At 40.3% G+C, this 107,903-nt stretch overlaps 2 protein-coding genes across 2 annotated transcripts; one reads left to right on the forward strand and one right to left on the reverse strand.

Annotated features, from left to right (window-relative positions):
- Nucleotides 1-32,873: 32,873 nt before the first annotated feature.
- On the forward strand, nt 32,874-63,652 carry lancl2 (LanC lantibiotic synthetase component C-like 2 (bacterial)). The gene is made up of 9 exons (XM_061064895.1): nt 32,874-33,084; nt 39,286-39,403; nt 39,506-39,713; nt 40,933-41,080; nt 49,086-49,232; nt 54,754-54,936; nt 58,881-59,057; nt 59,775-59,847; nt 60,660-63,652. The coding sequence occupies exons 1-9, from the start codon at nt 32,917-32,919 to the stop codon at nt 60,734-60,736; spliced, it is 1,299 nt and encodes a 432-aa protein (XP_060920878.1). The 5' UTR covers nt 32,874-32,916; the 3' UTR covers nt 60,737-63,652.
- Nucleotides 63,653-71,935: 8,283 nt separating this feature from the next.
- On the reverse strand, nt 71,936-102,086 carry vopp1b (VOPP1 WW domain binding protein b). The gene is made up of 5 exons (XM_061064584.1): nt 101,791-102,086; nt 86,459-86,517; nt 77,754-77,831; nt 75,903-76,036; nt 71,936-73,078 (listed from the first exon to the last, which is right to left on the reverse strand). The coding sequence occupies exons 1-5, from the start codon at nt 101,839-101,841 to the stop codon at nt 72,873-72,875; spliced, it is 528 nt and encodes a 175-aa protein (XP_060920567.1). The 5' UTR covers nt 101,842-102,086; the 3' UTR covers nt 71,936-72,872.
- Nucleotides 102,087-107,903: the final 5,817 nt, after the last annotated feature.

The raw sequence follows: 107,903 nt of genomic DNA on the forward strand, positions 1-107,903 counted from the left end.
AAACAGCTGTGTAGGAGGCTTAAAACTGGGTGAGGAACAGCCGAACTCTGCTACCAAGGTGAGGTTGTGGAAGACAGTTTCCTGTCACAGGTCATACACTATGGCAAGACTGAGCACAGCAACAAGACACAAGGTAGTTATACTGCATCAGCAAGGTCTCTCCCAGACAAATATTTCAAAGCAGACTGGTGTTTCAAGATGTGCTGTTCAAGCTCTTCTGAAAAAGCACAAAGAAACGGGCAACGTTGAGGATCGTAGACGCAGTGGTCGGCCAAGGAAACTTAGTGCAGCAGATGGAAAACACATCAAGCTTATTTCCCTTCGAAATCGGAAGATGTCCAGCAGTGCCATCAGCTCTGAACTGGCAGAAACCAGTGGGACCCAGGTACACCCATCTACTGTCCGGAGAAGTCTGGCCAGAAGTGGTCTTCATGGAAGAGTTGCAGCCAAAAAGCCATACCTCCGACATGGAAACAAGGCCAAGCGACTCAACTATGCACGAAAACATAGGAACTGGGGTGCAGAAAAATGGCAGCAGGTGCTCTGGACTGATGAGTCAAAATGTGAAATATTTGGCTGTAGCAGAAGGCAGTTTGTTCGCCGACGGGCTGGAGAGCGGTACAACAATGAGTGTCTGCAGGCAACAGTGAAGCATGGTGGAGGTTCCTTGCAAGTTTGGGCCTGCATCTCTGCAAATGGAGCTGGAGATTTGGTCAGGATTAATGGTATCCTCAATGCTGAGAAACACAGGCAGATACTTATCCATCATGCAATACCATCAGGGAGGCGTATAATTGGCCCCAAATTTATTCTGCAGCAGGACAACGACCCCAATCATACAGCCAAGGTCATTTAAAAACTATCTTCAGCGTAAAGGAGAAGTCCTGGAAGTGATGGCGTGGCCCCCACAGAGCCCTGATCTCAACATCGAGTGTGTCTGGGATTACATGAAGAGACAGAAGGATTTGAGGAAGCCTACATCCACAGAAGATCTGTGGTTAGTCCTCCAAGATGTTTGGAACAACCTATACCAGCCGAGTTCCTTCAAAAACTGTGTGCAAGTGTACCTAGAAGAATTGATGCTGTCTTGAAGGCAAGGGGTGGTCACACCAAATGTTGATTTGATTTAGATTGCTCTTCTGTTCATTCACTGCATTTTGTCAATTGATGAAAATAAACTATTAACACTTCCATTTTTGAAAGCATTCTTAGTTTACAGCATTTTTTCATACCTGCCTAAAACGTTTGCACAGTACTGTATATATACTCTATTATCCCTGAGGGAAATTCTGGTTTTAAATTCTGTTATTGAGAGATTCTCACACACATGCACAAACAGGACCTGTGGACATGCATTAGTGGAGAGATGTCAGAGTGGGTATATGCAGGGAGCGCACCAGAGCTGTTGGGGGTTCGGTGCCTTGCTCAAGGGCACCCTGGCCGTACTCGGGAAGTGCCCTGGCACCTCTCCAGCTACCAGACCAACTTCCATATTATGGTCCACATTGGCACTTGAACCGGCGACCCTCCAGTTCCCAACCCAAGTCCCTACTGACTAAGGTACTGCCGCCCCCCAATCATATCTATGAGCCGATGTTTCAGGCTTGTGCACACAATTTTGTATCTCACCAACTGTTACCATGGGAATAAAATTAGATTTTAACATCAATTTGGAGCCAACAAGGCCAGCACATGGCTGAAGTTATCATACCTCTATGTCCGGGTAATGAGCGGAGCAGCAGCATTTGCTTCTACAAAATAGTCAAAAACACCACAGGGTCCTTTTTAACAAGCGAGGAAGGACATCAGCTTCACCGTTGAAAGTAAATCTATTAATTATCAAAAATGAAGACAGTGTTTTTTAATTTTATTTCACTAACCTTCCTGTGAGGCTGAATCCCACCGCCATACGAGGACGGCTATTTGGAGAACTAGAAAAGGGGTTTATTTCAGAGACACTTCTCTGTATTCTTGGGATTTATTGAGTCATTTTGCTGCTGTGTTTGTTGCTATACTTCCAGTAGAATAGCTGCCTTCACAGAAACAATGTCTGAAAAGTTTATGAAGGGGCAAAACAGTGATCCAGCAGGGACATTTTTATTAATAAGACAAAGCCTTTCCTTTACTATTTTTCTACAAAGGCAGTTCATCCTCAGCACCTTGACTGCTAAATGAAGCCATGACGCATCAGCACTGTCTTACAAATAAGGGCTAGAATAAATAAGTCGACTAGGTGTTTTGATTTTCACATTTCTAATACTCAGATGGATTCTATGTTATTAATGAGCTTAATTAACCTTCACTAAGATGGCAATACGTGAATTAATAAAAAAAATTGTTAACATTGAAAAAACATATTTTGCCCCCCATTTGATGACGAGTTTGACATCAAGTCGGGAAGTCGGGCACCTCATTCTTTTCCGAGTTTCCGACCTGAGCAGGTGTTTATGTGCATTTTACATCTCGGAAACTTGTTTTTCTGATGTGTCCGACACCACATGAATGCACCATACGTCCCAAAGGGTGGCCAGGGCTGGCCTCGGCCCACTTTGAAATCTGATTGGCCAGCCAATCCTAAAATATTATTAACTGCCTGGTCAGAAGTGGGACTTGTGATAAATCAACTATTAGGGCTCAGTTCAAACAGGCTGCAGGAAGCTGTATTTGCTCAGCACATTTTCTTTGATTAGAGCCTCTGTATACCTAAACAGATGATAGTGATTGAGAACATGATTAGACCTCTTCTCAGGAATATGTGGGCGTGGACAAGTTTGTTAAACAGACAGCCATGACAGCAAGGATGGCTTGTTGACCTGTTATCATACTTATTGGTGCTTTGAATTTATTACATCATAAATTCGCACCATAGTGCCGTCTGTTTACAACCTGTCCTGGTCTAATCAGCTGGAATCATTTGAAACACCTCTGTGGGTCTACAGAGGCTTTAAACTGTAAATAGTGGCTTTGAAACGTGCACATTTTTGAGTCCTTAAGAATGGTTCTTAGGGGGAGCGGGTGACAGAGTGGTTGGTTTGGGCGCCCCATGTGCAGAGGCTGTAGTCCTCGAAGCAGGCAGCCAGGGTTCGAATCCGACCTGGGGCTCCTTTCCCGCATGTCATTCTCCTTCTCCCTGATTTCCAAATCTATCCACTGTTCACTGTAAAAATAATTAATCTTAGATGTTTTAAATGTACATGGGTAGGGTTAGAGTTAGGAGTGCTATTTATTCATGTGTATGTGCATACTTAATGCCACCCATGCATATGTAAGCACCTAAGGGTTCCGTGTCCACCTTGGCGTTTTTTCCTGGTAGAAAAGCACTGGCTTTGTGATCGGGAGTGCGCTAAGAAGAAAAGCGCCGCACGTCCCTTCTGTCTCTACAATGACAGTCTGTTGCGAAAATCCGCTGTATGACCGACACTGCTCTGTTTCTTTTGACTATATGTTTTTGTATTTTAGATCATTTATTTTCCAGATCACACACAGAGCAAAGACGATAGACCATGTTCTACTTGAGCACTCAGAGCGGCCTCACAGAAAAGGCAGTGAGCTCCAGGCGCCTGCTTACTGCTGCCAACGCTCTCTACTCATTGAAAACAATTTTAAAAAAAGACTCTGGCGCATCAGACCTTGGGGGACAATGGCCTTATTTAGGCCCCCTCAATCCAAAAAGTCTGGACACACCCCTGATTATGACATGAGGACAACAATAGAAATGTGATCATTGCAGTGATAACCTCACGTGGGCTTATTGAGGATCGTTATGATTACACTTTGATTCAGAGAATTAACATACAAGTGAACATAATTAATTCCCGAAGACAGAATACACTGGGAGAGTTTCTCTTACTAAAAACATATGGCTTGCACTTGTCCATCTGCGTAGCTGAATCTGATGCATCATTTAATCTCACTCTCAAAGCCTTTTTTTTTTGCTTTACTGCTGCATTCTCAGTGGGCTACATAGAGTGTTGCGACGGTAGGGTATGTGATGGCATCAGGCTGTGCAAGTCGACCCTGACATCCCTCTCCACAGTTTTCCCTCCCAACAAGCTCCGGGTCTACTCAAGGGTCATTTCCCAGTTGGATGTGCCCTGTAAACGTCCAAAGGGAGGCTCCCAGGAGGCGTCCTTATCAGAACACCTCAACATGCTCCTTTCAGTGTGTCAGAGACGCGACTCTTCTCTTTGCTCCCTCTGATTGTCTGACATATCTCTAAGATAATATATTACCAAAAATCAGGATTGAAAATAAATTTGACTTTTTTTTTTGCTATTGTAGGGTTGCTTGATCCTAACACATTTTTTTTAGGACAAACAACATCATTTAAAAAGGTCATGTATTTCTCAACTTGCTGTATCACAGTGCTGCCGTCGCCCTCACTGTGTCCTCTTTCTGCGCTTCGACATTAACGGGTGTTACTTTTCCAATGTCCAAAGTCGAAAGCAGAACACAGAACAGTGAGTATGTTATTCTTCTTTTCTCTAGTCCTTTTCTCTAGCGTTATACACAAGGCCGTCCCGTCCATGTAAACATGATGTAAACACGGCTCTGACAATACAGCTGACGGGACTCGAGCTTCTCACTCATTGTAGACAGTCATGACTCAGAGAGACATTTACACAGGATAGACTTGATTCATGATAAATTTATGTGTAAATTGTTGCACATTCTTCCTTTAAGATGTAATTTAACTTTATAGTTTGACCCGTGTCCCATCTGTTAACATTAAGGGGGCGGGGTTAATGACCTATACTGCAGCCAGTCAGCAGGGCGAGCTCTAAATATTTTTGGTTCCACTCCCAACCAGCTGTTCCTCCATCTTCATATGCAGTCTACGCTTCAAACGAAATTTGACCAACTAAACATGATTGACATTGGAATTACATCAATACATTTATGTTTACTCTAGTTTAAAAAAAAAGAAGAAGACATAATTCTGCATTTTTCTTGATGCCACATGTCTCATACAAACAGTTAATACAGTTTGTCTATGTGCCCATGTTGTCTGCCTTGTCTCTCCTTGTAAAACATACTGAGCAGCAGGTGGGAGCACAGGGACTTATCAGTACAAACCCCCCCCCCCCTCATGGGGATTGTAACACAGCCTGCAGGTGCAAGAGAAATCCCCTCAGGCAGACAAACAGCAGCAGTGCAGTATCAACAGACGGCTTGAGCAGACTAACAGGTCTGTGCGGAACGAGTGAGACTCTTTGATATAGAGACTAAATATCACTCTGACAGCTGTCTGACGCAAAGATTTGTGTCACTCAGAGAAGTTGAATGCTAGAAGAACAGTTAACTGAGAACACTTGAAATGTTATTCATCTTGTTGGCCAATTTTCCTGTAATGATTCCAGAGCAGCAGGGGAAATGAGGACAGAGAGAAATCAATGCAAATCTACAAAAAAAATGCACCAACAATATAGAACAAAATGCTAATATGGCTGAATTTAACCTGCACACATTACTGAAGGAAACACATTGTTTTACTATACAAAGTATTTTAGCAATGCATGATATAGGACTGAGATTAAACCCTTTCATGCATGCACTGCATTCCTGAAAAAAAAAAAAAAATTGTGCAGGCATGTATGAGCACAGAAGGCCAAATCTGGGGGCGCCAGTAGCTGGTTAGTGCACGAGCCCCATGTACAGAGTATATAATCCTCGAAGTGGGCGGCCCAATTCCGACTTGTGGCTCGATCCTTTCCCGCATGTCGTTCCCCACTCTCTCTGTCCCAGATTTCTGACTCTATCCACAGGTCTATCTCTAAATAAAAAGCACGTCATTATATTGCGGTTGTCTTGTGGAAATGTCCTTTTAACAAGATTTAGTGATTTTACCAAAGAAACAGTCACCACTCCAAAAGACTCTTCCTCCTCTGTCAGCAGGCACTACACAGACGCTCCCCCTCACCTTAACCAAACGGAGTATTTTGAGTTGTGTGAGAGCTGCTGACATCAACAATCTACTGCTTTGAGGTGCCTTTGGAGAGGCAGTTTGGGAAAATATCAGGTCCTGAATGTCCTGTAAATATCTAGACTATGTCAGGAGTTTGTGTGAACAGAGCTGTCCAGTGGAAAGAAAAGCTTGATGTCAGGGAAGGCTACATAGAACATGATGTTGATTCATAACTGGGGACATGTTTAAAGGATACAGAACGTAAGACTTTGATCAGAAACTCCAGGGTTGTTGTGCTGTGTGCCACAAAAGTTTGGAGTAAGGGTCACATCAGGGTGCTTGTAATCCGCCTGCTGAAGTACGGTGACTCCTTCCTCTCTGGAGCTTCTAAGTACCCTCAGACTTTCTGTCATCACTACATTCATAGTGATGACAGGAAGTTCAATGACACAATAAACAGTATGTAGCTACCTTGTGTTGAATGTTGAGCAAGAAAAGGCAAAAGGCAACCTTGAAGAGAAAGTGAGTGCTTTTAGTCCTATTGAGAAAAGAAAAGGTAGAATGCAACTCAGTGAAATGAAGTGAAAATATGCAACATGTTTTTACAGGAAACGATACTGGCAAACTTTAGTCACCATTTTTTTTTATCACATCCTGTCTTAAAGGTCACATATTGTGCAAAATACACCACTAATATGTGTCCCTAGTCTGTCTAAAAACCCCACAATTATGAGAAAAGTCCGTCCTCTCCGTCGTTTTGCCTGCTCCGCTTTTCAGAAAATGTGTGCTCAAAAAGGCTGTTTGAAGATTTTCCCTTCGTGACATCACAAAGGTCAGTAAACCCTATCGCGGATGGGTGACACTCCCACAGCTAGGTGTTTGTTCTGCCCTCTGAGTCTGCCTTCTCACTGTCAACAATAGAGCATGGTGCGTATGGTGAGTATAGGGATGCAGGGGTCAGGATTTAGGACTCCCAAACAAAGGCACACTTGAGGGCATCAAATCATGGTGGAAAGTATGTATCTTGTATGTATTCATTCTGAACTAAACTAAAAGAAAAAGATTTATCCCACAAAAGTTATTTTTTTACTTGTTTCAGAGGTGTGGGAGAAAGAGAAATTGGAAAGTTTGTACTATTTTTAAACATATTATTAAGACAAATCCAAGGAGAGAAAATGATTTATATCAGACATAGAAAGTGGATGACCTTCATATTTCTCTCACTTGTCTCTCAGGGTTACCGTCTACCTGGCATAACCGATAGAGAGGACAACACCATCAGGCTCGAGTGGAGGTGGTTCAGAAAGGTCAGAGGGCACAACTTGCACCACAATGACTGGGACAGTGTGGGCAATAGACTGTAAATATATGAATGTAAATATAATAATGGATGGCGCCTGAGTGATTGTCATCCATCTGTTACTGTGGGGATCTTTGAAGTCCCATCAATGCTGGAAATGCTTTCTCAACCCAACTTTCAGTCAACCTAACGACAGGCTGAGAGCTGGAGCTGAGTTGGGTTTTAAGCCTCTTGATCAAGTGTTAAATCGCGCCCGCCTGTCAATCATGTCAGCTTTGTTCCTTATTGTGAATAACGCTTATCCTTCATTAAATCAACAGATAAGTTATCAAAAAAGTCACCCCTCCGTGCAGTGTGTGCTGATCGAGACTTGAGCTGCTCTTGAGTAGACAACAAATCCAACTGTGGTTGGACTCGGTAGCTTCGATTTGTCTCATTAGAGTTTCACTCAAGGTTTGAGTAACCGTCCTGATGTTTGTTTCCATACTGCAATAACAGCAGCAGCTGTGTGCAGGATACAGACTGCTCTGTCTTTACTCAACCACAGGTTCTTGTCTGATTAGGCCTGTATAATAGATAATGTGCATTTATTAGGAGACTGAGGCTTCAAAACTGACTTTTAATCCCAATATTGATTCCTTTGACACCGACTAATGAGAGGCCAGCCCCTCATTTGTGAGTGGAATAGGCTGCAGGTTGTTTTCATGTTGATCAGGCCTGTAGTGAAGCATGGAGGCTCATTTTCATCTATCAGCTCCACTGACTTCAGAGACAGAGCTGATTAAGAGCAGTCGGCTGAAAGCTCTGATTTACAGGCCATTCGAAACACACACATTCACACGAAGTCCTTCTCTTTTGCTGATGAGGAGGAAACTTAAACTGTTTCTGGTCACGTCTTATTTTGCTCTATTCCTACTCTATTTTTACCATTCTGATGCTATTTCTGAACATCCTGTGTTCTTTTTTTGGCTGTCCTGTAATTTCTTCCACCACCATCTCCACTTTGTGTGTTACTAAGAATAACCTCTTTGATTTGTTGCACATCTAACAAACCAAATGCACCTATTTTTGTCTTTTTAAGCACTTTCCTAAGTTGTTTCCATGAACACTGAACAGTGTCAATTTAATCATCTCTGGACAGGTTAAGATATTTCAAACTAACTTGTGATAAAAACCAGCCACATCAGAATGGAGGGAATATTGATATTCAAACAATCAGAGCATACTTTCTGTAGTGGCTCGATTTTTTTCTCAACCAGTCCATGTTCGAAAAGGGTGTAGGATGATGTGGAAAAAAACGTAGTGATTTGAATGGTTTTAAAGTCGAACAGGATGTTGAATTTCAGTGTTTTCAGTTTGATGAAGAGTGGGTTTGTTGGTTCTCTGTAGTTGGAGTTAGCTATAATTCTTGGTTCTGTGTTTGTTTTGTATGTGTTCCCCCACACTTCCACACAGTAACTAATATATGGGAGTATTAGGGAGTAGTACAAAGTGTAAAGTGACATCACTTTATATAAAATGCAATAGATTTAGATATTTTTGCCTATGTATTGTATGTGTGATTTCCAGGATAATTAATTGTCTATAATTACCCCAACACATTTTATTTCAGACACTCTTTCAATTTCTACATCATTTTTCATCAACTTTCTTGGTCAAGTTAGTTGATTGGTTCCCAAATATTACAAATTTGGTTTTACTTAAGTTCAGTGTTAGTTTATTTGGGTCAAACAAACTCTTCAGTTTCTCTAATTAATTTCCCACTGTATCCAAAAGTTTTTAGAGTACAGAAAACTTGTTGATGTACAGAATAAATAAAAATGGCCCCAACACTGAACCTTGGGGAACTCTGCACTTTAACTACATCTGTTCTATACATATTGATATCTATTTTCTAAGTAACTGATGAGCCAAGTGAGCGCTACTTCTCTTATTCCATATTTCGGTTTTGTTTTTAATAAGTTATGGTAAAATGTTTCAAATGTTTTTTGAAGATCCTGGAAAACTCCTACAGCTTATTCTTTTTCTTCGACAGCTGTTGTGATCTCTTCTACAAATTCTACACGTGCCAGAAAAAACAGTTTATTAGAACATAAATGAGGAAATGATATGTTTTTTTTTTTTTAAAAGAGAGACCCTGGCAGAGTTAAATGTTTTATGGGGGCTTTGCCTCAGTAGATGCACAAAAACACACTTATGTCTCGTGTTAAAACACAACCTCATAAATTAAAGGAGCAGTATGTAACTCTGACACCTAGTGTTTAAAATTGGTACTGCAGTCCAAATTTTAAACATTATAGAGAGCTGTCTCTCCCCGCCACCTCCTCTCTAGAGTCGATTTTCACGCAGGTTGCCATGCCGCGGACAGTAAAGCTTCAGTGTTTAGCCTTCTCTGCATCAGACTTCAAATATGTCTCCGTTCTAACCTCTCTTCATTTTTCAAAAGCATCTCCAATATTTGTCCTAGCTTCACCACATTTCTGCACGTGGAGCTTATTAGAAAAAGGCTGAGGCTTTTTTGGTCAGGTAGAATCCGTTATATCTGAACCAGTGCGCTTCTCCGCTTCCATCGCTGCAGCACCTGTTGGTTTAATGTTTGCCTTGCAAACCGAGTGGCCAGAGGCAAAACGGCCGTGTGTGCCTTAAAACCGCCTACATTCTCTGGTCAAAACAAAACCATCCAGGACCGGAATCGAGACTTAGAAGGACATACTGGCTGCTGCATTGTTGTCAGAGAAGCCAGCACTTCAACATAGCACGTTTCCTTAATGTCTGATGATATAGTAAAGTCATTTAATGATCTAATTCTGTAGATAATCTTACATATTGCTCCTTTAACCCACACCAGTTAAACAAAAAGTCTCTGAATGGACAGACACCACCAGAGGAGGGCTAATCTCTATTTCCCTTTTAATCAGTGCTAAATGATATGCTTCTCTGCAGGAGCCTGCTCTTTTATTTTCTAGCATTTATAATCCAAAAACTGTTTAAAAGTCTTCCCAACTGCCAGGAACTCTATAATGCCTGTGAAATTTAATTTACTACGTGCTTCTGTTGAATGATATGCTGTTTAAAGTAGTTCTGAAAAACACCAGGGACTGGCTGTTGATACTGTATGCTTTATTAAAGAGAGTACTGAGATGCAGACTTATTTCTTTCTCCAGAAATGTAATTAAGTTCAGAGAACAGATCATACTTTGTTGGTCCCGCAGCAGGTGAGTGGTTATTGTTACACTAGCAAAGGTCATAAATAGGAAAGAAGAACTCAACATTATAAATAAGTAAAGAAACTATAAGCGAGTGGACAGATTGTAAAAGAGGCACAGTGGCTGGATTCACATTAATGCACAAAGGACATGTTGATGTTACCCATGAGTGAACTGAAGTGTTGGTGTGTGCTCTTCTGCTACACATGACAGCAGCAGAAAAAAAAAAGGAGCTGTGGTATCTCTGCACAGATGAAGCAGACCTTGACTGAAGACGCTGCACAGTGGTGTCAGAGATTCTGAATGGGTTGGGACACAGGTCCAGCTGTGCTTATTTTTGCATCGTAGGTGACACCCCCCCCCCCCCCCCCCCCCCCCCCCCCCCCCCCAGAAGTGCTCTGTCATGCTCCCTCCAGGTGCTGCTCCAAGGCTTACTGCAAATCAAACACACCTGTGCCCAGTCTCCAATCAGAGGGGGAGGACAAAGAGCAGGAGGTGAGCTGGCAGCCAGTTGCCAGTGGGCTGTTGCACTGTGTCTGTTTTGCGTGGTAGATTTTCCAGTGTTTACTCCTTAGGAAGGACGGGTGCTTTGTCTTTAAGACCTTTGTGTTTCCTGCTGTTGCAGATTTGTGAAAAAAAAAAAAAAAGAAGGTTTGCAATTGCCAGAAAAATCAGCTTCTCTTTTGTTTGTGTTTTGTAAATAAAGCTGGTTTTGAGTTGTACATTCTAGTTTTGTTTCTTAATCATTTATTTTAAATTAGCTCATACTTTCTTCCTTTCCTTGAATTTTGATTGTTACTCCCCTCATCCCTTAGCCAATCTCTGGGAACGTAACAGTCACTTTGGAGAACAGTACATTATACCTCACAGTGTTGGGGAACTTAATCAAAAATGTAGTGCATTACACATACTAAGTTTTTTTAGAGTAATGCATTATTTTACTTACGGGGCTGCACGGTGGTACAGTGGTTAGCGCTGTTGCCTCACAGCGAGGCGTTTTCCTGGTTCAAATCCCTGACCGACAGCTCCTCTGTGTGGAGTTTACATGTTCTCTCTGTGCATGCGTTGGTTCTCTCCGGGTACTCTAGCTTCCTCCCACAGTTCAAAGACATGCTCGTTAGGTTAATTTGGTGACTCTAAATTGTCTGTAGGTGTGAATGTGAGTATTTCTATTGTCTGTCTCTTTATGTCAGCCCTGTGACTGACAAACAGTCCAGGGCGTAACCCGCCTCTCACCCTAAAGACAACTGGGTCGGCTTCAGCCCCTCCTGACACCAAACAGGAAAAGCAGTACAGATAGTGGATGGATGGATTACTTTACTTAATTGCTCACAGCTGAAAGTAATGAGTAACATTACTAGTCACATTACTTTGACATGCTCTGTAATGTCACCTTAGATACGCTGTCACTTCATCGCCCATTAAAATCATAAAGGTAAACCTTACAAATGCCCACATCAAAACATATCCTTATTCCGATGAAGAGGACATACACAAGATCTCTCTTGACAACAACAAGCCCATTTATCTCTGCTTTTATTGAGACCTGATGTTGTTGGAAAAACAAGCCTCGGGTGCTTGGTTGGTGTCGGCATCGTGCTATTTTCTCCAGCATCACTCGGGTGTTCAGTTTTGTGTTGCCTTCATGTTTACCTTTGCCTTTCGTGCTGGGAAAGAGGTGACGTCTCGTTCACAGCAGTGGAGAGTTTGTTTTTTTTTGGTTTTTTTTTCCGGCCCGGGCACAGTTTACACTTCACCTTCAAATTCTGGTCCTTTCCCAATCTCCCTGCAGCTGTCCTATCAAACTGAAGGTTGAAAAATAATGTGTGTATTTTGTTCTCAATTACATACTACCTCTGTCAGGGATAATAGTAGCCCTCTATATATCCTCCTTTACACCTCATTTACTGAGTCAAGGGAGCGCTCAAGAGAAAGATGACCTATCTAAACAAATCTGTTGAGTCTCTTGCTGACAGCTGTCGAGATGCAGCTGCCCTCGAAGACCACCGTTAAGAAGACGAAGACTTTACTATCTTGATGCCCTCTGACTACTGATTTAGGAGGAGAGTGCGTCCACATTACATTCTGCAATCCTAAATATAAAGCAACACTCAGAAGAACACAGTGTGGACTTTAAGTTCATACACAAACTATTTCATATACAATCAGACATGAGACCTGTAAAGGACAAAACCCTCAAGATGTTGGTGTGTACAAAAGCTAAACTCTCTTTAAAGACCGCTGTGGGCTCTTTTCATCGTCTTTATGCTCTCGGCCAGTACCTAAAACGTTTTATACTGTTTCTCCCCTTCCCTTCCCTCCTCTCCTCTCTGTGTATTTCTGTGCTATGTGTCACACTGGAGGCTCAGAGCAAGCAGTGGAAATGAAAGGTCAATAACAAAATGAGGAAATCGATGCAGTGAATCATTAAGCGAGCTGCTGCTGCTTCTGCTGCCTGCAACCACACACACACACACACTGCAGTGCTGGGGTGTGACACTCTGCTTAGGAACCTGCAGCAATTCTTCTTAAAAGTGCAAACTGCAGTATAGAGCCTTAGGGTTGGGACACCATATGCAGTCCTATATGCAATCTGTATAGGACGTGTGTTGTGTTGCAGGACAGATTTCCCAGGAGAGAGAGTGTAAAACTGTGCTGCAGCAGGTTTCCTCCTGAGCGTGGTGTGCATTATGATGGAAAATGCAGGAACACACTCCTTTGCCCTGCTGCGTGCATGTGTCTGCGTGTGTGTGTGTGTGTGTGTGTGTGTGTGACTTTGTGCATCATGTTGCATTCTCGTCCTCCATCATCCTCTTAATACTCACCATTTTCAGCCCTTCCTACCCATAAATCTTTCACAAATGGTCTGATTCCAGCTCTGACACGTTGAATCCCTGCCGCCTTTCCTCTGTGCTTTTGGTAATGATGATATTTCATCCGCATTACATTGCAACACTAAACACCCCTTTGGAGGAAGGGGACTTTGGCGATTTGCCGGTGAAGCAGGGGATGGTACAGTATTTTGCTCTTCTGTCTTTTTTTTTTTGTGCAGAGGCTAATAATAGCCTGACGGGCACAGATGGACAGTGATGTATGGATGTTTGCCGGATGCTGCTGATGATGCTGCTGCACACACACACACACACACACACACACAGAGTGCAGCATCTGGCAGCAGAAGGAGCTGAGGCCTGATGTCTTACTGCAACAGTTATGAAAAATACATAAGGTTTTTTTAAGTTGATGTTCGCGCAGCTTATGCATAAGTAATTATTTTAAACGGACAGATTATTCAATAGTGGAGCCCTGTGCTGTCAGAAACATGATTCAAGAAGGAAACAAATGAATTAGTGATTCTGCACCTTCTATGCTTTGCATTTTTTTTTTTTGCTGAGAATTCTATACTGTATAGTTCTTTTGAATTAATTGGATTCTTTTCCTATAGGTTGAGCCTGCTTCTTGTTGTAAATGATTTCCCCACAGAGTGAAAATCAATGAAAAATCTCTGGCGTGAGTTATATAATCCATCTCAGTGAATATTTTCTTTTTTAATGCCTTTAGTCATTGTCGCATGGGGACTCATGTTTAAGTGCAAACGCATTAAAAAGACTGTACTGCATTACCTCATGACAGTAATGTTACTTCAGAACAGTTCATGCAGACTCCCTGCTGAGTGTAATGAAACACACACCTGTAGGAAGTTTAGAGAGGTGCCGGTTAGTCTTCACATCCTTCTCTTTAACATGTAAAAGCACCTTTCAAATGTTTAATTATGATGTATTTAACCCAACTGTAGCTCACTTATGATGACATCATTTATGTGATTGTACCTTACTGCTGAATCCAACAACATTGTAGAGGTAGAAATGTTTTTTTAACTCTTTGTACACTTCTTGAGTTACTGAGGTGAAGTGTTAATGACTCAAAGACCAAATGTTAAAACAACTTGTATAACGCTTTAACGCCACAGGTCTCATTCAACCATTCACCACGTTCACACACTGATGGCAGAGACTGCTATGTAAAGTGTCTATCAGTATTAACATTGTTAAACATTCACACACCTCTGATGCAGCAAAAAGAACACCTTCGGGGTTCAGTATCTTGCACTAGTATACTTTGATGTGTGAGTGTAGGAGCTGGGGATTAAACAGTACGGGTGAGAGAAGACCGACCACTGATCCACAGCCGCCCCCATGTGATCTAATGGATTACATTTTTGTACGATGTGAAGTCTATCGAGCAGTGAGTTATTCTAGTCTATTTTCAATCAAAATGTCAAAATGTATTATGATAAATACTATTTACTGTATGTATTTATCTACAACTGTAAATTCTAAATAGTTGGGAAATTATATAAAATATGAATAATAACAGAATATGATGCTTTATAAAAACATTGAAGCCCCCATTGGAAAATAACACAAGAAAATAACACAAGAATTGAAATTGAGTTTTTGGAAAATGATATGTCCAATTTCTATTGGATGATGACAACATGTTTCAAAAAAGTTCAGGTTTCTTTTACTTGTACCTGTAGGTAAATGTGGTTGCAGGGACAGTCACATACGCAACACAACACAGATAATACAGAAATCATACGAAGTGCATATGCATGGTACATGGTAAAAAAAGTGTTGCCTCGTGTACAGAGGCTGAAGTCGTCACCGCAGCAGCCGTGAGTCGGAATGCAACCTCTGCCTTTGCTGCATGTCATCCCCCACTCTCTCCCTCAAATATTTACTGTCTCTCTTCACCTGTCCTCTTTAATCATTCAGGCAAAAATGGCACAAAATTCTCTTTTTCAAACATATTGGGGCAGCTGAGGAAACATTGGTCCTTTTCCGTGCTGCATACAGAAAGTGCGTTTTCTGGTTCTCATGTGTGTCCATACATCTTTGAGGTCTCCATTCATGCAGAATCTTTCTGTCTGTCCTTCAAACACACAGATCAGACTTGAAACTGAGTCAGACAATTTCAGAGAGAGAGAGAGAGAGAGAGAGAGAGAGAGAGAGAGAGAAGCAGAGAAGGAACTAAAGCATTGAGAGCCAGCGAGCATGAAAATGAATGTGTTTGTAATGATACACTAGAAGCTGTAATCCAGCTTTGTTTGATTTGTAAAGAGTGCTGATCTAAAATGTAGATTTGTTAATACACACTCAGGAGCAGTCTTAGAGAATGCCAAGAGGTGGGGATGAGGGTAATCGAGGACATAACACCAGAACTGCCTCAAAAGCTTGTTAAATCATAATTAGAATGTTTTTGTGCTAAGTCTTTTTTAATACGTTATTGTGTCAGTCAACATTGTCAACCAATCATTTCCTGTTGTCTGAACTTATCCTGACACTTTTTTTCTTTTGTTAACCCTCACCCAAACAAGATAAATGAATAAATGATGCACATAAACAAGATGGTAAATACCCACTTAGATATAACTGATTATATTACTTATTCATTTCTATTTACATGCACATATCTATCTAATATATATCTATACACTCGTGTTACATTTCAAAGAAAAAACAATTAAGAAATAAGAACAAAATAAATGACAGACAACTATAGAACAAAAGCATTGGTTTTGATATTTCATTTGTCAAGGTAGGCCTTTAGTTCAATCCCCCTTTACAGGTTTTTAAAATATATTTATTTTTGGGCTTTTAATGCCTTTATTCTAGAGACAGGACAGAGGATAGAGTCAGAAACTAGGAGAGAGAGAGAGAGAGAGTGGGGAACAACATGCGAGAAAGGAGCCACAGGTCAGGTTTGAACCCAGACCGCCAGCTCTCGAGGACTAAGCCTCTGTACATGGTGCGCACACACTCACCGCTAAATTTACCATTTTTCTGGACACAAAGTAAGTTAAAGAAAACATTGATAAATAAATAAATGATAAATCTTACCGTAGCCTGATTTGATCTTCTGGAATCTTTATCTCTCCAAAAAGTCAACAACTCAACAGATTTACCAAAAAGTGACTTGACCTGCTTCTCATTTGCTTTAAACTGTTGCAAATGATTTTTCCTATTGTGAAGGATTCATGCATCTGTAATATTTTGACTCTTCTCTTAATATCTAGTACATTAACTCAACAGTTTGAACATCTTAAGCCTTCATTATGTCTTAGTTCAGATTTTGTTTTGCTTTGATGTTTGAAAGGACGCTCTGCCTCGTTTTAACTTTTAAAATCCTCATTCTCTTTACATATCAGATTCTCTTGGTCAATGCTTGCTGCAGTTACAGACATTCACCACTGGGGGATGCTGCTGTCCTTCAGATAACACCTTCACATCAGTGTGTTGGACTGAGTTAGAAAATTCAGTTCTTGGCTCGGTTTAATCTTAATGCTACAAAATCAAGAGCACCTTGCATTTCTGCTGACCACATACTCGTCTTTAAAGTAATTTGAACAATGTCCTTCCTACCAGACATAACCCAAAGTCTCATGATCCAAATCTGACTTGAAGCTTATATAACTCCCATGTATCTGTAAGCGCGCCAGCCACACTGCTGTTGTGCGGCACAGCTGAGACTCACTGCTGTTGGACACGTTTTAGAGATTCAGGCTGAAAACCACAAGAAGCGCGCACAACGAGAGGCTTTATCATTTTCATCACACAGTACAAAAACTTCCTACAAATAATACTCATCCCAAACATCATAGTACAAAGGATGGTAAATAAATGAGAGTGCAAAGAGCTGTAAGGGGTTGAATTTACTTTTAAACACGACTTGACCTCCAGTGGAAGCTGAGTAAGGCTGGTGGGTATTATCACAGCAAGTCTAGTCATGAGCTCTGAAATGGATAAGCTGCACAGGGATAATCATCGCGTGGGATCAACATGGATAGAATACACGAGGCTCAGACCATCAGAACAGAGCCTCTTTTTAGATTGATCGTGAAGACTCAAAAATAAATCAATCTTTGGATACGTAAAAAAAAACCCTGTACAATCCCCCACTTGTGACTTTCAGTCGAAGTGCCCTCTTTGGTTTCCTCGTTCTTTCGCAAAAGTCGATGAAATGACTCAAAACCTCCACAAAGACGTTTAAGATGCAGCCACAGAAGAGACAAATCGTTGTCTTATGTTTAGCAGCTTTACCGAGGGCAGGAAGTCATGAAGTTATGTCTCAAGTTAGATACAAATCAATATAGAAATCCATCTTATGCCAAAAAGTAGTCTCCTCCCTTATTGATCTTTAAGTTAGCTTTCTAAGTTTGGAACCTTACAAACCTTTTCCAACTAGCATAATAAGTGGTCCTCTCTAATGTAGCCATTTAGCCACGGCCTATAGACATCATGGCAACAGCTGAACGCATACTTAACATACAAACAGTATGCACACAACAGGCTGAAGGCGCTAGACAAGCATTCACTGAACTCTGTAAATCTGCGTTTTCTTTTGATGCCCCAGATTCATGAAACACCCGTCAGCAAACTCTCAAGATTGGAGTTCTTCTGTGTCTTGCAAAGTTTAGGATTTGGATTTCTAGCCACTTTGTTTCCAATTGTAAGTGCTTAAATGAATCTCAGTTGTATTTGTAATTGATTATAATCGTTTGTTGGTGTTTGTTTTTAATTGTTGCTTTTTTTTAATATGTGTGTAATCTGGTCTGCATTGGAAATGAGGGAAACCTCAACGTCCTTACGAGAATAAATCCAGTAATTTTACTGAACCTTGTCAGTCGACATGGTTCTTTGACTTCTCAAAGATTTCTTGGCAAAGATTTTCCACTTATTACAAAACGTCTTTTTCTTGGTACAGACCTTTTCCACAGCAGACATTATTACTTATTTAACTAATGGCTCTGTTTATTTGGTGGTATCTAATTAAATGGTAGCAGGGAGGGGAGTCTTAATGCACCAAACCAAGACCCCGGAACTGACTGACCTGAATGTTTCTTTTCTGATCATTACATGAAAACCGTCCTGAAAACTGCACCTCAGCTCTAACCTCATCCATCCTCCACCCCTCTTTCCTCCTCCCAGCCTCCCGCCAACACTCCACCATTTCATTGGCTTGGTCAGGATCAGATTAAAATAGATTGTTTTCTATTGATCTCTGGGGAGGAAATTGAGTTACATTCTCCTCCCACTTTCTCTCCCGTCCTCCTCCTCCTCCCCTTTTTCTTAAAGACGGGTCACTTTGGATTTCCATGTGACTGATACATCACATTGTTTTCATTTCTTTTTCTTTTAGATGGTAAAGATGGAAAATCTATTGTACATCGTGCTGAAACAAAGAGGCAGACGTTTACAGACCAACGACTGTTCTGTGATGATCTGATGGACAGCAGAGTTTTAAAACCTTGCTGTGAGATAGGTTCTGTGAGGGACGGTTTAACCAGCTGTATTTGGTTCTATAAGTGTTTTTGATTTGTTTATTGATAAAATGAAGATTTTGATGATCAGTATATGTCCTCCAAGAAACAGTTGGGTGTTTGCTGCTGGAAATGAGTTTGGGATGAGACGCAGAAGAAGACAACAGTGCGGCCATACTGTGATTTTTTCTGATTATCAGGATCATTTGTTTTAAAGGCATGCAGGTATTATTAAATGCATGGTTTGAGGGGAAATTGCTCTTCAGGCGAGGGGGGGGGGGGGGGGGGGGGGGGGGGGGTGTATGGAACATGACGAGTCAGCACTGTCACAGTTCACTGTACTTCCATAATGCTCCATTACTCCCTGCTCTGATGAAATCTATAAATACACCCCAGACAAGCTCTGTATGAGGTGTGTTTGTTTTGTGTGTGTGCTCAGTGGAAGCAGCTCCTCTGATATGAATATGAAGCAGCAGCAGTGTTGTTCGTAATTAGAGATCAAGTGTTGTCTGAAGAAACCGTGAATTGTTAAGTCTCAGCGGACATGGTTTCCATAATTGGAAGTCTGTGTCTCTGCCTCTTTGTCCTCAGTGCTCCTTTCAACACAGATGATCGTGAGAAGCTTTTATTCGGCTCTTGTGATCGTAATCAGCGCAGGAACAGAACACAATGCCCTGCAAAGTCAACTCCAACACTTAATCTCAGCGTGGCTGCCTCGAGGATGAGTGGAGACCTGTTAGGAAATGGAAGAATGCAGCGGTGCATAAATATCTCTGTTGCAAAGATTGCTAAAAGGATAAATAAGAGTGTATGCAGAGAAGAGAAAATAGTGGAAATTATAGAAACCAAAAGGTGTAGCAGTGGTGTCAATACAAATCAAGTAATACAAATAACAACAAAAACTTTTGGTGTGAGTTATGTCATCCACCTGATATCACTTCCACCTGTGCCGCCAGCTGAGTTAGCCTGATGGGTGAGCAGCTGCAGTCAAACTATCAACCAATCAGAGGAGAGCGCCTGCAAAACCAACACCTTTAAGGAAACTTGGCCAGCCATGAGTCAGGGCGCAGCTTTGTTTATGATCCGCTTGCAAATGTGCATGCTCGTCGTTAGCGTCTGTGTTGTTGTCCTGTGTGTTGTGTGTGTGTGTGTGTGTTATGAGGAACTCGTTCTGGTCCCTGTTTCTATCTGGTTCTGTTACATGAGTTTTATCTGTATTTCCTAGTGGTCAGAGATTGAGATTGAGAAGCCTGCTATTCTTCTATCCGAGGACACGTCTGATTTAAAGATAACTTTACTGGTTGACAGGACAACACAAGAATATACTGTAGATAAGTGAAGAGGAAGAAGAGCAAAGGAAGAGAGAAGCTGAAAGGATGAGAGGAGAAAAGAGGACGGAAAAGGAGGAAAGTCGAGGAGAGAAGAGACATTGCTGGACATTTTTAGTAGAAAAATGCTGCTCTGTTCTTTTGATTGTGTCATTAAATTCTATTATGAAGGCAAACATATTGTGATATACCAGATGCTATTTCATTTTCAAGGGGTCACGATGTTTGTAACAATTTTGAAGTCCATTAAATTGGTAAATGGACTTTAGCTTGTATGGTCACACCCCTGCCCATTCACACCACGATCACACACTGATGGTAGTGGTTGCTATGTAAAGTGTCCATCAGTATTAACTAATCCCATTCACACACATTCACACACCGCTGACGCAGAAGAAATTTGTGGTTCGGTATCTTGCCCAAGGGCACAGCGGCATGTGGCTGCAGGAGCTGGGGATCACAGCCCCGGGTCTTCCAGTTAAGAGACTACTGACTCTACCAACTGAGCCACAGTGAAAACAGATTTGTATTCACCTCTGTAGAGTGAGCAAATCAAGCACTTCTTCCTCTGGGGGCGACTGAAGGATCCTAGCCGATAAAAGTAATTGCTCATTCAATCTGTATTCATTTATTGATGAGGATGCAGGAGCAGCCGTGATTAAAAGAGAGGATCTAGTATTTAATGGGAAGATAAAAAAAAAAACAACAGGAAATGGAGATGAGATTAAAGTTAAAATATCACAAAGTTGATCACAATAAATGCTACTTTGATGGGTTTTGACATAAATCTGAACACATTCTATGACAAGTAACGTTTTACATCTGATTCATAGACTATTCAAGTTATCTGTACAGTGGTCCATAGCTTAACAATCATTGCTTGCATCCATAATCCAAAGCTTAATAAGAACTGTATTCATTTAGCCTCCATTGTTGTCCAAAAACTACTGCAAACTGAGTCAATCACACACGGGGGCACTGTCCTGGTGCTAGAAAAACTAAATATGCACCAAATAAAATTCACATCGAAACAAAGCCCGCAAAAATGTGCTCCTGTTAGAGAAATCATATCTAATATGAATCTTCAGTTATACGATAAGATAAGATAAGATAGTTCTTTTATTGATCCCCATTCGGGAAATTCAAGTGTTGTTATGGATGTAAGGTTGAATGAAATAGCATATCACAACTCTTAACATAAATACATACATACATTGTTCTTTTAATTGGTAGATAACCATGATATAAGTCTTATTTGATGCTGAGGGTAGCTGACACCAAGAGATTTAGAAAAGCCAGTGACGCTGTTGAAGTGGAGCTGGACTCTCTGACGGTGGTGTCAGAGGATGCTGTCTGAAGTTACATGGCATCTTGGATAATCAAACACCCCCTCATTGACCTATACTGGCAATGCCCAGGAGCACTTTCAGTGTAGGACTGACTCCCCCACGATGCACCACAGAACGCCACTGGAGGTCATTCCTGCTTGTGGCCTTCAAACTCTTTAACTCCTCCCTCTGAGAGTCAGACACTCTCTCTGACATGTGGACGTTTTTCACGATTATATATTCCCCATTCATAATGTATTATTGAATTACAACTTCAAATGCACACATCTGTATATATTCATAGTTTGGATGCACATCTATAAATATTAATATTCTGTACATACTGCTATTTTTTGTAGTTGTACTAATTGCTATATTTATTACTCTATTCCTATTCATTCTAAATAGTGTCTTGTTTGTTTAATTGTACATATCATTCCATTTGCACATTCCCTTATGTTTATATCTTACATCTTTATGCTTACATTCTGTGAAGGAGCAGTTATAACACCCAAATTTCCCCCCCGGGAACAATCAAGTATTTCTGACTCAGTATTTTGCAAACACTAAATATAAAGTCTTTTTGAAGATTTGTGTCATCAGGCATCACTGAAGACATCAGTCTTCAGAGGAAAAGTGAAACATTTAGGGAATGTAAGCCAGGAAGAATTGAGAACATTTCTTTTGGTCTTTCTTGAGACTTGCGAAAAAGATGAAAACATTTTGAGCGTGTCCTTAAAAGAGTACTAGAGATGTGCCGAACGCACAATGACGCCTGTCGAAGGAAAGCATATTGCTGCTCTGTTAATACAAGTCCCACTGATCATCTCAATGACCACGGGGCAGAGGTCATTAACTTACTGCACAGCTTAGCAAGTGACCCACTTTTCTCTCTGATTAATTCCTCTGTGCATGTTGGTGCTGCGTGTGTGTGTGTGTGTGTATTTGTGCATGTGCATTTGCATGTGTGTGTGTGTGTGTGTGTGTGTGTGTGTCCAAAGAGTTCTATATGGTTGGTTATCTTGTCATACGGCTAAAAGGCTGCGGCACATTTTTGCAACAAAAAATAAATAAATAAAAAATCCTGTATCCTGTCATCTGAGCAGTTGCCACGGCGATAATCTCCCTCGTCTCGTCTACAAACGCTGTGGTCAGAGCATCACAGGGCTTGTAGATGAAGCACAGTTTGCTGGGATATTGGAGGAGTCGTGTAGTTTGAGCACATGTTTTGCAAAAATCTATGCATTTCAATCGATTTCAATGGGAATTAATTCTATATAAAAAGATGTAAATGCATTCATTTTTGAGGCACATTGTATATCACAGGCACGGTTTACTTCACTTTATAAATGATGGGTGAAATGAACCCTGCGACAACACTGAATGTGTTGGTTTCTTTTTTTTATGTTTCCTAGTTAAGTGTTTCTGGTTTTCTTAGGTCATTTCTTATCATTGTATTTCTCTTTGTCCTAGTGTGTATTTTCACTGTTACATTCCCAGTGCTTCAGTCCTCTTTTTAGTGTTTCCTGTTTTATTTTGTAGTTCTTGTCCCCAGTGTTTCTTGTCTAGTCTTACCTACTCCCTTTGTCTGGTTTCCCTCCCTTTTTAATTGCCCTGATTGTCTTCACCTGTGTAGTTAGTCTCACCTGTGTCTGATTACCGTTGTGTGTATTTAGTCTTGCTGTCAGTTCATTGTCAGATCTTCCCCGAAGTCCTGTGTAGTCCACTGGTCTCTTTGTGGCTCCCTGGGGTTTATTTTTCCCTGTTTGTGGGTTTTTGTTGCTCTTTAAAGAAGTTGCCTTGTTTATTAACTTCTGCCTTGTTGTTTTCTAGTTTCTGCACGTGGGTCCTCTTGTGTTTCTCTTATGAACGTGACAGAAGAGGCTTCAGCACCGGAAACCTCCTGCCTGTTCACCTTACAATTTTAATGAAGAACATGTTTTGAAAGTTAAGTTGATAATGTCTCATTATGAGATTTGGGGGATTCTGGAGCATCTGCTGTAGGAAGAAAGTGTTCCTCAATAAGAGTAAATATTTTCTATCGACCTGGCAGCAAAGGTAGAGGTCAGTGCACAGCAAAGCCGTGTGGTTGGAATGATATTTGTGTGACGCACTTCAAACAGCACAGGACTGAGCAGACAGCTAGCAGACTGAGTGGGTGTAGTTGATAAGAATTGCACAAATTGAATTCGACTGCGAACCCATATCCCGTCTTTAAAGAGAGAATGGCAGATATATTACCTTGAGCTGTGACAGAGTGTAATGAAAGTACATAAATAATGCTCTGCTGTCATTGTGGATCTTTACGTTCTTTACTGCAAAACCCAGCGAGGAGGGAAATGTCATGAAGGGTAAAATGCAGACCCTAAAAAGTTTCCTTCATGAGAACAGTTAATGTCAGTGTCCCCTATTTCACTGACGCTGGAGCTTTTGTAACCCTCATAACTCAACATTGCCAAAGGTCCTAAACATTAACTTAAGTATAAAGGCAGGGCTGGAAGTTCTCTCCTCAACGAAATAAACCCTGAGGAAACAAATAAGTTTTCTTTTTTCAAAAGAGAACTGCAGAGAAACATCCTCCTGATAACATGCAGGCTCTCTGAGCTCTGGCTGGAAGCTGGAATGACAGTCTGCTGGTAACTTTAGTAAGAGTTTATCAAGAGGAAAGCAGTGCCAAGGCTGGAACTCAGATAAATTCATATACCCTGGAAAAGGGTGATGGTGATACATCATGCCGGTGTCGGCCTTAAAAAAAGCTGCACAATTGGTGTGTGCATTTTCAGCAAGTGGAACCGAGGGCTAAACACTCAGATTTATGGGACTTCAATATCCAGAAATACAGTAAGGTGATGTAATCCTGTGTGGTGGGGTGAATGCATTGCAATATCAGTTCCATTGGTTAGTGTAACAGTGTTTTCTCTTCCCCCGTCGTGTTTCTTAGGTTGGTTTTCTGAACACTATAAATAACAAATGACCCCGTCTTCAGCAACGTAAGGCCTAGCTTCCAGCTGGTTTCTCAATAAAGGGGCTGTTCTGACCAGAATCTCATGTGGCCGACACACTAAGAACCTCATACAACTTTGCCTGTTGTTATGTCGATTGAAAGATAGGTTGAGACAGCAATTTCAATACTGCAACCGCCATCAAAGGGATTTAAGCACCCACCTTCAGTAACCCCTTGGTGATGTCACTGAGGCGTCCTCCATGTTTATCTACAGTCTATGACAAAAGCACGATTTGATTTAAATGTCACTGCTGCTCCTTATCTGCTGGATATCTAAAAGCAAAACATAAAAGTGCTTGTCCTTGCCCTTTATCCTTAGTCGGCTCGACTACTGCAATCTTCACACGTCCGTCTGAGGATTGGATCAGACAGCTGCAGCTTATTAGAGCGCTCCAGCAGCTTTCCTCCCAAAGAGCAAGAATAAGGAACTCATTATTCCAGCTCTCTGTTCTTACACGTGGATTTCTGTGTGTTAGGAAGTAGACGTAAGAATAGGAATACTATTGGCTTATAAGAGACCGAATGGAACTCTGAATGCATAACCTGCTATATTAGGAAGCGTCCAAAACCTCTCAGACTTTCTGGAAATGGCCCACTTAATGTCCCCTGAGTCAGAATTAAACATAGAAAAGGAGCATTCAATTTTTAAACCGCAGATATCTGGAACAAACTCCCCAGAAATCTGAAGGCCTGCTCCTACTCTGACTTTGAATTCCTATATGTCTTTCTTAAATATACGATATATTTTAATGTTATTACACTTATATCCGGTCTTCATACATTTCCATGTCACGTTACATAAAGCACTTTAAACTACCTTGTTGTTGAAAGGTGCTTTCACATAAGCTCTCCTGAATTAATATTCAAATGCTACCTTTAGAGAGTTTATTGTTGTCGAGCCTTCTTAACACATCCCTCTCTCTTACAATGTGCATGCACATGACTGCTTCATTGCGTTTGGAGGGGGAAGCGCTCTCACAGTCCTCAGAACGTCAGGAAATGAGATTTTCTCTCTCTTGTGAGGAGGTTAATCAAATGCTTTTGCTCATTTTTTAGGATCCATTCCAGCTTTAATCTTTTTTACACACACACGCGCATACACGTAAATGTTGGCTTGGTGTGTGTGTGTGTGTGTGTGTGTGTGTGTGTGTGTCATGCTTGGCAACACAGGCTGACAAATTAGCCCTCAATAAGGCGAGGTAATGAGCAATTGGAAGCTCTGCCACAATTTTGCATCAGCTTCAATTTTTCAAATTAGCAGCACATCTGTGTGATCTGCAATGCAATGTTCTGCTGGATCTGAAAAACAAAAAAAAAACAACAACAACAACAACAACAGCAAAATGAAGACTAGCACACTATTACTGCAGCAGTGGCTCACAGATATCATATCCAGCTGAGACGGAAGTTAAACCTTTTAAAAATGACCAAGGTAAGATATCACATCACTGCACACACTGCAAGGGAAATAGCCGAGTCTGCACTTCTGGATACTGCCCTGGAAGAGCTGCGTATTGTTATGGAAATGAGAAGCAAATTTGTGTCACTGGCAGAGGAGAACAGATGAGAATGGATCTCTTTTCCCTCTGGGGCAAGAGATGAAAAGACCAAATGATAGTGTAATAACTTATAATGTTGTCATTTGTCACAAAGTTCTATCTGAACGAGGCAAAAAGTATTTTAAAATCCTAATAACATTTCTCCACATCTAGTAAGAGGTCCGATATGTGTGTGACTCTCAGTTTTTTGTATCTTGCATATTTCACATGCTTGATTTTGTTAAATGATAGAATTGCACAAATTATGTTGTGAGTTTGATTGTGTTCAGACAATTGACTGTTTAATAAAAGTGGACAAAGCCAAGAAAAGAGAAGCCAATGTAGAAGTGCCTTGAGCCTGCATTGTTTCTAAAGGCCAACAGGGGGTGACTCCACTGACTGCGAAATAGACTCAATCTCAGAATCCATGGAGCATAGTCTAACAACAGCATGATCTCTAAGGAACAGTCTATTTATCTGGGACATTGGTCTCTCATGCCGTTTAAGCATATGCACTCTGGAAAATATCCGGAGAATTTCAGGAGGAATTGCAACCATACATCCTCCTGGTCCTTTCGATTGTCAGAGGGGAGGGGGAATCTCCTCAGGCAAAAAGTGATGTTAAAGGAAAGACGCAGAAGTGAGGAAACAACAGAGTCCACTATATGACGCTATATTTACAAAGTATGCCTTCATATGAATGCTATGTGAAGTTCAGTTTACAAATAATAACAACAATGAGTGCCCTTCATTATGCAGACCTGTCGCCTTCTCTCACGTGTGTTTTTTTTTGCTACCCAACTCCATCCAGCAAGGATGTCAGAGGGAAGCTGCATCCTGTGGTGCTTGGATATTTAGGAAAAACTAGGTTCACTGGGAGTATTCACATGAAACCCCAAGTTGAAAAACAAAAAAACCCAGAAAGGCAGCAAGAGTTTTGATATTAATTGTGGTGTTGGGTGCGGCTGTGGCTCAGCGGTACAGACAGTCATCTATTAATCTCAGGATTTTTGTGGTTCGGTCACAGCTCCAGCAGTCCACATGCTGAAGTGTCCTTAGGCAAGACACTGAACCCCAAATTGCTCCCAATAGCAAAGGGTTAATATAACATGTAGATTAAAAGCGCTTTATGTGGTCAGGAGACAAGATAAGCAATATTTAAATTCACAAGTTAACCCTGTACAGGAGTTACTGGTATCAGCTCTCCATCAAAGGGTCCGGTTAGCAATCCCTTGATGGTAGCTGTTTAAGCGGGTGGCGAGGGGAAACGCCTAACTTCTAACTGTTTTCTTCCAGACGCTTACCCTGCTTGCTCCGATACGACGCCTATTTGAACAGCCTTGAATCGCATACTGTTATTGGCCACGCCTGTTTCCAGCAAAACATGACAGATGGATGTTAATGTTGTATTGGAGGCAAGAAACTAACTGATTTATCACCGGACTTTAACAAAGAATGGCATTAGGCTGTTATTATTAGATGCTTTCACATAGAGTGTCCTAGATTTGGTTAAAAAAAAGTGAATTAGTTGCATACTATCCATGTTGTTTCACATTAGGACTTCAAACTCATTAACACACTGGAGTCAGAAAAACAACTTTCCCTCAGAAAGTAGAGTTAATGTGATGAGATTTGAAAACACATCAAAAATTGGTTTGAGATCTAAGTAACCTCTTTCTTTGGTATTTACAGTCTGACCTGTATTATACTCCTTGTGTCTTTCCTCCAAAAACCCATTTTGTTCTTTGTTGTCTTTATAATACCAGCTCTCATATCAGCATATGGGCTATGTAATTGACCTAGATTTGGATGAAAGAAGAAGAAGCATCAAGATTCACCAGTTTAGTTCTGCCGCCTGTCAGCAAAATGATCAAGGAGAGAAAGCTTTAAAAGTCTTTGATATTTTTGAATAATAATTTTTGTATTCATAAAAGCACTTGGTGAATGACATGGTCATTTAAAAAAAATAGTGAAGTGATTGTTTCTGCCAACCCCTCAGGCTTAACCTGCACTGTGTTGACCCTGGATGACTAACCTGTACCAGTCACCACTTCATCGGCCTTCTGGGGACTGCAGGGCCCTCGAGCTGCCATCTGCTGTCCCGTCCATGCACAGTATCTGTGCATCACCCCATTTGTTTATGACTTACCTTGTCTGTCTTTGCTGAAACTTTTGGAAATGTTTAAGATTCATGAAAAAAAAAGCAGCTATAGATAAAAGGGACCAGATCCAGTGCTGCTGAGGTGCGATAAGAGGTTGTTGCAACTGACAAGACGTACACAGAAACTCTCCATTTTCACAGCATTTACATGTGTTGTTTGCAGCCAGCCTCCAAGGGATTAAAACACCACTACTGCCCTTAATGATTTCATCCCAAATCTCCTTCTGAGTAGAGGATAGAGGGGTTGATGCAGGACACAGTGATCAAGCAGTAACACTCTGTTTAAAGTAAGATATAGGGATTGCTGTATAAATTACGTAAGTGAACCATGTTAATTGCTCAACCAGCACATGTTTCAGAGATGTGACATGCTCTTTATAGTGCTCTTCCCCGAAACCCCTTAGGCTAAATGCTATAGGTTAGCCTACATTTCTTTCTTTTCTCATGTTGTGTGCTGGAATGTATGCAGCTGTGAATCTGGAACTAACTCAGGTAATAGAAGACTTTCCTTATATAATTACAAAAAAAAAACAGTCATAGTTTATGAGGCAGAACCAGAGATTTCATCTTTCTTATTCAAAGCATTTCTCTCAAAACCTTGGCAATAAATTACCCATAAGGCAACTTGACAGCAAAAAGTGTGGCCTTGAATTTGGATGGGTTTAGTAGCGCAACTGAAATGTTTTAGAATTTTTCGGGATGTGCTGCACCAATGAAGCGTGAACGCATCCAATGTTTTTTTTCACCCAAGTTTGACACAGAACGTTTCTGCCCAGCCTCAAAGGTGAAATTTACTTGTGAAGTCGGGGTGAGCTTTGTGAATGCAGCAGGTAATAGGAAAATTCACCGTAAGAGTGTGTGGTGTATGTGTGTGTGTATGTGTGTGTGTATGTGTGTGTGTGTGGGGGGGGGGGGTCTTTATTATAGAACCAGGTGTAGGTGTGCAGTAGTTGAGTTTCTACTCTTTTCTGTTTGAAGGCATACATGTAGCACTGATATAAAGGCAAAAGCTGTCATTCAAGCGTTTGACTCTTGTTGTTGCTTCGTCCGCCATTTCCACCTTGTCTTTTCTACTTCATCTCTTGCCTACTGAGACCTCACCCCCTGCGGAAAGTCTCCCGCAGTGAGGTCAACAGGCAAGACATGTAATTTCCATGAGTACATGTGTGAAAAAGGCAATACAAAACCCAGTGCCCGTATTCATAAAAATTCTGAGAATCCTCTTAGAGAGTTCCTAACTTAGCTAAAAAAATCCTATAGCAAGGAGTCCTACAGTAGTTTAGGAACTGAGCGAGGAAAGGACAGCAACTTCTATCTTAGTGAGGCGGTGTGGTTGACCCTGTTGCTAGGTATGAATACGCTTTTTGAACAACATTGATCCACACAAGGATCTAGTCCAAGCTTCAAGGGGAGTTTCTTAGAAAATGTAATGATTCTAAGAATTTTCTCAGAATTTTGTCTCTAGGAGGCGTTAGTACTTAGGAAGCTTTGTGAATACGGCCCTAGATTTCTAGCATCACAGAGGGATGACGCCCTAACCTTTAGTCAAGCCCCATGAGTCAGAACTTTCACTTACATAAAGAAGTCACATTGTAATGGTAAAATAATCTAAAAGTCAGTGAGCTGGTCTCAATGAATTATTTCATAACCAGTTGTTTGATTGATCACATCTGGCTAGGTAGTTGCACAGTAGCTACTATATTTTTGACCACTCATGTCTAAATTGAAGAGACTATTTTTGCATCCATCTCAGCCTGTGGACTTTTTTGTTCAGCTTTTTAACCCAGTGAAATTGGTGTGCGGGTATCTCCTTGTCTCCTTGTTCTGCAGTACCGACGCACCCAAGTGTAACTTATTTGGTGCCCTGAGTAGGCCAGTCACATACATCCACGAGAGTTTAAGTTTAAGAGGTGTTAAGTTTGATCAAGCTTGCTATTGACTGCACTTTCAAGCAGCACTATAGCACTTTATTTATATTGCTACCATTCCAGTGAAACGTTTTAGGAACATTTTTCTTGGTTGTATTCCATCAGGTTGTGTTGCACTGTCCTATGTCTTTTTATCTGTTGTGTTTTTTTTGTCCACTGCTGTAAATCCAATTTGCCTTTATTTGACAATAAAGGTCTGAACAGAACTGATCATGCCTCGTGTATATTTTCCAGGCTTACTGGAGCCATCCACAGCAGTCATAAATATGTTTCAATTTGCAGAAAAAAAAATTCTGAATAATTTAATCAACAAATTCTGTCCTCAGAAAATCTTGCTTTCATGGCATTTTGGATAGCAGGGATTCCTTTAAATGTGAACAGAAAATGTCTAAATCAGGCACATACAGAAAACCTAGGAGGCTTATCTATCCTACCATAATGTAAGTGAGTCTCACTTATTCCATGTATTCATTTAGAGCTTGCTCATTTCTTCTGATGGTGGGTGGCGTGACAGAAAGAGACCAGATAAGAGACAGAAAGCTCCATTGGAAAAGCAGATCCCTGCAGGTCAGGCTGCAGCTGCTTTAAAGGTTGTGTTGTCTATTGGACTGGATTACTGAAACTCTGCTCCACAGACACAGACTGATGTAAGGACGGATGGGAAATATCGGAATGAAATGCCATTAGTGCTCTGATCTCACAGAAGTTGAATCAGGAAAGCATTTTTTTTTTTTTTTTAAGTGTTCATGGAAATTATAATGGAGATAAAAGCAAAAAGATGTTCCGTGTGTGTAAAATTATTTTGGGAATCCAAGTGAAACGGACTCAAGTGATAGATTACAATGTTTGGTGCTCAAAATGCATTTGTGCAAAGTGCAAATCCTGAAAAGGATAGCCTTTGAAGCTATGTGAGAAAGTGACAGAAAAAGGAGAGGAGGATTGATGAAAGAGGCGACAGGGGGGTGGTGTGTGTGTGTGTGTGTGTGTGTGTGTGTGTGTGTGTTTGTGTGTGTGTATGTGTATGTGTATGTGTATGTGTGTATGTGTGTGTCTGCATGTGTGTATGTGTATATGTGTGTCTGCGTGTGTGTGTGTGTGTGTGTGTGTGTGTGTGTGTTTGTGTGTGTGTATGTGTATGTGTGTATGTGTGTGTCTGCGTGTGTGTCTGCGTGTGTGTGTGTGTGTGTGTGTGTGTGTGTGTGTGTGTGTGTGTGTGTGTGTGTGTGTGTGTGTGAGTGTGTATGTGTGTGTGTGGAAAGGGTGGGGGTGGTAGTTTTTATTTTTTTTTCCTGTTGCCTGATCCCAGCCAGCATCTCACACCATCTGTCACCATTTGGTATCAGCATGAACCGGACTGGGTACTGGATGATAGTCTTCTGGTTATGCAGACGGGTTCTGGTGGGTATAAGGTAGGTGTGCTGCTGGGTGCGTTAGGACACCTCCTGCAGCCTGTGGTGGTCTGTGGTCTGTACTGTCTCTCAAGCTGGGGGGAGGAGGAGGAGGAGGGGCAGGGCAGGGCAGGGGAGGGGAGAGGAGGTTAGAGGAGGGAGGAGGGGGGGGGGTGGGGGTTCTGATTTGCCGAGCAGCATCAGCAGCACTCTGATGGTTCAGTGAGCTCCGAGAAAAGAAGCGGGGAGGGCACAGAGGAGGGAGAGACGGAGAGAAACACAGTGATGCGGTGACACATGGCTGACTGTACCGCCTGCGTGCTCTGACTGCGGCTTCCACTTTCCATTCATCGGGGAACAGCAAAGACTGGACACTGAGGGGGATGCTGAGAGACGCTGCTGGGAGGCTTGAGGCTGCTGCAACAAACGACCAGAATCAAGCACAGGCAAACAAGCTGTGAAGACACCGGGGACAGTACGGACTGCTTCTTGGATATCCTGCTGATCACATTGTGTGGTAAGTCCGACTTGGGCTCCACCTGTCATTACCTGCAGTGTTGTAGCTCGGGCTGCTAATGATCCAGAAATCACAGAGCAGCAACAATTGTTTCCACTGAGGCATTTCCATCTGCAATTCACTGTGCTTACTTTTCCTTCACATTTCATTCTTCTGTTACACAGAAACAAAGGGGGTTGGAAATGTTGTACTTTCAGATAAATTTATAATTGATTGCATGAATATTATTTCATATTAACCACTGTCGGGGCCTAAAGGCTATAGAAAGCTTAGCCTACTCAAGGTGACATTCATTAGCCTAAGTTTCTTTTATTTGGATGCCAAAGTGAATTCATCTGAATGGCTCTTAGCCTGAGCTGTTTTAAATATTAAGACATTGGTTTAAAAGTTGAACCGAAGAAAACTTTCCCCCCGTTCCCAGTTTGTTACAGCTTTTCCAAGTTTTTGGTACAAATAGCCTATGTGAACTACAAACGTATCCATTTACTGGTTGAATTAGATTTTTTTTTACTAGGCCTATTTAAAATGATAGGCTACATCAAAAGATTAAATGAAAAGTGCGGATCTTAGTGAAAAAAAATGCAAAATAGGGTTGTTCAAATAAAGGCTATCAAATATTTTCTTTAAAATTAAAGTTAGTGGTATTTTGTCACTGCTGCTCTATGGAAATTTCTCATCAAGCAAGAGTAATTTAAAACACGCTCTTTCCCCCCTTTAGTCCGTCTTTATAATTATTTAAAAACAACTTGTTCTGAAAGTCTATTATTTCGTTTAAAAAGTCGGATAATGTGGAAGTATTCCTCCCACTGTGACAGACTTGAAACACTTCAAAATATTGCATAGTCATTTCCCATTCTCCTCCATTACTCTAAATGAACTCGGTTTACTTCGGTTTAAGTTGTATTTTGTGAACGCGATTTCTTATTTCCACTGTTATGACCGTAGACTGGTGTGCCTGAGGATTTTTGTCCCTGCCGAGGCGCCGTAGCCATGGGAGATAACGTGTCCAAGCGACTGAAGCTGATCTCGGCTACAGAAGCGGAGATGGAGGAGCGCTCTTTTCCAAACCCTTACCCCGACTTGGACCAAGGTGCCCTCACCTCTAACTCAGGAGCAGAAGAAGATTACCAGGAGGAGACTTTTGATGCAGAAGGAAAGGTGGGATGTTTTGCTTTTATTTTACGAGCATACGTCGAAGTGCTAAGTGAAACTAGGGCTAACTTGGCTCAGAATTGGACTTATGTCGCAGTTATTTACCACAATGTCAAGCTCTGTATCAAGCTGTAAAGTTTAAATTGGTTGACATTTCACAAGTCAAAGGCATGCAAACATTTCTTTGACTATTCTTCATCTTCACTAAAGACTCTATTTCCAGTTCGAGTTGTTTAACGTAACAATGTATCATTGCTCTGGTGTCCTTAACAAACACAAGGCTCAGTGGTGTTAGTTGGTAGCTCTACGTTACGTTGTAATGTCTGCGTGTAACTTGCAGGAGCAGAGGAACAGTGTGCACTGCGTTTCAAGTTTATTTGGCTCAGCTAGCTGAAACAAACACATTAAGCAATTAAAGTATCGTATTAATCCAGAGCCCTGTAAGGAATTCTGCCACTGTAAGACTTTTTTTTTATCAGGTTGTGCAATGGACTGAAAGTACATGTGATGCATGTGTATGAGCTACAAAAGCAAACAAGACCATCAGGGAGAAGCTGACTTATTCAATTCTGTTTTTTTTTGTTTTTTTTACACTGGTAGCTGCTGCTGCTTATAAGTTACAACATGCTGCAGAAACATATATATATATATATATATATTTTTAAAGCAAACAGCAGGTTATAAGATTTTTTGTAGGACAACACTACAGTAACTATACAGAAGAAGAACAGCCAAGAGAGAATACACACCCCTTTGTCCACAGGTGGCGCCAAAGTCCATGCAGATCAATAGTTTCTCACAGGAGCTTTATGTAGATTTTTTGTTGGGTGAGCTTTGGCGCCCATCTAAGGTTTCTGAGTGCAACTGCACTTCTGTGAAACAGCGCTGTTACGGCTCCCCCATCACAGACAAGCTGCAAATAGGACTCTGATACAGCCTGATGTAGAGACAACTTTCTGTGTAAGATGGATTCATTTATTTAATTGTGTGCGAGTCATTACTGTGGTTAGATTACTTCTGCACTCAGTAAAGCTGCTAAACATGAGACAGCAGTGACAGCGACACATCTTGTTGTTACATGACAATCAGTTATAAATAATGTCTGCAGGGAATGTACGCTCTGCTTCCTGCTCGGTCACTCTCATGTTATCTTCTTAGCTTCATCCTAGACGGGCTGACTGGCTCGTACCGTAAAGCCGTATGCTGTTCTTTGGGAGAGAATCGCAGCCGTTGCCAAACTTACATAGTGCTATAGTGTCGACGTGGGACAGATGTCAAAAATGACATATTGTTGCTTTAAACGCACAGTATGTAAAATCCGCCGCCAGGGAGCTCTCCATCAAAACAATAACAAAAATTGATGCCTAGGCTAGCGGGGAATAATGGGAGTTCTTTCTGCTACTCCCTCCCCCCCGGCTGAAAACTCTGTGTTCACTGTAGTCAATACGAACGGGCGAAACCCACCTGAGAAAGACAATATATTTACCGACGATGTATCCAAGTATAATTTACATGAGGTTTTTATCACAGCAGCACATACAGCAACAGTACGGCAGCGTTATGCAGCGGTCCTTGACGTAACATCCGGTGTTTCCTTGGCAACGTTTTGTGTCTGTCATGGCAGCTGCTGCAAAGACACGTCCCGTTACAATTATAAAATAATGGATTTTGATTGTGTAGCGTATATGACATTGTCAGGCCTACAATAGTGTCTTCTTCTAAATCTTAGCACAGGGCCAAAACAACACAATGGGCTTTGTTGGTAGTGGGGCATGATGACTCTCATACCAGTGAGATAATGGATGCAGGAAGGCTTGTGGCTCAGTTGGTAGAGTCGTCGCCTCTCACATATCGTGCTGACTAAAATGCAGCTTTTTTTTCCCCCCGATGACTTATGATTGAATTGTTAGATAACCCATTACACCTTCCCATTTAAATAAACGAGAGAGTTGCTTTTTCAAACAGTTACGAGTGTGTAAAATCTAACCCAATTAGGAAAATAACTAGCCTTGCTGTGTATGATCTGTGTATAGTCCTGTGTTGTGCACAGCGGCATGCAGTACTCTCATTCTCCTGAATATACCATTGTTATGCTGAACAGAAATTCATTCTTGTGAAACAATCCTGTCTGTCACTTTGCCTCTGCTTTGTTCTCTTTCCTTCACTATTGATCCCTCCATCTATGGATGACTGCAGCGATGACTCAGAGCACACAGATCAGACTGGAGTGGTAATAATCCTCTCTGTGTGGGGACAGAGGGCGGCCTCTGTTCAGACTCTTTTGGTTTTTGGCCTTCACGTTTATCTGTTCTGTTATACATAAAATAAAATATATGAAATAAAATAGGTTAAATAGATCTTCTGAGCAGACTAGAACACGGTAGATAATGGACTGTAGAGGTGGGGGAAAAAATTGATACAGCATAGTATCGCAATATTTTGTGTGGTGATATAATATTGTCTCATGGCGGCCAAGTATATCGATATTTTTAATATGATATTTCAGATATGCTTTTTTATTTTTTAACTGCTGAAGGGGTTGCACAATTCAATTTGACAAAGTTGCATTGTTAAGAATGAATGTTAAAGTTCATTTAGACTGAAATACCAAGAGTTCAGATTGTGAGGTGCATGCAGCCTTTCACAGGGTTTGACTTTGATCACAGTGTTGGTCAGTCTATGAGCTTGACTCCCATTGTGTAGAAATACAAAGACTGAAGAGAGACGAATAGACTGAGATTTTTTTTATTATTTGACAAAACAGTTCTTGATTTAGTTTAGTGTAGTGAACATAATATGCAGTTAAAAATCTCAATCTCAATATATTGTATCGCAATTCTCAGCATATCGCAAAATGTTTAAAATCACAATAGAATCATATCGTGTCTTGAGTATTGCGATAATATCGTATCGTGGGGACTCTGGTGATTCCCACCCCTAATTGACTATTGGTGACCGTGTATACCAGAGAAAATGAAACAAAATGGCCAGGCAAAGTGCTTCCCTGAGCGACATAGCAATGCATTTGGAACGACTCCCTCAACAAACACAAGGGTCTTTGCAGTCAATTAGTTTATTACGTTATTTAATTTTAATTCCTGTCCTGTTTATTTCACCTGTTAACTAAGTTGCCTTTCTTTATAATCTAAGTTTTTTTTCCCTCATTGTTTCGTTTCTTGTAAAACATGCAACATGAAGTATTGACAATCATGACCTATCCCGTCTATGTATATAAATGGCAGAAATGTGAAATGTGTCCTCTTCCAAAACCTCCTCTAAAATGTATCTTGGGTTGTCATTTTCAGTGTGCGTCGCAGTAGTTTGCATTTCAAACGAAGGTGAGCACTTGACATCCAAGTTATAATAGCCTAAACTTCCTCTTGGCTATCCTTGGCAGGCATTTCGATTCTGCATCAGTCTGCACTCCAGGAGACAAAAAGATACAAATACCAAGAAAGCCAACATTTCCCTTCAGCCTAAAAATCTGGGTTTAGGATTAGTCCTCGTATTGACCGTTGAACCAATCCTCTTCAAAAATGTACTGCAAACTTTAACCAGTTCATACATTACCCAGAGAAGCTACTTGTGAGAAATCAGAGACAGGAGCAGCCTGACATTAAGTCAGTGGCTGAATATACTTGATCAGCCTTACAGCTGGTTGACTCTTCAGAAAAAAAATCAGCTTCTTCTTATTTAATAATCCAAGTTGAGGACACAAAAATAAAGTAACATCATAAAGTTTTGTACTGTAGAGTGAATCAGTCCTTGTATCCTAAGAACAATAAAAAAAAAACATTTTAAACCAGACACCAGCTTTTGCTTTTTTACCTATTCCTGAATGGCTGCTCGGCTTACACGTGAAAAGAAAGCAAGACAGAGATATAGTGCTTTATTTAATAATATAAAAAGAAATACACAGTGTGTTAGGTGATACTCCATTTGCCAGATGCAAGAGATGTCAGGGAAAGCTACTTTGATTAATCAATAGTGACAGGAATAATAGTTAGTAACATGCCTCTCTTAGGTTACCCACCCTTATGTACATGGAGTAAAAGGGTGACTAAATGCAGACTGGTTTCAGCTGGTGAAAAATAGTCTGCACATGACTGGCTTTCACAAGCAGCAGCACAGATTGGACATAGCTGTGAAACCAATTCTCTAAAGTGTTTCCTGTTCATTTATCAGGCCAGTGGCTGCGAGTAAATGGGCCTTAAGTCCAACAAATAGCTCCAGCATTTCTTGTGAGCTCCCAGACTCCCATCACGGTGTGCTGGAGAAGTGGCTGGTGAGAGACACTCAGTGAAATCCCCGTAGCTGCTTTGAAGTGGAAGCTCCCCCACCCCTCCTCTTCATACAGTTCACACTGTAGGCTGAATGTGAATGGAGCCTGTAGAGAATTAATTAACTCCATATGCACGATCAAATCAGGCTTTGAAGTGCAGTCTGACCTATGCTGTTACATCTTTAAAGGGTAAATAGAGCCCTGAGCCGTGTGGATTATCACCTCATTAACATACTGTGTTTCCTAAAATGAACCATAATGATGATGAGTCTGGGTCATAACCTACTGGCTGATATCTGAGAAAAGATTAGGGCTCACCACTCTATGTGACAGAATGACACACTTTTAAAGCACTTATGACCTATGGATTAACCAAAGCCAATGTACACTGCAGCTCATGGCTTCTCAAAGAACAAGTCTGGTAAAATGTATTGTCAGCACGTTGTCACTGTGACCAAAAAAAGAAAACCATGTGCTGAAAACTTTAGGGAATTCAAAGCTCAAAGAAGTCGACTGAACTTAAAACGCAGACATGATTTAAACACTTCAAGGGTTACAGTATTGTTGGGAATACTAGCGATTTCCCAGCCACTAGTTTAGTCCAAAGATAAGAAAACCATCACAGAACAGTCAAAAATTAGTTAATTTCATTTGAGATGAAGCAACTTTATCGACATTTTCTAGATCTTCAGGAGATGCTATCTGTAAACTGTGCTTGTTTACATGGGATATAGTTATAATAGTGATATAACTATAAGGGCCCGACTGATATGGAATTTTTGGGGTCAATATCGATATTGCAGGGAGATAAAAAATCTCATACCGATACATTGGCCGATATCTTTTTTAGATCCATGTTTGATATGTAGAGAGAGATAGATAGATAGATATATAGACATTTATTGCAGTGATCCCTCAATTTCAGTTTATTTGACACTTGTGAAAAACATAACGTAGATAAGATGGTCACTAAACTGGAAAGTAACTGTGCATTTTTGTGCATTACCGCTTGACAGTCTGGAGGGTGATCATGCTTGTTGTAATCCATAAAGCACACTCTGCTGGTGACAAATTAGCCGAAACTGATCAGTCACTGGATATAATAATATCGACCGATATTTATTGGCTTGCTGATTTATGGGAAAATGTAAGGGGTCATTTTGTAATTTGAATGTTTTATCATTGTCATTATTAGGTGCATGTTTATCTTCTGGGCTACATTGTGATTGTTTTCATTTCACATTATTAATGATAATTTTCTCAATTGAAAATGCCCACACTGTATTTTTAAAGCTCAAGTAGACTTGTGTAGGCCTAGCTAGCTGCTGAAGCTAACTATCCAACCAGTTAAACAGTCCACAATAAAACTCCACAAAATGTTGCTGACTCTCATGAAGTTTACTTGAGGTTTCTATTTTGTGAAACTGAAAACAATACAAAAAATGTCATTATTAATAAACACAATAAGGCAGTTGACTGTGCATGTCTACACATGTTAAACAAGCTAATGTAGCCACACAGCACTAGCATATAGCATCTTAAACAAATGAATGGCAAAGTTAACACAAGCTTAGCAGTTAGCAGCTACATAGATACAAAAAAACTTCCTTTCTAAAATGAATACACATAATATCAACGTTTATACTTACAGACGTTGCATTAGCGTGCAGGAGTAGAAGAAACATGTGAAACTACTGAGCTATCGAAAGTGCTGCAGCCGACTCACTGGCTCATGGTCTACTATTTTACTTTCAGTTTCTATGACAGGAGAAGTAAGGTAGATAAATACAAGCAAACACAACACAACAACACGTAAGATGTCCTTAAACGTGACATTGTATGGGGCATATCAAGACTCATCGAAGCAAACACTTGTAAGTTAAGAAGATGGTTGAGGTTCAGAGTTCTCTGTTTCTCCTCCTTAGGTGAGTGCAGCCTTCCAGAAGAAGGTCCAGAATAAAATCAAAGATCTCCTCCTGCAAATGGAGGAGGGCCTGAAGACAGCTGACCCCCATGACTTCTCCACATACACAGGCTGGACAGGTCTGTCCCAAGCACTTTAAAAAAAACACAGATGACATGTGAACCGCATGTTTCATGCTGAGCGGGCGACTAATTCCTTTGTCTTTTTTATCGCCAATACAGGCATTGCCCTGCTGTACCTCCAGCTGCACCGAGAGTCTCATGAGGCCTCCCACCTGCAGAGGGCTCTGGACTATGTGAAGAGGGCCATGCGGATCCTTAATGGACGGAAAGTGACCTTCCTGTGTGGGGATGCGGGGCCGCTTGCAGTGGGTGCAGTGGTCCACCACAAACTGAACAACTCTGCTGACAGCAAAGACTGTCTGGCCAGGTGAGAGACCCTATCTGTGGATGTTGGTAGAGATGTGACCATTCAGAAAGATGCTCTTTGTCTTTTATGGAATGCAAAAGAAAAATGTGTGTTTTTTTTTTTTTTTTTTAAATCATACTCCTAAATGTTTTCAAATGTGAAGTTAAAATTTCAGGCAGTGGAAGACTGAGTAGAGCTTTAATCTACACCCTTCTGGTGTGATATGCTTGCTGAGTCTTTCATGTATAAGGCTGGCTTCATTTTATTGCCAAACACAAAACGTGTATCTGTCATAACACTTTGACAGATCTAACCTCTCTGTGACTCTTTGGAGCAAATTGGCTCCCGCTGAAGACTGAAATGTTGTGAAAAAAGAAACAATATATAAATGAACCTTCTAAAAACAGATTTAAAAAAAACAACAGAAAATGAACAATATATGCCTGAACATTTTAACAGGCTTTATAAATTCCTTACAAAGCTTACCACAGTAGCTTTCCCCCCTAATGTTACTCAAACAGGAAGAATTAGCACATTGGTAGGGCTCTCTGTAGGAGTGAGTGACGAACTACAGTTTGTGTGGTAATAACATGTGGAAGGAACATGCCATCCAATACAACAGTGTGACTCATTAATGTGTTTAAAATAGCTTTTGGACAACTAGTGGGGCTCCATGACAAAGAAGATGCACACGTCCGCTATACACAGTACTTGCTGTGAAGGATACATCCATTGTTAGACTTTTCATAGGTTTTTAAGGTAAAAGAAAAATATTATTTCATATTAATAAGTATAGTTACTTTGTTTTTATCTTTTGAACTAGGGCCCGACCGATATGGGATTTTTGGGGCCGATATCGATCTTTGGGAGGATACTGATATACCAGACGATATCTTTCTTTGATCTATTCCATCTGTAAAGCTAATTTGATATAGATATATAAATGTATTGTGTAGATCCCTCAAATGCAGTTATCAAACACTTGTGGAAAAGATAAATAATGAAGACAAGATGGACACTCAACTGGAACGTAACTGTGTATGGACGTGAATCACTGCTTGACACTCTGGAGGGTGGTCATGCTTGTCCGTATAACACACTCTGCTGGTGAAAGACAACTGCTAGTGTAATACAATGACACTTAAATGAAATGCTATTTGACCGGTGAATAAATGTAGTAATATTGATACCGATAGTCACTGGATATGCTAATATACTAGAGTGTGTGTTCATTTTTCAGGCTCCTCCAGTTGCAGCGGTCGGTGCTGTGCTCAGACTCTGAGATGCCAGACGAGCTACTGTACGGCCGGGCTGGCTACCTTTATGCTCTGCTCTACATCAACAAAGAGATAGGAGCTGACACTGTGGACGAGGAAACCATTACAAAGGTAAACACTCTCATGTGCACATTACTGAGTGCAAGATTTACATTTAGGTTGCATGAATTAAAAAGCAAAAACAAAATGACATATTGGCTTTGGACTCAGGTGCATTTCATTAGCAGGAAGAGGAAGTCAGTGCAGAGAGGAAAACTATTGACCAGTCAGTTTTGTACCTGATTAAAGCTGACGTTAAAGAAATGGTTATTTATGGTGTTATTTATTACATATATCAGAAATTCTAGAGAAATAATCATTTCTTTTTTTACCATGCAGACTTGCTGATATAATTACATGCTTCATCTCTAAGTCAAGTCAAATCATTTTCTCTCCCTCTCGCAAACACGCCTACTCAACCCCACCCTGCGCACACACACACACACACACACACACACACATTGGATAATAATCCCTCTGCACTCTATTTTGATTATTTATTTCAGCACACACACACTCACTGCAGAAACGAGAGGACCAGCTGTCGCCTTTGGTAAAGTGCCAGGCCAAAATACATTGACTGTATATACACACACACACACACACACACACACACACACACACACACACACACTCCCACTCACACACACACACACACTCCCACTGGGACAGAAGGGCTGAGAGAGTAGGCAGCAGCAGTGGGCTCACAGACAAGGAAGTGTTGGATGGAGGCATCATTATGACGAAGGAGGGAATAAAAATCTGATGCTTAAATGCTCTAGCTTCCTGCAGCGCTTCTCTGCTGTTCAGCTCACCATCATTTGAGCCCGTATACCTGTCACCACCACCACCATCACGCACAGTACAGCAGCATTCGCAGTGCTTTACCAAACAGTGGCTGTGCTCCAGGGTGCTGTTTAGAGAAGTTTTTCTCTTTACCGCACTGTACTGTAGAGTTGTTCTCACTACAGCCCTCTGAGACTTTTCTTTTTCAGATTTTCTCTGCAGGTTCTTTTGTATTCTCCTACTCCCTGGGCTATTTTGGATTTGTGTGTGTGTGTTCAGACTTTAACAGAGAGTTTCTGCACAGTTAGTTTTAACCTGTATTGTGTCCTTTCTGATTGACAGCTTGCCGTGTGGGGAGCTGAGGGTTGTTTCTTTGAACAGTTTGTGAGTTTTGTTTTGTTCCACCTGCAGATCTAAGAAAGATATCGAACAATATATCTGTATCGGATTTTTCTCGCCCTAATATCGATAACTCTATTGGATCCAAAAATCCCATATTGGTCGGTCCCTAGTTTAGACCAATTTTCCCCCACATATTTAAGGTCTGAATGACCAATGACTCAGAGTTTAACCCTTAAAGGGCTTGTTTCTGCCTCTGACCCGTTCAGGTTCTTCTTCAATGTGTCTGACAACACCCAGGAAGGATGACTACAGAAATAGAACCTTTTTTGTTGATTCTTTATGGGTGATATTCCTATTTTTAAACCAGAACACAGCCGTCTCATTGCTGTGTTTGAAGCACAACATGAAAGAAACTCATCTGTGACTTCCTCTGTTGGTTTGTTTGTAGTACGGTGTCACATTGCGTTTTAAAAGGTTAGTTTGGATTCAGCTCTATATTTGGTACACACATTTTTAATTGACAAAGAAGAAGAGTAAACAACTACAGGTCAGTAAATATCTGAACAATACAGAATGACAAAGCAATAGAAAAAGATCTGTTCAATGACGTCAGTCGGATATCTGATACGTAAATGACATCAATATCACACCCGATACCGATATAAGATCGCATCGGTCCCAGCTCTAGATAATTTATATCAGACATTTTACAGTTTATACAAACTCGGTGTGAACTCCAGGTCCGAAAAGTCTAAAGCATTTTTGTGATGAGACAGAAGATGTTGATCCACTGTGTAGATTCTGATCAGAGTGCGGCTCAGGATAAAGGACGCTGACGTTGTTTGAAGAATTGATCGAGCTGACTGATCAAAAGCTCTAAGGTTACAGCACATGATGTCAGAATATAGAGGCTGCTTCCTCTGCCCCATGACTGCCTACATCAGCTTTTACTGACAGCCCAAACTTTCAGAAACTCTGTCTAAGTAGTTCCTGTCCCTGATCTCAGATTTTGTCTTGAAACAGCATCGTACTCCGCTTATATACAAATGAATATGTTTAACCCATTGCGAACTGGAAGGCTAGTCCTATACCCAGAGCGCTTCAATTACATTTTGCTCATTCAGTGGTCCTGGTGAGAAATCCCACAGGCCTTTGTTTGTTCACAATGATAAATTTTTGCAGCAAACAGATTCATTCCGCCTAAATCACATTTTCTCCCTTCTAGAGAGACAGTTGATTGCTTATTGGATTGCTTATTGAGGATTCTGTGAGTGGGTGGGTGAGAAAGAGTAGCAGCTAATTGAGGTTTGGTTGGTGGTGCCTGATTTGACTACACAATGGAGTCGTTTCTAATTGAACGAGTCTCCATGTATATTAATGTAATGTGTGTTAATGTAGTTTTAAAATAAGTAGAAATCTTCCACATCGTAAAGATATCAGTAGTAGGGGAAAAGAAAACAGGTCACATAAGGTAAGGAGAAGCAGGGTGGCAGTATATCCAAGTGTAGATGTGAAGGAGTGGAGCGACGTGTTAATGATTAAGCTGGCTGTAAATCTGCTCTGTCATGAGAGAAGTATTGCTGCCGCTGCTGCAGAACTCTTTTCCTTTTCTTTTTCACTCGCTCTGTCTTGCTTTGGGGACTGGATAAACTGCTGACTCAGCAGCTACTAGAAATACAACACACACACACACTTATACACATGTTTTCACTATATATAATCGTACCAATCCAGCTTTTCAGCATTGCCTCCAGAAACACCCAGAAGAGCTTGTAAAATCATCCTAAACACAACCCTAAGATGGCTCTACAGGGACCTGCCATTGACCGAATGAAAGAAACCACTACCCAGTCCTTAGGGATTTAATGAGTAGAATTTCATTACAACTTTTACACTAAAATATCTCAATTAAAAAATTAACTAAAACCCATGTTATTTATTTTTTTGTTGAGTAATTACCTCAAATATTTCCAACAGTTATCAAACCAGAGAAATCATTAAATCTATTGTTGTAACGGGACGTGACTTGTCGGTGCAGCCGGCATAACAGAGCTGCCTTGACAGACACGACATGTTTGTCGTTGCTGTGGAAACACCGATTGTGACGTCAAAGACGGCTGCAAAAGGAAGCCAGAACTGCTACTGAAAGCTGCCGTACTGTTGCTGTATGTGCTGCTGAGATTAAAAATGTCATGTTAACTATACTTGGATACATCGTCGGTAAACATATTCTCTTCCTCAGGTCTGTTCGTCTCGACTACGGTCAACTCCGAGTTCGTTTTCATCAGGGGTAGGGGGGGAGGTAGCAGAGAGAACTCCCATGATTCCCCGCCAGCCTCAACCTAATATTTTTTTTATTGTTTTGGTTGAGATCCCCCTGGTGGTGGAATTTACATACCAGTGTTTCCCCTACCATTATATTATGGGGGCGACCCGCCCCCCTTGAAGGTCTTTAAAGATTTTTGTTTGGGCTTTTTGTGCCTTTATTGTAGAGATAGGATAGTGGATAGAGTCGGAAATCAGGGAAAGAAGTCATTTAAGGATACCTTTCTGATAGAAAAGGACATCTGTCATTAAAAGTAACCCATGAACACCAAGATTCCTTCAAGTGTTTGTTGTGTCCCCCCCCCCAACACTGTAAACCTAGTGGACATTGCATACTGTGCGTTTAATGAACATTTAAAGATGCATTGCAATCTGAATCTGAATCAGCGTTATTGAAGAGGTATGCTTACACAAATGAGGAATTTGACTTGGGTGAACTGAGCTCTCTATGCACAAAAAGTACAACATTAACATTACATAGTAGCTCAAAATAAGCAAATATGTACAAGACTCAATAAGACAACGGTGCAGTGGTGAGTAGTGCAAAAATGCTGACATAAACATGATAATAGAATATGTAATAATGTAGCAATCTGTACACAAATGTAAGTAAAGGCCATAAAGGAGCTGAATTACAATAGGTGTGATTAGGTTTACTTGTGTCACACTCTCATAAAGATTAGTTTTTATACTTTTTCCAAATGTTTTCCTGCTCTCCTGCATGATTAGCATATCTATGCTTATTGAAATCTGTCTGACAGGCCAAAATTCAGCAGTGATACCTGATGAATTTAAGCATATTATCACTCCGGAGCTGTAACCATTTTCTCATTAGCTCTAACCAAACCCACACAAAGTGCAGGGAATTAATCATGTTCTCCAGTATTGTTGCCTTGTTCCTTTAGCACCCACCATCATCACTGACTATGAATTTACAACAACAAAAATGATATGAATAACAAGGAAGAATTATTATTATTTTTTTTTTTAAGATTGAATTTTTGGGCTTTTTGCCTTTATTTGATAGGACAGTGAATAGAGTAGGACATCAGGACAGATGGTGAGGAATGATATAGGGGGGAAGAGGCCACAGGTCTGACTTGAGCCCAGGCTGCCTGCTTGTAGGACTGTAGCCTCCATACATGGGGTGCCACGACACCTAACCGCCAGGCCATCAGCGCCCCACAAGAAAGAATTCTAAAGCCTAACTCACACAGGACTAGAATTACCAGGAGACCTCGTGTTATTGAGAAACAGCCAATGTCTGTTTTTCATGAGGATTTTTGGATGTTAGATATTTGCAGGGGGATAAGTCTGGTCAGCATTTTGCTTGATTTTACTGACGTTATTCACAACATGTCATTTCAAGGGTTCTTCATAACATTCACTTCCTGAAGTAGCAGATGAAAAATAGATAAAAAATTCTCCCTGCAATCTGCAATGCATTTCATCCATAAAAAAAATTCCAATATTTTTCTCTTCTAATGGCGTTGAGCTTGATCTCTCTGCCAATCTGTGCCCTGAAGAGCCTCTTGAGTTTGCACCCAAAGCTGTCAGAGCTTTTATTGATAATTTCCCATTTAGCCTTCATAAATAATGAGGGAAACACGTTTCACAATGGTGCTTACTCTTGATGAAATACAGCTGGTAATCTGCACTTGAATTATTACTTTTCAAATGAAGGGCATTGCTGATTTACAGGATTATGTTCCCAGACAACCTTGCATTAAAAGCCTATCAACTCATTTTCCTGTTAATTAAACGGAAATTTAAATTACTCGACTAGTCACTCAAGCAGATTTTGTTTAACACAGCTATACCTTGTCCAAAACCATACAGCGTGTAGTCTTTTTAATTGCTATTTGAAACAGTTCATCACTTTCTTTAAAAAAAAGTTGATGTCTGTGGCACTTTGCAACGTGCATTAATCTGAGGAAAAGCAGAGCTAGATAGAAGTCCCACGTTCTCTTTCTCAGACCAAAAACTGCAACTATGCCAAAAACAACTGAATACAAATTTAAACAGGGCATTCGGTGTCTACTTGCTATAAATGAAATGCAGGGAAGCTGATGATCATCACTATCAGAGAGAGAGAAGAGGAACAATTCTCATCTTCTACTAGGGTGGCAGTAGATCACTCTGCAGGGACTTGGGTTGGGAACCGGAGGGTCGCAGGTTCAAGTCCAAGACTGGGAATTGGTCTGGCAGGTGGCGCACTGCCAAGGTGCCCAGTGAGTGGACATCTCTGACCTCTCTCCATTAGTGCATGTCCATAGGATACTTAGGCATGGTAAACTTGAGGTGTGCTTCAGTATGGCACAGTTCCTTATTCACGAGCATAAGCACCTAACCTGGACATGATGTATAATTGATCCCCACCTTCAATATCGAGAAGTCCCAGAGTGAATATGCTTTTTTTTTGGAGTCAGTCTGTCTTGTATACTAAGTGCGTTTCATGATCACGTAAAGCCATTCATGTGTTGTAACGTCAAAGTCTTAATCAGTTGAAAACTTAACAGTTTAGACAGTTTATAGTTAAGAACTACAAATCCAAAAGCTTTTCATTAAATTAAAAGATGAACCTTCAGTTCAGGACAGTTGAACATAGGAAAACAAAAGACTGGAGCTTTAATGATGAGTACAGTGTTCACTTTACAGAACGGGCTGAATCTAAAGATGTTAAACCTCAGCATCTCATTGCTTTGTTGTCTTATTCTGTGGAAGAAGTTTCATCAGTTGAAAGAAACCTGCGTAAAAATACAAACAAAAAAGAGAGAGAGCGAGAGAGCATAGAACAGAATTGACAACTGAGCTCAGATCTAAAGAAGATGGCGTTCTTGTAGTACTTGCCAGAATATGAGCTGAAAGCAGACTATTTCAGATTCGTGGAAAAGTTGTTCTCACACATGCAAGAACATAAACCCCCCTAAAGTAGGAAATCTGAAAAGAAAACCACATTGTGTTAAACACTACAATACATTTTTTTAAATCATTATTCAATCGGTCTCTTAACTTATTTTAATGGTTATTATGAACATTGTAATCCAAATCTCTGTCTTTAGAACAATTGAAGTATTTCATCCTATTATATAATGATAAATGTGCAGACCAAAGTATTCCAAATGGTATAATAAACAGTATTACACTTAAAGATGTTAAATTACATAATCATTCATAAAGGAAAAACAATCCCACTGCAAATTAGCGCTGCAGTCTGCCATGCTAATTAATACTTTAACCTGAGATATGTGGGAAAAAAACAGACAGTAGTTGTCAACTGGTTATGATTCTGGACTATGAACAGGAATACAACCTGACCACTGATTGTCCTTGTGCAACTCATCTCCTTCTCTGATCATCAGGTGGTGACGGTCATCATGGAGTCGGGGAAGAACATGTCACACTTAAAGATGTTAAATTACATAATCATTCATAAAGGAAAAACAATCCCACTGCAAATTAAATATAGACAGTATTCTGCCTACATGATAGCATCAGTGAACTCTCTTTTACAATATATTCATTACAGAATATAAACATTAGTGTGAGAGACTCTGTTAGGACCTGTATCCATTTATTAAGAACTATGTAGCTGTAAAACAAATCCATTCATCAGTCTTGGATTTTCTTTGTAACTAATAAGAGGGGAAACTAGATATGAAAGACCAGAGTTTGGTTCAGTTCACCACACTGCATTTCAATGCCAATGTTTGGCACAATGATGTATTTTATGTGGAGTTAAAAACGAATGATGGCAGTTTGCATGTTATCAAAGAATGTATTATTCTCACTAAGAGTCATGCATAAAAAGAATGGGCTACTTAATGATTTGCCCCTCCAAAAAAAAATAAAAAATCCAGCGCTGCAGTCTGCCATGCTAATTAATACTTTAACCTGAGATATGTGGGAAAAAACAGACAGTAGTTGTCACGTTGTTGTCACTGTGATGTTGTCCACAGTGTGATGTTGTCCACAGTGTGAAGTTGTCCACAGTGTGAAGTTGGCATGTTGCGTTGTAAAAAGTAGAAATGGTGGGACTCAGCATGTTGGTTCTTTTTCTGCCTTAGTAGCATTTACTTAGGAACTGGAGGGAACCTGGAAAGGAAATCTATTGTTGCTTTCTTATATATATCAGCAAGGGACACCTATCGACCATTTCAAATGTCTACTCCATCATTAACTTTAGCGATTCAAATCATTTTAACACAAGGATCTATGGTTGAGTTGTTCTTGAATGGCAGCCTCAAGTGGCCATTATAGGAACTGTAGGTTTGGTTTTTTTTGCGCTAGTTGTTGGCTGCATTTAGCAACCATGGAGGAGGCTGCTGCATGCTTCTGCTGCATGTCTTATTGTCAGGTTGTAGCTAAAGGTTGTCATCATTGATCAGACCACTAACCCAAATGTTGCTATTGATGCTTTTCATAGAAATACAACTAAATGTAATCATATTTAATTCTAGTTATAAGAAAATGTGAAAAGCCTTATTTGATTTTAACAAATAAAACCTAGTTAGATTTGAAAGGATTCCGATTTATCAACTGGTTATGATTCTGGACTATGAACAGGAATACAACCTGACCACTGATTGTCCTTGTGCAACTCATCTCCTTCTCTGATCATCAGGTGGTGACGGTCATCATGGAGTCGGGGAAGAACATGTCAGCAGAGCAGAAGAAGACGGATCGCTGCCCTCTGCTCTATGAATGGCACAAGAAGCAGTACATCGGTGCTGCCCACGGCCTGGCTGGCATCTATTACATGCTCATGCAGGTAAAATGTGGAATTGTTCTACTTCAGCTTTCAACACAGTTTGAGTTTTAACTACTTCAAATAATTAGCTGAGAATGAATAAGTTGTCTGTCTGCCTTGTATACCAGCAACTGGAAATCAGAAAATAAAACCTACCTTACTGTACATCATTGCACAAATCCCAACCAATAAACCTTATGTCCACACAGCTGTGTTAACGGTTGCAATTGGAATGATCATTCAAATCAAGATTCTCCTCTAGCAGGGATGCATTGAAGACAGAGATCTTTTGCCTCAAAGACCAAGGATGAATCTTAATGTCGAGTCTTCCCTGCTCTTGCAGACTTGTGTTCTTTTTGCAAAGGCTTATTTTGGGGCTTTTTATGCCTTATATTTAGAGACAGGGCAGTCGATAGAGTCAGAAATCGGGGCGAGAGACAGGGAGTGGTGAAGGAGCCACAGGTAGGATTCAAACCAGGGCCACCTACCTGTATGACTACAGCCTGTGTACAGACTTACTCACTTTGTTGTCCTCAAAAGTCTTCAGGTGCTTCCGTAGTTTCCTGTTTCTGGATGGAAAATACAAAAAAGCGTTACAGTGAATGTATAAAAAAAAAAGACGTACTTAAAATCGATACTTAAATGTTAGGAGTTATATTCACTCAAATACGGATACAGGAAAATGTATAAGTCTTGGCTGAAGAGTTATTAGAAATAAATTCAACAATTTCCCTCCTCATGCCTGTCTGTCAGCTTCTTTAAAAGTCCATACAGTGTTCCTACCTTGTAGAGTTGACGTTAAGAGGAACATGTTTATTTTGGAGCCTTTAGCTTAGCTTAGCTTAGTGAGGCTGTAAGTAAACAAGACTTTTGTCTAAAAGCCAACATGCTCATTTCTGTTTCTGCCACCTCTGAAATCTTACTCAACACCAGATGGGATCCAAATGTACATTTCTCCTTCCACTTAGAGAGCATTTTCTTAGATTCAAGAAACAAACGCATGCGTGGTGCAAATTAGACACATAATGGATGTGGTTCTCTTAAAATAAAATAGGACCCCATTCCCGTGAGCCCTAAAGTCCTGTTTCCACCAAGCGGTCCGGTTCAGTTCTGTTCAGTACGGTACCTATTTGTGGGTGTTTCCACTGTCAAAAGTTGGGAATGGTACCAAAATAACCAATCATTACTGTCCTTTTGGTACCTAACGTGTGGAGCTAGACACACTTGAGTCTGTTAATTGGTCGAAAGAATCGTGGAAGGACAAACACAATTTTGTCTTCGATTTTGATTTTCAGGGCTGTGTTTTTTTTTGGACAGGGCGTAGTACCGCCCCATGGACAGCCTGAGAGGTGCAAACCTCTGCTGGATGTCCTCCATTGTTGCCACTTTGTTTACTTCTTCGTCACCTCCTTCTTATTCTTATTGGCAGGCTACACTGTGCTGCGCTGCTATGATGTCATGCTTTTACGTAGCTGACGTAGCTATCTCAATCCGGATTAAACCCAGTTTACCATAAGGGTACAGTTGGCTGTGGAAACGCAAGCAAGATCAGGGTTTACCATATCAAACTACCAAACTGCCAAACTGTACTAAACCAAACCGGACTGCTTGGTGGAAACGGGCATTTGTGTGTTATTTTTTGTGTCAGATTTGGTTAATATGTATTGATACTTAGTTGTAGCCATACAGCCACCTTCAATCATTTAGTCTCCACAGATTCAGCATCATTATTTGGTAAAAGACACATTTTCTTTCACCAGTGTTGATTACACAATACAGCAGAGGACATTAATCAGCTGATTAGTGCTTTAATGTCGGGCTGGTGTCTGATGTAGAGTCTCACTGTCCTGGGCTTAGAGCCAGCCTGCTAACTCCTACAGCCACACATCACATTAGTGTTGCTGTCAGCTTGATTAAATCAGTTCTTCAGTGAGATTTGATCAAACTGTTGTCTGCAAATGAGTATGAAGTGGATAACTCAGCCTGACAGCACTGTGGGGCAACTACACATTCCAGTGCTGCGGGATTCATTTCTAACAGGTGAACAGCCCAAACATAACACAGTAAACATACAGTGTTTTTGTAAGGAAAGTAAAAGTACTCTTTAATTACATTACTATTGGTTTGTTCTTCTTTTTACCTCTTGGTAGTTTATATAGTTTCAGGTATGGAAAGCGAGGAGTAGTAGGTTAATGCAAATCGCAGACTTGACTGTCCTGTGTCTGTGTTTTTGTTCACAGATGTTCTCATTAACACACTGAACATCTTGCTAGAAATGAATAATTCATTCCTACATCACTGTGAGTGTGTGTGGAGTCCATTAAGACCAGTAACAGAATCCGAGTTGTTTTTCAGAGCTTTTTAGCTTCCACTGACTTAAAGGGATAGCTCTGTTTTTTTAATTTAAGTTTGGTTGTGTAAGGTCCTAATCAATAGTACGTTTTAAATGTACTGTGTGACAGTCTGCACCACCCAGCCAGTATCTACATAGACGCTAAAGTAAACTCCTCTGTGGACTGAGTCAAGAGTAACAATCAATTTAGCCACTAAAGGCCATAAAAAAATCTGTTTGGATGTATGCTATATTTTCTAATATTTGCAATGCTTTACCTGGACACCAGACTGCCCTTTAATTTCCTTTACTTCCTAGATAATAAGAATAGAAGTGATTATAAGCGACCCTAATCGACCGATTTTCAGCCTGTTCTGCAGTGATCAGTGACCGGCCGGTCCTCTGAAGTAAAGCCGATTCTTAGCCAATCTCAGATTAACAAAATGAGCCACATGTTTCATGCCATTTGTACAGTGACACAAACACTAACCAGACAGCCACACATAGACACCGACCTGTGTGCAGTTTGGACAAGAGGTGACCATCAGCAGAGGTGAAAAAGCATTTACCTACTGGAAGATAAATGTTGTCTTCTCTGCATAGTACACTCACTGTTGATAAATGCTGTTACAACTAGGGCCCGACCGAATTTTTGGGGCCGATATCGATATTATGGAGAAAAAAATCAGATACCGATATATTGGCAGATATCTAATTTTCAGTTCTACTTCCTCTCAAACCAATTACTGTACATCACCAAATGTACTACAAGGTATTACATAGAGCTCATCTCACCCAACATAAAATATACAAAATGGGACTTGCAGGTTCAGACATTTGCTCATGCTGCACACTCAACGCAACAGATAACTATTATCATGCCATGTGGGATTGCCCCCCTGTGCGTACCTTCTGGGAGGGGGTCATCGGCAGATTGTCCAATCTTTTGGGGTGCAGCCTTCCATTATCACCTTTACTGTGCTTACTGGGAGACTTGTCAGTAATCAACCCAGCAACCAATAGCCCCAGACCTATACTCATTGCCCTTAGCCCTGCCAAAAAGACCATACTGATGAACTGGAAAACTAGACACAAACTTAACGTATCACACTGGTTAAACATCCTATCAGAATACATATCAATGGAAAAGCTCTCAGCCTCACTCCAAGACCAAACTCATTACTTTGAAGCAACCTGGAACCCTCTTATTAGGGCATTACATTTACAAACACCTCCAACTATAAGCCAGAGCTCTCAATCCAATTAATCAATTAACTACAAAACACTTCTGTTTGTAGTTGAACAAAATCACCACATACTTATTTAACTTGCCGCTCCGTTCTCAACACTTCTGTTCTCATTACCATCATAACAATAATCACCATATCTGTTACCACTATCTGTTCATTTGTATACAACTGTTTTTGTTTCTTCCTGCATTAATATAAACTTGAGATTTACGTTTTTTTTTTGTTTGTTTTTTTTTCTGGGCCCCCCCCCCTTTTTTTTTTTCATTATTATTATTATTTTTTTTTTTCTTTGCTTGTTTGTTTTTTATTGTTTGTTTCTGTTTGTCCCAGTTGTTGTTTTCCCAGTTCTACTTTACTCTATTCTCCCAGTTGTTGTTTTTTTTTTTGTTGTTGTTGTTTTGTTTTGTTTTCATTTCTTTTTTCTCTCTGTGTGCCTGTAAAATTGTCCTCCCCGTTTTGTCCTTTGTGTCACTGTTTGTTTTGTTATTTCACGAATAAAAGGAAGAAAAAAAGAAGAAAAAAAATAAAGATATAGATAAACAGTTATGGCGTTTATGCCTTAAATGCAGTCATCAAGCACTTGTGGAAAAGATATACACTATGACGTAGACAAGATAGTCACTGGATATGATAATATCGGCTGATATTATCGGCTGGCCGATTAATCAGTCGGGCTCTTCTTACAACCCCACTTCAATTAGTCGCCTATCCCTTTAAAATGTTCCTAGAACTAAACCAAGACCTAACACATTATAAAGTGTTTTTACACTGTATGTGTTGAAGCCAGAAACTCAGGCAGACGCTGAAAGGTTGTTCACGTTATTTATGTATTTAACAAAAGACCCAGTACCTTCATTAACTCTGCCTACGAGTCTCTTCAGCTGCTGAATAAATACGACAGCGTTCTCGCTAACTCCGGAGCATCACAACAACAACAACACTCTTCTTCTCTGAACTCCTGCATGTCACTGTTTCTCACTCACAGACACCACCTTGTGGCGTAAATTATGCAGCGCATCTAACTAATAACATCAACATCATCTGCTTGAATAATGCTGTAGTTCAGACAAATACATTAACATTAGCAACTTTGACTAATGCAACAAAAATGAGTTTGTGGGGTCCCTGATAACCAAACAATAAACATCAATGTTCTCTATTGACCTGTCACATATAACATCATCCCCATCCTGCTCCAGTTCTCCAAACCTCAGCTGTGAGACCTCCGAGTTTCTGCAGCTTATTCGATCGGCTCTAGTCTGACTCATAGCTGCTAACTAGCTAGCTACCTAACTGAGAAGTTAGGAATGGTTATGAGAAGTTAACCTTTTCCGATCCACTTTAATTTTCAATTTATCCTTCATCTTATTCATTCATTATCCTTCATTATCTGGAAACTTTCTGTGGACTTCTGTTACTTAGTCGGCTGAAAGTTAACAACCAATAGAAAGCATGCGCTTCATTGTGTCTGCAGTTAATCCTCGTACTTTTCCAAATCACACACAGAAGAGACTCACTCCAACAAAGATAATCAATCCTCAGCACATCAAGTTGTGCTGATTACTAGTTGATTAACTACATTTTCTTCCTGAGAGTAAACTCCTAACGTTGAGCTTATTAATACGTTTCTCTACTCAGTGGCATCCTGCCTACTAAAGAGCATTAGTTACTGCCCCACTTTATATGAGATAGTTTTTCTCTGCTAATTAGAAACAGACAAGGACTGATGGTTATTTTGGTTTAGACCCACCACTGCAGCTGGCAGATTTTATACGAGAGAATATCACTCATACAACAATCATGTTTCTGCATCATCACCTACTTAAATCAAGAAACATAAGCTCTCTGTCCAGAATTCTCTCATATCAGCTGTTCTAACTTTGCTAATGCCTTAAATCCATATATCGTGTTGAGTCGACCTGTACAAGTGTAATACTGCTCTATCTCTCTTCCTCTCCAGCCTTCTTCAAAGGTTCATCCAGACATGCTGACGGAGCTGGTCCGTCCCTGCATCGACTACGTCCGCCACAAGAAGTTCCGTTCGGGGAACTTCCCGTCATCTCTGAGCAACGAGAGCGACCGGCTGGTTCACTGGTGCCACGGAGCCCCCGGTGTCATCCACATGCTCATCATGGCTCACAAGGTGAGCGCTGCACATTCTGCGGTGTCTGCTTGATGTGACAGCACTCGAACATCGTTATCGTGCTGAGCTGAGCTGAGCTGACATTAAAGCTCTCGCTCTGTGAAACCACCCCCATCTGTCAATAACAAACAAATGAACAACACTGGCACCTTGTGGCATGGCTGTGCACTGCATGGACAGCACGCTTTGTCACATACTTTAATGTGTTTTGTTCTGCCTCTTTTAATCACAAAGTTGTGAAAGCGGATAATCCCTTTTAATAAAACAGGCTTTTTAAACATTGAGGAACTCGCGAGGAGGCTGTGACAAAGACAGGAAATGAATCCTCTCCAGATAAAACAACAGCTGTTTAAAAGCCTGGCTATGCACGTACACACATACACACACATACTGCAGTAATGCATTGAAGGCTCATTTTTTCTTTTCTTGGCCCATTAGGGAGCCACTTGGCAGCTAATGCGCTGCTATTTTGGCATTTGCATTCCTCTCACTAATGCAGAGCCTCTTTGGCGCCACACAGAGAACAAAAGCACAATGAGAGACACGATTGCTTATCTGTATACGGGTTGTATACGGGGCTCAGGTACAGTAAGGACTGTTTTTAAAATCACTGTTCCAATAATTGAATTCTCTCTTAAAGTCATGGGTCAAATAGTTTTTAAGCGGCTAATTGTCTCTTCTTTTTTTTTTACAAGTGAAACTGGGAGAATCAATGTAGTTAGAGGAAGCTGCGATAGCTACATCAGTCTTGTTGCTATGCAACAGAGAGCTTGTCAATATACCAGCCAAGCAATTATTTTGACCTTAAAGGCAACATGAGATGTTGAAACAAATCAGTGAGGGCTCATCTCTCCTCTGCTCTTCTATCGAATTTTTGGTATCTATCCATTCTTTGAGGTTTTTCATTGAACACACAGAAAGACAGCAGACACCACATGAAACCACTGCATACCCACCAACCAAAACAAACAAACATATAATCAAGTTAATATAATTACAAAGACTGTACTAATAATCCAGGAACATACGAATGGTGACTTTACTAAGGTAGAAGAAGGCTCAGCGCAAAAGGCTGTTGTGTTAAGTTGTCAGAGATTGTTTATGATGTAAACAAATCATAGGGCGTTTTGTTGTCATATTGTTTGTGTATTTTGACTCCTGGTGCTTTTTAAAAATTGTTCCCAGATAATGAAACAACATAAGCAACAGCATGCAGCATCTCTGAGTTCTTGAAGTGAAACATCCCTGATTGGAGAAAAGTGCTGCTGTAACCACTGTCCCATCTTTTTGAAGCCAGCGATAATGTTAGGCGGGGCTAGTTGCCATGGAAACCCAGAACCTGGAGGAGAAGCTTGTTGTGGATGTTTTTGTCAATTCCTAACTTAGATGAAATGCAACCTCTAAATACTTAAAACAAGCCATGAACCAGGCTCTTTTCTAAAGTATTACTTGGGCGAGGCGATGAAGCTCACCGTATTTTATCCCAGACAGATTTTGTCGTGTTCCACTCTCTCCGTGCATACAGCCATGACAGAGTGACAGCAAGGACCTCATTAGGCTGATGCATACAAAGTACAAGAGCCATCCTAACTCTGTTAGTACTCATAGGGTAAAAACGATGCCCGGATAATAGAATGGATAATAAAATGCACAGGGGCGATGCATTCATGAATATTTTGTCGTCATAGAAACAAAAACCCTGGACCATATTTTTGTTTCCTTGAAACAACCCCGGTGTTTCTTTTGTTTCAGAACATCCAGGGTGAATCTGGTCACTCATTTCAAGCTCCAGCATTGCAATCTATCAGTAACACATCCTGTTTATTATCTATCAATAAATTAGGATTGTACCACAATAAAAACAAAACATGGCATTCTAGATTAAGAAGGCGACAATTATTATTTCAAGGAGATTTATCCATTATTAAGTCAATATACAAACTAGAATGGACTCAATATAGGAAGATAGATTGACACTGGTCTCTCCAAAGATAATTCATTGTGGCAATCGTTTTATTTACATGAGGCAAACTGATGCCAGAAATAGCTGAGATCTAACCAGTAAATGTACTGGGATGCCGGCGGTGTGGTGAGAGCATCCAGCATGCTCCATGTACGGAGGCTGTAGTCCTCAACACGGACGTCCCAGGATCCAATATGACCTGTGGCTCCTTTCCCACATGCCATTCCCCATACTCGCTCCCCACAACTTCCGACTCTATCAACTGTCCTCTCTCTACAGTAAAGATGTTAAAAATCCACAAAATAAATCTTTCAAAAAACTAGTAAATGTACTGATGGTAAAATGAGACAGAAAAGTGCCACAAAGCGTTCCATGTTGGACACAGCAGGTCATCCTTTTGATTCCTATCGACAGGTTTTAGCACATGTCCACAATCTCAAAAACTCTTAACAAAAACTGCAGGAGAGCTAACTACTTTGTAAAACCTCTACAAATGTATTGCACACTGAAACACAGCACTCACCAGAACAATACACACCGCTGTGGTATGTTTCTGTCCTACAGAGCATCCAATAAACACGGATGTGATCAACTCAAAACACTACCTTCAAAAGTGTGTTCATGTATGTTTTGGCTTCATGAGGCCGTGTTACATATTCAGATGCAAACTAGTGTGAGGAAAAAAAGTTTTCATTTTATCACATTAGTGAAGTGTAGGTCTTACTTCCACAATAGAATTTATAGTAACACATGTATAGGCAACACAAATGTTGCCCTTTTTTTTTAATAAAATATCAAACTCAGTAATTTCACCTATAAGTACAATAGAAACCAAATATAATCAGTGCACAGATACAAAACTAAAATAAATATTCATTACTGCAGTAAAAAGTGTTCAATCTTGCCTAACCCCCTGTATAAGTCACCTGAAGTCTCTTTAATATTCTGACACTTGATTGAAATGTTTTTCTAATTGAGTTGCTCAGGTTCTACATGAGTGAGACTAATTGGTACTCATGGTGTGTTATTTTGTGTCTGTGTGAACAACGTGTGCTAAACGATGAAATTAGTGTTCAGAGTTTTGCACAACTGTGATTTAGAATTATACTTGAGTGACACCTGCATCAGCGTCATGTGCATAGGGCCATCTTTTGTGTGTTTACAATGGGGGAAACTGTAATAACTGAATTACCATCATGGACACAATCAGACAGTCTTGATTTAATTACTTATTTGACATACAGTGCACGATTACTCAGCTGCTCTTTTACCTTTTCTTCCTCAAGCACTCCTTCTTGTTTCAGTCATCTGGGACCTCATTCTGCTGTGGGAGGCTGGCTTTCATAATCACACCTAATCAGGCAAACTGTCAGATTTGCACTTTGTTCTCACTGTGTCTCAGTTCGTCTCATTAGCTTCATGTGTTTCTGACAGGTCATCTGTCAGCTGGTATGAAATGTAGTAGCATCGCTCTGCTCTGTAAAAGGATTCATTACCTACTAACGAGGTCTGGGCATTTGGGAACGTCTCATCCTCTTTGTGGGCTGGACTCTTATCTGCTCCCCAGGGGAAAGATAGAACACAGAAACCAACCTGTTGGGAAGATGTTTTTACAGGGTACAGCTTAAATGTGGCTCCCGCTGGTTGTTTTGAGTCAAAGCTAATGATTTATAGCTTTAGTGCTGACATTCAGTACTTTGAAGTTCAGAGATTTCTGCCTAAGTATAGAAGCCATTACTGTAACCCTGAGACATTTGTTATGTCAGTAGTAGAACGTAAGAATATTTTCAGCAGATAAGGCAACTACATAGTCCAAAACTGACACAATTATAAAGCATCAAACTAAGGTTTTTCCACAAGTTGTCTAACAACAACACAGACGTTTTAGAACGCATGGGTTTAACTTAAACTGTTGGTTGTTGTGCGCCCCTCCTTTGTCCCAGGTTTGGTTATTCATTTGTCTTTATCTGTGTCTCCCCAGGTGTTTAAAGAGGACAAGTATTTGAAAGAGGCTGCAGAGTGTGCTGAGGTGATCTGGCAACGAGGTCTGCTCAGAAAAGGCTACGGTATCTGCCACGGCACCGCCGGCAACGGCTACGCCTTCCTGGCCCTTTACAAGCTCACCAAGGAGAAGAAATACCTGTACAGAGCATGCAAGGTAGGAACAAGGGGCAGCCATACTAGGAGGAGTGTAACAAAAATCATAGACTGTATATCACATGGACGTAGACTCAGTGAGGTCACTTCATAACACTGAAGAGGTGTTATGAAGATCAATTTGTAAACAATGCTATCTCAACCTAACTTTCTATCAGTCTACAAACAGGCAGAGAGGTGGAGCTGACCTTGAGTCGAGTTGACTGACGTGTTTTTTTTGATGTGTTGGGTTTGGTATTTTAAGGCGCCTTGCTTTGTGAAGCCAGAAGGGACTGTTTTTGTGCAAACGGGTAGAACTTCAACTAATACCAAGATGCATCAATAATTGACAGTAATTGGGAAATTAAAATGGATGCTAAAGTTTGACAGCAAAAAAACAAAACATAAGCATTGGCTTAATTTTTCAGCTCTGAAGGCTTCATTCCCTTGTTCTACACAGAGTGAGGTCAGGAACCAGAAACTTGCTAACACAGAGGAAAGCTGGAACAAAAATCAATGAAAGGAAATCCAAAAGTACTGCGGCAAAAGAGTTGTTTGGTTTGGATATAAATAAAGAACAAGTTTGTAATGAGCTCAGTGAATCATTGATGACTGTGCTGTTGGGGAAGACGTATCGTTATGGGGAAGCATTAGGACTTTTACTTGGTTTTCCTTTTCTCATTCTCATACAGATAAATGTTGAAGGGATTTCTATGAAAATGTAATTTTCTTTCCACAGTTTGCTGAGTGGTGTTTGGACTACGGTACACATGGCTGTCGCATTCCAGACAGGCCCTACTCTCTTTTTGAAGGTACTGAATATTTGATATTTCGCTTTTTCAGCGTTACTAACAGTGTTGACATTTCTCTTCTGTTGAAAGAACAACCATCATTTTTATTGACGGCCTTTATTTTGCATTACAAATAGTACATCTTCTTCCATCAACAGCCAATTATGCAGCATCCTGTGTAATTCTGGCTGTCATAGAACAATTAAAGACACAACTGGAAGCATCACACTGCAGATTTATTTTTATACCTGGGGTCTTTTAAAGAGTTTGTTAGTTGCAGGTTATAACAACATAAGTAGAAGAAAGTAACTGTTTTTCACCTGCTTCTCCCCTCGTGCGACCCTGAGCAGGACAAGCGACATAGATATATATACTGTATGTTGTTTTACCTGAAAGATGTTTGTCGAGGCGCCGGTGGCCTGGCCCATGTGCTGGGCGGCTGTGGTCCTCTGAGCGGACGGCCCCGGGTTTGGGTCCAGCCCATCGCTCCTTTCCCACATGTCGTTCTCCACTATCTCTCTTCCTAGTTCCACTGTCCTAGCTCTAAAATAAAATACATAGGAAGCCTAAAAATAAACCCGGGAAAGAAAAAATCTCCAGACTGTCACTATCCATTGTCTCTTCAGATTCTCATCCATCAAGAAGAGGAGAAATGATAACGAATTGTCAGATTTCCCACATTTATAGATTTGTCACGAGGAGCAAAGCATACATGAATCTTTTGAGCATTCGCGCTTCCCACCCTGAGCTTGACTTCAGAGGAATATGTCTGTTTTAAAAATTGAATCGAATGTGAAATCAGCTGGCAATAATAGCTGTGTTTCTCCCCCCAGGTATGGCAGGAGCCATCTACTACCTGTCAGAGATAGCGCAGCCTGAAGCGTCCTGTTTCCCTGCATTTGAACTTTGACCTGCCAGCTGATGAGGATGAGGAGGGGGAAAGGATGAATTTGTAGTACAGCGCTCATCGTTGGTTATCAGGAACAGCCAAATTAAGGATTGAACAGAGCAGAATGAGTGCAATTGTTTGCTGGAGTAACCATATGTTTTGGTTGTTTGTTTTTTTAAATATGTACAAAAAGATAAAAGGGAAATTATTTTAGGACAAAAGACAGGTTGAATGTTTTCAATCCAGTGAAAAAAAGCAGTATCTGGACTGAAGCAGAGGATGTTATTGGAGGTTTCTCCTCTTGAATATGGACACTTGTACCCTGTGGGGCATGTTAGAGGAACACCGTCAAATCTTGTCCTCTTCGCCCACCACAATTTTCCAACTGGCTTGGACACAGAAGAACACACTCAACGCCCTCAGCCTTTAATATGGTAGCACCTAGGTCAAGAAAGAGGGTGTGTGTGTACGTATGGATGTTCATGAGTGTGTGTGTGTTTGTATGTGTGAACTAAAGCTGTTTTGGTATTTCTATGCCTCTGCATGCTCACTGTAAAGGCTCTTTGTGCCTCATGTCCTGTCAATGTAGTGCTTTCCTCTTCCTGTATTTGTAGCTGTGCTGTTTCAGTTCTTCAGGTGTGTGTCACATAGTGGGCGAAATGTTCTCTGTCGTCCACATTTCATGAAGAGGTCAAAGTACCTTTTAATATTGTTTTCAAGATTGCCTGACTTTTGTAAAGCCAAACAATAATATGAATTTGAGTTGTTTATTTTTTATGTGAGCTTTTTCAAAAGAGGAGAAGGTCATATTTGAAAGCCTTTGGAGGCACATTAAGAATATTTGATTGCCCTTTAAAAACCAGTCTACTTAGTGTTTACTAAAGCTTCTGTATCAACCATTGCTATGTCTGCATTTTGTCCTTCATTTAATTTATTTTTGGGGGACCTTTTATGTTGATAAGCTAAGGGAGTGTTGAAATCATATAGAGGGCTTATGTTTTGCAACGGCTGACAGTGTGTCCTTATTTAGTGAATAGAGTTTCTGACTGAGTTATACAGTATGCATGTCAAAATTAGGGTCTGACCGTTATGGATTACGATATATCAGCCGATATCTTTCATAGATCTTATGTTTGATCTGAAGAGAGATATAAATATATATATTTATTGTGTTGATTCCTCAAATGCAGTTATCAAATAACTTTTGGTAAAGTTGAACAATATAATGAAGACAAGATGGTCACTCCACTGGAAAGTAGCTGCGCATGTACGTGCATCACCGCTTGGCACTCTGGAGAGTGATGATGCTTGTTGCAGTCCACATAGCGCCCTCTGCTGGTGAAAGAGAACTGCTAGTTTATTACAATTAAACTCAAAGGAAAATAAACCTGGTAAATAATGGAGAGTAATAACGGCACATATCTGCAATAAAATTAGCCGATACTGATAGTCACTGCTGATATCGGCCGATGTCATCGGCTGGCCGATTAATCAGTCAGGCTCTGGTCAAAACAAACACTAAGGATGCAAAAAAAAAACAATTAATGCAGTTTGACGGTTGACCTAACAGCTACTTTCTGCAATTTATTTTAAAAAACATATGTTTAATGAATGTTACAATTTAAACACATTGTGGTTAAATTAACAGCAACAATGCGAGGCTTCCTCCCTGAAACCAAAAATTATAGTTGTTAGCATTTAGCTTCGTTAGCTATCCAGTGTTTAAGTGTCTAATCATTTGGATTGCCTGTATTGTGCTGGAAAATGATTTAAAGTAGGTGTTAGATCACAAGGTATAAAAGCCTTGTTTGCATTGATGGCATTTCTGCTGAAGCCGAGCTAGCTTGTTAGCTTGCATCTAATAGCATGCGTTGGCTTTCAGCTCAACATCAGAACTAAATGAAAATAAATATTTTAGTTTGGGATTACCTCAAATTGATGATGTATTATGAGTCACATGGTGATTTTCATAATGGGTGGCATTGTTGGGGATGGCCTGGAATCAGTTTTCTTTTTTTTTTCTGTCCAGTTTTATCGGCTGAAGAACACAGGTGTTAATACTGGCCTTATATTAAAAAATGCTCACCATGTGGACTTCCTAAATGTACCTCCTTTGGTCCTCACATTTAACCCTTAGTGTACCACTGCTTTAATGACTGCCGTGAAATCAGACATCTGTTTCATCTTGTGCGTTCATGGGTTGATCAAGCACACACAGGAGAAGCTGAGGGATATTAGACTCATTTGATTTGTATCTGCAGATTCAATCCTACACCTGTCTGAGATCATCCTATGTTGGAATATCATACTTGTTTAGCCATATTTATCAATGTCTGCACCCTCAGATCAATATATCAAGCAGTATGTAAAGTTTTAATCAAAGCAGGCTCACTATGTTTTATGTATTTTATTTGCAGAAACCACAAACTGAGAAGACTTTGGACATATTTTAAAACATTTTTTAGGACTTAATGCTCTTAAAACAATATGGAAGCGCTACATTTCATTCTGTATTTAGCCTTTTCTCAGTCGACTTACTCAGACTTTTCACCTTAGGTAGTTTCACAATTTTCAACCAATCACAGCTCCATGTGTCATGGGGGATATTTTTTGTAAAACCAAATGGTAATCCCATTTTTTCGGACAGCACATGAATGCACAGAAATGCCTAATTCCCTTGCAGAGATCTGTCACGAATGTCTTCGCATGAGGATGATGTCACATAAAGAAACGTCTGTGTTCATCTGTCAGACTGTGTCCTCCTGTTTCACTGGTCCTAATGTGTTTGGTGGTGACTTGTATTGGAGTGTTTCACCTTTGTCACTGTCTGTGGATCTGGTATGTTGTCAGACTAATTGGTGTCGGAAATTAATGTGTGTGTTTATTTTCTTCATTAAACTCCTGAGCTTCAGTGACAGCCAACACGGTGAAGAGTCAGATGTCTTCATTGTTCTTTTTAATCTGCTTGTTGGGTAATTAGTTTGTACAAAGAATTCAGGCAAGGTTTTACAAGTACGGGGGTAAATAATGAATACAGCTATTGATAGCACATGAGCGATATGGCTAAAAATGTTATCACAATAAAAAAATTTAATTTCAATCAATATCGAAAATTATCTTTATTTCAAATTAAAGGCAGAATTTTGATCCTAAGTGAACGTTTAAGAAACCAGATGGTTTATTGGGATGTAATTATTCTATATTGTCTACATAGGCCCGAAATACACAAATGGACTAACAGAACCTGTGGACATGCATTAATGGAGAGATGTCAGAGTGGGGCTGCTACACAGGGAGCGCACCAGAGCTGTTAGGGTTCAGTGTCTTGCTCAAGGACACCTCAGCAGACCTAGCACATCTCCCGCTACCGATTTGAACCAGCGACCCTCCCACTTCAAGTCCCTACAAACTGAGCTACTGACTCCGCCCATACTTGAAAAGAGGAACGTTTCACAATCAGAAGCACCGTGCACAGTGCAGGAAAACACTGAGAAAAGATACATTGCGATAATTATTGTTGCTTTAAAGTTTAAAGTTGTTTTAAATAGTAAATAAAAAAGATACAGGATACAATCCTTAAAGCATCATTCACAACTGGCACATTTCCACAAAAAATTAAAACTGCTAAAGTTATTCCTTTACATGAAGCTGGGGATATACAACATTATTTCAACTACAGGCCTATATCATTAATCTGTCAGTTCTCTAAAATACTGGGAAAACTGTTCATTAGCATGTTGGATAATTTTATTGAAAAGCATGTCAGTCAATACTGCTTTAGAGCAAATAGATCAAAATCAATGGCATTAATGGAATTAACAGAAAGTATCACTGGTTGTATTGATAAAAAGAAGTATGTATTAGGAGTCTTTATAGATTTAAAGACAACATTTGATACCATAAGCCATGACATATTACTCAAAAAATGGAAACATTTGGTATGAGAGGGGTTGTGTTGTAGTGGGTGAAAAGCTATATGAGAAACAGGCAGAAGTTTGTGCAAATGGGTAACTACATATCAACATGCCTAAACATAACTGTTGGGGTCCCACAGGGGTCGGTATAAGGTCCAAAGTTGTTTATTTTATACATAAATTAAATATGTATGGTGTCGAGAACATTGAAGTTTGTTCTTTTCGCAGATTTTTGGAGGAGGTCACGTCAGAAATGGTTAAATTAAAACAGTGGTTTAGCATGAATAAATGATCACTAAATTTGAACAAAACTAAATTCATGTTGTTTTGAAACTGTAATAAAGATAAACAAGCACATAAAACGATCGTCGACTTTAGATCACAAAATCTGCTGAATGTGCGATAAAGCTGGCAAAGAGCATGGTTTTTATTAGGGAAAACAAAACATACTGGACCATAAACTGCACATTCTGTATTCTTCACTTTTATTACCATATCAGAATTATTGTAGTTTGGGGCAACACTTTCAAAGGCAACTCACAACCATTATGCATACTTCAAAAGAGAGCCATCGGGATAGTACACAAGGTAGAGGTCTAGGGAACTCAGGAACACACTGATTTTAAATCACATGCATTGAAATGTGTAGACCTGGTCAAATTTAAAACGGCAATAACCATGTTTAAAGTACAAACTTCCAGGTAACATTCAAAACTTGTTTTGTGACAGGGAGGGGGGTTATGATTTAAGAAGCCAAAAACAATGTGTTTGTACAGCGAAGAAGAGTGTGTGTATTTCAGGGTACAGGGTGGATTTGTGGAATGGGTTAGGTGAAGAGCTGAAACAAAGAAGAAATAAAAATCAGTTAAAAAAACTACACAAAAAATATATTTTTAACAGGAACATTATATGGAAGAGGAAAAGCTGGGGTATTCCGATATATTTTGCAACACTGGGTGGATATAAGGATTGTAAATATGCTGGGATTGTTATACATTTGTTTTAGGTGGCAAACAAACTGCAGGCATACTTTTGTATTTGTGAGGATTTATTGGAATAATATATAGCCTAAACTTAAAGAAAAGTGATAAAGTGGTAGGGATATAAGTTTTACTTACTCCTACTCCTTTTCGGACACTGTTACTTTTTTAATGTTATTATCTTGTTTTAATTTTTGGTTCAAAATAAAGTCTCTTTCATTCATTCAGTGGTGAGAGAATCGACTCCCTGCAGTCAGGTGTGTGTGTGACTGATTGGCCTTGATTAAGTTCAGCTGTGGGGAGCTTATATATACTCTGAGTCTCCAGTGCTCTGTGCTGCTCATTATCTCACCTTTAGAGGTAGTGAGAGGTTCTCCCTGTAGTTTCTCTAGGTGTGTATATAAACACCAACATAGAACTTTTTGTGTGTGTTCTCCATTGTCAGTCTCCCAGAGTATCACTTAAGGTGCTGGGAAGTGATAGTATTATTGTAATAACACTTAAGCGTTAAGGTCTCCCTGGCAGCCGTTGCTTTTTGTTCTTTTACCTATATGATTGTTTTCTGGGGGCCGTATTCATGAGCCTCCTAAGTACTAAGAGTTGCCCCTAGTGACAAAATCCTCATAATCATGACCTTTTCTAAAGATGTCCCCTTAAAGTGATGACTAGATTTTTGTAAAGATGAAAGTTATTCACAAAGTTTCTTAAAGGACTTTAAACAGACTTAAGAGTTTCTCAAGCTGAAGAGGAAATGGAGAAATGTTCTCCTGATGCTACATGAAGATTACTATTGATCATTGTTGGGCCAAACAGACAAAAATATGTATGCATACATTTCAATTAATCTTGACTGCTTTTCTACATGTGGTTACCTCCACAGGTGCATTCAATCACTAATTAAGACCCTTTACCTGATGATGTAACGATCAGCATGTAAAGAAGCTGCTGCACAAGTGGCCATGTGATTTCAAACACCTTGTAGGCTCTATACTTTTAAAGTACGTCTTACAAATTATCACACAGATGCTAATTTACAGCTGATGAACGTACATATTAGAGTACCCTAGGATCCGTACATCATGGCCTGATCCAGGGAAGCCCAAAAACACATCCAGGGACTCCCCCCCTCCCCCCCTCCAGGCGAACAAAACTGGCGCCAACTACGTCCAACTCTGCACCAGTGGGAAAACGGATCACCCGCTTCACAATGCCCAGGATCCTCTTGCTGGCCCTGTGCACCAAGTCACAGACCGTTTGCTTGGGTATTGCAAATGCCTCTGCCACCACACGATACGATGTGGCTCTAGCCAGCCAGTAAATGAACACCAGCATCTTCACTTCTCTGCCCCAGCCGGGGGTAGAGTGGTCCTCCGATGTAGCAGTGAGTCAATTGAAGGCATCCTGCTCACACGGAAATGTGGCTTGGTATCCTAACCACCAAAGTACAACCTCAGGAGTGGTACCTGGAGGTTAATTTGGCTCCCCTGGTATTCTGTGGGGGAAAGAAGGTTCTGAGCTAGAATCTGTGTAATAATTCAGTTTACAATAGGCTAAGTTCATGCAAGTATGTCATAACGACGACAAAACCAAATGGCTAAAAACATTGCCTACAATTGTTTTCAGCTGTAGTCGCTCAGACAATAATTGTACATAAATGTTATTTGTCAATTGCAAACAATGAATGATTTGGTGTGTATGACATGAAAATGTTTTCAGTATGTATGTGTTTAAGGTCAAGTACAAGATAAACACTATATAACTGCATAATAGTAAATAATGATATAACCAACTCCAGCCAGCTGTCGATATAGCTAACATAACCTGCTGCAGGGTTTGTGTGTGGTCGGCTTCATGATACTTATTTATATTCATTCTAATGTAAACGCACTCTATTCAAACTTCATACAGTGACCAAATTGTCAATTAAATAACCAACCTGACCATTAACTACTGCCAGTGAAATAACATAAACCCACCTCTCCCATCGAGGCCAGCAGGAGAAACAAGCATCTTCTTCATGTTCTCCCCCTGGCTCGCCTCCTTCGCCCATAGCATCATGTCCAAAACAACACGCTGCGGTTTCCACATGGTGTATTCAACTCAGATGTCGGATGTTGACAGTTGGCTTTTATTGGCTGAATCTCGATGTCTTCCCTAAGCCCTTACAGACTTAAGTGACGTCACCTGGAAAGTGATTGATTGCACGAGGCTGCGAGGGCTCCAATGGTTAAATATGAATGGGACAGCACTTTGCAACTTCTCTGTAACCATGACTACATGATGTCATGTGGCAAAAGCTTGTTTTATGTTTTTTACTTTACTCACTCACAGCCATTGTGCTTATAAAAAGTTCTACTTGATATAGGCCTATATATACATTTATTCGTTGTGTGTATATATAGAGAGCGTGGTTTCACCTTCCTGCTTATTTGCTGTTTCTCCCTTTATTTCAATTTATGGTGTTTTTTTTACCTTTCCATTCTTGTGGGCTTCACCGGGGAATCATATGTTTCACGTCTCAATGCTATGAACTATGGGTAATTCCCTCACAAATTCTAAGAATTTCACCTTAAAGTGAAGACTAGATCGTTTTAAAGATGAAAGTTATTCACAAAGCTTCTTAGCCCTTAAGAGAGCTCCTAAGGTGTAAAACTGTTAGGAGTAGTGAGGAGGACTTTTCACAGGATGAAGAGTTTCTCAAGCTGAGGAGAAAATGTCATGTTTGGAGAACATGTCATGTTCTCCAAACATGACATGAAGGATATTCTTATTGAATCATAGTTGGGCTGAACACATACACAAGTATTAATGCAGACATTTCAATCCATCTACGCCTGTTTTCAGTACGAAGTGAGACATTCATGTTGAGTTTCTCTGTGTGGTTACCTCCACAGGTGCATTCAATCACTAATTAAACCTCTTTGCATGCTGATGTAATGATCAGCATGTGAAGAAGCTGCTGCACAAGTGAGCATGTGATTGCAAACATTGTGTAGGCTCTATACTTTCAAAGCACATCTTACAAATTATCACACAGACGTTAATTCCGTAGAGTTTATAATAACACAATGTCTGACTAGATTCTATAATTGACTTTTTTCTCCATGTTTTTAGTTTAACCAATCACAGCTTCTGAAAAAAATGTGTCATACCAAGCAACAGGGTCAACCACATCTCCTCACTGTGATAAAAGTTTCAGTCCCTTCCCTGCTCAGAGTTGTTGACAAGGCGTATGAATGGGATTAGTTACTTCTGATGGTGACTTTATAGCCACCTCTACCATCAGTGTGTGAATGGGCGTGACCTGCGCTGTAAAAGCGCTTTGAGTAGTCGAAAGACTAAAAAAAATGCTATACAAGCTCAAGGCCATTTACCATTTTACCAGTGTGCTTCAGCCAGCAACTAGTTAGTGTATTTGTTATAACAACTGGGTATAAACAAACTCTGACTGGTATGAAAATGCACCTACCTGTACATTTATTTATTCTAGAAGTACATTGCATTATGTTTTGAAGTACTTTATGAAATACTTTTTCTTGCTCTGTACTAAATTGCCAGGCATCATGGTGGGGGGTCCAGAGGTTAGTTAGTTAGGTTAGAGGTTAGAAATGGCGGAGAAATAGTCCAAATAGTTGCCCGTCCAACCCTGAATCCATGTTTCCAGTCTAGTGTATCTTTACCTAATAGCATGAATTATATTGGTTGTACATATACAGGTTTAAACTCACTTAGATACGCCATCATCTTGTGAGTTTGTACACATTTTATGATAAGCAGGTCAGGGTATTCAACATCAGTGTGATGTAATGCATTGTGCTGGGTTTCCTGTTTTAGAGAGATCTGTCTGCCTCTGAACCTGCTGACTTTTCTGTCATCTCTACTACAACAAGGATCGACCTCCTGCTGCGAGCAAAGTCTCAGAAAAGATAACTACATCTCTCTCTCTCTCAGCACACAAAGATGCTGAATTATTCAAAATAAGGTGTGTGTAGTTTCCTTCCATCTCTATGCAGAGGTATAATTATGTTCAATGTAACACCCACAACACCAGGGGAGGTGTATAAATAAATGACGTGGACATGAATAAAAAAGAAATGTAGGTTCACGATCTGCTCATACATGTACTCTGAATTATTATTTTACCTCTTCTGCATTACTTAACCATCGTAATGAGCACAGCCTACTTTTCAATACGTTATCCAACTTAGCATAAACAGTACTACTACTAATCATAAAATAATACTAATAACAATAGGAAAGATAGTAAATGTCAAGCAGGAATCAAATGTAACTATGTGGTTCAGTCAAATCTCAGATATCGAAGAACAGTTCATCATTCTGGCAGAGATATTGTTTTAGAGAGGAAGTTGAGGATGTTATATCAATAAAACATTTTACAGCTAGCTTAGATCTGTTCAGATAAGAAACACATTTTCTTCAAGACCACGTTTACCATGCTGTATGCCATCAGTTTCATCTGAGCGCAGCAGTGTTATAACAACACATGTAATGGAACCAGTTTTTGGTGAACAGCAGCTGCATGCAGGGATTTGAGGCTTTTAAATGTGAAATTAACAGAGAAAAAACAATTATAAGCGTTGGAGGTGTTCAAATTTGGATTAGAAGCACTTCATAACAACCCTTGTAATTTGCAATGAAAAGGTGCAGGTACACTGTGTACTTGTTCTTCCTTAACACATTTGATCTGAATATTGGACATATTTCATTTCTGGTTGATGAATCTGCAAACACAGTTTTTTTCCTTCATCTTTTTAGTATTGTCTTCTCCCATTTGGCTTGTTTCTCCTCTGATTTGAGAGACCTCTAATAACACTTTTAATTAACAGTTTTCATTGCAACTGACTTCTTTATTCACAAACTGTTATCTTATCAACTCTATTGTAGTACTCCTGGATTGTTAGAAATCAGCAAATTTTGCACGTTTTCTTGCTGCCTCTTCTGATTAAATAAATATTTTTACATGAAGTGTATGGAGAACATATGAAGTTTAACCTAGTTTGGCTTTATGGATGACGACACAAAAGCATCAAGTTTTAAGCAACGGATCTTGATTTTCAAATCCCTGGAGAGAGGTTGCATGCTGTGATTGCCCAAAGTTGCCATGAGCCGCTCGATGCTCGAGCGATTGGCATGGATTGGTTGAGCAGGTGAGTGGCACATGTCGCTGCTGCATCTCCTATAAAACACAATAATTGTCAACCACAACATCAGCATGAGTGAGAGAGCAGAAAAACAGCCATTTGCATCCACTTCTCTTCATCCATCCAATATTTTAATTAAAAATCAGTACATATTATTATTCATGGCAAACTGATCCTTCAACTACCTCTGCATTTAATGAATGAGAAAAAAGTGTTTTCCATATGATAGGCCTACAGTGCAATGTCACATCATGTCAGTATGTCCATGCCGTTGCGCAACAATGGAAAAGTGGCTGATGGCCGCCCACTTGTTCAAGTGTTATTTGCTGACTCCTAGTGGTATTTTACTTCCACTTGTCTCAAACTGCTGCTTACTGTCTCCTAACCTACTGAAAACCATTCCTCTAGAGCTAACAAGCTAAGAATAACTTCCTCTTTCTGGGAGGTCAGGTCGTTCAAAACATCTTGTTTTTGGTCTGTAAAGATGAAGTAGAGCTGTGTAAAATTTGGGTTTGCGTTTGAAGTCAACAAGTCTTTCATTTTTTCATTATGTTTCAATTATTTCTAACACTTTAAATGCTGGTGCAACCATACACCTAAGAGTTTTCTGTCTTTGAATTGTATCTGATCATTATCAAGTTTAAATAACACAAGTGTGTCCTAGCATATAGCTAGCATTTATGATAAAACCATCGAAGGCTACATTCGCTATGCTAGCTGTTTGGAACTCATAGGAGAGGCAAATTCATCCGGTTATCCACCAGATGACATAAGGTTATTGCCAAATGGCAACCTTCAGTGTAGAAAAAATGCTTAGATTATACAACTTGTCCATGCGGAAGTGCAAAAAGCTGCAGTTCCTCGAGTGTCCACTTGAGGCCGGCTGCAAAAACCCAGGAAGCGCCATTAGGTCCAATATTAAAATGCTAATTTTACAGCAGAAATAAACATGTTCACAGCCTGGTTCAAAAGATGACTTCGATAACAATAGCTCATTTCTTTGATTGACCGAATGTTAGATGGAGAAAGCATTTCTGATATGTTGACGGCCAATGGATTGGCTTTAAAATGCCTCTTTAGAAATCAGTGGGTGACATTGCTGAGACTACATCCATGTTTTACACAGTCCGTAGTCGTAGCTTAAACTAACTGTTACACAGTATCTAAAATGAAGCATGTCATGCTATTTTAATATCAAATGTTCAACAGCAGCAGTGTACAAATCATCAAGTGAAACACCACTGAGACTCTTTATATTTGGTTAAAACCTGATTGGCATACGATCAGCCTCTGCTCCATCTCGGCGTCACTGTTCATGTCTGACTCAACTTGTGGGGAACATTGCCTCTAACAGGAGAACAAGCCTGTGACTACTGGTACAGCTCATTATGTCTTTACATAACTGGACTACACATACTGTTATAAAAAATTCATCAAGAACTCATCATTTAGTTAAGAGCCCATCTTGCAGTAAAATGCTGGATAGGGAATAAGTTCTTGACATACTTGCAATAGCTTTCTTATATGACTCCCAATGTCTTTTGATTCATTTGTTTTCTTATTTTTCAGCTATTCAGTTCACAATTATGAAAAAAACTGTATGTTAATACATACAATACCCAGCATTTTATTACACAATGAGTTTGACTGTGATGTTCTGTTGGGCTCTGCACCGTTTTAGCTTTAGCTGCATTGAAAGGGGAAGTGGGGACAGGTGGCATGACGTGAATCCAAAACCTCCTAATGGTTCAATTCTTGCAAGTCTTCAGATCAACAAAGGCTGAGAGGGTCACTGTACACATGGATTCACAATAATGAAGAGTACATGGAGCACTTCAGATGAAGAAGCACTGTATGTGAGTGGATGAGGGTATTTCTGTGCATCTTGATCTAGTTACTGTGCATCTTTTTGTCTTTTTCTGCAGGACAAAAAAATGGTGTGTTCTTAAAGTCTTACGTCCTCAACAGTTCATTTTGCAAAAGAGTTGGCAAGCTCTCCCCGTCCTCATCTTCATGTGAACCTTGTGAATATTCAGCCTCTACATGCCTCCTTTCTTTGCTTATCCTCGTCGAGTTCCATTTTGTACGTTTCTCGTGTATATTACTTCTTGTCGCTGTTTTGAAATATCTGTTCATAGGATGGGGGTGGGTGGTTGCAGTATGATGGAGGTGGAGGATAGGAGGCCATCATCATATGTGCAGGGCCCGGCTGAGCGGGGTACGCAGGGTGTGTCATGGTAACCCCTGGGTCACCGCCTGTCATCCCGTTGACCCCGAAGCCTTGCATACTCCCTGGCTGCTGGGAAACTGGAACAAAAAGAAAACAAGTAATGTTAATCATCTGAATTTTACTTTATCTTTTATTCAAAGCTCTAGTGAGGAGGTGGGGGGAGGAGTATCACTCCCATGATTCCCCGTCAGCCTCAATGTCATCTTTTTGATTGAGAGCCCCCTGGTGGTGGTAGAATATACATACTGTGTCTTTAATTCTAAAGTCTCTGTGTTACTTACAAAACAAAGAGAATACATTTACTATTTCTTTATAGTATTTTTTTAAAGCTGTTGTTGGGTACGTTTCAGAAAAGGAGGTTAACAGCTGGCTGCAGAAACAGCTTCTTCTTTTTTTACATTTTCCACAGCAAACATTTGTGAGTGACATGTCTTGACTGTTTTAAGAAAGCTTTTCATGACAAAACACGACTTACACAAGAACAGGATGAAAAGAAACAAAGAGATGAGAGGTGCCTCTTTGTCACCAAAATCGACACAAAATGAAAAGCTCCTCACAGGAACTCAAGTCAGTCATGGTTCAGACCTCTAATCATTTCTTAAAAAAGAGGTCTAAAGGCCCTGACACACCAAGCAGACGGCAAAGAACTAGTGGCGATGAAGGCCGCCTGTGGCGTCGCCTTTTGTCTTGTAAAAAAAAGTTGCACTAGAACACATTGCAAAGACTACAGCTGACAGCCAACCACCATGTACGTTCTGCACATGTGTGAGAGGAAATAACTCTCCATGCCAGCAGGCGGTGGTAGTCCGTTGTTATGATACGAGAAGACCATTTTCACACCGCTGTCGGTCACCACTCGTATTATAGGTAGCCTACTAATGGAGAATAATGTCTGATAAAAAGTTGAAAATGGCGCTGGCGTTGTCAGCCCTTGGTCTTTTAGTGGAAAAAGAAAAGAAGAGGCAGAGACGCCTCTCACAGACGCCGATTCAACATGTCGAAAAGGCCCAAAGAAATGGCAACAGGGGCCGACTGGTAGCGACAAAGGTGGACACACCGCAAAAACTAGGGCATAGACCGCTCACTGATGGTCCAACTAGGACAGACGGCCGACGATCTCCTCGGTGTGTCAGAGCCGTAAGTTGCCTTCTAGTCAACATGTTGCTTTTATTTTGAAATCTTCTCACATTGTCCACATTGTTCTTTGAAATCTTCTTTAAAAAAAAATGTACGAAAACGCTACAGAAGATATTGGTGAATGAGGCCCCATTAACTTGTTTATCTGGCTTCACTCTGAAAGGCAGTGTTCATATTAAAATAATTCATCATGATCAAGGACTTGCATTTACCAAAATTCCAGCTCTTGGTTGGCCTTCTGTTTCAGGGAATATTCCTGTTGTAACTTCCAGTTGTGTCCAACACTTATTAGTCTTGCTGATGGTTTGATGTTGAACATTTGCATGGTTACATCACTTAGATTCTCCATTCAGCTCTGTCTTTAGAGGTTACATTTTTGGAAACAGTCCACACAGACTGGAAAGGACTCTGATGAAATCCTCTCATATGCTCATAGCAGAATGTCAGCAATGATTAGAGGCATCAACCTTTGAAAGAGACTCTTTTTGGAGTTCATCAGAGAGAAACCAGTGATGATGACCTCCTTTGGGACTTCTCTCTAGTGTTCAGTATTCATGCAGAATTTGCTTTTACACAGAGGTTATTACTGGAGCTCTTAATTTTCTGCTTGGCTGACTCACAGAATAAATCCCATTCATTTGATATTATCAGCTGCTCTACTTTTCTCCAAAATCCAGAGTTTTTCATGAAGTATCCTTTGAGACCACACTGTTGATCACAATGAACAGGATTAGATAAGTACGGGAAATGACTCGGTTCGAAAAGAAGGAATTTAACTCAGAACCGTTTCACCCCATGAATCAGATATTTACCACTTAGAAACATTTTTGTTCAAAATATATTATCTAATAATAACAATATTACTTGTATTCTGAATACCTTCAAATATATCCACCCATTATCTATACCGCTTTTCTTGTTTGGGGTCGCAGGGGGCAGGAGCTGATCCCAGCTGTCATTGGGCGGGGGGCAGGTACACCCTGGACTGGTCAATCACAGGATTGACAAATAGGGCTTTCACACTTGCAGAAAAAAACGACTGATACTTCCAGGAGGAGCTGTATGTGTGAATGCAAACAACCAAATGTTTCGTTCGGACTTCACCCGGAGTTTCTCCTGCAAGACCCCTGTAGTATTTTTTCAGCAACAAATCTGTGTGAGCTGATGTGAGAACGCAGCAGGATATTCTCTGGAGACTTCACCTCAAGCCAATGGGAGGGGGTGCTGATGTTTATATATTGTGAGTGCTGCACGGTGCATAGAGTGAGACCTTTGCATTATGTTTTCTGTTCATCAGTATGTTCTTCTCTGCTCACCTGTGAGGTGTATATGTGAACAGCCAGGTGAGGAGAATATCCGAAGCAGGCATATATGTGAAAACGGCTATATAGAGACAGACAACCATCCGCACTCACATTCATGCCTACGGGCAATTTAGTGTCACAAATTAATCTAACGAGCATGGCTTTGGACTGTGGGAGGAAGCTGGAGTACCCCAACCAGGAACCTTCTCACTGTGAGGTAACAGTGCTAACCTGATGCACCACCATGCAGACCCTTCAAATATGAGATGCTCTATCATGAATTGCCTCTGCTGTGGTAGTCCAGCTGCACTGCAATTAACAATCACCTCAATGTTCTGTCTAAAACAGTAGACATGTAAAACATATTTTCTGTTTTCTTATACTGCATACGGTGCCCTTTATATGTGGTTGAAGTTATTGTGTTTGCCTTTTCATTTGTGTATTATGTTTATTACTGTACCGGGTGAGTTGACAGGGTGCCTGGTGAAGGAGACGTTGAAGGCTGGCTCGTCTCTCAGAGGGGAGGGATACATCCTTCTGCGGATCAGGAAGCCAGCACCGCAGCAGAACAATACTCCCATCATCAGCAGCACCCTGGATTTAAAAAAAAAAAAAGGACGTTTTTGAGCTTTTACTGAATCAACAACAACAATACACCCATGTAGGTCCAGCAGGAGCAGAAAGACTCTATGGAGAGGAAGGAAAGTGGAAAGAGATCAGACTTTATTCCGGGTTTCAATTCCATTTAAGCATCTAGTCTGGAACCCCTTTTCAAGTATTATCTGCGATGAGGCAGGCAGGCACAGAGGTACCTGCTCCATGACCTGTCACAGCAGAGTCACGCCTGGTTGCACACAGCGGCAAGAGAGGGTATTGTTTTGTCAGATATATTTGACCCACTCGCTGTCAATCCCTCATCTCGCAGAATTACACAGTTCAATAAAAACTGTGTTCCCTGAGGTGATGTGTCCACAAAAAGCTATTTCTCTACTCTGTCTCTCAGTGCCATGTTATTTTTTATTTATTTTCATTTTGCTTAATGCAGCACTGAACAGTGGGCAAAATGGTCAACACTCATACATCTTGGATCAGAAAGGTTCACAGGGTTATACAGTCATGTCGTCCTCTCCTCTGATGGCAGAAAAACTTCAGATGTGTGATTTGTTTTCTGGATTCATATGACAAACCATTTTGTGCGCTTACATTACAATAGCTCGTCTCATTGGTTGTTCATATCAGAAGCAGATACGTTGTCTTGTGAAAAATTGAATCAGTAAAACAGTAAAACCTTCTAGCAACAACAGAAAAGCCCAAATCTGAGCTCTTGGTAAAATAAGATGTTTGTGTGTAGGTGCAGACATTTTGATGAATTTGGCTGGTGTCTCCAAGAACTAAGTCTGGATTTACTGTACAGTCACTTCCGGCTACTCTGGGGACAACCAGTGCCGGGTTTCGTGACGTGTCGGCTAGGATAGATGCCAGGACTTCTCAGATGGACACGGACTACTGGCATTTTGTTTCAGCTGCAAAGTTTCTGCCCATCTTTCTCCAGTGAAAGGCAAAAAAAAACAAATCATGTCAGCTCAAATCTGACTCAATAGAGTGCTATGAATGATTCTGCTCTCATTTCTTTGCCATAAATCAGTCGATATTATTGTAAAAAAACAAAAAACTGCATCCCCTGGTCTCCTGGTAATTTTGGCTAATTATGTGATCTTGGCTAACTGCAATGGATTCTTCTTGTTTTTGTATGGAACACCTTATAATGACTATTTCTGCAAAAAGGTTCAAGTTAAGGCACATCATCTATTTCATGTTGCCCATCAGCTCTCTGCCATTTTGACATAATGTTTTATACAGACACACGTGTGCTCGACTTTCATGAAACTATGGCTAGGTCGGTCTATTGTCCATTTACACACCAAGCTTATTCACTGCCAAATTGACATTTAGTAGCAATTGTTAAGCTTGCCTTGTCAGCATGGAAAGTGTTTTTCCCCCTTCTCCGAAAACAAATTGGGTGGAGAGCACAGTGGAGATAAAACAGAAATAACTCAGGGAGAAGAGTGTTATCGTGTCCCTGCTGAGCGCGTTCGTGCTTGATCATCAGCTACAATGGATTGTATCTATTCATTCATTTTTATGAGAAGCGTCCGCATCACCGAGCTTCTACCACTTAACATTTAGCAAAGTCATGCAGATGAATTGGAGTGTGGCACTTGGGGGCCTGCATGGGCCTTCAGCACGGCAGCTCATTCTGTCTTACTCGATCAGAGGAAACACTACAGACACAGTCTCAACTGCGACTCACCAGAAGTACCATAGTCTCTGGATGGACAGGGCTCTGACACAGCAGCGAGTCCCACAGCAGTCTTCATAGGAGCGACATCTGCAACAAAAAAGGCACACAAACAGACAATGCAATTAGACGAGAAATTCTTCTTTTGATACTGGAATAATGCAGCGTCCTGCTACGTAGTGCTGGCACAATGCAGTTAAGCAGATTCTGACAATTTTATTTTTTGAATAAAAGCTTCAAAATGTTTTGGGGCTGCTGCTCTTGAAATTAAGTTATTATTGATTAACTTTAGACCAATGAGGTTCAGGTTCAGGTTCAGATTACTTTATTTGTACCCGTAGGTAAATGTGGTTGCACGGAGAGTCACTTAAACTTAATAAAACTGTCAGACAATACATAAAACATACAGAGTGCAAATGCATGGTACGTGGGCAAAAGTGCAGAAGTGCTTAAAGTGTGCAGCCACTACTCACTTTTCACAAACAACCTGTTTGTGATTTGCTTTTAAAAGATTTACATAAACAGACAGAGCTCTCAAAACCTCCAAAAACATGTACAGTATGAGGGACTTTATCCCCTCTACCACAATTTACACCAAGCCCCTTAATATGGAAGGAAAGGGCGAGGGGGTCCCTGTCTCAGAAAGGCATGTAGAACGGCGACTTTACATTCACAGACCTTCTACTAAAGCCTCTTTAATGAATGATATATTCTATCATTAATTTCAGGATTTTGAGTGATTTGGGGTAGTTTTTTTGGTTTTGTTGTGTTCTCCGCACCTTTTTTCCAGGTCGAGAATTATGCAGGCTCCGTTGGCAATTATAAATGAAAGTGTTGACAGCATTTTGGGTGCAGATTCAGGAGGTTTATCTAGCTACACAGCATGGAGACCCATTCACAGAAAGAGGAAGCTCAAATCCATCAGAAGAGAGAAATCTCTTGATTTGATCACTTGAAAGATGGATTACATGCAGGAACATGTTTCTATATTTTACGCATAGGTTACGCAGAGCCTTGTGTTACACGAGTAGCGTATGTCTGTCTGTGAATGGCTCAGTGCGAGTGAGGAGAGAGAGAGAGAGAACAAGGGGAGTGTGTGTTCGGCAGGTGTGTGCGAGAGGCACGTTACTGATGCCGGAGTAGAAAACTCGCAGAGAAACTAGTTAGCATCTGGAGTGTATGCACAGTTTGAGCTCTGTGTGCGTAATAAACGGCCCGACATCTCAAGTAACAAGCCGGACTCTCCGTGTCTGTTTACAACTTGCTGCACCCCACTTAAAGTGACGGGGGTGAGTCCCGAAGTTGAGGGCTACAACTTCGGTCCTGAAGCAGACCAATCAGACCAGGGTCGGAACGCCGAATCAGGAAAGGTTAACACTTGACATCATATCTGGGGGATAATGTCAGTAAATTCGAGTTAAAACACAGACGTGGTGGAATAATTTCTAAATCGAGGTCTCAGGTGATACTAGTCCCGTGCGAATAGGGCTTAAGACTGATTAAAATTCACCCGCTATTGAGTCTTTTAGCTTTCTTTTGGCCTCCATCCATTTTTATATTCAACCAGATAGACTATATCTATGTTTGTGTGCTGTGCTGTGCTGTGGGGAGGTCAAACTGCTGTTTTATGAGCGGGGAAACAGCAAATTTAAGTCAAAGAAAGCTCGGCGACTGAACAAAATAGTAACACTGTGGGGCTGCAAATTCAAAACAACAAGCAGAAAGAGGCTAAAACTCCACGCAGAGCTGCACAAGAAAACTGCTGATCATTGTCCACATGCTAATCACTGTTAATGACCTCTTCCTATTATTCACACATTTAATCCACTGTTCAATAATGTGACAATTAGAGCCCTAACGATTATTCAGCCAGCCGATAATATCAGCCAATATTAGCATCAAGTGACTGTCAGTATCAGCTACTTTTATCACAGATATATACCGATATAACTAGGTTGATTCACTAGTCAAACAGAATTTCATTTAGAATCATCAGATTACATCAGCAGTTCTCTGTCACCAGCAGAGTGTGCTTTATAGAATATAACAAACATTGTCACTCTCCATTGTGTCAAGCAGTGATGCACGTACGTGTGCAGTAACTTTCTAGTTGAGTGACCATCTTTTCTTCATAGTATATCTTTAAGTGTTAGTTAACTGCATTTGAGGCATCAAGGCAATAAATGTGTAAATCTATCTATCTCTACAGATCTAAAATAGATAAAAGAAAAATATCGGCCAGTATATCGGTATCAGATTTGTTTTTATCCCTAATATCGATAATGGTATGGGCCCAAACAATCTCATATCGGTCAGGCCCTATGATAACAACATTTGCAATGATATTAATTATCTTTCAACACTGGGCAACAGTTAAAAAAGTGGAGAAGATAGAACAAAACAGTTTCCCTCCAGTTGCAGAGAATTACCTCCTGTCTGCTGTTATTCTGTTTTATTGCATGACAGAGAGCCTCATTACAGTGCGCTGACATTTCCTCCACTGTAACAAGCCTCCAAGCAACACACAGGTGTATTGTAAGACTGCCATTAATCCCCATTTCTGCTTCGTAGACAAACAAAAAAAAGCGTTTTAAATGGCAGACCTAGCAGCCAGATGCTCAGAATAGAGGCCAACTGTGATTGATCAGTCTATGGAGAGCAGCAGGAAACCTGCATTAATACAGAGGAAATAATAACAGGATGACCGTATGTGTGTGTGTGTGTGTTGTTTGATAGATGACTGAGGATACCCAGCATGACAGTGCATACCTCAGACTCCCGGTCCTGCCTGGCCTTTCAAAACTAGATCAGGGATGAGCAACCATTGTCTCTGGAGGCCCAGGGGTCTGCTTTATGAAAACCAGGAGAGTTTCTGCACCGATCCACATAGTGCCAGTCCCTGCAGCAGTCTCTGCTTTTTTGCATCTATTAATATTCTTTGTACTGGAAGTATGGAGGATAATTTTAAATGAATTTAGACAATCTGATCTGTGGGCCCCCGCAAGATCCTGATCATGTAATTAGTCATAATTATGCAATACGGAAGTCACGATTATAAGATGCTCCCTCAAATGTCTCTTTGGTGAATGCATAACACCTCCATACTCAGAGCTACAGAACCTTCAAAACAATATAAACTATTATTTATTTAGCATGAAAAATACAAAAAACTATTTTTTGTCATGCATAGGTTGCGGGAGGATCAGCCTGGAGTTTTTTTTTAACAACTGTTCATGCTGCTCTTTAGCAATGTGAGGAGGAAATGTACTGTTTGCATGAATTCAGTTAGTTGAACTGGTGGTTAGAACTTCAGCCCTGGAGCCTGTTGCTTCAGCTTTAAAGCATCTCTCTTCATAGTTAGGATGTCAAGTCAACACTGCCAAACTTTTAAGCTTAATAAATAAATTGTGCCAATCTTTGGTTGCACCCTGAAAAAGTAATGTTCTTATTTTTGGCCCTTAGCCTGATGCCCCTCTGTAATAGCCAAAACAACCAGGATTTATTAGACTATAAACCAATAATTCTTTCTAAGTCTCTAGTACTAAACGGGCAGTTTCTCTTTTGAAAAACAGACTAAAATGAAGCCAAATGTTATGGGGGAAATACAATCAATCATGAAATGACTTTGTGACCACAGACCAAGAATAGGCCTCACTGATAAAGATTCATCCAGCATTAAATACTGAGTTGTTGAATTTATTGCCTTAATTGTTGAGTTGCTCTTTTTTTTACTTCCATACTAGGTTTGTTGTTAATTTGTCATGTCCTGTGTACTCTGTTAAAGTGCTTTCTAGTTTATTTTGTAGATCTTTGTCCTTGTGTGTAATACCTAGTGTAAATTCCTGCCTTTGTTCTGTATTAGTCCTGAGTCTAGTTTTTAGTGTTTCCTGTTTTATTTTGTAGTTCTTCCCCAGTGTTTCATGTTTAACTTTACTCCCTGCCTTTGTAATTGCCTGCCTTTGTGTCTTGTTAGTCTCACCCAAGTCTGATTCCTTTGTGTCTTTAGTCTTTGTCTGTTTTCAAAACCGCCTCCTATACCAGCAGTGTGTACTGATTTGGCCAAAATGCAGCATGCATTATGTGAATAAATGCGAGAGCCACAGTATGCCAAAACTATCCTGATGTGTACTGATTAGAAAAACATAAAAGTTAGCACACTAATGTCTTTTATGAATTATCTGGTTAAAGCAGCAGCACAAAGATCAACAACAGACTTGTCTCAGCACAAAGCCTTCATCAGCGTACTGATTCGGGAAAAATCTACAGTATTTATCCCTTGTGTACGCGCTTCCCAAGATGCAAAGCGTAAGGTCAGAGATTGAAATGACAGACAGCAACAGCCAATGTAAAAAGGGAAATAATCACTATCAGACCAAACCACGCAACGATGCATACAATTATCTTTTTTGACAAAAATCTTGTGTTTTTGTGTCTTCATTGCCACCATGAGTTGTGAGTCAAAGCCACTGCTACTGCTGCGACTGCTTTGCTTATGAATAAGCAAAATAAAATAAGTCTTTATTGTTTATAGACCAATGGCATGTCCCTGTTCCAATAATCTCAGCACTTCTGCCTGAAGCCTCTCCTACCATACAGTAGCACTTTAAATTCCCCAGCAACTCAAGGTGACTCACAGCTTTTCACTTTTAAGATTGCAACAAAGGCTCGTTACAGGTTCATGCTTGATGTTTGTACTCCAGAATATTGGATTAATCTCATTCCTTCTATCTGTGTTTAATTCAAAATGTTGTCCTGTTCTGTTAGGCAGAGGAGTCGTGGGGTCAACGGGGTCCTTCTCTGAAAAACTTGGGAAGACTGATGCCATTTTCTGCATTTTTAAATATATATATATATATATATATATATATATAACCAAAAGGCATGAGGGGTGTTATTTCTCTTTCAGTCTGAAAGTCTGAGTGAAAGAGAAGTTCAATTCAAGCGGCAACCCCCAGTCTTTAAAAATGAAGCCAATTCAGAAGGGCAAAATCCTGCAGTGCCTCGAGGGTCCACACCAAATTAAAAAAAACTCTTTTTACAGCTGAAATTAAAATGTAAACAGCCAGGTACAAAAACAAAATTTTATGTAAGATATGTGTTATCCATAGTTAGGCGCGCAGATGACCTCATTGACAGGAAGTCGAGATATAACAGTTTGTAAGGAGTCTTAAAACTCGCCTCAGCTCCAGCTCTCAGCCTGTCATTAGGTTGACTGAAAGTTAGGCTGAGACAGCATTTCCAGCATGGTGGCTGCTGCTGATGAGCCTCCAGAGCCCCCTGCAGGAACAGATTGGTGATGACATTGAGGCTTCGCCCATTAATATTTACAGTCCGCAGTTAAATAATGCAACATTTCTCACATTGCATGGGAGAGCCTGACTCAATCTGACACAGTGCTAATCAAAACAACTGTTTCATCATTCTACAATTCACTTAGCTCAGCATCACCAACATCATCATCATCATCATCATCATCATCATCATCATCATGTCGCTGTCATCATTCTGAGGCTTTCTTGTTTACCTGCCTCACAGAGATAAGCAACTCTACCTGCCTGATGAACATCACCATCACATCCTTCCTGATTGGTCTGAAATGGTCAAATTGGGGAACAAAGTCAATTCAAAAAGTGCTAAAGTACAGATCTGAGGCACAACCCACTAACTTGAGTATTTGACTGTATCTGCTAGTTTATTATTCTGCTTTTCTACATCATATAATGTTACTTACTTTTCTTTAGAATGTCATTGGGCCGTTTGTTTTCCAAATGGTCCCAGCTGCAGTTAAAGCTAGCTCTGGCCTTTAAACGCTGTACGACTAAAGTGCTGACTACTGTATGCATTCATTAATCATTCTAATTCAATAGTATAAGATATTTAATTATTTTAGAAGCCATTGCAGGACTTCTACCTTTAACGCTGCACCCTCTTAAGTAAATGATCTGGGTCCCTTTTCCACCACTTAAATCACATAACTGTGAAGTAAGATAGCCCTTCTTATTTAATTAGCCTATCTCACCAAAAAATAACCCACCTGTTGCATGTTCAACCTCTGCAGCTAGAGCTTTAAAAAAAATTTAAAGAAGGAAAATGTTGAGGAAAATCCTGATCTAAAACTAAAAAGTAGAGTTTAGTTTTTGCGACACGCTCCCTCTGATTTAGTGTTAAAACACACCTGAAGGATCTCTCACTTCTAAACTGGCTTTATTAAGACAGAACAGGATGCTACAGTTTAACAAATCTTAACTAACTGCAGCTAGCGAGGCAGAGGGCTAAACCACCTCGTTTACATCTCATGTTTACACGTTTGAAGAAAAGGTTGATGCTCCACTGTGACTTCAGCAACAAGCTGCTACCCGCTGATGGGAACTGATCTCATGCAGCAGCTTTGGATGAAACCAACATTTTTTTATCTTTTTATGTTAGGAGAAAAATCCTGTCGAGCCCCACAAAATTGAATGGGCATGATGCGATTTATCTCAGGTGTCCAAAGCAATCACATTATTTTGTCCTCATGAGGACAGATGGACAGGACCATGAAAATAGCCACACTGCGAGAAAGAGACAGATAATGGAGGGGATTGAGAAGTTCTCTCCTGAGACATAAACAGCACGCGTTAAATCCTCCTGCAAAAGCTCTTTCATTCCGCTGCAGGCAAAGAAACGGCACCGGGGAAGAGGCTGAAGTAGAGGAAGAGACACTTTAAGATCCTCACTATGTGAAGTAGGCTAACGCCTTTCGGATAAATGTGCTTACTGTTTGAAATTCTGATGAGGCAGGGTCACGTCAGTGTCAGTTTTTGGCATAAAAGGTGACGACGGCAGTTGTCAGAGTCCCCATTAGGGCAATTGAGGGGATATCTGCATTTTATATACAAGTATGAATGCAATGATGATGTGTTTATTAATTTTAGTTCACCCATTATAATTATAATTCACAGTTCACAAGATTGACTGCTGAACTGATATAATGCACGGACGTATAGGTTGCACAGATCGAAGTGATTTTGGTAATCCTTTGATTTTAATAAAGCTTTTTCAAAGTCTTCACTAATCTTGTTTTATATTTTTCTAATTTCAGCCCCAAATTGGGAAACAAACATGACCACTTCATCTATCAAGTACAATGCTATATTTAGGTCACACTTTTTTTATTTGTTCAATACAAATACAAAAGCAAAACTACATCAATCAGGTGTCTCTGAATGAAAAGAATTAGAGCCTGACTGATTAATCGGTTGATATAGTGATTCGGTATCGGCTAATTTCGGGTATCGGGTCAAAGACTATCAAAGCTCCTACTCTTTTCAGGCTAAGCACGTTTATGTACCCCAGTCTCAAGTGTGTTTAAAAGTGTTCTAACAAGATATCTGCCAATATATCAGTTTTGTTTTCTCTCCCTAAAATCAATATTAGTATCTGACATAAAAGTCCCATGTTTCTGCAAAAGATGCGGCAATGTGTTTTTTTTCTCTATTACTCAGTGATTGGTTAAATAAAGAGATACTGGGTGGCGGAAGCCTAGTGGAAAGTATACACAACCCATGTACAGAGGGTCTAGACCTCCAAACGGACGGCCCAGGTTCAAATCCGACCTGTGGCTCCTTTCCTGCATGTCATACCCCACTCTCTCCCTCTCTCTCCCTAATTTTCAACTTTAACCACTGTCCTATCTTTAAATAAAGGCATAACCCCCCCCCCCCCCCACACACACACACACGATTAAAAACAACAACAACCCAGAGAAACAAACACAGATTCAGTGCCACGAGGATAAGTAGAAAGAAAGAGGAGGTAGAAGGGGAGGATGTTTTTTTTTGTCATGGAGTTTTTCTTCATTAGCTACAGAATCACTCTTCTTCACTAACACTCTGTGTCTCACTTCCTTCCTCCCCCTCATCACCACTTTAAAACTCAATGGATGGAAGTAGGGACCGTGGGAGAAGCCTCTCCTCAGTGAAACCGATGGCTCTTGTCTAAACTGTGAGCAGCAGAGCAACACACTCTGTTGAATTGTTATCAGTGCAAGATTTGGGCAACCCAAAGAGAGAAGTCTCCATCTTTCATTATTCAGAATTTGAAAAAGAAATCTCAAAAAGAGGACATCAATGACTCTTACCCTGAATTACACTATGTGAATATGAGGAGTTAGTTTTGCAGCACATCAACATTTTCATATGTAGAGTGAAAATATGCAACTTATTGGACTCCTTGAATTTTCAGAAACTGCACCACAAAAGGGAAGACTTCCTTTGCTGAGAAGAGAAACTGGAGCCTTTGTTGAATGTAATAGTTGCACACAGACACTGCAGGGTGTCACAGCCGACCACACTCTGGATTATTTATTATTATTTATTTGTTAATGCACTGTGTCATCTTAATCGTTCCATTATTACCACAATTAATACACCAGCGGAGTCGACAAAGCCGTTCATGGTTGCTGAAGTTAGCAAATAATTGACTAAAGATGGTAAATATTTGACTTGTTTCGGACACTTTCAAAGCTTTCTAGCTATGGATTAGTCCTCTCTGCAACATTGTGGCGATTCAATATCAGGGCTAGAACTACCAATACATAAACCTAGGAAGCTGTTTGACACACTTGTTTCAGCTAGTTTGATTTTGTTTGCACTTTGCCAATCGACCCCATAGGTGAAACTAAAAATGAATGAACTGTATCTCACTTCATTTGTAATACTGCATAGTGTGGTACTTACATGAAGTAGATGGGGTATCCACCTTCGAAATACCAGCAGTACTTTTTGGCTTCTACACACTGTGAAAAAAGAGACAGAGAAAAGTTATTACTCTTAACAGGTTTGTATAGTGAGCGTGCATTGACAAGAGAAAAGCATGGGGTGGGGGGGGGGGAGTACAGAGGTAAGCACTGGCAAAATTTCTACTGAGAAATAAGCTTGTTTAACACTTGTGTCTGCAGTCAACACCTACCCATTCACATCCATTCACACACTGATAGCTGAGGTTTCTATGTAAAGTGACCATCAGTATTAATTAATCCCACACACATTCATACGCCGCCGACGAAGCAGCAGGAGCAATTTGGGGTTAAGTGTCTTGCCCAAGGACTAGTCGGAAATGTTGCTGCAGGAGCTGGGGATCCAACCAATTGAAAGACGACGACTCTACCAACTGAGCCGCAAGCGCCCAAATAGTTCAGTTCTCTCACCACAGAAGAGTCATACCAAAACAATTTCAACAAAGTCTCTTTTTGATGCCTATGAGATCTCCAAAACTAAGGAATGAAACTACATATTTAACTACAGAATCAATTGGACCTTTACAGGCAAAAACCAAGACACCTGCAGTGTATCCTAAATTGTTAAAGCTGCAACTGATAATGCAATCCTTCTGCTGAGAACATGTTTAATTTATCATGTACATGTACAAGGCAGCTCAGATAGAGGTGTTGAGCTTTTTCAACACCTGCTTTCATAAAACCTGATCAGAGGTCATCTTTACACAAGTTACGCACACTGCTCTTTGAGGGCCTATTGTGATCCTGGTTGTAGGATTCACTAAGGTAACATTAGACAGACCCAAGATCTACGATAATCAAACATATAATAGATAACAGACCTGATTGTTCATGATTAAGAGTGGACACAAAATCCATACATGCCTGGGTTCTTATTTGACCAGTGAGGACTAGCTGTGATTTCAACATTGAGATTCAGGTTTGCGTCTAAGCCCTCTTTTTTTAAACAATCCTTCATCCATCTAAAATATAGTTTAACATCAGCATGCCAGAAACACACATTTATTTTATAGTCTGTAAAATGAGTTCATTTTAGCGTTGAAAGCGTAGCAGAAAACATGATTGTAGCGGCATTTGTCCAAAGTCATTCTGAAGCGTTGTGTGAAACCAAATCGACCAAAAGGTATCGTTTCATTCCATTTCAAGAAATAGTTACGCACTATTTAAGCGAGAAGTATTTTTGTTTTTACTGAAAGAAGGTAAGACTTGAAATAGTTGGAGGTCAACCTTCAATCTTAGTAAGAAACAATCTTTGTCTGACTTTATGCCACTCTACAGACATACAGAGCAGTACACTCAAGAAGGATCCCCTGCAATCCTCTTCTTACGCTTCTCGCTTCAGCTCACAATGCACGGAGCCCTGACGCTGGAGCACATGGCGACTGGAGGGCGCCTTTAATTAACTGCCTTTGAAATGATCTCCTTCTGTGAAAAATACAGCCTGCTTTGTAGTGCCATACAGAGGATTTTCAGCTTTATCACCCCGCGCCCTGCAAAGAAGCGGTACGAAGCCGAGCTTATTGAGGAGAAAGAGAGGGAAGGTGAGATAGCAGAGAAAAGGGAGCCGGATGGAGGCGGATAGAGGAGAGCGTGCTAAATGAAGTGTATCATACTGCAGGGACAGGCCTTGCCTCAGGGTGGCAGGCAGCATACACAGCATCACTTTCTATTGAAGTGCAGACATCTTCTCAAAGATACCGGGTTCTCACTGTGAGTGAAAACATGCAGCTTTCTGGATACGGTTATGAAATTTCTATGACATTCACTCATCTCATGTTGGTATGCACTGAACTCAATTAACTCCAGCTGCTTGTAAAAGAACTAGCTCACTAGTAGAATTAAAAGTAGTGGCAGAGTTAAGTTGAAGCAGTTTTATAGTGATTCATCTGCAGACTGAAGTTCGTCCTCTATAAGAAGATCAAAAACCTGTCTGTGATGGGATGAGATAGAAATATTCCTGTTGGGGTGTCCTTTGGGATTGGATTGATATATTCTATCTGTGTGTCGCCTTTTCACAGTCATAGAAGATGTGGCCTATTTTTCCTTTCTTTTTTTTTTGCCTTGCTCTGAATGGTGCAGTGCAGGCTGGCTTATTGAACCTACTTTGAGCTTGTTTTTCCCTCAATCTGCTTAAAAAATGTTTCTGTTTGGCTGAATTTCCAAAGGATCTGTTTTATGAAGAGTTTGATTTGCGGTTTGGACTTGCTCTTTATAGACATTTTCACATACGAATTTCAGGAGCACTTTGACATTTCTGTATGTCCAGCACGTATGGAAAAATTGACAGTAAAGATGACTTTGATCTTGTGACATTTCTGTCACTTTCCCATTTGTGCTGCTATGAGTTGAACATTTTGAACATTCAAAATTAAATCCTAATAACGATTCTACTCTATAGTTTACATCCAAATACCTGCGAAACTATCTACATTTTTCCAATTGATTAATTGGATGTTTTTGCTCTGGCCTCTTGTTTTGTTTTCTATTCTCTATGTTGCATTACTGTGTTTGTCTCTTCTTTCATGCCGTCTGCTGAGACCGGACAGATTTATGCCTATTTTACTGACTCAAAACCGTGTGATTGTAAAATAGAAAATAAATGTAGTCATAATCATGTCCCTCAGCAAGTCCATGGCTTACATCCATTCAGCTAAGTTCATGTGTCGGCACACAAACGAGCTGCATCCTCAGCTGTTAGAAATTGAATATCTTATCAATTAAAAAATGTGAAAAATAGAGAAAATATTACTGATTAATGACAATAATTCAGAGTAGGTGGACTGAAGTGGTCATAGACAAAGCAATGACAAAAGTGGAAACTGAGGATCAGAAGAAAGAGAACTGGAAGCGCGTGAAAGAGGAGAGGTGATGAGAGGAGAGCTGACAGCGAGGGATGAAAGTCTGAGTGAAGAAGAGGAAACGAGTCAGAGGGAGGTGCAGATAAAAAAATTGATGGAGAGAGTTATAGTCCAGCAGTGCCTGTCTTAAAACCAGCAAACCTCATCATATGTTTGCTCTCTGAGTCTGGTCTGGTGAATTCCATTATAACACTTTTTTTTTAATTTTTTTAATCAATTTGTCATTGTGTGAATGGGATACAACTCATTAGGCTCACACTATATGATTTTTATTCTCCCATCTATCTTACTGCTTAACAGCTTTGTCAGACTCACAGTCAGGAGTGGTGTGACTACACTGACGCCTGTGATGTCACACTGCATAGAAAAAACAAAATGATTATTTAATATATTTGTTTTTATATTTTATTCAATTCCATTAACTGCTTAATTTGCCTTTACATATGCCTAATGTTTAAGATTACTCATAACCTTCATTAGTTTTCAATCCTCATGAGACAAAGTGGTAATGAGTAGTTAACCTCTCAGTCTCCACACAGCATGGTGGCCTTGGTTCCACCCATGGTCATGTGTTTATTATGGATTATTTGAATTTTCTTCTTTTGCTTTCATCTATGAAATAAGAGGTAGTATTATTAGAGTGCAATATTGAAGGTGCACTATAGTTTTGATAGAGAAGTGTGAAAGTTGGAGAAGTGTACAGATTCTGTGGTAAATGTTCAAAACTCTATACACAAACTGTCCTCATTTTTCCTTTGAGTAAAGTTTGTATATTCAGTTCAGAAAATATTACATAGAATTGTTTCACTTCTCCAACTTTCAAATTTCACTACCAAATCTCCATAGTGCACCTTTAAATATTCAAAAAGAAATAATTGTTTTAGGAGATTTTCGATGTTTTTGGCAAACTGAAATCCAATGATTTTAGACTATAACATTTGTTTTTAAATGCCAGTGTGCAGGCAGAACACAAGTTAGTATTTAAGAAGAATTGAAGTTGATTTCTGGAATGTAAAATGTCTTGTTGGCCGTTATTTCATCATCAGATTTCTAAACTTGCCTTTCAAACACAATCATATGGTGGTGATACACGTCCTCCTCTGATCTTATCCCAGCTCACTGCAGTAACCCACATTAGTCGAGCAGCAACGTCGTTGCAGCCTCTCCTAAGTGTAGTCGGGGTTGTGTGAGGTGATGCTTTACAGAGAAAGTGCAGCCCATGGCCTGAATTATTCAGAATCCCTATGATTTAGAATGAAGACTGCTGAAATGCTACAAGAGAGATATGTTTCCCCCCTTGAACTGAGAGATGTGTCTCTTTGACACAGACTGTCAAGCAGCTTCCTCCTACTTACAATGAAGAGTGGCTTTCAAGAGCTGCTCTCCAATGATCACACACTTCTCAAAGTATAGGATTAGCAGATCACAAACACATATAGTCAGAGCTGTAACAGCCCATAATGTTGTTGTATTTACATTCCAGAGTCACAAGTTTGCCTGTTTTATCACCATTATCTGTACATTTAGCTTGAACCCAAGTGCACAGAATCAGAGATATTGCGAGTTGAATAAAACAAAACAAAAAAATAAAATACTTAGAATCCCATAGAAATACTATGATAACTTAGTCAAGCATCGCAGATAAAGCTGTGAAACTTTATTTGCTTTGTAAATGAAAAAAACAACAACAATCCATTCTTTATATTAACCTTCCATGCTTCATCCCTGTTACCTCGGCGCCATCACAAAGCACAGGGACGCCCTGAAGCTCACTGCAGGAATTGTTTTCTATCTGCAGGAATTCCTTAAATAGTTTTGTCCTCCAGCATTGGGAGTTGAAGTTGAAGTGATGCGTTTGTACTTTATCTTGTACTATACTTATGTCTACATTTCCTCTTGTAGCAGTTTGATAAATACAGGCCCAAAAGGACAGAACAATATCAAACACCCTCTCTGTGGTCTGTGCAGAGAGCAGAACAGCAGGGTGGCATGCCAGGTCGAGCTGTTTCGCTGGTTTGCAACATGGCAACACAATAGGTTATTTGTCAGGCTACCGGGGGAGGATGGGGCCATACTGTGACACTTGGGCAGAGAGGAAATGCCAGGAACACACACACACACACACACGCACGCACAGGGAGAGGGGCCGAGAGAAAGACGGCAGGGGAGATGTTAACAAAGTAGAACTGCAGCAGAGCATCCCATCCTTTCTCACTGAGACCGTATAAATCAACTCCATTTGTTTTCTGTGGTCACTGGTGGAAAATAACAAGATTTGGAAAAACTTTTATGTGAGGACTCGTGAGGCTGGTGACTCCATCTTTTGTCTCTCTTCTCATTTTTCTTAAATGACAAAATAGAGAACAGCTGGAGTTAGGACCTTTGTTGCTGTGCCAGCACACACAACCTCCTTTTTACTGCTTCTCACCGGGCTTGGTGTTGCCAGGTTCTGAAAGTTATCTGGTTGCATTTACTCTGTCCTTGTTAGTGACTGTTAAAGGTAGAGTAGCAGCATAGCATATAGTCCTTGCAGCTTGTAAAACAACATCCAAATCGGGTTCCTCCCCCTGGGCTCATCGCCACCAAAAGCACACGCCCATTGCAGGTAAAATAATGATGTTGTAATGCCGAAATTATAAGTAAGCGAGCACAAGCTAACCTGACGGTGTTTGGCGCCTGTCTGTCCAACAGAAAGCGGGCCAACGGGTGAAAGCCAACCCAGGGTACACCCTCGTTTTGAAATGAACTTTGTCCTCTTTCTCTGTCTGCTGTTTTACTCTGTTTCTCTCAGTGACATTGAATCCTATCCTTTGACCAGCACAGCCTCTGGAAGCCTATTTCCACCCTTGAGCTTCCTTCTTAATTCTCCTCAAAATCGAATAGCTTTCGGCCTCTTATCACTCAATAGTCAAGCCAGAATTAGCCTTCATATGGCTCAGTTAATAACAATGTCACCTCTGGCAGAATGGATATGAGTGTGGGGGCGAGATAAATGAGGACTCTTTCATTTGCACTTCATTTACAGTGCAAGTGACAAAGCAGAGGAAAACTTCAACACTCGTGTAGAATTCAAACAATATAGTGCTGAAATAGCAATGCAACAAAAACTACAATGAGAAAGCTTTGGTTTTACAATCATAGAATGTAGGCTGTCGGTCTACATTTGTTGGAGCTAATTGTTATCCAGTTTCCAACGCTCTCCGATCTATGGTCACTATCCAGCTCTGTTCATTGTCTTCCTCCTAATTGGAACTCAGTGAAAGCACTGACAGCGGAGGAAAAATGTCCCTCTGTGCTCCCGCGGGACAAAAATGACCGTTACATAACCAGAGAACGTGTTTCCCTGCTTTAAAAGCAGCTCAGATGGGTTTTGGCTGGAGGACGTTCGGGGGGATGAATAGTTCAAAAGGTTTTACACCACCCATTAAGGCTTTTAAAGCGTGCGTGCGTGTGTGCGTGTGTGCGTGTGTGTGTGTGTGTGTGTGTGTGTGTGTGTGTGTGTAAGGTGATGAGGATCCGTTAGTCTCTGAAGCTGTAGGATAATGTACATGAAAATGTAAAAGTAGACAGGTCAATAAAGGAGCTCCAAGTAAATAAGGGGACATAACTGAACAGACTTTAAATCTTTCCTATTGGAGACTCTCATCATGTTGTACAGTGGAAGAAAAACGAGAGTGTCTCCTTATTATCCTAGATATCATGGCCGTCTAATCTCTCAGTCTGGTCCAAACGGTGTTTCAACCTGTAAGGAATGAACCTTAAAGCATTGTGGTTTTATAAAGACACTGTTGCTGACTTGGAATCAGCAGGAAACATCTTTGCAAAACTGTAAAAAAAAAAAAAAAAAAAAAAAGCAGACACTAAAAAATCCTTATCATGTTTTATTTTATTTGTTTAACTTTATCTGCAAATACCCGCTTCTAACATTCTCCTTCACTTCCTCCACTCCTCTATAATTCATCCCTTTCTTCCTTTCCTCTCTTTCCCATCCATCCTCCCCCCTCTCTCTCGCTCGCTCTCTCTCTCTCTCTCTCTCTCTGCCTCCTGTCTTATTGATCTCTGCTGACCGCACAACTACCTCTGCCATTAGTAAGCAGCAACAGACCCACAAGCATCATTTGATTGTCAGTGTGTGTTTGGCCTGAAGTGGAAACAACAATTAGGAGGAAACAGAGCTGGAGGAAGCCTGTACTCCTCGTGTCATGTACAGCGTGCACGTACACATGTTAATCTACTGCTCTGCCTTCAGGCTCTGTATTAGTGGCAGTTGCTAGGCTGTTTCCCTTTTGTCAGAGATAGTGAAATCTGTATCTGTATACTGTGTCAAAATGTACATTACACATAAGAACAGTGACGCAAAAATTACAGTGGACAACTTTTTTTAATCACAGACGTTAAAAGGAACCATTACCAGAATGCCAAAAACTGCAGTTCCTTAAATGGCCACTGGAAGCTGCCCAAAAATAAAGTCAAACCACATAGGCCCCTGTGTTAAAATGCCCGAATAGACAGCTGAAATAAATGGTACACGGTAATTGGACTTTGGCTTTCATAGCTTTTCTAGTCGTCTGACTACTAAAAGTGCTTTTTACACCACATCACAATCACACAGTGATGACAGAGGCTGCTGACTAAAGTGTCTGTCATTAACTAATACATTCATACGCCGAGCAACTTAGGGTTCAGTGTCTTACCCAAGGACACATCAACAGGAGCCGGGGATAGAACCACCAACCATCCAGTTGAGAGACGACCGACTCCCTGACTCCTCTACGGCCACTTCTATGGCAACATTTAACTCAAAGTTAGCAACTCAAGTCTTCAAAACTGCCACAAACCAAAGGTGACATCCTGGTGCCTAATTCTGCTTTCAATATAGTATTTGCACCTGATCTTGTCAAAGGTTTTACTTTAATAAAAATGGATGAATGTGAGTGAGTCTGGTTGTTTTTCTCTGCATGTCAGCCCTGTGATTGACTGTCGACCAGTCCAGGCTGTACCATGCCCCTCGCCCAATGACAGCTGCAGGTTAACAGCCAACTGCAACCATGAACGGGATGAGCGGTATATGGGTAATGGAAGGATGGCTTAATAAATAAAACACTAAATAATTTGAACAATGTACAGAATTTTTAAAACAATCAAAAACAAATAACAGTGTAATATGTATTTCATTATGCATTCATTTACTCAGCTATTAATAAATGTCTGAAATAACTCGATTGTTTTTCATATTGAGATCAATTTCCTATGCTACATTACGATCTAATCACAAGAGACGGTAGAGAGATGTATTACATTTCATTGTGTTTGCAGTATAGACAAAGCATAGAGCTGCCATTATTAAATACAAAGCACTCATTAGTTTTCATATTGAAGGGAATGGAGGCTTGTTCTCTTCAAATGAAAAAACATTGTCATGCCAAAATTAAAAAAACAATCCACTTTTTGATCATGAATTGGGGGCGGAGAAATTGGCTCAATGGTATTGCCTCAGGCTGATGGCAACCACACTTTGTTTGCATTTAGATATTTTACACCTCCCTGCAGACTTCTTTCTTTGTCAAGTACAGTACGCCTGTTTCCAGAGCGTTAGGGTTTGCAGTCTATGGCTTTACAGAACTATGACAGATTTATTTTGATACTGAAGAACTCGGATGCGGAGTTAAGTTTTTGACACAAATTGCAGCAATCGGACGTCGAGGGTTTTAAAGTAGCTTACTGTAGCCTTTCTGCTTTAATTACCTCTTTGTGTCACAGCCACTGCTGCGGCTCTAACTGCTGACTGTGTTGATGAGTGGATCAATTGTGTGGGCCAAACTACGTAGCAAACCTTCTGTTATTTTTAGAGCATGGACCTGTCCCTTTCACCTCATGCAATATCAGGTCTCCAATCTGACATAAACAGCTTTCAGATCTCTTGCAAGCTCTGTACTCTCTGACTGTTTCCAAGCAGACGTTTTCTTTTATGCCTGGCTCTAAACTATGGTGGTCTGACAAAGGTGGTATGTAGCTGTTATTTTTCCCCGAGCCTGTGTCAGCTTCACTTTCAAATTAGTGATTCACACGTTCACTTAAACATCTTGATCTGCTGGAGGCGACTGCCGACTGTGAACACCCAAACACCTCTGCTGTTGTGAAAGTGTGTCTGCGACTGCACAAAACACAATGGTTTGCTCTATGAGGACAATCATTTAATATTTCTGAGTTTTCCCTTGACTAACGAACAGAACTGTTTACTTTTCCCTGATAGCTTTAACACTACTCACTATAGTAAGCTAGTTAGCTCAGTTCATACCCAGATACGACGCTGAGAACACTGGGAAGCTTCTGTTTCTGCACAATTTTGTACTGCAAAAAGGACTTTGATGTTTTTCAAGCCTTGTGCAAGGGGGGGCCTGCAAGGAACCTAGAGGAGAAAACTGGCCAAAGAAGGTGGCAGAATGACCAATTAGGCTGGAGAAGAGGCAATGAAACGGCAAGGACCAACAAAGGTCTTGTAGGTGACTACAAATATTGTACCAAGGTGATTTTTAATGGCTCTGACCCAGAGTTGGTTTTCAAGGGGGATGAAGCCTTGGTGGGTTCGGGCAGGGACAGGATAGGGAGGAAGCAGGAGAAGAGCGAGGGGTGGTTTAACACCTGTCAACGCTTATATCCACAAGCCTAATCGTGAGTTGCAGCAGGGTCAACAGCGGGGTTCTAGGAGCAAATAATCAGCACGAAATCTGCCTCTGTACTGTCAAAGTTAACCACCTAAACATGTTAAACTGACTAGGCCTGTTTGATATGAGGAGAAATCTGAGATTCTTTATTAAAGGTTAGTTCAATATTGCAATGACGATCTGACATGCATTAAATAAATGTTGAAATGAGTGTAATAGCCTCATACAGATCCTTTGTCATCCGACTGTTCCAACATGTTTGACTCTGTTCCTCTGTCTGTAAAAAGTTGTCCTGTCTTAAACCCAAAGTAAGAGTTTTTAGGGGTACACAACCTCTGTAGGCCACAAGTCTAGCTTCAAGTGGAAAATTCCATTTTGTGGAGTACCACTTTGAAAGGCTTAGTGTCCCTTTTCATCTGTTTGACTCCCTGATGAAGGCTCAATGCCCAAAGATGTTGACGTGTGTTTTTAAGGTCCATATGACCATGCAGTGAAAATAAAGGCATTGATTTTTTTGTATTATCGATTTATCGATTATGATTATTTTGGTTTATCGAGTAGAGAGAGGCTTTGTTTTCACCTTAAGGTCTTCATCAACCACATGTTCCCTGCTCTTCTATCCTTCCTTAGCCATCAAGCTAACCTCAGATTTATTGGCAATCATTTGGGGACAACAAAAGTGTTGTTGAATGATAGCTTTTTGGACAATGTATTCAAGCTTCCATCTGATAGGTTGGATTTACGAGTAAACATACAACTTTTTTTTCTTACCCATTGTGATATAGGAAGTTTGTTTCCATGTATGTATTCCATGATTGTAGCTCTATAATGCTGACTCCGGCACTCCACCTAACTTGCAAGAAGTATGTTTATTGGCTGGCAATGTTTTTTTTGCTAATTAATTGCACTTGTGTTAGAGTTTGCTTGCAATTTTTGTTGGACTTGTTCCTTTCCCACACACCTGTTCTGGGAAATAGATGTGCAGTTCTATCCTTATACTGATGAAAATGTAATTTTGTGCTGCCCCGATTAGGACCATGGATCACTAAGACAGCAATCTGGTCACCATGGTAATGGATTATGTTGGACGATTAAGCAAGACCCCATTTCCTGTTCAAAAATGCAAGCAAAGTGAAGAACCAACTGGAATGGGGTTTGAAGTTTCCCTGACTGTGTCTCCTGTCGAGGCTAATTTATTATTCTCTCTAAAACACAAGGTAGTCCTCTTCTGCTGAACACGTACAAAAAAAAACAACAGCAGTTAACCCATGCATCCACCCATTCTTCTTCTGTCATGTCACATCTCCCCCCTCTCTCTGATCTCCCTGTCCCATGTTAGAGCTCACCACTGGACTGACCTCAGTTTGTCAAGATGTTTGAATGTGAATTATTATATAAAGAATATCACATTTGAAAATCCAACAATCTTACTCCAGACAAATGGAGTCAGACACATGACAGATTGAAGAGGAAGGTTAGATTTCAAACTAGAGCTCTCATAATTAGCATTCTTTAAAATGCTTACATGATTTTTTTTTTCACTAAGGTTTCCTTACTTCTGGAATAAAACCGGATTTCTCATCACCTTTTCACTATTTGGAGAAAATCAATTTCTACAATACAAAATGTGATTTGCATAGGCTATTGGTTATTTCCTCGTTTCAAAGCCTGTACGGAGAGGACACAAACAGCAGAGAGCAAACCTTGATCGTATGGCTGCGTGATAATGCAATTATTTTTTAATTATAGGCACAGCAGAGACATCCATGCAAGCCTGGGAATCGGTTTATTAACTGGATGACTGCACACAAAGAGCATGCTCTAGCACAAGGAGGAATACGGTGGCCCTAACAGGTCAAAACTACATCGCGGCTTCTCTTTGTTGTGTTCAGGGGGAGCCGACAAAAGCATAAGAGAGGCTTTTGAAACTGGAATGTACTGATAATACAAAAATGAATCTTTGTAGCAACAAGGTGTTTGATAATATCTTTAGAGGACAGAAAAAAAGCAGCCAACAGCACTAACTAAATGTCACTAAATCAGAGGTTTCCAGAGTCAGACCATCCTCCATTGGTGTTTGCAGCTCTTCTTTTCAGAGTCAACATTGCATTTTTACATTAAAGTTCCGATAATGCGTCAAGATTTAATGTTGGTATAACATTGCCACGGATTCAGTGAGTCATCTCTATTGGGCTCTAACTGGAGCCCCTCTGTCACAATTGAAACTAACTATCAGCAGTTCCTCTTCACAATTCACCTATAGATATCCAAACAACTGTCGCAACATTTCTTTGGCACTGAAACAGACTGAAAAACAAGATAATTCTATCTTATAAAACCCCGCAAAAAAAACTACAAGTCATCTAAGTGCCCCAGTCTCACTGGATCCAAAATGATTCTGTCCTTCTTTATGATTGACTGAATTATGACTCAGATAAGGAGTGTGCTTTTGACATCTATATCCAAGCTTCAGTGAATCAGTGGGCATTAGTTACCCTACTTCAATAATCTCTATGAGCTGTATGTCACAGCTCTAGCTCTAACTGCCCATCTGACTGTCAGTGGGGAAGATCAGCATTACAGCTCCAGACATTAGGAGGCTGCATTTGTGCATGTTGCAGTTTCACTGGAGTTGCCCATGTGTTTATGCAATCTCTATGTATGTATTTGTTTTTTTATTAATAAAACTATTTCTGTCCTTTTCTTTTTTGTTGTATGTAAAATGTTATTTTGTCTTACTTTACACAGTTAATTCATACTCTGTCTAAAAGCACAATAGGCATTCTGAGTGCTGACACCACAATCAATCAATCAATCAATCAATCTATATTTGTCTAGCACCAATTCATAACAAATGTTACCTCAAGACACTTTAAAAAAGCAGGTACAAGACCTTACTCATTGTTATGTTATCTATAAACACCCAACATTAATCCATCATGAGCACTTAGCAACATTTAGCAAAGTTACAGTGGCAAGAAAAAACGTCTTTTTAAGAGGCAGAAACCTCGAGCAAATACCAGACGCATGATGAACAGCCATCAGCCGAGACAGTGTTGGCCTCGGAAAGTAGGACAGAGGGAAATGCAGGAAGAAGGATCACAGGAGCTGTGTTTCACTCCAACTCAACCGTGGTTTATGAATACCATCAATTAACATTAACAGTGCCGATATTCAGTATACAACATCACTTCCTCTTGTGTGATATTGATCAAGTATACCAGACTGTCTTTTAGTGTGTTGCTTTCCAATCAGCTAATGTACTGTATGTATTGAATCACTTAAAAACAGCGATCACACTGTTACCGTAATCAGCCAGCCGATAATATCCGCCGAAAAATGAGCTTACCCAGTGACTATTGTATTGGCTACGAGATTTATTCACCAGTCAAATAGTATTCCATTTGAGTTTCATACATTAGCAGTTCTCTTTCACCAGCAGAGTGAGCTATATAGATTACAACAAGCGTCATCACTCTCCAGAGTGCCGAGCGGTGATGCACGTACATGCTCAGTTACTTTCCAGTCGAGTGACCATCTTGTCTTCATTATACATTTTTTTCCATGAGTGTTTTTTTTCATAACTGCATTTGAGGGATCAACACAATGAACTTGTTTATCTATATTAATCTTTACAGACTGAAAATAGATCTTAGACAGATATCGGCCAATATATCGGTGTGGGATGTTTTCTTTCCTTTACATCGGTATCGGCCCCAAAAATCAAATATCGGTCGGGCCCTATATATCCCTGAGAAATATTTTATCTTATCTCAAAGGCACAAAATAAAAATGAGTTCCACACTGTTATTTTTCAAAGAGTGAAACTATGCCCTTCTGGGAGTTTGGTAATATTAACAACCTGATGAGGAGCGCAACATTCTGCTCATGTCACAACACTGTTAAATATTGATCGGTTACAAGAAAACTCTACAGGGCACCTTTACGCTTGTGTGTAGTGTGAAGATGCACGGGGGGCTTTGGGCATTCAAACAGCTCTGTCCTAAACAACAAATAACCCGACATGCCTAGAAGCAACTATCATGGACCCTCATATCACTGTTTACAGCCAAGCTAAAATCAGTAACCAATACCCAACATGGGTTTGGGCCCTCAGATCATCAATGAGACCAGTTTTAAGCGCTCTTACTCACCATGCAAAAATTGTCACAGACAAATCTCAAAAAGGAGACAATAAAACGTGTAGCTCCAAGGCGTGACACTTCATTATGATGATATGAATCTAAAGCTGCTTGTTGGTGTGCACAGTAGACATGAAGAATGGGCTTCTTATCAGTTTTCGCAAGACTTAGCAGAACTTTTGATTACAAAGAATACCCTCAAAAAGCTATCCTAATCCAAATGATCTGTGTGATTGTATGATCACAATCTCAACATCCCTGACATTTTGAAACTTAAACAGCTTCCTTAGACATTTTGCAGATACGTTTTGAGCGTATTTCCTCATAGAGTCTTCTCTCTGCGATGTTCAAAGCTCGGAAACAAGACATCATCAGTCTTAATCTAAACATAGAGAGGTTTGTCAGAAGCACTTATCAAAGTGAACACAGCAGCACCAAGATGTGGTCTAAGGGCTTCACTCCCTCTAGGCTGCATGCTCACATTCAAAATGGATGTGCTCACTAAGTCAGCTGAATGAAATAAAATAGTAATGATCAGAGTTAATAATACATGAATAGACATGAGTGTCAGCGGTACTGGACTGGCAGGAAGAGTGGGGATTGTGACCGCTTTGTGCTACCTTCAGAGGCCTGTAAACTATAAACTTGGAACTGTTTTTTATTGTCCCTAAATGATCCGTCAATCTAATCTCATACAACATATAGCAAACATGCCTATGGCTGAACATGTTACTGCTCATTTTAAAGGTGCACATGTTGAGAAAATGGGTAGATTGTGGTGCCACTAAATTGGCTTTCCAGCCTTTGGCTTCCTAACTCGATCAATGAATAAAGAAAAAGAAAGGTAGGTACTTCCTACCTTTGGCTTCAGTCTCCTTGCCTTCTGTAGGCCTACAGCTATCCCTTTGATTGTGTTGTCCTACAGGCCCAGTAACCCACTGAGTTGTTGTGGGAGTCTGGGCACAAGGACAAAGGATGAAACAATCGCAGGTAGATCCAGTAGCGTTGTTGCGTCCCCTGTTTTCGTAGAGCATCTAACCAGATCATTTTTTTGGGGGGGGGGGGGGGGGGGGGTTCATCATTTAAAAAAATATATATATTGTTTTTGTCTTCAGTCGACTTTGGGCTTCTATATGATCCAATCAGCATCACCCCTATGTCTTATCTTTCTCATGTTATTTACAGAGAATGTGGATGGAAACGGCATCAGCCAACCTAAAAGTTCAGATTTACCGACATTAAGTGTTTCCATGTGTGTCACTTGCATGCCGAAGTTACCAAAAGATGGCATCCATACGATAAAAACATCCATTTCTTATTTAAAATGTGTATAATTGTGGAGTCAAGCAACGGGATATTGACTTCTAGTAGTTTTGGATGGGGTTTGGCGAACAACGCTCTCAAAACAAAGCAAAGCAGCACGTAGCCTATCAGAGCGACATCACAGGCAGCCCGCTGTCAGAGCCATAAACCATTACAACATAACGACTTATTGTCTTTGCGTCATAAATACACTCACAGATGAGCACTTTGCAGTCAGCCAGACGCGCCTGTCCATCAAAGCTCTATTTATACCTCGTGATAATAAAAATGGAAGGTATCTCTCACCTCTAGAAATAGCCAGAATGTCAAGGCTAAATCGGCCAGTCGATTCCTCATATCTCCGCCGGTAGGAGAAGGAGAGCCGTGCTCCGCTTCTGGAGGAGAAAAAGGACAAGGAGGGAGATGCTCCTTTCTCAGTGTGTCGATTTCATACCGTTACCGGGGACACCCAGAGATCAGGTCCGACACGCAGTCCTAAGGGTGACAGGACGGATGAAGGCAACCTGGGTGACGATCAGACGGTCCACAGACGGAGATTAATGGCATGGTGGGAAACTGCATTAGCCTGTGATGTTGGTTTATTCCCCGCCCCTTTCCGACCTCCCCCCCTCCCTCCCTCCTCCTACCGCACGCACACACTTTTTATTACACTCAGGAGGAATTCCCATTTCCATTGTTAAGTAAAAGCGCAAATATATGAATACATTTACTCTTTTGTTTGATTCTTACATGTGTTAGCATTCTGACTGAAGCATGTTGTGTTTTTTTTTAACAACTCCAGCATCCGAAAGTGTTGTTATTGTTGTAACCTATTGGTTGTTGTTTTATGCTATTACACTGATTCTAAGAGTTAATTGAATAAGCCTATAACTGGGCTTTGTTTAAGCCAACTTAGGTGAAGCAGGTCGTATTTGTTAGCCTACTCATTAAATAGTTATTGCCTATACAGACAAATACAAATAAAAACTATTACAGCAAACTGACTCTAAGGTCAATTTATAACAGTAGGCTATCTGAGGGGTCGGTGTAAATAAGCCAAGACATAATCATTATTTTTATATTCATATTGAATTTAATTAATGGCTGATATCAAGCGGCTGTGGTATATTTCATATCATGCCAGCTCTGTGACTAAAAATAGAACTGAGCTTATCTTAGCTCATTGTTTTGTGTTTTCACTGCCTGTTTTTTCTCTCCCATAAGCAGCAGCACTCTGTTGTTTTAAAAAGCAAAATTCTTTATCATAGTCTCCCCAATCTTGAGTCTGCAGCTCAACATGGGACTCAGTGGACATTGTAATAATGTTCACGGTTGGCAGGATACGTCAACTTTTATTGTCTGCGTTTAGTTTCATGCTGTTCCTTCCAAATGAGCCAGAGTCATGACTATTACAGCTTTTAAAAAAAGAGAGGGTTTATGATATGTATTTTAATGTTTCAACCCTTATAACCACCTTAAAATCAACTAAACCAATAAATCAACTAAAACCACTCACCACAATGCAAACCACATGACAGAAATCAAACGAGCTGACATAGTGTATTAAGCAGCTGGATGTGTATTTAAATCATAAAACAGGTAAGCAGTGAGCAGCAATGGGTAGGATTGGGTAGGATTTTTTTTTTTTTACATGAAGCTATATATTATTAATATATTGATGGCTTGTTCTGGATAGATTAAGCTCCATTCATCTCTATTTTGCCATGACAGCTTTCATAATAGGTCTGTCTGCTTTGCTAATGGATTAAATGTCAGTCATGGTTTGTTACGGACGTCTCAGAATGATTTTCTCTATTGTCTTACGGTCTCTCAGTGCACCCACACAACCAATATGTATGTCTGAGGGGCTCCATACAGTTGTGGTACTTTCCGAGTGGGATGTTTCAGATTCAGCACCATGGACAGCGGCTTGAGACAGAGGAGACAGCTGGGCAGGTGCTGACAGGAGAGCTGAGATTCAGTTCCTCCTTTGGACAGAAATTGGCTTTAGTTTTCATGTGGGTTACAATATTTTGGTCACAGAGCATGATGTCTTATTGTATCTTTTAAAAAATATAGTCAACAACAATGAAAGGATAATTGCCCCTGTGACTATTAACCAAACAAGAAATCCTTACATGTATATCTTCCATTTCATCCAAATGTTGACTTTTATTCTGACAAAATAGACAAGTTATTTCATGGACAAGAACATTTTTACACTTTTAATTGATTTGCTTGTTTTCGAACATATCTGCTGAGGTTTGTGTCACTATGTCTTTAATAAGCTTGTTATATAGAAATGGTAAAAGTAATGGGGTCTTATTAAATTAACACAACATAAGAGGTACTCATCGGGGCTGTAAATTGCCTCTTGGTAATTTATATGAATATATTTCTGTGTCATCTCTCTTAAGTTGTTCTTCTTGTGTTAAGCATTCTATTTATTTCATGGCTCAGATTACATTTTCAATGTGGTCATTAACTACCCTGATGTTTCTAAACTCATTTTCTGTGTTGATCTTTGTGTTTCCTGTTTTGTTTTGTAAGTTCTGGTCTCCTCCGTGTCTTCCACTGTTTAGCTTCCTGCCTTTGTGTGTGGTTTCCCTCCTGTTTGATTGCCTGCCACACCCTCTTTATTTCACCTGTTCGCCTGCCTGTTGGTCTCCTTCACACACAGCTGTTCCGCATTTTCTTTGTCAGCTCCCCTGCATATCACCAGCCATTTTGCCCTTTTAGTTTGCCAGTTTATCGTGTGAGTTCTTGCTGTTGGTTCTTCATCTGTTTGCTCGGTTATTCTTGAGCCTGAATCTTTTTGCCTGCCTGTCATTCTCTTCTTTTGACATTAAATATTTTTAGTCTGCTGCATCAGCCTGCCTGCCCGTATTTGTGTGCCTGCATCCGGGTCTAGTTCCTCTATTCGCCTGCAGCTTGTAAAAATATCTGGTTTCACTAAGCCTAACTACAGCAATCATGTTCTAGTCTCAGTAAGTGGCCATACAACGGTGGTTATTGACATTACATGTCAACCACGTTTTTTCCAAATCTATAGCCTTTAGCATTTACAGAAAATCATACTGTACAAGAGAAGAGTAAACTCTAATAGTATCTCTCATATAGAAAGTCCTCAGGCAAAGCAAGAAGGATTTGCTTGTCTCTGTAATTTCTTGCACACAGAGAAAGCCTTTCCCAATGGTCCCACCAAACTCAGTGTGAGCTCCACCTCAACAAATGGTGAATGCCATTTTACCTGATTATCGTTGGTGGTCAGTATGCGGTTTGAACATGTTGATCTGTTAACTATCAGTACGATGTAACACGTTCACATCGGGAATTTAGTTATTGAATGTTATACTTTCATGGCTGACAACTCGAACTGAAGACTTTGCTGATATAGACACAGCAATCTGTGAATCTGCTGCTGATGTTCTCTCTATAAATAGGTTTTTGCCATCGCCTGTCTAAACACCTGCTGTTGTGGTAGTTATTTGGGCGTGTCATCCCGTGTTAAAGCCTTGGCTATTACACCATTGTCACACTGTGCGTTTGTGGATTCACTATTGATTTCAACCTACTAGACCAGACCGCTACAATTAACCTGCCATTATGTGTGAGATGAGCCTTTATGCTTGGGTGTATGAGATCCTGTTTGTGTTGCAGAGCAGCAGATTTGTGATCCTGACAGGGGAGAAGAAAGAGTGTCAGGGAGATGAAATAAACAGCACTCAGTGGAGTGTGGACAGCTGCCGGTGGAAAGAGAGCACTGTGAATGTGATGAAGTGACTGAATAAATGAATGTGATATCATGAGAGCACTTAATGTACCTTTGACAATAAACAAAACCCAGTTGATAAAAAAGTGATGTAAAAGAAAGTTCATGACGTTTTATATAGCACATAAAAATGTTTCCGCCCCAAGATGGGGTTGCGGCTGTGGCTCACTTGGTAGAGTCGGCCGTCTCTCAACCAGAAGGTTGGGGGTTTGATCCCCAGGTCCTGGTATGTCCGAGGTATCCTTGGGCAAGACACTTAAAAAAGCGTTTTTGAGTAGTCAAAAGACTAGAAAAGCACTAAACAGCTCAAGTCCATTTACCATTTAACATCTCTTTTAAAAACTCTAAATTCCAAGTTGTAAAGCTGCTTCCTGTCATCAGTCTTCCTGCTGCATTTAAACTGCTTCCACTGCAGATCACAGAATGTCTTTATATCCTCAAAACATACACCAGTCTGACCAATCAATTTGGTTCATTTGAATCAGTGTGATGACTGTCACCTTAGTTGTTGAGTTTATCCTGGTTTCACACTAATTGGCTTAATCTTCAAGAGGGATTCAAGATCAACCCTAATGTCATATCTGTGTGTACATACAGAACTGAAGTCAGGAAGTAGTCAACTCAGCTAAGCATAAAGACTGTAAGAAAGGGGACAACAGCTTGCCTTGCTATGTTCAGTTTAGAAAAAAACATCTACAAACAAATCTAAGGCTCTGTGGTAAAGTATTCTGAATTCAAGCTTTACTTATGGAGCTCTTCTTGAGAGCTTTTCATTGTAACTCACAGCCTTATTTAAAATCTGGTCGTCATGGTGTATCGTTTAAATGGGTGGGATAAAAGGAGGAGCAGAGGATATTATCGGCTGTTGAGCATTCATAGTGTGTTCTCTGTGATTGATTCCCTCAGAAAAGTATGATGACTTGGATTTAAAATCCTGCTGTCATTTTCCATTTGCAGAGGCTATTTCCATTAAATCGCAATTTTAATAGTACCATTAAATCACCTTGTGTTTGAGATATCACTCCTCTATGTCACTGTTATTAACACTAGCTGTAGATTAAGGTTGAAGCTGTTGTAATTACTTGATTACGATGTATTGTCATATATGAAAATCATCTGTCACTGTTTGTGGATTAATGGCAGATAAAGGACGTTGTAGCAGGTTTGACGACATTTAATGTTGGGGTGCCAGTCAGAGTCAAGTCTGACAAAGTAAAATAAATACAAACAAAAATATTCAGTCAACCTGCACAAAATAATAATCGGATTCAGACTGCGCGGGGAACTGTGGATCAGTCATTTACATTTGTTTGTCCGTCTGGAGAACAAAAAAACATGAGGTGAATCACTGCATTAAAAAATACTGTTCACTGATTGGCTTCAGCAAGTTAAGTTTGAAACAATATTTTGTTTAGTTTGGACATTACTCTATACTAGTTAAGATGAACCATACGTCTCCAAGGTGCAACCGAACATTGACACAACTTAAAGGTAACATATTATGCAAAATACACTCCACCATGGTTTTCAAACACTTATGTGTCTATCCTCTTCGTCGTTTGCCTGCTCCACTTTTCAGACAATGTGTTCTCAAACAGGCCTGTTGGAGATTTTAGCTTCATGACATCACAAAGGGCACTAACCCCTCCCCCAGGTGGGTGACACTCCCACAGCTAGGTGTTTGTTCTGCTCTCTGAGTCTGCCTGCTCACTGTACCCAAATAGGCAAGGAGCAAGAAAGTCCGAGCCACCCCAGCCCTTCCAGAGAGGGGCGTGGTCAGACAGGATTTTTTGGCAATAAACTTCATGTTTTGGCGAGGTCTGAGACTTGTTTAGACTTGTTGAAAATTAAGATAATATGTGACCTTTAAGTTATAATGTATCTACAACAGTTTTAACCTAATAGACATAACTTACACTTAGCTGGCCACAGTCCCTTCTAGTGGTTACTCAGAGAAGAGACAAATGACATTCAGGCCAAGACTTCCTCTTCCACCTCAGAGGGGGGGACCAGGTGTCGACAGGCCTTGCTACTTCAGGCAGGAGAATGTCACCTGCACTAATGTACAGTTTAATATAGATATTCAAATCAGTATCTTGTCTCAGCTGACAGGATCAAAGATGTCATTAAAGCCAAGGCTGTCTCTGTTGTTTGCCCTGTAGACTGTATTTAAAGCAGGCTTAAACATGAATGGTCAATAGGATTCAGACACCTACAGTCCGTTGCCGACAGCTTCTGCATTTATATGCAGAATGTGTTGAGATTACAGAGTTTGAAGGGTTTTACAAGGCTGCATTCCTTTTGATGAAAAGAGGGTATTTTGATACATGTCAGCCCTCCAGTTCTATGTTATACTAAGTAGACCAAGTTCACTGCTGTTATACATCCACTTCTGTGTATGAAGCACTAAGAAAGAGATGACCATGCCAGTCTGCTTCATATATATTGAGACATTAAATGCATACATACAAAGACAACTGATAAAGGAATACTTTAATAATAAATGCTCAATGAAAATGTACATCTCTTTACTTCTTTATGTGTTTTTTATTTATTTAGCCATTCTAAATTTTCCATGAAATAGTGCTGGGCTGCTGCCGTGAAGTGCTGATTAGAAGTGGCTCTTGTGCTTTGCTGCAGCCTCTTG

Source organism: Labrus mixtus, chromosome 19 (genome assembly GCF_963584025.1).
Source record: "Labrus mixtus chromosome 19, fLabMix1.1, whole genome shotgun sequence".
Classification (NCBI taxonomy): domain Eukaryota; kingdom Metazoa; phylum Chordata; class Actinopteri; order Labriformes; family Labridae; genus Labrus; species Labrus mixtus.

Excerpts from the sequence above, each read along its gene's own strand:
- vopp1b (XM_061064584.1), bottom strand. The coding sequence starts at position 101,841 with ATGAGGAATCGACTGGCCGATTTAGCCTTGACATTCTGGCTATTTCTA. Across the intron at positions 77,832-86,458 it reads GGATACCCCATCTACTTCAT|ATGTCGCTCCTATGAAGACT; the intron begins GTAAGTACCACA and ends TTTTTGTTGCAG. Across the intron at positions 76,037-77,753 it reads CAGAGACTATGGTACTTCTG|GGTGCTGCTGATGATGGGAG; the intron begins GTGAGTCGCAGT and ends TTTTAAATCCAG.
- lancl2 (XM_061064895.1), top strand. The coding sequence starts at position 32,917 with ATGGGAGATAACGTGTCCAAGCGACTGAAGCTGATCTCGGCTACAGAA. Across the intron at positions 33,085-39,285 it reads CTTTTGATGCAGAAGGAAAG|GTGAGTGCAGCCTTCCAGAA; the intron begins GTGGGATGTTTT and ends TCTCCTCCTTAG. Across the intron at positions 59,058-59,774 it reads ACCTGTACAGAGCATGCAAG|TTTGCTGAGTGGTGTTTGGA; the intron begins GTAGGAACAAGG and ends TTCTTTCCACAG.